The 135,762-nt window shown below is 39.1% G+C and overlaps 1 long non-coding RNA gene across 4 annotated transcripts; it reads right to left on the bottom strand.

Moving 5' to 3' along the window:
* Positions 1-29,157: 29,157 nt before the first annotated feature.
* LOC123384603 lies at positions 29,158-112,223 on the bottom strand. 4 transcript variants are annotated; one of them, XR_006595946.1, is made up of 5 exons: positions 107,729-112,223; positions 94,388-94,774; positions 66,064-66,178; positions 65,455-65,524; positions 29,158-29,835 (listed from the first exon to the last, which is right to left on the bottom strand). It is a non-coding gene; the product is annotated as an uncharacterized LOC123384603 (long non-coding RNA). The 4 variants fall into 4 exon arrangements; XR_006595947.1 differs by lacking the exon at positions 29,158-29,835 and adding an exon at positions 47,438-55,194; XR_006595948.1 differs by lacking the exon at positions 94,388-94,774.
* Between the last annotated feature and the right edge of the window lie 23,539 nt (positions 112,224-135,762).

Here is a 135,762-nt window from a genome sequence, read left to right on the forward strand (position 1 = left end):
AAAATAGTAATTGGCCTAAAGAAGGGAGGCACGGAGTGTGAAGGAAGATCTTACATGGAACAGTTGTGAAGGCTGGGTGTTCTTGGCCCGAGAAGACAGGCATGTGGAATGAAGAGAGGAGTCAGTCTGCATGTCCCTAGAAGACTGTTAAACAGAAGGGACCCAAGGTGGGGTGGGGTGGTGGTTAGATGAGGGGAAACAGAGTGACAGGGAGGCAGAATTTAGGTCAGTAGGAGGAAGAATTTTCTAATACAATGGTTCAAACCAGAATGAACTATATAAGCGGAGACTAATTCATTAGATTGGAAAACTCAACTGGTGATGTTTCAGACCCTTTCCAGCCCTGGAATGAAGGCCTTAATGATCCTCACAATACAGAATTCTCTCCTGTCTTTTTCCTGTCATAGTTCAAGATATCCTAGTTGAGCTAGAGTTTTCCACACACAAGTCTGTGTGTGGAAGCATATTCCCTGAGGATCCCAAGGTTTCTTTCATTCCAAGGCCAGTTTTTAAATTTTTTGTCTAATAAAAAGTAGCAAAACAAGGACAATTATTTGAAAATTCAAATTAATTTTAAGAAATTTTACTGTGTTTTTTGATTAAAAAAATTCTACCAGGAAAAGTGAGACATTTGTTCAAACGGGTTGGTAAATTCCTGCCTATTTTATCATCTGTCAAAATTATGGGTGCTTCTTCCTTTTAGGCTACTCTATACCTTGATTAATTAATAGTCAGGAGAGGAAGCTTTCAGACACCACAGAAAAGATTGGCCTATCAGCTTTGTGTGTCCTTTCTTTCTTTTGAAATGTAATATCCTAACAATTTACAGATGCTCCCTGCACTACTTTCAGCTTCAGCTTGGACTGATCCAAGTAGTCCTCTGTCATCAGGATGGCATTTGTTACTTGGTGCCTGGGGCCAAAACAGAGGGGTGCTTATGACCTATAGTCAAATTCTGGTGGAGAATGTAGAGGGTACCGTCCTGTCAAAGGCGCTCTGTTCTATTACAACCTGAGAGCTGCAATTTAATCAAAACTTCTCCCTGAGCAATTCAGTGAGGACCTCCACTCACTGTGCAACTCTATTATATTTCCCTTATCTATTAAGGGAGGCTCAACAAGAAATCTGAACATGTTAATCACTCTAAGTACAGTCCATATCTCACTTATGAATAACAATCATAACTCATCTATACTGATGGAAAGGAAAAACAATTACTAGGGCAATTCTACAGAGATTAGTACTGCCAGGAGAGCTGGGGCAGCTGTCAGGGTGGAGGGGACTCAGGAGCGGGGAAGCAAGATTAGCAGCTGTGTGCCCTGCTATCTCTGCCATGGCTGCTGTGGGTTTCTCTTCAGCCTTCTCCTATGTCAGGGCATCTCTGAAAGTCCACTCTGGTCCCAAGATTCTACTTTCTCCAACAGCTTTAGGTTCTACACGAGGCCAGAACAAGAAATATTTGGATGAATAACTACTAGGACCAAGATGCAATGAGTCCAGTGGGTCTCAAATTTGTTTAGCTATAGCTATAGCTATAGATATTTCATTTTATATAGGATTGTGCTAGATTAAAATGTGGTAGCTGTCCCCAAGGGTATAAGAAAAAAAACATATATATATAGGAAATAAACCACGTAAGTGGAAGCCATTTGGGGCCAACATAATGAAGGTCAATGTCAGTTTTCTGAGGCCACACGATTTAAGAATGAATGATTAAGTCAAATGCTGAAATTCAGGAGTAAGCTGAACAGAAAATGACTCTTACTCTCTGATTTTGCTTGGGAGAGCAACTTTGGAGAAACTTTAAAAACATATCAATCTCCATCCCCTCTCTGCTTCCATTAGAATAAGTTTTCAGGAGTTTCTAAGGCCCCACCAGATTTTGTATTGTCCCTCACATTCCCAGTCCACGTGCAAACATAACTTCCACATCTTACCCTTCTGCTGATGTTAATAATGCTCCCTTAACCCCATCAGGGCAGTTTTGTCTCAGCAACACGTGAAGCCAATGTTGGGAGGTAATGATCTGTTTCCTCATCCTATTATTTCCCTCTACTTGATGACTCTGCCAGCTGACAAAGTGGGGTCAAAAAGTTTGCTGCATACATGATGAGATGGTAGCTTTTGAGGATGAGGGTTGAGGCTTTCCCCAAGCTGCAGGGATCACTTCCTATCATTATTAGCAGAGCAAAGAAAGGGAGGGTAAAAAGTGTGAGGATCTTGTATAACCCATTGCTCCCTATCTTCTTGAGAACTTGAGGTGGCTCTGGTCATGAGTTATATTTGTTAGGGTTCACAGATGATAGACTGTGTCACCAAAGTTACCTTATGTTTTTGTATTCACCAATACTTTGGTTCTTATTTTGATACACACACTCACACCTACACACACTCACACCTACACAAACACACACACTCACACCTACGCGCGCGCGCGCACACACACACACACACACACACACACACACCAGGCTACAAAAAAAACTTGCTGATTTTAGCTACTGAATACTTCACCAACTTCAAATTACCCTCATATTTACTTCCAAATAGTTTTCTGGCAGGCAAAAATTCTGAGAGTAATACTGATTTCCAGTATAATGAATGTAGTTATTACAAGTTTTTCTATTCAAAGAAAAGTAAGCTGCCATATCAAACTAATAATATTCATAGTATATACTTAAAATTTTCAGAATATAGTTATTTTTCTATTATAGTAACAAAATTTAATTTACCTAGAGTTATTTTATCTCTTTTTTTCCTCTTATGATACTTTTCTTATTATAACATCTCAGGTATTTATAATAATGCCTTAGTTATCTGAAAACACCAGGCTGACAACTCTAAGTGTATGGAATATGGCCACGTTCCTACTTTGGGAAATGTAGGAATCTGGTAAATTTCTTTTAAGAATAAGTAATTATATACATGCCCTTCTATAACATTTATTATTCCACATCAGAGATAATTGTTCTATTATACTGTGAGCAACTCGATGGTGTAAAATATATCTTAGCTTCTTTCTCATCTATTGGTCTTTGGTTCGCCTGTAACTTTGCAATGAGTAATCAGTTTCTGAGGGATAACATACCTTTCAAAAATATACTTTGAGATAACCTTACTTAGAGGTATTGGCAAATACTGTTCAGAAGGTCCAAAATATTCTACAAAGTTCAACAAAGGGGTAACCTAAGTCTTCTCCTCTCTGAAGCTTAGTTTCTCTATGGCAGAATCAGAGAGTTGGAAAGATGAATCCTGAGATTCTGTGACACTCTATAGCCCATTCCTTTGTACAATGTAAAATAGTGTTCATTTTTGCCACTGCATGGAACGCCACATTGAAATGTAATGGCTCATGTGTCAGAGGTCCCTGATAAGGGGGTAGGTCCTTGGCATCACAAAATGACCATTAGGGTTGAGGGGTGCTGCTGTCTGTTCAGTATTCACCAGCAGGGTCACATGCAGAAGCCCCCATCCGTGCTCCCCTTGTCCAGCTCTGCACCCAGAGGACAAACCGGCCAGTTGCTTCTGAGGGAGGGCAGCACCTGCAGAGGGTCTCTGCCAGGGAAATGAGGAGAGATCACCTCAACAAAGAGTTTCTGAGGCTCAGGCAAAGGAAGCCATGTTCCAGAAACCTTCCATCTATTATCGCTCCCTGTCCCACTCAGTCATGCCTTCCTGCAGATCATGCTTCAGAATCGATAGATAAATTTCTTTTCAGAGAGGGGCACCTGAGTGGCCCAGTCGGTTGAGTGTCTGACTTCGGCACAGGTCATGATCTCGTGGTTCGGTTCATGAGTTCGAGTCCGACGTCAGGCTCTGTCTGCTGACAGCTCAGAGCCTGGAACCTGCTTCAGATTCTGTGTCTCCTTCTCTCTCTGCCCCTCCCCCACCCATCCTCTGTCTGTCTCTCTCTCTCTCAAAAATAAACATTAAAGAAATTTCTTTTCAAAGAGATCTTTCTTCTTGGGTCTTTTCCTTCTGGTTTACACTAACTTAATTTCTCACAAAGTAGATTTTTGCATTCACTTTTTTTCCTATGAATCCCCAGGGATTTTGACTTAGCTACTTATTCAGGGAAGTCATTGGGTTCTGACCAGCCCCTTCTGACTCTATTCAGAGCACAGGAAAACAAATATTCTAAAGAGTTGCCAGTCTCAATCTAAAGGAAGGATATACACAGCGTGCACAGAATGGTGGGCTACATTTTCCTCATCCCTGGCTCTGGTATTCAAAATGTAGGAAGGAGGTTCCTCATCTACTAGAACATGTGATGGGTTTCTAAGTATTACCTGTGCAGCTCCCCCATCCCCTGCAGCAGCCACCACTTGGAACACAGACTTGCTGGTCTGCATCCCACATGTGCCCTCTATCAAGGTGGTAGGGCTCATAACACTCAGCAATGTCTTATGAGGCTTTTTCTAAAGACCTTCTACATCCCAGAAATTAGCAGAGGCAAATCTGCTTCTCATTATCCTGATAGTCAATGATTTATACCTTCTAACTTGGGGGAGGGGAGAGTGCCTAAGAAGGTGAGCCATTTGGCAAGTTATTAACCCTTCTAGGAGAATGTGCTCCCAGCACTTCTCTGGAATCAGTTAACTCGTCATTCCTGGTCCTTCCACCCCAATGAACTGTCCCTTTTCAGGGGTAACAAATTTGTTTAATTTTCTTGAACAGCCACCGTAGAGGGGGCAGGGATCTGTAGAAGCTTTACAAACCTCTAGAAGCCGTAGCCATAGGGCTTCAAATGGAACCCTTGCTGACAATGCTGCTTCAGCACAGGGACCTGGTGGCATTATTTGAGGGAAGAAAGGCATGCTTATTTGAGGGTCCCAGGCTTTGGGTAAGTGTGACCCCAGAAAGGAGAGGATAATTCCTTTAAAAGAATCACAGTTTCCTGGGCCGTGGTCCACTCTGACACATGTGGCAGTAGCAGGAGCAAAATGTCAGCCTAGCCATCTCCCTGCAGACACAGTGGTTCTGCCCTTGACTCTTGGTTCCATAGAACATCTCTTTATTGGGATCAATAATGAAAGAACTGGTGAAGCCTTTGAAAAACATTACAACACCTGGTGCTGGTGGCATTAATACTCCTTCCAGTGGCAGTTGCATCATTGTCCAGTCAAAAAATGCATGCCCCTAAATTCTGATCTCAGAAAAATGAAAGCAACACACACAGGGTTTGTCCTTCAGACACTGGTAATCCCTTGTGAATTCCTTGACAAATAAATGACAGAGGCCTGAAAAACTGGACCTTATGCTCATCTGGATACATGGGAGCCCCAGGATTACTCTCTGGGATATCAGTGCACAGGCCCATTATCACATCCCAAAAAGTAAATTTGTAATATTCATCATATAACAAATTACCACCAATTAGTGCCTCAAAATAACACAAAATTATCTTATAGTGCTATGGGTCAGAAGTCTAACTCACAGGGCTAAAATCATGATGTTGGCAATGCTGTGTTCCCTTCTAGAGGCTCTAGTGGGCAATCCATTTTGTTGCCCTTTCCAGCTTCTAGAGGTTGCCTGCATTCCTCAGCTCATGGCCTCTTTCCTCCATCTTCAAAGCTAGCAATGGAGAGTTGAGTCTTTCTCATACTGCATCACTGTGACCTCCTCTTCTGCCCCCTCTTCCACTTTTAAGACCCTTATGGTTACACTGGACCCTCTCAGATAATACAGGATAATCTTGTTATTTTTAAGGACAGATAATTAGCAATATTAATTCCATCTGCAACTTTAATTATATTTTGTTATATAACCTAACATATTAACAGGTTGTGGGGATGAGGACACAGACATCTTTAGGGACACAGGGGTTGAAAGTGCCTGTACCAGTTAAGAATTTAAGCACAAAGAATCAGCCACTCGGTTAGATGTTGGGTTTCCAAGAGGAATAAATCTCAAGGGTTTCTAAGTCCAGGAGATAGGCAAAAAATAATAAAATAATATGGGGTACCTATAATCATCATAGGATAATATCAGAATGCCTATCTGTTGGTGGCCAGTGGCATGGTTGAAGATTTTTTGGAGGTAGAGGTGCATGAGTTTAGTTCCTAATGGATTCACAGCCATCCAGTATGTGAAGAAGAAGGCATTCTAGTCACTCACATCCCTAATGTACCAAAACATGGCAACTTTCCTTCCTCTATAGCTTGGCTGATGAAATCTCCTGAAAATCACAAGGCTGAGAGCAGCCAAATGGGGAATTCATTGAAGATTTTTACTTGAAAAATAAATATACTGAGGACCCATGACATGTCAGAACATGTGTGGCTATCAAAGCTGCAATGAAGGGCAAGACGTATGTCTTTTTGGTGTTACAGGACTACATAGGAAGAATGGCATTGTTCATGTGAAAAACTACATAGGAGATAGGCTTATAAATCTGTCCAGAGATATGATGCTTTTCAGATCCCAAGTCTTAACAGGAAGAGAACAACTTTTGAGTTTCCCCAAATTGCTGATGAACAACAGAAGCTACTTCCTTTGAAGATTATCAACATAAACCAAAGCAATGGAAAGTCTGGGGCTCAGTGACTAGGGTGTAGTTCTGGTCAAAGGGCCCCCATGCCAGTGATAGAGCTGCTGCAGTCCACAGAAGCCACTGTCATACCCTGCTCATGTCCCCAATTTTTATTTTCCAGCTCCCCCCATGACACTGCCCTTGAAGTAACCAGCTACTGGTCATGCCCCTAACCCCAGAAGTATCCCCTGTCACAGAATCATGGAATTTTACAGGCTTTTATGGGTTATTACAGAAGCCTGACTATTATTTCCATGTTATTTCTATGGGAAAATGTATGACTATTGACTTCTAAATGAATTATAATAAAATGCCAGAGTATAACAATTCAGAAGTTAGGAAAGGCCTAACCTTTATAGGGACTTAAAATTTTACCCGAAAAATGTAGATAATTAAGCTCCCTTAATCAGTTTTAACATCATTCATGTAGCTGCACCACTTTTATTAACTTATGATCAATAATCAAATATTGTTTGAAGGAAGAAGAATGGCAAATGGAAACAGCATACATTTTGAAGGCAATAGATCTCTGTTCAAATCCAGCTCTGCCACTTACCAGCTGGGAGATCTTGGATGACTTACTTAACCTCACTAAATACTAATATCACCACTATAAAATCAGCTTAAATCTGTCAAACTCTAGCTCTGTGAAGAATGCTTGTGTTATTTTGATATAGATTGCATTGAATGCATAGATGGCTTTGGGAAGTATTGACATTTTAACAATATTTGTTCTTCCAACCCATGAGCATGGACTATTTCCATTTCTTTGTGTCTTCTTCAATTTATTTCATAAACTTTCCATAGTTTTCAGCATACATATTTTTTTACCTCTTTGGTTAGGTTTATTCCTAGGTATCTTATGGTTTTTGGTGAAATTTTAAATGGGATTGATTCCTTGATTTCTCTTTCTGTTGCCTCATTATTGGCATATAGAAATGCAACCGATTCCTGTACTTTGATTTTATATCCTGCAATTTTGCTGAATTCAGGTATCAGTTCACAGAACTAGAAGAAACGTTTCTAAAATTTGTATGGAATCAGAAAAGGCCCTGAATAACCACAGTAATGCTGAAAAAGAAAACCATACTGGAGGCATCACAATTCCAGACTTTAAGATGTATTACAAAACTGTAATCATCAGACACTATGGTCCTGGCATAAAAACAGACACAGAGATCAGTGGACCAGAACAGAGAAGCCAGAGATGGACCCACAAATGTATGGCCAATTAATCTTTGACAAAGCAGGAAAAAATATCCAATGGAAAAAAGACAGACTCTTCAGGAAATGGTGCTGGGAAAACTGGACAGTGACATGCAGAGGAATAAAATTGGATCACTTTTTTACACCACACACAAAAATAAATTCAAAATGGATGAAATACCTAAATGTAAGACAGGAAAACATCACAATCTTACAGGAGATAAAAGGCAGCAAACTGATCTCAGCTGCAGCAACTTCTTACTAAGCATGTCTCCAGAGGCAATGGAAACAAAAGCAAAAATGAACTATTGAGACCTCATCAAGATAAAAAGCTTCTGCACAGTGAAGAAAACAATCAACAAAACTAAAAGGCAACCAATGGAATGGGAGAAGATATTTACAAATGACATATTGGACAAAGGGTTAGTATCAAAAATCTATAAAGAGCGTACCAAACTCAGCACCCAAAAAATAAATAATCCAGTGCAAAAATGGGCAGAAGACATGAATAGACACTTTTCCCAGGAAGACACCAGGTGACTAACAGACACATGAAAAAATGCTCAACATTACTCACTCATCTTCAGAGAAATACAAATCAAAACCATAATGAGATACCACCTCACACCTCTTAGAATGGCTAAAGTTAAAAACTCAGAAAAGAACAGATGTTGGCAAGGACGCAGAGAAAGGGAGACACTTTTGCCCTGCTCATGGAAATGCAAACTGGTGCAGCCACTCTGGAAAAAAGTATGGAGCTTCCTCAAGAAATTAAAAATGGAACTACCCTAAAGCCCAGCAATTGCACTACTAGGTATTTATCCAAGGGATACAGGTATACTGTTTCAAAGGGGCACATGCACCCCAATGTTTATAGCAATGCTATCAACAATAGCCAAATTATGGAAAGAGCCCGAATTTCTACTGACTAATGAATGGATAAAGAAGCAACTCACACACACAAACAATGGAATTTTACTAAGCCATCAAAAAGAATGAAAACTTGCCATTTGCAACAACATGGATGGAACTAGAGTGTATTATGCTAAGCAAAATAAGTCAGTCGGAGAAAGACAAATATCATATGATTTCTTTCACATGTGGAATTTAAGAAACAAAACAAATGAACATAGGGGAAGGGAAGGAAAAATAAGATAAAAACAGAGAGGGAGGCAAACCATAAGAGACTCTTAAATACAGATACAAACTGAGAGTTGATGGAGGGTAGGTGGATAGAGGGATGGGCTAAATTGGGTGATGGGCATTAAGGAGGGCACTTGATGGGGTGAGCACTGGGTGTTCTATGTAAATGATGAGTCACTGGGTTCTACTCCTGAAACCACAACTACACTGTATGTTAACTAACTTGAATTTAAATAAATAAACTGAAGAGAACAAAATCTGTCAAACTCACAGGATCAATAGGAAGATGAATGACTGAATATATATAAACCACAGGGCACTATGGCTGGAATAGAAGAGGCACTAAACAAGCCTTTACATCAGCAACCTCTGCATTTATGTGGCCACACCGTTGTCGGTTTGATGTGTTGATATGTCCCCTACTAGTGGGCATTGGCCTGTTCCCAAAATCCAGTTCTAAACACCTTTGAACAAACAGAATTGAAATATACCTGTGTGTGTGTGTGTGTGTGTGTGTGTGTGTGCGTGTGTGTGTGTATTGCACTATTGAATGCACAGAAACAGAAACTGGTTCTGAATGTTTCTACTGAGGTGGTATGAGGCAAGCAGATGATGGAAAAGAACTTCAGTAAACTCTTATCTCTGGACACTGCTATCCCTTGAGGGCATTGGACCCTGATCCTGAGGAAGTAAAACCGTCTCACAGCAAAGATACACAGTCATACCAATTCCTGCGGAACACTTTAGAAAGATTCATTCCTATGTATTATAATCATGAAAATACCACACTCATACTAATAGGCTAGTCTGTGCTGAATAGAAGTTCACATTTCTTCACCACAGAACTTTAAGACACTGAACAGAAAGAGAACAACGTCTAGGGCAGATATATGTGCTTTGGGATTAACATTCCACCTTTCCTGCTGGTGGCTTGAATGATCTCGAGAAAAGCCTTCCCGTAGCCCTTTCTAGATCTTGAATTGTGAGATTCTAGAACCTCCAGGTCCCTGCTGTTTTTATTGCTCTCGGCCCTTCAGAGCCTTCCCGAGTAAAATTTCTAAACTGGCACAGAAGGACTTTGGCATCAAATGACTCTTATGAAACAGCACACTGATGAGTTAAATGAAACGATTCAGAAAAATACCGATTAAATTTCCCTTTAAATACTCAGGGGTTTAGAAATTAACCAAAACTGCTTGGCACTAGGCAGTCTGTATTTTAACAAGCTCAAAATGTTTGAAAAGTGTTCAAGATGTTTTGACAAACAGAAAATGCCACTATGTTCTCTCCTCTCTCCTGACATCACTCTGCCAAAAAGAAGGCAAAATCAGTGTATTCAGGGTCTGCTGATCAGCTAGTGTCCCAGGAAGGGCTTTCTCTCATCAAATGGAACAATCCATAGTTCTTGTTTTAATACTCACTAGCTTCTTTGTTTTGTTGTAAAGTGATAGAACCAGTTTGCTTCATTTTAAAAATGAAACAAAATAAAACAGAGTAACTATGAATAGTATAAAGTGATGACCTTAACAAGTGAGGTCACATTTTTAAAGAAAAAAAATAATTCCAAATTATGTGAACAGAATCTGTAATGTTGCCCTGGCTTGAGCAGTGATTGCAATGAACATGAAATTCAGCCATTATCAGACTTACAACATCACCACAAGTGGCCTGGGACACTGACCCTCACTTGCCTGCTCAAGGAGGGTTGTGATGTTTGGCAGGAAATAGAAAGACTCCTGAGAGGCCATGTGGTTGAGTAAAAAGAGTACTAAAGGAGAAGTCATAGGTCTGGGCTTCAGCCCCAAACCACCACTGCCTGCATGGATCACCACAAACAAGCCAGGATTCACACAGAAAGCAGCCTCCCACATTGACCTCCCCTAAAAAATTATGTGTGGGTTGAGTCTTTGAGGTAACCTCCAGTTCTGGAGCATTCTAAGATATAGTCAGGCTCTATTATTTGTACCTCCATAAATGAGGAACATAGTTGTAAAACTTGTACTGATAGATAAATTTGAGTCACTCATTTTCCAGTTTAATGTAATTTTTCCAATAAATATTATCTCCTGCCCCAAGTGAGGATATGAGGATATGAGGAGATATGTAAACATATCCTTTCTCCCTAATGGAACTGAACTATATTAATATTACTTAGCCAACCATCCATCCATCCATCCGCCCAATTTTTAGCATCTTGCAATTTACAAAGTGTATTCATCCTCTGCTTCTCAGAACTCTGACGTGGATCAATTATGTACGTCCCCAAATAATGCTCAAGGAAAACTGATACTTCTCAAGGTGAATTCCTCAAGGTAAGAAAGCAATAAGCGACACAGCTGGAGTTGGGCTTAAGTCTGGTGGGCCCGCGTTATTTTCCTTGTAACATGGACTGGACTCAACCCATCATTATTTTATTCTCTAAGGCTGTGAATTCACTCTAAGAGTGAATGAATGAATGAATGAATGAGGGAGGGAGGGAGAGGGGGAGGGAGGGAGAGGGGGAGGGAGGAAGGCAGGAAGGCAGGAGGGAAGGAAGGAGGGAAGGAAGGAAGGAAGGAAGGAAGGAAGGAAGGAAGGAAGGCAGGAAGGCAGGAAGGCAGAAAGGAAGGAAGGAAGGAAGGAAGGAAGGAAGGAAGGAAGGAAGGAAAGGACATAACTTTTGAGCTACAGATCAGCAGCACGCCAGTAGGTTCTTTCCTGTGGTTTTGATGACCCAGAGCCATTTGGATCGCTACCAGTCTGAAACTGGTGAGACCCAGCCATTCTTTGGCAACTCAGTACAATGATACACGAGAAACAGTTTCCATTGTCTACTCCCAATTCCCCAGTCATGTCAGCAACCAAGCTGGGCTGGTTTGGGTTTTCTCATGGCAATCAGAGTCAATTTCAAGATTTAAAAGCCAAGTTCATGCTAGAGAACATGGAGCCACACCTTTTCCCTTGTCATTTTATATGATCTGTAAACTCTTTCTGTAACCATGAAATAAGGAAGCTGTAAGGCACCCAAGTGATATTATCATAGAGCTAGGGTTGATGTTTTATAGCACATAGGGATTGATATCAAAGCCACAGAGATGAACATGTTATCATAATAGTTACGAACACTCACATGTAGCCCAGACATCTATTATGCTTTACAGCCTGCAAAACCCTGGTAAATTTATTACATCACTTGGTCACCAAAACAGCTTGGTGATTTAGAAAAGGTGAGGATTCCACTCCTGCTTTGCACATGAGGAGAGTGAGAATTGCACAGTCTTGGTAAATGGCATCACCCAGTTGCCTGGAGGGGAAGGTGGACAGGATCCTCTCACCTCCATCTCCCTCACTTATCACAGCTCGTTCATCACCAACGTGGCCTTCTCTCCACCCTAGTATACATCAGATCCATCCTCCTCTCTGCATACCCCCCAACACAGTTCCAGTCAAAATACCCTCCGCCCTTGTCCGCACCTCCACAGCAACATTCTCCCTGGTGTCCGTGGTCTTCCCAGCTTTCTGACTTCAGATCCTTCAGCAGCAGGGCTCAGACTTCAGCGTGAATCCAGACTCAGACTTGACTTTGCCTGCCGTCCCCACAGCCTCTGTTTCCAGCTCACTCTCCTCACCATATATCTTTCCTTTGTGCTCTGCACTGCAACCACACTGGGCTTCTTTTAGTTCTCAAACTCCCCATGCCCTCTCTTGCCTTAGGGTCTTCCCACTTGTCCTTACCTGCTGGATGTCTTCCCAGTCCCCTCCCTTCCTTGCTCCCATTTGCCATAATGGCTTATCTTCCTATCTTATTTCCCTATGATTTCCCTCCCACACGATCAGAATCTACATAGCCCAAGCCTTACTCAGTGTCTGACAAGCACAGAAGAAGTGTTCTGTAGCATATCTTTTCAAGAATAAGTGAATGAATTTTCACCAAAGGCCTCAAGCCCAGGGTTTTACACCATCAGTTCAAGTTTTGCCCCAACAAACATCTATTTATATAGAATAACTGTGAATAGTACCTCTCTGTTTAAAATTGTCAGGTCACCTGATGGCGCATGCATGCAGTCAAACTTTCCATCTTTCTTCCCAGACAGAGAAGCTGCCCTGAATCCTGAGTCCTTTTCTGTCTCACTGAAATTGGCCTGTATTCTGGAAAATAACTGGGTAGCCCCCTTCCCTCTTTTCCTTCAGCCAAGAACCAGTATAAGAGAGCCAGCTTTGTGGCCATTCCTCAAAGTTTCTCTCTGCAAAGGGATCCTTGAATCTTAAGAGTATTCAATATTATCATGGGTCATGATGTTTCTTGACTCACTTTTGCTACAAAATGCAGGAGGGGAGTCTGGCACATCTAGAGAGATTATGGGTTGCAGCAGCACTGGGGCACTAAGCCATGAACATTCTGGAGAGCCAGATGGCTGAGCAGGGAGGACCCCAGCTCCTACACTACTGCACATGACAGGAGAGTAGATACTCTCCTGGAATAGTACCAGAGGCCCTGATGCAGAGTTGAGTCCATCTAAGTCACAAGCCAGAGCAGCCACACCTCTTGGTTTAATCTAGGGTTCCTCACCTGTAGCACTATTGCCATTTTGGACCAGATAATCCTTTCCTGTATGGGGGTGGGGGGAGCTGTCCTGTGCCCTGCCGGGGCTTTGATAGCATCCTTGGCCTCAACCCTGGAGACAGCAACAGTAACTCTGTCCCCCATGACCCTCCCCCCACCCCAGATGTGACAACAAAAGTGTCACCAAACACATTGCCAAAGTCTCTTGGGAGAAGGGGAGGGAGAGTCTCCCTGGTTGAGAACCACGGATTTAATGGCACTCAGCACCTTGTGCAAGTTACAAAACATGTTGCTGATCTAATTTTCCTCATCAACTAAAGAAAACAAAATTTAAAAAATTTAATACTTTTATGAGGACCAATGAGAATATTAGGTGTGTAGTATCTAACCTAGTCCTGGTGCAAAGTAGGTGCCTAGGAAACATGGCTTTGTGAACAAATTCTTACCCATGAAAGAAAGTGACTGAGACTGGGAGAGAGAGAAGCGCTGCCCAAGTCAGTTCCTCTGGCCTTGTCACTGGGAGCCAGGTGCCCCCCAAGTCATATCAGCAGCAGCAGAAAGTCCAGTGAGGAGAGGAGTATGAGAACATTTTGCTAAAGCCAAAAAAATTTGCAAATGCAATTTATTTGGCAACATAATGGGATCTCTTATGGGGTCTTCTTTCCACCTGGCCTCCAAAAGACTTGGATTTTATGTGTGTGTGGTGTACCTTGGGGTACTGCTGTGGATAGTGTTTTATTTTTATTTTTATTTTTTTTATGTTTATTTCTTTTGAGACAGAGAGAGACAGACCATGAATGGGGGAGGGTCAGAGAGAGAGGGAGACACAGAATCTGAAGCAGGCTCCAGGCTCTGAGCTGTCAGCACAGAGCCCGACGCGGGGCTCGAACCCACAGACCATGAGATCATGACCTGAGCCGAAGTCGGACGCTTAACCGACTGAGCCACCCAGGTGCCCCAATAGTGTTTTAGGAAAAGCTGTCCCAGGAGGAGGCCCACGGTGGCCTCACCAGAGAAGGGCAGCAGCATATTCAAGGGGATGCATATGCAACACAGAAAAGGTAGAAGAGAAGTCTCACTGGGAGACAGAGGTGGGCATGAGACTCCATCCTGCTCCTCGTGGTGTGACCTTTGGCACACAACCTCCCTGACCTTTAGTTGTTTCATTACAAGGAAAAGGTAAGAAGTAAATGGAATAGGGGCTCCTGGTGGTTCAGCTGGTTAAGCATCCGACTCTTGATTTTGACTCAGGTCATGATCTCACTGTTTGTGACATTGAGCCCTGCATTGGGGTCTGTGATGACAGCATGGAGCCTGCTTGGGATTTTCTCTCTCCCTCTCTCTCTTTGCCCTCCCCCGCTGGTGCTCTCTCTGTCTCTCTCAAAATAAATGAATGAATGAATGAATGAATAAATAAATAAACAAACAAACAAACAAACAAACTACCTACCTACCTAACTAACTCAAAAAAAGAAGTAAATGGAATAAGATGTACAAGTCACTTGGCATAGAGCTGGAACATAGCAATCACATAAAAAATGTAAGCACTGATAATATTAATTATCACTGCACCAGCTTTTACTATTAATCGTTTTTTACTACTACCATCATTATTGCCCAGGGTAGTTTAAAGAGCATTATCGTTATTAACTTCAGACCTGTCACCTCTTGGTCAGCAGGGCTACCAGTCTGTCTCCTGGATCAAGAAGACAGTGAGGCAGACAGGTCGTTTTAGCCCACTTCCCTCTGAAAAACATTTTGGGTAAAAATCTGTATCGTCTCTGGTCCCAGGACATCAAAGTGGCTTTATCTCTCTTGGCAGGTTAGGCTACTAGGAATACTGAACATTTTTCTGTCACACCCATTGCCAAGGGTGCAATTTGGGAAAACAAATAGGGATTTACAGATAGCAACTTTCCTCTTCTTCTATTGATAGCCAGAGATAATTCATGGCTAGGTTTGGACAAATGCAAAAAATGTGCATTTAGTTTGAATTTGGATTCATTCCTCATGAATATTAGTCATCTCAGCCTAAAATTCAAGCACTTCTCTGTTTCAACAGATGGGAGAATGCACTGTGGAATCATACTATGGCACAAGGGGAAAACAAGAAGTTTGGACTTAAATTTAAGGATAAGTCTTGGCACAGTGGCAGCAAAGAGTGCAGCACCATATATTTCCCTACAAAATAAGGAATGTGCTCTTAGGTGTGGCTTGCATTCTTGCAAAAACAATGGGATGGGAATATTTATAAACCATGTTTGCTTGACAACTTAACTCACTGTAGGAATATTTTTTGCATGTAACTCTTCATACAGAGTTTCGTTTTACTGAATGCCTAGATCAGAAACTGACTCGTCATAGGTCAGGTTCATTGTCAATGCTGAAAATAGGATGCTGAAGCTCCTGCTGCCTTTCATGTCCCCTTCTGCCTGTTGACATTCCACTACTTCCTGAGGCACTGCTGGTGGATCCTACAACATGACAGAAAATAGACCAGCCTGGGACCAGCTGGTGACACTGGGGGGAGGGTGGAGGGAGGACGAGACAGGATCAGGAGAGAACTAGGAAGAAAAAGAGCAGGGTGAAAGAAAATGAAAAAAAAAAGAAGAAAAGAATTGGAGCAGGAGAACTTCAAATTCATACTTTTCCCACTACATCACACCAATTAATGAAATTCAGTAGGAAATGCACTTGTTAATTCCAGTCATGAATTTTTGTTGAGCACCTACTGTGTACCAGACACTGTGATAGGCAATGGGGAAAAACTAAACTTTTATGATAATGAAACCAGAATTCATTTAATATCAAATCAAAGAGAACCCTAGTTCCCACTATTTTCTGAAGATTTCCATTAACTGGGGTGTCAACATGCCAATAACATAATAATTCTTGCCCTATAAGAATAAACAAAAGGTCATGCAAGATCTCGAAGCTCCTTCTATATCAGAGAAAGAATGGCATTCACTATGGTTCACTTTAATATATTTTCATTAACATTGGAATTCACTGAACAAACAACATTATGCACTATATCGAATATACCCTTTAATGTAGTGTTATTGATTATCTAGGAATTTCCATTGGCTTCTCAGTGACCAATCAACCTCTCAGAAGTAGTTTTGGTTAAGTAGAGGTCACACAGAAAGCTTTTCCAGAAATATAAAATTTAGAACTTCAGCTTTGTAAGAGATTCTAGAAATTATTTTGTCTTAACGTTGCTCCATTTGCAGATAAGAAAATGAAGGAAAAGAAGAACTGAAGAACCATTTCATTGCAAATCTTTCTGATAGTAGATTAGACACAACTAAATTTTGTTGAGTACCTCTTTTGTAACTGATTCAGTTGCAGACACTTTCATCCATATAATCTCCTTCAGTCCTTCCTAGAACACTATGAGGCAGATGTAATGTTTAATATTTAATATATGAGGAAAGAGAAGATCTGAGAAGGTCAATACCTCATCCTGGGTCACACAGTTAATCTCCTTATTTCAAGATAGAAATCTCACTACGTATATTGTAGCTGGTAAAGAAGAGATTGTTTTACCCAAATTCTCAAAGTTTCTTGTGTACTTAATAAAAAGGCATTTGCCTTTTTATGCTATAGAATTCAAGAAGATTTTTCCATGTATGAGACTTTTTGAGTGAGAAATTAAAATATAAAACTATTTATTTATCAGGTTCCCAGAATTTATAGCATATCATCAGTTACATTATCTATTTCCTAATTCTTCTTAGAAGGATTTTTAAATTATTAAAGGGACATTTTAGATAGTAACTGCAAAAAAAATTATCAGAGAAAACAAGAGTGAAAACAGGGTCAATTTTATAGCCTATTAAAGAGGAAACTCAAGGTTTTTATAGCTCAATATTAGCTCTAACTGGGTGAGTAATTAGGGCTGATCACAGGACCTTACTGTGTAGATGCTTGGGTGGAGTAAAACACTTGTATCTAGATGACTTGACCCTCACTGCCAACCAGCTGCATCAACATTACTGGAGGTAATTTTAAATGTAGGTTGTTGCTCCCAGCCTCAGAGATTTTTTAACTCAGTAAGTTTGGAGTAGCTCAGAAATTTTTATTATATTTACAGCTCCCTCTGGTGATTCTGTTGTTCTTCCATGTAGAACTATCAATTGTGTTAAGAATATTTTATTTGTATCAGGTACTCTATTTAACTCTGAGTTTTGTTCTCTCATAGTTGTGGAAACTTGGGAAAATCATATTTCTGAGCTTCATATTCCATGCTACAGTTTGAGAGGGAATTAAGCTTTGATGGCGTCTTGGTCACCACACAGGGCCATGATTTCCATGAGATCATGTGTGTGATGGGTGTTAAACTCAAAAGCTGTTTACAATGTCCATAACTTTTGGTGCCACTTTGACAACTCTATAGGTTAAGAGAAAGGTTTTGAATGTCTGCTCCATGCCAGGCACTGTCCTTGATATTTCTCCTTCTCAACCATCAATTGTCATGATTGTCTGGACCAGCTGAGTAAAGAATTTTCTTCCTGTTGAATCTCCCGGCTTTCCAGGTGTCTCTCCCCAATGCATTAGCTCTATTTACCTTCCCATGAATGCTGACTTTTGGATCCAGTTCTTGTGCTCTGCTTCCCTTCTTGGATATGGTATTTTGCATGGTTACACATACATTCCTCTCCCTTCACTATACATCCCTCTATCTTTCAAAAGATTCCCAAAATTCCATTCTAGACATAGGTCCTAGGATTCTTTTTCCTAGAATGGGCCATCAGACAATAATCATTATGCAAATTAAACATTATTATTTTGTTTTTTTTTACAGATCAGAAAAATAAGCCTCCATGATAAGTAACGTGCCCAAGCTCCACCACTAGTAAGCAGCAGAACTGGGATTTGCAGCCAGAAAGTATGTAGCCCTGGATCCATAGATCATTCTACTAAATCGTTCTATCTCCCAGAGTTCCCAGGAAAATGGAAGTTTAGAAAGAGAAAGGAGACTTTCATCATTTTGACATTGCCAAATATTTTGCTCTATTTCGGAAGTAGATTGGTTATACTATGCCTTTGAGTTCCTGTCCTCATTTTGAAGAGTGCTTTTAATTTCTTAGAGTAATGCCCTCACTCCCTTAGTCTACGTGGTCTCTCTTTCTAAAGGGAAGACCCATTGTTTTTCTGGTTACTATCCATATCATAGACCACAGAGTTCTCTCAGAATGAATTCTCTGTGCTTATACTCAGTGTTCTACCTAGTTCTTTTATCAAGTCAACTTCTGGTTACTCTCCTAAAAATAGAGGAATTTAAAGAAAGAGCCTAAAGGGAACAGAAATCACTCTCTTTCTCTTTATATCAATCTCTACATTTACTGTGTGATTCTTTCATTATGTCTGTCACTCACATTTGCCCACTAGTTTATCCACAAAGCCCAGCACAGAGCTTGGAATAAAATTCTTGTTCAATAAATAAATGAATGAATGGATTCTTTTAAGTTTCTATACCAATAATGAAATTTTAAGGGAAGTTGAATTTGAAGAGTACACTGGAGACCCATTTGTCATATGATACAAGATCAGGTAGAAAAAAATCCCATGGTTTTTAAGTATAGTCCATCGGTCATCCAGCAAATAAAACATAGTTTGGGGCACCCACCATGTACTAAGTTCTCTGCTTCATGTTAAGGGGAGGCAAAGTGGAGCAAATAAGGTACTTATAGGACATATGCATCATTATTTATGAGACTGGATTGTATTTAACAGTCACCAACCTCAGAATCAGTGTGTACTATACTCAGGGGACAGACAAGGTGTGGAGGGGGTACATTTGCAAGAGGGCGTAGAGATCAATGTTAACTAAAACGTCCAGAGGGGGCGCCTGGGTGGCTCAGTCGGTTAAGCATCCGACTTAGGCTCAGGTCATGATCTCGCGGTCCGTGAGTTCGAGGCCCGCGTCGGTCTCTGTGCTGACAGCTCAGAGCCTGGAGCCTGTTTCAGATTCTGTGTCTCCCTCTCTCTGACCCTCCACCGTTCATGCTCTGTCTCTCTCTGTCTCAAAAATAAATAAACGTTAAAAAAAATGGCCAGAGAAGACTTTGCTCCCAGAAAGAATGAGCAAGTATTTGGTGGTAGGAATTCACCCAGGACACACTAGGGTGTGATCTATCTTACCTACATGATCAGTTTTGGTGGAAAATAAATAAAATAAAATAAAAATAAAAATAAAATAAAATAAACTTCTAAGATACTATTTGGGACACACACTGAGGCTGGCTTGTTTGTTTATTTATTTGTTTACTTATGCAAGGATAAAGTCTTGACCTTTGGAACTCAAACTCAATCAGTCTCTTTCCTAAGAAGAAGGTTTCGTTGGTTCATTGTAGTGAGAACAAAGCAGATTTAGCCATATGTAGTTTCCCCTACATTTAAAAGGCCTCCATGTTTCTTTCGACTCCTTAAATTTTCAAAGGAAGGGGGAGAAGCATGTTTAGTTGCTTAATATTTCTGTATATCTTAAAGGACCCTTCATATTTATCATCAGAGACACACCAAAGCACATTACAAGTAATGTAAGCCAGCTGGTGTTTTACAGGCCAAAGCCAGTTGATGGTTTAATAGTAAAAACCATCTTTTTGTTAACATTTTTCTGGAGCACATCACCAAAGAATGCATGGCCCCTTTGTACATTTTTCAGAAATGAATGGTATTATTAGCTATTTTCTTAAGTTTCTGAATACTTCTAGGACATGAAGGATCGGTCTGGTTTCTTTTGAGAACTCTTTCAGAGCTGTGTAAGCCTACCTTCTGAACACCAGTGAAGTTCTTTTTCATGTGGACTTGTTGGATTCTCCAAATTTACCCACATAGATCATGTTTAATATACTTGCATAAGGTTAGCAAACCTTCTCATCTGGGACCTAAGCTAACCTATGTCTTCTGTGCTGGTCCATACACTGGCAATTGAAAAAAGTAACTCAGAAGAGCTATTAGAGATTAGGCAGTTTCACTGCTCCCTTCCATTCTCAAAACACCGATTGAGTCACGATTCACAGGTCTCACTCAACATGGAATTCAAGAATGACCTCTAAAACTCAAAGGAAAGGACAGAAGGGTAAATGCTGTATGCTTTCAGCCACTTATTAATTCCCTAAATATGCCATACTCCTTCCTAATCCATATCTTTACACATATCATCTCAAACATAATTCAAGGCCCATCTCAAAGTCTCCCTCCTCTAGGGAGCCTATTTTATCATACTTCACCTCTTCCCTTTACCTTACTCCAGGCTAGTTTATGGGGAACTGCACAGAGTCTTATTATTATACCATATTGTCAGCCTATGAGCTACCTATGGGCAAAGACTATGCCTGATAAACTGTTCCGTAATCAAGCCTTGTAGTCATCATGGTAATGGCAGCAGAGTTCTGAAATAGCATGGTGTTTATGCCTGCTACACTGTGGGAAGTTATTACAACACCAGAATAAGGAAAGCTGAGTGAGGAAATAGTTCTAGGCAGAATTTTTGTTAAATACACAGATATATCTTTAGAACAACATAATATACAAAAGAAAAAATATTCACATCGTGTATAGAGCAACTGAGTTTAGTGCATCCAAAGCTTTCCCAGTAGAGCTCCTTTGGGGGTAATCCTTGGATGTAAAATCTAAGATCTAAAATCTCGGATCTATGAACTGCGTGGGAAAATTTTACAAGTACTGAACTCTATTATCTAATTTTGTCTTCTCAACAATCCTAAGGAAGTGGTTACTATTCACATGTTATAGATCTACAAACTGAAATGCAAAGTAGTTAAAATGCTGACTTGGGACTTTATCAAAACTCATGAATTTAAATGCTATGCCTTTCTTTCTGCTATAAGAAGTAAGCTGAAGAAGCAAAGGGTGAGTGATATCATAAAAGGTACCAGAAGAACTGCAAACCATTACCTTGCCCACTATCCTGTCCCTGATACAAGAGAACTGCTTTGATCTTAAAGGGGTAAATGTTCTGGCTTAACCTCTAAGGATTTGGCTCCTAGAGCATTTCCTTTGAGTTTGGGCGTCTCCTTTAAGGGGAAGGTCATACACTCGTGGGGCTCCCAGGATTGCCCCTGTTCCTGGTCACCAGGCATGACTTTGTGCAGGGAAGATGGTGTATAGAACTCCAGTGACAAAGGAAGATGAGTCACTGTAATGGGATGATTCCCATTGGTGCAGCTGGGGAGAGACATGGCTTTTGCCAATGTCCGCTGACATCGCCATGTGCCAACCCCCCAAAATAGAAACCCCTGAGAAAAACCAGGAGCATCCCTCAGAAATACAAGAAGTCCATCTGGGGTTTGGTTACATGTACAGATTATACACTGAGCATCTAGGCTTCTGCTGGTTTTGCCCATGTGTTAAATTCTCACCACGCCTCCCCTCTTTCTGCCTCCTGAGTTACCCAACAGCCAGCGATGCTCTTCACGGATTATCTCTTAGAAGTTCTTGCTATCATAGAGCAATAAAGCACCACAAGTACGAAATTCATATTTTGGCAACTATTGCCATTTGCCATATTTTATCTTCCTACAGATTTCACTTCATTTAAATCAAGTCTTTTTGCTGAACTGGGACTGTGTACACCGACCAAAAGCAAAACCCCAGGCAGAGACGGTGGCTTTGCTATCCAAGTCTGCTATTCAAAGTGACACTTCCTCAGACGTTTGCAGCCCTGCTGTGCAAACATAGTTACGCATGAAATAAAGTAAAAACAAAAAAAATTAAACAGCAGTTAGTGGTTGGATGTTATTTCCAGTTTGGAACCACTGACGAGGCTGCTATAGAAAACTCTTCCCTCTGTTATTACAAAATAACGGTTTGTGGATGGTGAAAAGAAAACACAACTGAATTTTCTTTTAACTTCAAATACAGAAGCTAGTGCATCTATCATTACCACCACATTACAATACATTATGGGAGAAGGTCATCATAACTTTAGATGGGTTATTTCCATCCACGTCTCTCATCCTCTCAAAATTGTTATACCAGGACCAGGCTGATGCCAAATGCTCTGCTAAAGAAAACACGCCAAGTTGAAGTGAGCTAATTAAAGAGAGTGAAATAGAACCAAAAGGTCAATGCATGGGACCATTGCAATAGTGGAGCAGGTTCCGTCACAATGCGCCCCAAGACAGCAGCATCAAAAACAGCCCTGCTTCAGGGCACCTGGGTGGCTCAGTCAGTTAAGCGTCCAACTCTCAATCTGGGCTCAGGTCATGATCTCACGGTTGGTGAGTTTGAGTTCTGCATTGAGCTCCGCGCTGACAGCATGGAGCCTGCTTGGGATTCTCTTTCTCCCTCCCTCTCTCTCTGCCCCTCCACTGCTCACATGCGCTCTGTCTCTCCCTCTGCCTCAAAATAAATAAATAAATAAATAAATAAATAAATAAATAAATAAATAAATAAATGTAAAAAATTAAAAAAACCCCAGCCCTCCTTCTCTTTTTCTTTTGTCTTTAAGTCCACTTCTGTTTTGTCACATAGATTATCCTTTATCCAATGACCACAACTGTAGTCCTTGTCAATATCCATGGAATCCATCTAGGAACAACAACAACAAAATTCTTCCACTTCTTTCCTTCCTAGAATTTTGTCATTATCTCTTTGTAGTGATAGTACCAATGAAGATGATAAAAGGAACAAGGGCAATAAAGTAGTTCATATTTATTGACTATTTAGCAGGTGTCATGTAGTATTCTTATTTAAACCACGTCATAATCCAGTGGGTTACTGATTCGATCCCTGCTTTGTGTTTTAGCTATGTGTCTAATCAAGCTGTCTTCATTATGGGACCTTTTTAACGGGAAAGTCTGAGCTTATTTAATCACCATATCCCTCAAACAGAGCCCTTAGTCAGTCCTTAATCAATGAATGTAGAACAATTGTCCATAGCAAAGTCACATGCTCCAGAATAATTAGGGAACATAGTGATCATGTCTACTTTAAATAACCAATAGAAATTATACCAGAATAATAAATATGCCTAAGCAAAAGAAAAGATCAGGGTCTCAAAATGCTGCTCAAGTCCGTCTTCTGACTTGGGCTATCATCTGCAAAGGAAACACAAGTAAACTAACATTTTCAAGTGAATATATTTTCATAATGTGTATTCCACTTACAAATGCGGTTCTTAGATAAAAGATACATGAATGATAATTGCATTGAGTGAGGGACAAGGAGCTCTTTAGTATAACATTTACCTCCATTTAATATTTCTTAGTAATTGGAACACATGACCTTGAGCCAAGGCATTAAAATTTGCATTGCTTTTAAGTGGACTACCCACCATACATCAGGGCACTCAGCTGTTCCTAGCCACAGAGCTTGGCATCATCAGTCAGAAGATTTCTTAGACGTTTTCAGTTTTTAGATTGAAAAGTGAAAAATGACTTGCTCTTTTTTTTTTCCCTCTGGAGAATGAACTAACACCAACAAGGAGAGCACAAAACTGAAAAGGGCATGTTATCTTTGACAAGTCTCTGGAACATCTATAACTTGGAACCACACTATATGAAGAGGCCTGTTGTGAGAAATGAAATGGGAACGATGGTCAGAGAGGACCCCAAGAAAAGGATCTGTTTTTAAAGATGTGGGGTCAGAGCCAGATAAGCACCATGACTCTGTATTTGGATGATTAAAATGAAGTGTGTACACACAGCAGGAGCCTCTCTGCTTCCAGTCTGACTGCATGGAACAGCAGGCAAACTAGAGCAGAAGAACAAGTAAGTACGATTTCTGAAGAAGTAGAGAAAGAATAGAAATCACGTAGCCCTGAGATTTACAATAGAATGACATCATCTCCCTCCACACTCCCCACCCTAAACACCCATACACACACACGCTCACGCTCTCACACACCTGCATCGTTTAGCATCATGTAGTTTGACTGTAAGCAGGACAGCTTTTCTTTCTCCTGGCTCTTGATTTTACCTACAGGGCAGTGTTGATGAGTAAGTTTCTATAGACAGACTTTCAAGTTCCCTGCTTGCTTGCTACTCAAGTTTCTTCCAACCGCAGCTTCCCCCACTGATCACTTGTCCACGAAATCTGTTCAGAAATGTCTTGTCCAGGAAGAATTTCCTCCATTCAAAGACAATAATAATAATAAAAAGAAATGTACTGCTAGTTTTTATGGTATTAGTAGATTTTATGGTATTAGTATTATGGTATTGTTTTAAAATAATAAAACAACATCCAATCTATGGAACTTTTTTTAAATGAGAAATTCAACAAGACAAATGGAAGGCAGTTGAAGAACCACATGAGAAAAAGTATGCTGTAAAGCAGCAGAAAGTTTTACCAAACATTGCCCACATGATTAACAAATTTAAAGGAAATACATCCTGTATGAGGAAAGAGCCCAATGCAGAGTTAGTGGGGATGAATGGACAAAACATTAGAATCATCACACTGGCAGAGAACAGGGAAGAATTGTAAGGGGAAAAAAGAAAAACCATCAGAGGGAAGCTGAAAAAAAAAAGAAAAGAAAAACAAACACACAGATACGACAAAAAAAAATGATATAAGGAAGGCAGGTTTGAGAACCCTGAGCAAAACTTTTCAGAGATTAGAGGATTTATGCAAAGATGACAGATGTGGAATACATATGCAGAAGTGCCAATATATTCACAATTGGTGTCCCTGAGGAAAGGTACAGGACAAATAGAACAGAAAGAAAATATTCGAGTATATACTTGGGAAAGCTTTTGTGAAATTTATAAATATCTTAATCTCAGGATAGGCACATCATGTCTCAGGAGAAAAATAATTCAGATCAATCAACATCAGTATATACTCCACTATGTTAAAGGATTTAGAGCATATAAAAATAATCCCAGAGACATGCCCAATAAAACAAATCAAATAACCTATAAATTGGCAAAACCATATTTTTGGCATTCATGTTGGCCATCCAGCTTTTGAATGCCTACTACATCTAGGCACTTCTTTCCTGAATTATCAGTCTTGGTGAAGTGCAGTGACCAACCCTAATTTGAGTAGTGAAAATGCTACACACTCCCTTTCCTAGCCTCCCTCATAGTTAGAGCACAGGGTCATGATGTGGGATTCACCAATCTGTCACTCATGTCATATTTTGACACAGGAGCTAATAATGTGAGGAGAAAGAGGTGAGGGAAGCCTTTATCCTTGGCATTGACAGGAAATGGTGGCTAGAAGGTCAAGTTTCTGGCATTGATGCTTGAATGAAGTTTAGAAGTAGAAGTGGTGAAAACTGTAGTGCCTACTACTCATTAGCAGCAGCAAATTTCTATTTGTCTTAATCTGTTGTTATTTTTGGTCTTCAGGTGTAGAGAATTGAACTAATTATGCTCCTTAGTTTATTTGCTTTATTATGGTTCTTTCAAAGATGGTAACTTTTGTTTTAATAATGCACTCATTTCCTTTATCTTCCAAATTTCCCTTTCGCATTATAAGTAATATATTTACCCAGCCCTTGCCCCCATTCCCAGGAAGCCACTGATATAAATTCTGTAATTATAGTTCGTATTTTCTAAATTTTGGAACCATAGAACCACACTGTAATACTTTTATTTTTAATCTGACTTTTCACAAAGCATAATTATTTTTTTGATGTTTATTTTATTTTTGAGAGATAGAGAGAGAGAGCACCAACGAGGGAGGGGCAGGGGGGGCAGAGGATCTTAAGTGGGCTCAGTGCTGACAGCAGAGAGCCCAATGTGGGTCTTGAACTCAGGAACCCTGAGATCAGGATCTGAGCTGAAGTCAGACACTTAACCAACTGAACCACCCACGTGCCTCACAAAGCATAATTATGTTAAAATTCATCTACATTGCATGTAGTTAATAGTTCATTATATTGATGTGTAGTAATTCATTATATGACACATTGCAATTTGATTATCCATTAATCTATTGATGGCCATTTGTGTTGTTTACAGATGTGGGCTATGAAAATAGAAGTTGCTATGAATATCCATATACAATTCTTTCTATGGTCATAGTTTTTCAGTTCTCACAGGTCCACACATATAAATGGAATGACTGAATCATATAGCAGGTGTCTAGCTAACATTTTAGGAAATGCCAAACTGTTTACCCATGGTTGTGCCATTACACATTCTTATCAGTAGTGTAGGGAAGTTTCAGTTGCTGTATATTCTAGCCAACACTTGATACACTTTCTATTTCTGTATATCCTAGTCAAAACTTGATATATTCTTTTTACTTTTAACTATCCCAATAGGCAGGTAAAAGTATCTCACTGTGATTTAATTAGCATTTCTCTAATGATTAATGATGTTAATGATCCTTTCATTTGCAAGTGGTGTATTCATGTATCTCATTTGTTCAAATCCTCTGCTAATTTTCAAAATTAGTTCTCAATTCTCAAAATTGGGTTCTTGTTTTCTTCCTAAGAGAATTTTAATACATATATTCTGGATACAAATTTTTACCAGCTCTGTGACTGGCAAATATTTTCTCCTAAACTGGTTTATCTTTTCATTCTGTGATTTGCAAGAAGCAGAGATTTGTAATTTTGAAGTGTAACTTATCATATTTTTCATGTGTAGACTATGCTTTTATTCTTGTATTTAAGAACTCATTGTCTAACCCAAGGCTATACAGATTTTCTTTTCTGTGTTCTTCTAGAAGTTTTATAGTCTTAGATTTTACATATAAATCTAAAATCCATTTTGAGTTGATTGTTAATTGTAGAAAATATAAATTGAAGTTCATTTTGTTTTTTGTATATGGATATCCAATGAATCCAGTATCATTTTTTAAGAATAAGAGAGAAAGAGAGACTATCCTTTTTAAACTGAATTGCATTTGCACTTTTATGGGGAAAAAAGTTGCTAATAAATGATGTGATTCTATTTCTGGACTCTCTATTCTGGTCAATTGATATATTTGTTTATCTTTAGGCCAATACCACAGCACTTTGATTAAAGTAATTAAAAACAATTTTTTTAATGTTTGTTTATTTTTGAGAGAGAGAGAGAGAGAGAGAGAGAGAGAGAGAGAGAGAGAGAGAGAGGAAAGGGATGAGAGAGATGGAGACACAGAATCCAAAGCAGGCTCCAGGCTCTGAGCTGTTAGCACAGAGCCCCATGTGGGGCTTAAACTCAGGAACCAACCATGAGATCATGACGTGAGCTGAAGTTGGACGTTTAACTGACTGAGGCACTCACGCAGCCCTAAAGTAATTTTTAATAAGTCTTGAAATCAGATGGTATTATTCCTCCAACTTAGGTTCTTTTTCAAAGGTGTTCACTACTTTGAATTTACGTGAATTTCAGAATTACCTTGCCAGTTTTACAGAAATGTTCACTGAGATTTTGACTGTGTTTGTTTTGAAATTGTAGATTAATTTTGGGAAGACTGATATTTTAACAAACGTGTATCTTCTGACCCATCAACACAGTATATCACACCTTTTATTTAGGTCCTAATTTCAGTTAGCAGTGTTCTTATAGATTTTAGTGTACAGAGTATCTTAAAAAAACATTTAAGCTTATTTCTTTATTTTGAGAGAGAGAGAGAGCGTACAGAAGCAGGGAAAGGGCAGAGAGAGAGGGAGAGAGAGAATCTCCAGCAAGGTTCCACACTGACAGCACAGAGCCCAATGTGGGGCTCAGTCTCATGAACTGAGAGATCATATATAAACTGAGCTGAAATCAAGAGCCAGATGCTTAACTGACTGAGCCACCCAGGCACCCCTTTTTTTGTTTGTTTGTTTCTAAATACTTATTTATTTATTTCTTCTGAGAGAGAGAGAACTCGTGCATGCAAGTAGGGAAGGGGCAGAGAGAGTGAGAAAGAGAAAATCCCAAGCAGGCTCCGCACCATCAGTGCAGAGCCCATGAACCTTGAGATCATGACCTGAGCTGAAATCAAGAGTCTGACACTTAACCGACTGAGCCACCCAGGTGCCCCATGTTTTGTGAGATTTTTCTCTAAGTATTTCATGTTTCACATGCTTGTAAATGGAATTATTTTTAACTTCAATTTTTTATCCATTGCTAATATATAGAAGTACAATTGATATTTGTATATTGGTCTTGTGTCTTACAACTTTGTTGAATTCACTTATTGTGGTAGCTTTTTGTAAATTCCAACAGATTTTCTATGAAAATGATCGTGTTGTCTATGAATAAAAATGATTTTACTTCTTCCTTCCTAATCTGGATGCTTTCCTTTTTCTTTGTTCAGCTGGCTAGAACCTCCCTCCAGTTGAATAGCAAGAAAGAAAATAGACATTCTTGTCCTGTTCTTGATACTAGCAAAATAGCACTGAGCCTTTCCCCATTAAGAATGATGTTAGCAATAGCCAAATTATGGAAAGAGCCTAAATGTCCATCAACTGATGAATGGATAAAGAAATTGTGGTTTATATACACAATGGAGTACTACAGGGCAATGAGAAAGAATGAAATATGGCCCTTTGTAGCAACGTGGATGGAACTGGAGAGTGTGATGCTAAGTGAAATAAGCCATACAGAGAAAGAGAGATACCATATGGTTTCACTCTTATGTGGATCCTGAGAAACTTGACAGAAACCCATGGGGGAGGGGAAGGGAAAAAAAAAAAGAGGTTAGAGTGGGAGAGAGCCAAAGCATGAGAGACTCTTAAAAACTGAGAACAAACTGAGGGTTGATGGGGGGTGGGAGGGAGGGGAGGGTGGGTGATGGGTACTGGGGAGGGCACCTTTTGGGATGAGCACTGGGTGTTGTATGGAAACCATTTTGACAATAAATTTCATATATTGAAAAAAAAAAAAGAATGATGTTACCTGTGGGTTTTTCTCAGAGGCCTTTAGCAGGTTGAAGAAGTTCTATCACTTGTTTGCTGGGAAGTTTGTTGATTTGTTTGTTTCATCAGGAATGGATGTTAGATTATATCAAAAACTTTTCCTGCATTCTTAATGAATGTAGATCTTCATTTAGTAAACTACAAAATCCCTATTTCAAGATGTCAAGTCCATTGTCTCTTTTACAAAACTGCTGTATGTGTGAGCGTGTATGTGTATGTGTGTTATTATAATCTAGTCTGAATGGTTCTGTCTTTCATTTAGTGAGATTAACCAATTTTCAATTAGTGCACATTCTGTTCTCTTGGTCATTATTTTTTCCACATTATTTCATATTTCCAAATTTCTGTATTTTCTTTTCCCCCTTTTTGTCTTCTTTCCTGCATTCCTGGGATAATTAAAATTGTCTTCTCTGGCTTAAAAAATCATACATTCTATTTTTATTCTCATGTCTTAGATCATGACACCTACATGTGTTGTATTATGCCTTTTTGTTGTTTCAATTTACCAAATATCTATTTCTTCTCCAAGAAAAAGACAAGTCTCTTACCTTTTTTCAGCTTTCTTTGGCCTATAGCATAAACCATTTCGTAAAATATCTGGAATGAAATAATAAAGGTGGCATTTCAATTCAGTAAAGAAAGAATGATGTGTTTAAAAAATGACACTGACATAAAGTTAAAACCCTATTACACTCCATGTAACAAAACATTTTACATGGATTAGCAATCTAAATGTAAAGGACATAAAACATAATTTTTAAAAGTTTATTTATTTATTTATTTGAGAGAGACAGAGACAGCACGAGTGGGGGAGGAGCAGAGAGGAGAGGGAGAGAGAGAGAGAATCTCAAGCAAGCTCCACTCTGCCAGTGCAGAGCCTGACGTGAGGCTCGAACTCATGAAATCCTGAGATCACGACTTGAGTGGAAACCAAGTCAGATGCTTAATTGGCCAAGCCACCCACACACCCCATAAAACCCTAATTTTTAAACTAAATTTTAAATTAATTTTTAAACTAAATCATTTAGAAGAATATTGATACAACCTCAGGGTAGGGAATTCTTTTTTTCAGCCAAACAGGAAACCAGAAACCATAAATGAAATCATGATAGATTTCTTGCATTCCATGAAATTTTTTTTAAAAAAATGACACATTTTATTGGCTGTATATTTTTACCGTGATGGTTATATACTTTTAAAAATAAGACACTGATAATTATCTTCTTTTATTCTTGCTGAAAAAATATATGACTACTTTTGCCACATAAAAAATCTTGCTTATTCCATCTATCAGTTGAAAATAATCTATTTTTTTTTCTTGAAAAAAATATTTTTTCTAACTGGTCCATCCTGTACTAGGCCAGGTATCATGGTGGGATTTATATTCTTTGTACTTCTCAGCTAATTCCAATGTATCTTGTAACTTTTGTTTTCTTTTTCTCTCTTGGTTTTTTAAACCTTATTTTCTTGAGTATATTATCTAGAAACTTCCTAAGAATGGTGCATAGGAAAATTTCTGTAGGTTTTTTTTTCTCACATATTCTGACAACTTAGTTATGTATAGAATTCTAGATTCAAACTAATCTATTTTAAGAGCTGGGAAAGTGTTCTTCCACTGCCTTCAAGCATCCGTTTTTGGTGATAAGAATTCTGGTACAAACATGATTTTCATCCTCTAACGTTATGTGTTATGTGATTTTACCTTTTAAGGGTCTTCTCTTTATCTTTTGTGTTTTGAAATATTGGAAAAATAATGAAAGAATGTGTGTGTGTGTGTGTGTGTGTATGTGTGTGCATGTGCATGTGTGTGTGCGTGTGTGTGTGTGTGTGTGTGTGTGTGTGTGTGTGTTTTACCTTGAGGTCATTTGGATGTTCCTTTGAATGACAAATCTTATCTTTCCACATCTCCGGTAAATTATTTTCTATTGTTTATTTATTTAAATTCCTCTCCAATTGTTTGCCCTTTCTAGAATTTTATTAAGTGTCAATTTTGTTAGTACTCTATACAGCTTATCTATTCTGTAATATTTATCTTTTTTTTAAACTCCATTCTGGTAAAGGTTATCAATTTTTGCTCCTAGCCCTTCTATTGAACTTTAAATTGAAACAAACTATTTTTAATTTCCAAGAGATCCTTCATAGTATTTTTAATGCATAAGAAATAAATCTCAGTTTATTTGACATGATATTGTTCTAGTAATTCTCTCCACTAATGCATTGAAAAGTAAATAGTAGGGAAAAAAAGAAAAGAAAAGTAAATAGTATGAGGTTAATGGACATTTCATGTATAGCACATGCTAAGAATTGTAAATGTATATTGAATTTCTCTGATTACAATAGTAACACATGTTCACTGTACCAACATTAGAAATGCAACCACTACCAAGAAATAACCACCTAAAACAATTTGGCTTCCTTTCAGTCTATGTTTTTTGGCTTGTATCTTTTGCTTGTATTATTTTTAACAGTTATGTAAGTCTTGTTTCCTGTTTTATGACCTGTTTTTCTTACCTAATATTCCTTATAATACTTTATTCCTGACATCAAATAAATATTCTTGGAAACACAGTTTTTAAACTAACATTACACCAGACACTATAATGTGTTTCTTCCTCATAGTTTTTCATTTTTCCCTTTTGTTACCACAGACTATTCTTGTTTTATAGAGGTAACAATCTTTCTGATCTAATCTTTGTGACTTTTTTTTTTTAAGTTTAGTTATGTTCCATGAATTATATATTTGTTTTAGGTTTAGTTGATCTTGACATTTATTTATTTATTTATTTATTTATTTATTTATTTATTTATTTATCTATTTATCTATTTTATTTATTTATTTATTTATTCATTTGTTATTTCTTTTTATTTACTTATTTTTTTATTATTTTACATCATGAGTGCTATTTATTTTGTCATATTGCTGGTAAAATCTTTGTTTTCTATTATATTTGTGCACGAAGGACACTGTTGATTTTGTAGGTGGTTCCAGCAATGTTCTTACAGGTCTTCTTAATGAGCTCATTGGGAGCTCTATGTCTGGTGTAAAATTGCCAACTGGAAGGCTTTACTTCAAAGTCTGCAAGTAGAGGGAGATGGCCATTACACTAGAAATGATACAAGCTTCAAAAGCCTTAGCCTTTCTCAAGGGGTAAGTTGAGTACTGTCGAAGGAGAGCACTCTTGCTGTTTTTGTTTTTTTCCTGTTTTGTCTGCCAGGCAGCCAGTTGTGTGAGGGTGGTGGTGGAAATAAGGAGAGCCAACAAGGTTTTTATTCTCTAAACCACCTTTAATTAGTTCCTCTGTTTGGGGACCCTATTTTGAACTTGCTAATTTTGCATAGACTCTTTCCCAGGTTATTCCATAGGGATTGGATCTTTCTTTCCTCTTTCTATGAGTTAACATGCCAGTGTGGAGTGGCAGAAAGTATGTAAGGAAACAAATCAAGAAGCATTGTAATTTCAAACAGCGATTATAACTATGAGAAAAATAAAATAGAGTGATAGATATGAGAAGAGACAGTGTAAGGTACTTTATCTTTTGCATCAAAAAATAAGATTCATTTTCAGAGTAAATATTTGGAAAGAAAAAAACATGGTGGCTCTGATTTCTTTGCTTTCATCAATATTATATATCTTGCACTTACTAGTAAAGATGGAAACCAAATGCAAACAAGCATTATTCTTTGAGGTCTGCTGATTTGAACTGTTGTGTTTGAGACAGGACTTGAAATAAATAATATCTTTATCTAGAAGTAAAATGTCTTCAGCAAATTAAAGTGGCTTCATAATCACGATAAATTGGGGAAAGGGAAAGAACATTTAAACTTACCATAAAACCTGATTTTAAGTTCAATTAATGCAAATCATTCATGTCTGTATATAAAATAGGAACTCTGTACACGTCCACAATCATAGTTTCTGGCATCATGGGCTTTTGCAAATAATAAAACTAAAACTGCCTCACTTTTAAAATATCCTATAAAGCAGACTTCTTACCAAATTAGATTGACCTTTTCCCTTGTTAGTCCAAATCAGTGGGGTTTGACTAAAATGCCTGGAAATACATGGAAAGGACCAGATGTCAAAAAGTCAGGAAACCAACAAAACCCTAAATTTCACATAATTTCTGGCTCAATTGTGAAAACTCAAGGGGAGCAGAAATCTTTCTATAAGTATCTGAAGAAAGAGCCTGCTGAGAGGTTAGGAGTGTTTAGAAAAGGCAGGTGGGAGGATGAAAGACAGGAAGAAGTCAAGAGTTTCACGTCAGAATACCAGTTCAAATGGAATCAACACATTGCTTGAGCCGGGATTAAACAGTATGTGCACTGTGTTTCTTCCCGTCTCCACTATGTACTGCTACCTGATTCCTTTTCTTTTCAGCTCTCACTGAAGTCTCCAATCACGGATAAACAAAAGTATTTTCCAATTTATGTTCCAGGGAATCTGAGTTTCACAGGGAATTAATTTGTGCTAAGGTGTTACAGGACACAAGGAGCTCTGTGACCAAATAAGTTGGAGAAATTCTGTGTTAAACTGATACTTTCTGTTTATTGCAAAATCTCTTAGAATCTTTAGTATGCTAACATTGGATCTCTAAGGTACACATTTGGATCTCTAAGGTACGCATAGTATAGGTACTCTTTCCCAAAGGTATTTGGCCCTGAATATTTTTGTTTTACAGAACAGCTTTTAAGGACCAGTGATCCAGTGAAGAGACTTCATGTTATGCTGTATTAAACATTCAGCAATTGGGGCCTCTGGGTGGCTCAGTCGGTCGCATCTCCAACTCTTGCTTTCTGCTCAGGTCATGATCTCGCAATTTGTGAGTCTGAGCCCCGCACTGGACTCTGTGCTGACATTGTGGAGCTTGCTTGGCATCTCTCTCTCCCTCTCTCCCTCTCTCTCTCTCTCTCTCTCTCTCTCTCTCTCTCGCTGCCCGTCCCCTGCTTGCAAACGTGTCCCCCCCAATAAACATTTTTAATAAACAAACAAACAAACAAACAAACAAACATCCAGCTATCAAAGAAGCTAGATATCTGAGATTAAAATGTGGAAAAAGAGAGTAGAAGTCTTAGTCTATTCTATGTATTATAACATTTCAGTTTGTCCAGTACTTCTCAAAACAAATAGGACCTATGTTTTATTTTTTGCTTTGTTTAAGTTACTAATTTCACCTTGATTCAGACCTTTACAAAATGCAATAAGATATTCCTTAGAAAATGAGAAAACAAAAACATAAATTACAACTTATAAATTATAACTCATTACAATGTGAAATTGCTATTGAACTTTCCCTGTTTTCTCAATTCTGCCATTGCAAACCAGTAACAGAGCATTTAATTATTAGTACCAGTTGACATTCTTGAGTCGCCTGGAGTTAACACATGTGCATGTAAGCAGCATCTACACCATAAGCTGTTGTTCTGAGTTTGGATGAAATAGATTCTCTCAAGGCCATTCCTCCACCCATCCCATCCCCTATTGATGAGTATGTGGGAATCACAGCAATGTCTCTGTGATGTGATACATTTTTATCTGAAAATTGGAACCAACAGTGACCTCATGAGGCTATCACAAAATAGCCTTTTCTTTTCACTCTTCCCTTTCCCCACACTCACAAAGCATCATAAAGGCATGTAGAAAACTCAGAGTTTGATGTAGGCATTTTTTCTTCTATTTATTGTCCCAGGCACAGGATTCCCTCTCTGGCCACAGCAATAGATTATCTTGTCAGCATTGATTTCCAGGTCTCTAAATACCTTAGTGGGAATCAGTACTGGTTACATGATTTGGCCACCCTGAAAATAACTCTATGCTAAATGTGAGCAGCTGGAGTTCAAAATTGCAGTCAGATCTTTTCCCCCAAATATCTGTTATAGTGGGGGGGGGTGTGCATGGGAGTGTGTATACATGCTCAGGGGTGTATGAGTGTTTATGGATGTCTCTTTTGGGGGATACCTTGTAGACCTATAACTCATGTTCTTAGACCTTAGCTTTTTCTATTTCTTCTGTGAGCCTCTCTGCTGGAGCCTCCGGGCTCACAGAGATTTAAGTTTGGTTCTCTTCTACTCCAAATGCTTATACCCATCTTCCAGAGGACCTATTACAATACTGTGTCCTGTCTCTTGATTGGATGAAATCATCAATAGAGTGGTGATTTTTGACTCCCCACCCCTGGCCCGCTAGACCTCCTCCTTCTGACTCTGCCTCTTGTTTCTAGTTACTTTTAATTCAAATTATCTTCAGTTATGGATCTCAACTTTCATGCTACAGAAACAAGAGAAGGCAACAGATCTGCTAATGCCTGTTTAATTGATGGCTTTTGGTGGAGGAATTTTAGCCTTTATACATCACCAGATAATGTTTTAAGCCAAAGAACCAAATGGCCTCCAGAGCTATGAAGAGGCAATTTCCCACACTCTCTCACTTTTGATTAGCTTGTTATTGGCAAGAAACCGTGTTTATTAAGAAACTTTTATCAGCACATAAAATCTTGATCTTCTAATTCCTAAAAGTAACACAAAATTGTCCATTCGTCTTTTTGTTTGGATACCTCATTTTCTACCCAGTTACCATCAGACATTACAGGGAATTTAAATATTCTCAAGAACTGACTCTCAAGAAATCAGTCCAGCCCTGATCTCTTTATATTATGAGTGCCATGTTAGCATTTCAAAATAATATTGATATACACCATCTCCAAAAACTTAGCATTCCTAACTTGACTACTTATTTGCAGGGAGAAGGGAGAGGAACCAATAATCATATATCAAATTCTGGGCTCAGCCACATTTCTTCTCTTCTGAAAATCTTAAATGCATCAGAAACATTTTAAAGCAACACAATAATGAGAAGTGGTTTGCTATTCTTTTTTCATATTCCATACCTCTCCTATCCTCCAAAACTGAAGGTGGTATACACTGCTCATTGTACTAAAATACCAATGGCAGAGAGGAGGCATTTCATAAGGAGGAAGGTGGGAGATATATTTATAACTTGTCAAGATAAAAATACTGATAAGCTTTTTTGTTTTTTAGAAAATCTCACAGATTTTTAAAGTGAGAACACAACCATCTAGTCTACTGAAAACATAACACCCTCAAGGAAATAAACTATGTTTTTTCTTCTTCTCTACCAGTTGCCTTGCTCTCTGGAGAGCCTGTGGAGCTACACAGTATGGCCTTACAAAGGATGCACAAAGCATCAGGAATCAAAGTCTCCTCAACACCCATCAAGCAGGAGACCAATTAGAGTTGTTACCCACCCAGTAGTGAGCCATGTACAACCTTTAAGAAAAGAATGGCATTTTACTGTCAACAAAAGTATACCAATTCAACTTCTGTCAGTCATGATAAAGTTGATAATCAGTGTTCCTTGCTTAGCAAAATATGGTAAATAAACAGACCTGACAATATATCTAATATTCTCTACATATAATGGTTTCCTGTTACTTTAGCAGAGAATGCCATGGTAGCAATAGATAAAAGAATGCTATGATCTAGTCAAGCCATATATTTTAAATACAGGATAACCTGATCCTTGGGCCTTCTGTAACTACAATATTTCACTGCTCAAAGAACAGTTACAAGTCCTCTACCAGTTCAATGGAAAAGAGATCCTTAGCTTAGCTCAAATATTTCCTGACTGAGATACATTAATTCATCTTACAATCCCAGTAAAATCAGTGAAATCAGTGCTCTTCACTCAAGGACAAGGTCTGAGAAGCCAATTAGTACTGGAGTATTTGCATATAGATTAATAGTACCATATATATATAGAGAGAGAGAGAGAGAGAGAGTGGGGGTGGAACAAATAATGGGGTTACCAGGTTGGTTTGTATTTCTCAGTGAATTGGGGCCAGCTACCCAGCAGTCTGACCAACTAATGTGCATCTCATTTAATGTAATAATATACATTAAGACCTGTCAGGCTCTATTGTGGAGAATGAAGAACTACACATTGTACCACTTCATATGGAAGTCTGCATATGGAACCCTTTAAGGGTTCTTAAGAGACCCATTGGGGTTTCTAATTATTGTGAAACATCCCCTGGAATCCAGAGAGAGAAGGATCTTGGCAGAATTGCTTCTGCCATTTCAAATGTTCACTGTGAAAATAATTAGATGATGAGATTTAGACAGAAACCGCTAACGAATATTTTTTTTAAGTCTCCTTTGCTTTTTAATGTACAGAAAATGAAAATCTGAAATCGGCGAGCACGAAAGGAAAACAATATGGTGTAGTTCATTCTGGGGGTGGGATTGGGGGGTTTCTTTTTTCTGACTTTAATGCTTGGCTTCCTGTGGTTACAGTGGGGGTGATTTTTTTCATTTTTTGAACATTATACAATCCTGTTGAAAATTGGACCAAGGGTTGTTTTTTTAAACTTCTGTTCTAACTTTCTAAATGTGAGCAAGCCCCCATTGTTCCTCCAAGATTATGTCTCTTTCTTCAGAGGGAACCCTGACATTAGAGAAACTTGCTTTAATCAAGCTTTAAAGTTATCTCCCCCTCCACACACCCAACCAGAACCAAAGAAACCCCATCCTCTGAAACTGCGAGCCAAGCTAACATGTAACCAATTAGGAGCCATCACTTGTACCCAAGACACAGAACATATTTGTTCAATTAAAACAAACAAATATGATTAAGAGTTTAGAAAGCCATGCTTTGGGAAAGATGGACATTTCAAAAGAAATGCTGGCTTAAGAAGGACACAGCTGTGATAAAAGTAAGTTGCGTGAAATCAGAAAGGTGAACTTAACAAATGGGGACATAAACAATCTTGTACAAAGTAGCCAGGGTCTTTGGGTTGAATACATCAAGGTCATAGTCTGTTGCCTGGAACCCACTGACTTCATTCACATGCCTAAGACACCCCAAGTCTGAGACTTTTTGCTTTTTTTTTACCCACCCACAACACTCTGACTCACAGAACAGGAGTCAAGGAAGAACTGATTTAACGCCATTCTTTCCTATTTTAAACTCCACAAGTTTGAGGATTTTGGGGTTTCATCTACTGTATGCCAGGCTGAGGCAGCTCTCCACTTATCCTGATGTCTGTCAGTATTAGAATGGACAGTGGCTGATACTGTGTCCCACCCACCCACTCATTCTCTCCAGGTGTCTCCAGTTCAGGGTTGGTCATTACATACTGGATGGACTGTTCTCGTGATAACAGATTGAAAGGAGAACTCATGGTGAAATTGCTTGATTCAACATTGGTCAACATGTCCCCTTCCCCTTTCCTGTTTTTTGATATTGGGTTAAGGTCTAATGCAGTTCAGATTTCTAATCTCTCCTTTGGCTCTTCACGGATCTCTAACAAGTCTGGAACCAGTGAGACCTTTACTAAATATCCAATAAGCATCATTTCAGGTATGGTACATAGTTCAGAACAAAGGATATAATACAAATCCTGTCCACATAGAATTTTCAAAAAGAGGAGCATGGTTAAGACATATAAATATGTACTGAATGCCTACAATCTGCACACTGATTACATAGGTCTGGAGAAATTACAATATTCTATCAGTAATACAGTTATTTAGCCTTTGTACTACTGAGGTACCATTTTGGTTTTGATACTCCAAACATACGGAATCACTGAAAACTATAAATCCCAGCAAGTCTCCCACCAGTGTCTTTCCTGTTTCTGTTCCACATGCCAATGCAAGGGTGATATCCTCAGGATGCAATGCATCATGGTTTTTCTCACCCACATTTCCTGACCAGATGTCTTCAATGAGTTGCTGTTTCTGAATAGACCTAGTTGGCAGGAGTGTCAGGAGATCAACAAATATATATTGAGCATTTAAAATATGCCAGGCTCTGTTACAGGTGCGGGAAAAGAGCAGTAAACAAAACAGACAATATCCGTGCCTTTGTGGAGGCTATATTCTACTGGAAGAATTAGATGAGAGGTAAAATAAGTATATATTAAGTAAGAAGGTGTTAAGTGCTATGGTAAAAAAAAATAAAGCAGGAAAGTGGTATAGTGAGCACATGAAAAGTTCAATAGTTCAATTTTAAATGTTTCTTGAGCACCTACTATATGCTACATGCTCTTCTTGGCACTGATTATATAACATTGAATAAAATAATAAGGAGCCAAAATCCATACTGTCAAAGAGCTTGTATTCTACTAGAAGGAGACAAAAATAGATAAATAACAAAAATATATGGCATATTAGATGATAATGACTAGCAAGGAAAAAAGTAAGACAAAGCATGACCACAGGGAGTGTTAAGGTGGTGGACATCTTGAGTAAGTCTCACAAAGACAGTGACAGTTGTACAGAGATTGAAAGAGATGAGCTGTGTGATATTTGGTAAAGTCCACAAGGAATGTCCTCTGATGGCTTCAGACAAGCCTTGAAATGAACGTGACAGTGATGTCTGTGCCTTTTTCTGATTGATCACAAAACAGGGGTATCTACATCAGGAAAAAAGAATGGAAGGATTAAGTATCTTCCTGTCTTTTTCCAGGTAGGTCTTATTTTCACAAACCTGGTGAAGTTATTTATTTTTTCTTTCCTTAATACCATATGCCTTACAGTTAGTGGAAATTCTTTTCAGATACTGACATTTTGTCAATGCCTTTAATTTTTATCATTGTACATATCTTTGCAATATTTTGTCAGGACATCAAACCAAAAACAAAAACCAACCAACAAACAAGCAAAACAGCTACAGGTGTTGCTCACCAGACACCATGTATAAATGCTGGCATTAATCTGACAACCAAGTCTATGTTTTCCCTCTTTATCTTACAATGCCTTGTGGCAGAGACTGCTAACTACACCCCCAATATCCATCTTCCTCCATATTTCTTAGAGGTAAAAATTTTATATTATTGGATGTGGCAATGTGACCAACCACAGGATCCTTTACAGGTTTTCTTGCATCTAAAGAATAGTCAATGAGATTAAAGGAGGAGTTGCTGGGTAGTGTTTGCAGAAAAGCTCTTTAAGGTGTCTCAGTTGGGAGGTACATAATTTTGTTCACGCCCCATTCCTTCTTATTTCTTCATGCAACATGGATGTAACGGTAAGCCTTCCAGCTGCCATCTTGTAATCTTGAGGATGGATGCCATGTGTTAAGGACAGTGGAGCAGAAAGATAAAAGGGACCCAGAACATTGATGATAGCACACATCTATCACACTCTCTCAGGACTGTATCCCTCTTGATTTCTTTTACCCAAGGAAAAAGTAATCTCCCAATTGGTTTAAGACACAGTTATTTCAATCATTCTTATCAACAGTCAGATGTAGTTTTTAACTCCTACAAGTCTTCTCTATTGCAGACTCTGCTTGGACAGGAAGTGATAGACTTGCTTTGTTGGGCCACATTTATGTAATAATTATTAAAACCCTTTGCTTCAAAGGCAAAGAAACTTTTTTTATGTGCTTGGCACATGGAACATATTTTTAGAAAACCATGTTGAATAATGGAGTAGTAATACTTTACAGAATCAGATGTCTAAATGATAAGTTCTAGTATATAAGTAAGGTCCCACTTAAGAACTACTTGACTGAGAGTCAAGAGTCTTGACTGACAATTATAGTATCTACTTGCTTGGAAATGATCAAGATTCCTTGCCTAGAGGTGACATAGTCTTATGTTAACCTCAGCTTTTTTGCAGCTTTGATATTCTTTTTTTTTTAATTTTTTAATGTTTATTTAAAATTTTTTAAATTTTTTTTTGTTTATTTCTGAGAAGGGGAGGGGCAGAGAGAGAGGGAGACCCAGAATCGGAAGCAGGCTCCAGGCTCCAAGCTGTCAGCACAGAGCCTGACAGGGGCTCAAACTCACAAACTGTGAGATCATGACCTGAGCCGAAGTCGGTCACTCAACTGACTGAGCCACCCAGGCGCCCCAATGTTTATTTAATTTTTGAGAGAGATAGAGTGTGAGTGGAGGAGGGGCAGAGAGAGAGGGAGACACAGAATTTGAAGCAGGCTCCAGGCTCCAAGTTGTCAGCACGGAGCCCAACATGGGGCTCGAACTCACGGAACTATGAGATCATGACCAGAGCCGAAATCGGACGCTCAACCCGTGGCTCAACTGAGCCACCCAGGTGTCCCTACAGCTTCGATATTCTTTAATTTTCTACATACCCCATCCTGGTTCTAGCAAAAGGAATTTTCATTTAAGAATCACAAAACCTTGGGGTGCCTGGGTGGCTCAGTGGGTTAAGTGTCTGACCTCAGCTCAGGTCATGATCTCACAGTTTGTGGGTTTAAGCCCTGTGTTGGGCTCTGTGCTGGCAGCTCAGAGGCTGGAGCCTGCTTCAGATTCTGTGTCTCTCTCTCTGCCTCTCCCTCACTCACTCTCTGTCTGTCTCTCAAAAATAAATAAACATTAAAAAATTTTTTTAAAGAATCACAAAACCTTGATGACTATGGATCTATGTTTATACATGCAAACTAGCCCAGTAAGAGTTTCTTTGCTGTTTCATTCCAAATCAATAAGTAACTATTAGTAATGTATTTGTCCATGTGGTCTACAGCTCCATCTGAATGAACTCAGTAAATTTAACTCAGCTGACATGACCTCAATGAGATAAAGCAGAGGCTGACATGCTATCACATGCTGAGTGTAGAGAGTCTTCTCAAAGACTTTAAAACCAGAGATCCATTCAACCTCTGGATAACAGGCATTCTCAGCAAAGGACTATGGTTAGCTCAGTTTGTCCAAAAGTAACTGCTCTTATATTTGCCAGCTCTGTCATCTGCATGCCTCAAATTAATATTAGATGCATACCAGATCTCTGAGTATATGCAGGTGGAAAACAGCCCTCTTTTTTACCCTAAAGAGTCACCAATATGTTCCACTAAGGCCCAAATCCTGAGTACCCATGGGTTGAACATAAGATAACAGTTGTGACTCTAGGCTTTAAGGTGAGATGGGAAGAGGAAGGGAGAGGTAGGTGGGGGGAAGTTCCTGTCTGCGTTTTCAACCTATAAACTTCTACTTGTAAAGGTCCCCTCCCTGGATTTCTCTTCTAACTCAAATACAATTCAGTTCAACAAATATATATAGAGAGCTCATTATTGAAAAATACTTTTGTAGGTGCCATGGATGTTATATAAAGTGAAATCAGACATAAACTCTACCCATTTTTTAAGATGTCCTTTAAAATCTACATCTTATGTGAAGACTTTCTTATCCCCCTTTTCCTCACCCCAAACCCAATGTGGTCACTCACATCTCTAAACTATGACAATCTAACACAGTAATCCTAGAATCCCGTAATTCAACATGTTTTGCTCAAGGCACTTAATTTAATGTAACTCCACAGAATATTAAGCAACATTTTCATTCTAGGACATGTGGTAAAATCCTACAATATAAGTGAAAACAAGACATAGATTTTGCCTTCCAAGAGCTATTAATTTATTGGTAGATTAAAAAAAAAACAAAACACTTAAGCAATTGATTATAATTCTATGAGTATCTACTCCACTACTTCAGCAAATGACCTAGAAGGACATACAAGAGTGTGGCACATACAGACACTGGCTCAAAAACACCCATCCCACTTTTATTCTTTGACAACATATGCCCATATTTATTCATAGCAGCAATGTGCTGAGCCCCCAAAAGATGCTATGATTGACTTAGGTCAGTTGGGACATTCCTGTCTCTCTGTTTTCCAAGCCTTCTTTGGAGCCTTCCTACACAATCCAGGTTCAGCCAGTAGGTCTAACAGAAAACTCCTTATTTTTCAGAGATTTGGTTTCCCCCTTCATCCTTTTATAGCCTTGAGCACAAATGTGATGTCTGAAGGTGTACCAGCTATGATTTAGACATAGGAGATAGGGCAATTTAGCTGAAATAAAACATCCATCAGCATATGGAATACTCATGATTATCTCATGAGTAATTTATTTCACTATTCTTCAATGGACTCATATCAACCAAATTCCAGAGAAAGAATGCCTTCTGAAAAGCATGCAGGTTCTTTATTTATCTCTTTTAAAGATAGAGACCCTAACACTTTGTCTCTGTAGGACAGGAGAATCACAGAGCAGTTGGCCCTTACATTATTAAACACCAATAGTGCCTAATTCAGCCTTCTTGGTTTATTAGAAAAATAAACTCCTTTTGGTTTGAGCCACTGCTGCTTCTATATTGTTATTAGCAGAAGAACATCTTTCTAACTAATATATTATGCCTGAATTGTTCTGTCTGGGCCAAAATGGGAAGAGGAGACATGTTCACTTCTGTATTCAACAATTATTGATCATCTAAGCTGCTAGTTATATCAATACTTATGTGTAAATTCTTCAGCTGCCTTCTGAACTTGAAGGAGAAATAATTCTTCTTTATATCCTTCATAGTGTCTAGGATGGTTTCCTGTTTATGATATATTTATAAGTTATACATACTTCAGATTAGGGAAAGGGAAGACAAGTGGCTCATAGTTCCAAAAATTTCCTGTCCAGACTCCAAAAGAATGTATCACCTTGTCTTACTTCTATTCAGGGACAGGTAAGAAGTCTTGTCTGTACCTCCAGACTGTGAGCCAGTCCTACCTCCAACATTCCTGGCCCCTAGGGTTCTAGTACATAGAAAAGACCATGGCCAGTGGATAAGGAAAACCATTAGTACTCAGTATCTCACACCAAAGTAACTAAGAGTGAAAAATGGTGACTTCATTAGAAAATACTAGGAACACAAAACTTGTGTTACAGAATCATGCATTTCCTATTTCTCCCTAGTTACATATAATTTGTTTCAGGGGCTCCCATGGTTGTAGGACTAACTAGGTTCTGAGAAATTGGCACTTTGAATTGAGCTTCACTGAAGCCTGCGCCAGCCCTCTGATTATTGGGAGACAGGGGAGAATAGTTGCAATAACTTCAAGTCGAAATTCTCCATCTGTGGCAAGGCCATGTTGGTAACGTCCTCAGTAGGCATATGTCAGTATCTTGCTCTGACATGAACTTCAGGGAATTTGAGACTGATAGACCAAAACTGGCCCCCAAATCAAAATCTACATGTTGTGCCCACTAGATGGAGACATTCTTGATTATTCAACCCAACGGCATTTTTATATTTTTATTCTCCACTTTATACTGTCATGTGCATTTTATCGTTCAGCTCTGGGTAGGAATCTGGGGACCTGGGTTTTAGACCAGCTTGGGCTACTGATTACCCACACGGCCTTGGGTTTAAAGTCCTCTCAAGTTTTAAAATTCAATAACTCTATCATGCACATTATCTAGTATTTCTGATTTTTTAAAAGACAATTTAAACATGCTTAGTCTGCAGAAATCAAGAATGGAATAAGCATGACAGTTTTTTAATTTCATGTTAAGTCTTCAAATCAAGTCATTAGTGAAGAGACAGGTAGCTTTAAATTCATAAGTAAAGTAATGGCTAAATATGAAAAAAATGACTTAAAATGTTGTTAAAAGCAATTATAATTGTGGAAAATGTTTATCTACTCAACTCCATGATACATATAATACCAAGGACAACAGCATTATTATTATTATTATGGAGACAAATTATGAAAGCAGTTTATTATAATTATTGTTGTTAATATCAACCATAAGTATATTACATATTTATATTACACTTATTATGTCCCAGACACTAGGTGTTATGTTTTATATACTTTAGGTCTCTACTACAACTGTAAAGTTATGTATGAGTATCATTATTAGATGAAAAAATTGAGAAAACCTGCTTCAGGGCACTTCAAATCCAAGAATATCAATCCCAAAATCTACTACTATGCCACACTGGCTTTCAAATAAGAACACAGAGAAATAACAGCCAGTTAAAGTACTTATCAGAGATGCTTTCAGACTGCTTAACATTCAGGTCTTTAAGTCACCTTTAAGTACAGAAACCAGAATATTCTTCCCTAACAGAACACCTTTCACAGATTTTCTATCTGCTTCAAAAGTGGGAGTTGTAGTTACGTGCAGCAAAGAGAAGACAGAGGTAGGAGTAAAAAATTTAAACGTATAGGACAGGTAATGGATGAATATAAGAAGATGCCTTAAAAGATTTTTAAGAGCAATAATTATAGAAATGCCTATATGGTCAATTCCATGATGCATGTAATACCAACAACAACATTTTCAAGATGCTTGAGAATATCAGGGCCTACTCTTCCTAATGGAATAAAGGAGAGGATGTATAGTCTCAGAATTAAAAGCATGGAATCTGAAGCCCCTGAGTTCCAGAACATTCCTATCTGGCCATATGATCATTGCTTCCTTTGTTAATTAATGTTTTACTATCTCGACCTGTGTCTCTCAGCTCTATTCAACTTACCTTCAGAATGCATAGGCTGGATCTTCAAACAAAATCAGTTAAATTAATGTTTCATTATTTACTGGATGTGTTTCTTTATATTTACATATGAGACATTGAGTCAGGGAACACTTCTTGACACTGGTCTTGGCAATGATTTCTTGGATTTGACACCAAAAGCACAGGAAACAAAACCAAAAATAGGCAAGTGAGACTATGTCAAACTAGAAAGTTTCTGCACAGCAAAGGAAACAATCAACAGAATGAAAGGTCATCTTACAGAATGAGAAAAAATATTTATAAGCCATTTATCCAAGAAGGGGTTAATATCCAAAACATATAAGAATCTCCCACAAACCAACAGCAAAGAAGCCAAATAATCTGATATAAAAACAAGCAAAGGAACTGAATAAAAAATTTTCTGAAGATGATACACAAATGGCCAAAGGCATAAAAAAAGATATTTAACATAATTAACCACCAGGGAAATTTAAATCAAAAGCACAGTGAGATATCATCTCACATTTATTAGGATGACTATTATAAAAAACAAACAAACAAAAGATAAGTATTGGTGAGGATAGAGAGAAATCAGAATCCTTATATGCCATTGGGAATGTTGAATGGTGCTGCAGATATGGAAAACAGTATAGATGTCCCTCAAAGTTATAAAAAGAACTATCATATGATCCAGAAATCCTATTTCTGGGTATATAACTAAAGGAATTCATATCAAAGAGATGTCTTCACTGTCATGTTCATTGCAGCATGATTCACAATAACTAAGGTACAGAAACAACCCAAATGTCCATTGTCAGATAAATGGGTAAAGACAATGTGGTATACACACACACACACACACACACACACACACACACACACACACACACACCCCCCATGGAATATTATTTAGTCTTAATAAAGGAAATCCTGTCATTTGTGATAACATGGACCAAACTAGAGGACATGATGCTAAGTGAAATAATCCAGTCACAGAAGGAAAGATATTTCATGATTCCATTTATACAAAATATTTAAAATAGCCAGACTCATAGAAGCAGAGAATACAGTCATTATTGATGGGGGCTTGGGGGGAAGGGGAAATGGGGAATTGTTTTTTTCAATGGGTATAAAATTTCTGTTATGTAATATGAGTAAGTCCTAGAAATCTGCTGTAGGGCATAGTACCCATAGTTAACAATACATATCTTGAATTTAAAAATATGTTAAGAATATAGATCTCATGTTAAGTGTTCTTACCAAACAAACAAACAAAAAATAAAAACAAACACACAAACAAAAAACAAAACCACAAAGAACAGAAGAAAATCTTTGGAGGTGATGGATATATTTAGTGTCTTGGTTTTGGTGATGGTATCACAGATATATGCCTATGTCCAAACTCACCAAGATACATGCACTAAATGTGTGAAATTTTTTTTATCAATTATACCTCAGTAAAGCTATATAATGTAGACAATTATTAGAAGATGAAATAAAACATCCTACATAACGATGATTGGGGCACAGATGGAGTTTAAAGTTACTAAACAGTAAGCATGTTATTAAGGACTCTGAGCTTTAAATGTATACACATACTTAAATTTATTTTTTCCTGCTAAGAATATACAGGCTTAGATTTAAAAAACTAATTAGAAGAAATATGTTTTCTTTGAGTGATTTGAAATATCCATCAATGAAAGATTTTTCTTAAATTAACAAATATGGATAAAGGTGAGAACCTCGGATAACAAAGGATATATGATGGTCTCATTTGCTAGAGGAAATGTGTGTGTGTGTGTGTGTGTGTGTGTGTGTGTGTGCGCGTGTGCGTGTGTACTACAATTATATTTAAAATGTGCTTGTTAACTGTATTAAACATTATGTTAATTTTTATAAAATTTATAAAGACACAAAGTTGATAATGTTAAAAAGTATAAAATGTACGTACATGTGTGATATGTATGTACATATTGATATCTATGTATATACATTATACATTCCCCTATATCCTTTTCCTCAATTCACAGCCAACTCCTTCTAGAACTATTTCTTCAGGCATTTAACAACATACCTGTAATTGGTCTCTTGTCCCACCTGTCTTAGATACTATCTCTCATTTTCCTGTCATGGTAGATAAGAATTAAGTTCTACTCCTTTCGCCCATTCCCATTCCTTTGTTAAACTGGAACCATAGGGTTGTACTTGCTGACTTAATTATTGTCTCTTAATTCTTTAGTTCACTGTGAATCATTGTGGGGTTATATTTAGATGGTTTTGCTCTAATAATTAAGTGAATATATAGGGTTACTTTGAGTGGATTTGACTTTGTGTAGTTCCTAGTCACAGAGGGTCTAGATAACACTCTACTTTGTAAAAATAAACGAAACAAAACAAAACAATGAAGATGAAGATGTTGCTTAATAAATACATATTGAAGTAGAGTTTTTAATATTTTTCAGTGTTATATTCCAGATGACAACTAAAGTAATTCTTGATCTAATGACTTTGCAGATGATTACACTAACATATCTCCCTATCCTAACATCAAAAAATCTAGTCTATCATAGAATGATATTTTTAACTTTCATTATACTGACTCTCCAGGTAACAGAATTTCTAAAACATCCACATGTATTTGAGTGTATATTATTCAACAGATGCTTTTACATATATTTTTCATTTAATATTTACAATAGCCCTTTAAGGTTGTTGCTGTCTCTGTTTTAGAGAAGAAGAACCAAAGACAGAGATAGTAACTAATTTCCTAAAGGCAAAGCAAATCTGAGACCGAGGACCGGGATGGATTTCTGTTCCTTGGACTAGAGCTTTATCTACTCCATCACAGCCAACCTCTCTGAGTTCTGTTTAAGATCCCTAGGTCATTACAATAATGTGATTCCAATGTAAGACAATCCGTCTTACTCCCCAGGGAGGTAGTACTCCCTGGGCAGTCCACAATTTACTCTCATAGATGCACAGGGCCCTCCTGTCAAAAATACTCTCCTAAAGCCATCTCACTAGCCACCCACCCAATGTTATCATAGGGAAATCCCTTTCATTTGGTTAAAGTAACTCTGCTTCCCTTTGCCATATCCATAGGGATACAGGAAATGACAGAGACAGGGATGATATTATTGGTGTCAGAATAATCTAGAGGCTCTATATTCACTATCTCATAACACTTCTAATACTTCCAGAATAGTATGAATCCTAGTTTATGTCACTTGTTTTGTTCATAAGTGCTTCTTCTTCTTATCAGACCTTGCAAGTGTTAACCACGGTTGTAGACCTCTGTCCCTCCCTGCTGGTCACTGCTAACTTTGCCTAGTCTGGACTTCGTGGGAGTATTCAATCCATTCCCTACAGCCTGCTGGACTCCTGGCTCCCAACCTGGCTACAGGCCAGGCTATTAGGGGTCTAAATTGATACTAAAATTATTCTGAATCATGTATATCCTGAAGTTTCTCTCCATTTTAATGGTCCACAATCACCTATCTGCATTACAAACATCAAAAATGTTCTTCACACCCAAGTGCTTTCCTAAGTCTGAGAAAACTTACTTGACCACAGAGTTGGACCTGAACTGATAGGAGAACTTAGCATAAACACTACAATGTTTTGTCAAACAAATATTAATGATTTTGATTATGAGGTGCTGGCCCAGACTGTTACAGGGACATATGCTCTGTATTACCATTCTGAAATAAAACAAAAACAAAAACAAAAGCAAAAAAAAAAATTGAATGGAGCTAATGGAGATGCTAATTGGAATTCTGGACCCATGTATGCATTTTTCTTCATACCTTTGATGCAGAATCAACGAATGTGACTAGCATTTTCAGCATGAACATTTCTGATTGTCTCCCTCTGCTATATCCATAATGCAGTTGTTCTAGGAGTGTTCCTTTCTGTGAGATTTTAAAACTCCATCAAGGAACTTCACTGAGACAGCAGCTGCTCCCTTTAAAATACTCAGTTAAAAAAGAATATATGATTTCAAAGACCTATTTAACCTTTGCACTGATATTTCAAAGCAGCAGTATATTCAATTAAAAAGCAACATTTAAAAACAGATAATATTTTTTGCAGTATCTTAGCAACAGGTGATTGAACCCATGCCTAGAACTAAGAGTTGAGATTTTGCCAAAAGGGCCACATACTAGTGATATCTTCTTTTAACAAATGGAATAAATCTAATATTGTTTTGGACAAGTTGTGCTGGATTACATCACAATATGAAATCCTGACAACAGAGCCACACTAAAGGGAGGACACAGTTTTGAAACAGAAGAGCAAATACTATGAGTTCCTTTATACCTAAGCTTCAACTCAGGTGCCTAAAGCATGAATGATCAGGGGAGTTTCTTCCTGAGATTCCTGGTCATTCAGAATTCAGTTGTCCAACAGGGACCTCTGAGGCACAGAGCTCTGTTCCCATTCTTCATAGCCTTCCTCAAGCTGGAAGTTTAAGTAGAATTAAAATCAGTGACCCTTAGTCCGTTTAAGAATTTGTTACAACCCTTACCCTGGAAAATTGCACCTTTGAAATACTCATGCAAATTATTTATGTGATTTGAGAAGATTTATAGAACAGGTGAAGCTTAACTTTCAGTCCCATAATTATCCCATAATGTGTCCTGATCATAACTCCCTCTGTTGTATCTTGCTCACTCCTAAAACCTTAGTGGAACCAGGGAAAGGCAGGGTGACAGAGGTGACTAGTTCTATGATCCTGAGTTCGTGTCACCACATAACTTGCACATTCATATGAGCAAAAGGTGGAGTAAGAGTGTTGGCTGTAAAGTCACATTTGTGTTAATTGAGAATGAAATTCTTTTCTTTTTAAAGCACTCTGCCCTTGAGCATTTATGTGCCAATTGGCATAGATTCTGGTAGATACAGTATTAACCACTATGGAAACCCCCATTTAAAAAACTATAATTAAAACAACCTTTAACATACTCTGAGGAATGTCTTGTCAGGGCCACTTGTCCAGCTACATATCCCCAAAGTCCCAAGTATGTGATAACAACCTAATATGTTTGCTGCAATAATGAGATTATGTATGTGAAATATCTAACAGCATGGTAATATGTAGGTGCCAAGCATATTGTAGTAATTATTATCATTATTCCTGGATATAGCTATAATCTTATAGTGTGATGTAATTACTAGCAGCATCCCTGACTCAATTTAGGTGAAGCCAAAAGAGACCACACATTGAGATGGTGAACCGTTTAAAATATTTCTTAGGTCTGCTGGAATCTCTCCCTGATCAGAGGAAATCTAGCTCTCTTTTACAGTCAGTCATCCGGCAAATATTTACTATTTTCAGAGTCTAATTTATGCCAGGCACTGTGCTAGGTGCCAGAGATTCAAAAATAAGTACAATGTAGTCTCTGACTTTAAGAGATATATAATCCAGAAAAAGAAAGAGACACATAAAGAGATAATTGTGATGTCATGTGGAAATGAGATATATATGCACCCCCCCATGTTATGGGAACACAAAGGAGGTCAAACTAACCTGAGTTGGCCAAGGAGTTGTCTTAGCCCAGGGTCTGTCAAAAACAGAGACTGAGGGAAAAGCTTATTTGCTAACGCTTGGGAGAGCAGCCCAGAGCACCAGAACAGAAATAAGAAGGGAAGCTGCAGGAGGAACAAATGCAAAGATGAGGGGGTGCATTGCCCATTTGGGCACAGCCTCATGAGAAAACATGGGCGGTTTTTCTTTTTCTCACATCATCTCGAGAAAGAGACATGCACAGTATGAACTACCTGTCCTCAGAAGACTACATGGGGTTGAGGAAGGGTGAATACTTTCTCCAATGACTTTCTCCTGTCCCTGCCTCCCACTGGTAAAAATCTATTAACTCCTAGATTATGTCATCAGGCTTCCTTGGATCAGAGCCCTTAGGCATCTAGTCAGTCTCCCTTTGTCAGTCACATATTATATAAGACTCCTCAACCAGCAGCTGCAGCAACATGGCATCGTAACTATGGGACTAGCTCAAAACCATGCTCAGATCTTTTAGTCTGTAGGATACAAATGGCTAAGACCCAGAGCGAGGACTAGCAAAGTTGCATGGATCTGGGTAGCATAAGAAATATATTTTGTACAGAGAGAAGAGCGATGGCTTATCAGAAATTGTCAGAAGAAGCTAGACATTATGATTTGAGAGGGATCAGAGCATTTTCTGGTAAGAAACTTCACGCTTTAACAAAGGTGAAGGTTAACAGGGCTTGAACCACGAGTATGAATATGAGAGAGAGGGAAGATAGTAACTTGAGAGAGCAGATTTCCCCCTCTAGCAACTGTAGACATGATGGAAAAAATGGGAGCAACCAGAAGATCAGGAAACATTTCCTCCTGCAGAAATTTCCTCCTGCCTATATCCAAAGGAAATGCTTTCTTTCTAAGGATGCAGAGAATACTTCGTCTCTTTCATCCGCCTGCTCTCTTATGCATGCATTCATTCACCTAACATCTCCTCAGCTCTGCTTGCCAGGTGCCATAATAGGCATCTGGAGAACAGAGTGAATAGGTCACCCTCGAGGTGCTCACATCTGACAGTGACAGACACATAAACAATGCCCGGCAGTAAACTCTCCAGCAGATATGTGCAACAATGGGAGCGCAGAGGAAGGGACAGATTTCTCTTTTAAGGGAATAAGAAAATGCTCATCAATCCTAAAGGAGAAGTATGTAGGACAAGTCCTGGGGACAAAGGCTCAATGTGCTCTGCAAGGAATATAAAGCGAAATATCCCACTAGTGAGTGCACCGGGTGAAAAGCAGAATTGGGAGGGGCCACGCTCTGTGACGGGACCGGGTGAGGGGTCAGTGTGATTGGAGGGAGCTTGGGTCTCATCCCAAGTCAGAAGGCAAACCAGTGGCAGACCTTGGGTGATGATTCAGGGTGCGTCACTTCCACCAGGCCAATCTTCCTACAAACTGACATGCTTCTCCCCATGGCAATCGAACACCAGTTCCAAAAACATCCCATGCGTTTATGGCTAGGCACGGCGGAACTACCCAAAAGGAAAGGACAGAGGATTTGTCCTTAGAGCACCATCCTACATGAGCCCACGCCCAGTCATCCGCTGGAGAACGGCCTCCCCCGGCAACTCACCTTGGGGTCAGCTCACCAGAAATGTGCTTAGAGTCACAGCACAGCTGGCAGCAGATAACACCTCCCCTTGCCTTTGATCTGCGGGCATGGTGATTGTCAGACTGTGCATTGCAGCTGGTGATGAAAACACTAACAATACCCCAACCCCAACCCTTAACCCTGAACCACAGGTTGATAACGTTCTCTAGAGCAGGCATGGGTACGGTCTGGAGCCGGAGCCACAGCGTTTGAAGAAAAACCCAAATAGAGCCTCTCCAGTTTTTGGCCTGGCAGGATGTACCAGTGGTGCTGGGGATTTGCTCCTTTGCAGGCAGATGTCACATTCAAATGAAAGTTGTTTTATACACGGATCTGGAAAAAAAAAAACCCTAAGAATGTTTGCTATTAAACTCAGGCTGGCTGGCCCACCCCAAGCACTGAGACAATCTGCCTCTCAGATGCGAGGAAACTTGGAAGGATGTCTCCAGGCCTTGGCACAACACAGGCTTTCTGGGCCTTGGTGACATATAGGTGCTTTATAATGTAGCCCATTTGTTATGCTGTTTAAATATGTATATGCTGGGTACAGAAAGCTAATATCTGGAACAATAAGGTAATCCTATATGCTTTTCAATGAAAAACACGAGCAGGAGGCTACTTGCTGCCAGAATTCTGCCATTCTTACTTAATTCTGTCTTTCAGTTACATGATATCTCTGAAAGCATACTTTGCTAAAACTGCCTGGAGAAAATGAGCTACAAACAATATCCACTCTGCCTTTGAGAAGCAAGAGGTCAATGAGACATAGTTTTATTTGTGACTCAAAGAAACAACCAGAGAGAAGTTGTAGCTGAAGCCTACTTCTGGGCTGCCTAGTCCCCACTCCCATTGGCTGCTGTGCTTTGCCTAAAAGATGGTATGTGTGGGGATGCGTGGGGAGAGAGGTGGGCGAGAAGAGGACGACGATGCTTTCCCACATACTTTGAAAAGAACTTCATAGCGGAGAGGCATCAAGGCTTTTTGGCCTGTGAGTGGCAGAAGCCTCCTCCTGGCCTAGGCCATATGTTACAGTCAGGGTTGGAACAAAGAGCTAAATCAAAACTGAAACTGGTGGGGGTAGGGCTGCAGGGAGAGGAGGTAGCGAGTCCGTAGATAAGCAGGTGCCCATCTGAGCTCTGATGATGAGAGGCTCACAATGGCCCTGACAGGAGAACGGGCGGGACTCAGGCTCAGCCAGGCTCCCGCAGGCAGTGTGTGCTTGCTCACAGGTTCTCTGCTCCTGAGTGCTTTCTGTGCCTCCGAGATGAAACATACCCTGTGTGTACATTGGGGTGAGGTATTTATCCATCCTGACCTTGGACCATTTTGAAAACTGAATAATGGTCTTGAGTATACAGGGTTGCTGTAAGAAATCAAAATAACTGACATAAAATTGCCACCTACGGTGTCTGATATAAACTGGGATGTCTACAAACAGGCAGCTGTCTCAAGGTATATACTCTGAAGAAGTACTCCTCTAAAAACATGCAAGATGAAGCCCTACCAGGTACCTAAAAAACAGGACTCCGTTGACTTTTCTCCTTCCCTGAACATACCCAGTGGCCACAAAAGGATCTGGTTAGCTCGGCCTCACCTCCCGTACCAATGCCTCTGAGAAGCCTTCACCGATTCTCTAGGACAGAAAGCTTTGTGAGCCATTTCTCTGCTTTTAATATCACAGAATATGTTGCACTTTGTTGTGATCTCCTGTATCTTTGTTTCCTCCACCAGCCTGTTAGCTCACTGCAACTTATGTCTTATTTAACTCTGTGTCCCCCATGGCTAAAATAAAGTGACACGGAACAAGCACTTTAAACATATCTTATAAATAAATAAATGTACGAATAGATGAATAAATGAATAGGATTAAATGAATAGCTGTTTCCTCCATCTCCGAGCTGGAAGTTCAAACAGATTACTCAATCATGGATAGGCTTCCCCAGTCTTGTCGCTAACCATGAAAACACAGGCAGGGAAGCCCTCAGCAAACCACATCTTAAAGAGATGAGTTTGTGAGCTCTGTTTCTCCGGGTGACTCTCTACTCTGCGGAATCAGGCCGTTGTGTAAACCACTGGCAGACTCAGAGGGGCCCGCTGCTTTAAGAGTGGGTGAGTTGAAATTGTTTCACAGCCAGAGTTAACTCACTGGAGCAAGTATCTTCTCCCTTTCTCTGAATGTTTACAGCATCATTTAGCTGGGACTTTCACGGTCCATTTCTATCTCAGAACAAAGCCTGGTTCAGGGCCACTCTCGTGCTTGTTGGCCCAGTTACACTCCCAAGAAGATATTTTTTTCAGAAGAAACATCAAAGCTCATCTATATTTGGAGGCAGCATAAAGCACACACCCAAATGACAAGTGTGGCTGATGTCTCCACAGGGCCATCTGTATCACCTTCTTTCTGGTCTCAGAAAAGTCCAGGAACAGATTAGCCATCTTGTTCTTATGTTCATTTTATATTAAACACTCACCCCGTCTCTTGAGAGCAACTCTGATCTAAGGGATGTGGTAGACTGGGAAGACACACACCTACAATGGAGGTATAGACAGAAGAGGCGGCGGGTAAGAACATAGGAGTCATATCAAGAGTCATTTCAATCACAGAACATATTTTTGCCTTGTTAGACAAATAAACATCAGGAAAAGAAGAATCACAAGAAGTCTTTATACTTCTGTGCTATCTTTCATCTATCCACATTTACTGAGTCCTGACATGGTTTAAATGTCCATACATGGGTCTGGAGCTGCTTGCATCAGACCCTGGAGAATCAGGATTCCCTCGTGTTCTGCAGGAGATTGACAGAGGGCTCAAAAAGTAAGTAAATGTTCTTTTCATCCTATGTTAATTCACGAGATACTTAGAGAAGGTAACTTTAGATTTTCAACTAAGTGGGTTTGCAAATATTTTACCCCATTTTTAGACAAACTTAATGCCAATAATTTGCAACGATTAACAATTCTTTGAGTCCCTGAAGGGACAGAACCTTTTGCTCCAAGATTGCTCTCCAAACAATTGAGAGTGAACCAGGTACTTTCTCTTTAAGGAGGCAGGCTTCTAAAGAAGCACATGATGCTTAGTTCAGTATCTTTTCCTAACTCGCAAATTGGGTAAGTCCTTCCTCCTCCAAAGAAGTGAAAACGGGTAGAGAGGACTGGACTGTTCCATGGACTAAAAGTCCCTCCATATGGAAATAGACTCTATCATGTTGCTAATGCTCACACCTACCACCTTGGACTGAGAATGGGTTGCTCCTCTGCTAGTAAGGGTATAGCTAGTCCTACTTTCTTAGTTAGACCTTAGCAAAATCATGATGAAATAGCAGCCAATGAAGATTACACCTGCTGTTGTAGTATATCCATAAAAAAAAAAACAAATAATCCAGCATTTAGGTGAATGTTCTGCTCTCTTAATGGGATCTTGTTCCCCTTATTCTACTCTAGGAGAAAAAAGTAATCACCAAAAAGTTGATTAATACCTGCTATTTATTCAGAATCATAACAGCAAGTTCTGGTCAGGGTCAACAAACACATATATTTGCCCAGTTTCTCAAAACTTCTGCAACTAAAATTATATGCCACAAATTTGATGGTCAAAATAATTATACTCTAGGAATGGGCCTCACACAGATTAAGGATATTTCTCAGAGACCACTTACTAAGACTGGATAATTAACAGACATTTCAGATATATGTTGAATGCTTAAGATGGAATTTATTATTTCTCACAAAGATTAAATTAAAAATTATTACTCAAAAATTTCCATTTTCCAAGCATTATTGCTAGCCTAGCTTTACTGCATTGACATTTAAAACAAATAAAATAGGGTCATGATTTCTGTCAGTTAAATAAATATATTCTGTTGAAGCTTAAATTATCATCCATCTTAGCAAAGGGTCATATATTATATTAGCAGTCAGTGACTGATTAGTTATTTATTCTCTTAAAGAGTAACTGAAGGAGATTAATATTCTGATAAGCTTGTCACTGATTTCTGGGGAGTGCCTGGCTTTCTTTCATCACATGAACTATAATGTGTCAGACATAAATTCCATTATAATTACAATTAGTGCTAATGCCTCCCAAATTATATTTAATGGAAAGGTCATTATTTTAACTACAAATAATTTCTTTCTTAAAAGTTTCAAATGGATTTACACACACACACACACACACACACACACACACACACAAAATCACAGTTAAATTAATGTTGAAGAAAGAACAGTAAGTAAATCAGAAGGAGATAGGTAAAAATAAACAAATAAATAAAAGACGGTGTATTTTGCTTATTTTTCCAGCTGGGTTTCATTTTTCACCCATGTTCCACCATGTTGGTTTTTTGATGATAGTGGAAGAGGAGTGGGAAGCAGGGGAAGAGAGGAAGAAAGAGAAGGTGGGTGCTCATATTGGCCAAGTACTGGGTATGCTCCCAACACAGGGCAAGATGCTTACAAATCCCTTCTTTTACTTCTTATAATACCCTTGTGAAGTAGATATGTGTCCTAGTTTACAGAGTAACAAAGTGATCTTCCTAGAGGTTAAATCTCTCAAGCAATTTTACGCCACCAGGAATATGAGGAAGTGAAAATTAAGCCAAGGCCTGTCCAGCTCCAGACTTCCCATTGCCATAGGCAATGCTGTTGCTGCTCATTCTGTTGGGAATGACCACTGCTGGCAAGAACTCCACATTCCCAACTGGGTGGATGGGTAAAGACCGGACCTAGGTTATGCCAGGTTACGTGATGAAGAGACCACAAGGCTGCCACGTGGTAGTACTAAGTCCTTCTCTGATTCTTCTGTGAGCTGGGTTCCCCTGGGCATTTCTTACCAGATATTTATAAAAGCATCAATGAATAGACAGAATACAAGAGACAAACAACGATAATAACTGAGCCAGTGTCTTCGCAGCAGGACTGTATTGCTTCTTAACATGAAAACAGCAAGTTATGAAATGACCATGTTGTGAAATGGCCATGAGATGTAGAATTAAAAGACCAAAGTTTGAAGCCCTAAGGAGCTCAACATAAATTAAAAACAAACAAAAAGGCCTATTTGGTATAGGTTTCAAAATATGCACATGCACCCACACATACACACACACGTGACATAGAATTTACTTTGATAAACTATTTAGAAATAAGAACACATTGAGTGCCTCTAATTATACGACCTTGTACCAAGACACTTCTTGAGTCTGAGCCTCAGTTTCCTCATCTACAAATAGAAAGATTGGGTCCTTTCAGTGAGAACAAGTGAGAACTTGTTAGAACTATAAATTCTTGGGCTCCACCCTAGAACACTAAAGTAGGTCATCTAACATGAGTCCCTATGAATCTCTAAAAGTGTCTACATCCAATAATAAAGGCAACCTCTTCGCACTGTGCTTTGCAAATCATTTTAGTATAGAGTGCTTTATTTAGTGAGGACAACAAATGCTCATTTAGCATCAACTATGTGTCAAGTGAAGGCATTCTTTGATATATGGAGCCTCAGCTGTCTATTGGGGAGGAAAAGGCAAGCCCACAGAAAATCAGGCATGACAAGTGCAATGTGAGAGGTAATCTCTGGGAAGACACAAGAGGGACAAGTGACTGTAGGGAAGCACCTTAACTCTGGTAGCTGAAGCGGGAAGGAGAAGAAGGGAAGAACTCAGGTTACAATAGAAGGCGTCCAGGAGAGGGAAACTTTGAGATCTGCACATTAAGTCCAATGAGAAAATGATCAATTTACATATTTTACAGGAGAAGCTGAAGATCATAGCAAAATGTCCAAGTTCACACAGCCATTGTATGAAAGAGATGAAATGTAAAGACACATCTTTGGACTTAGAAAGTCCTATTTTATTTGATTTTGTTCTGATAGTAAAGCAACTATTAGGACACAATGGATCTGCAACCCCTCCCCCATCTCACGCTCCCAGAATAAAGAATAATCCCTATAGGTCTAGGGGGAGGGAAGTCCTTCAGTAGTCAGTGAGGCAGCAGTGGCAGAGAGCTGGGGCCAGGCAGTCACCAGTGAGCCTATTAAATGTATCAGATGTCATCGGTACCTCCTTTATCCTTCTCACTTTGGACCTCACAGGCTGATAAGAAGGGGAAAGCGTTATAACCCAGAAGTAAAACTGTTGCGTGATTATAACCCTGACAGCCTCCCTCTAATGAGCTTCCCTGCAGATAGGGACAGGGGAGAGTGCTTTGATCTCCATGAGCAGAAGGCTGAAAGGACCACTGTTTGGAGCAAAGCCGTCTGATGGGGTCCAGTCTTCCAGTAATCAAAGTCACAAGCTACCATCTGAGCCATTTGTGAACCACAGATAAGATTAGCTGCTCATTTGATAGATCAACCACCGCCATCAATGGAGGCTAATTGTATCTGAAATATGACCAGGGAAGTGTCAGCTCCTGGAGACAAGCGCTTCCTTTATCCTGAGTTTGAAGCAGAAACAACATTTTTTGCTTGAAAACTTGAGCAACATGTTAATGTGTGCAGCACTTTTTTTTTTCCTTTTAGCCCCCGCCATAAGACAAGAGGAAATGTGGGGGTTCGTGGAATGAGATATCAATCTGCACACATATTTTTACAAAGATCCTGCATTATGGTGTCAAAGAATATGTAATTTGGGGGTGCAAGGCTGTGGGTCCAGGGATACCTGTACCATGGAATTCTTACATAGTTTCCAAATAAAAAAAGGAAAGTGCCCAGACTTTGGAAAATCATGTCTAGGAATACTAGCTTTGAAATTCTAAAGTGTTTTATGCTGTAGGAAAAGAAGAGATGACCCGGTCATTCTGAATTTGAAGGCTTTATATGGGTAGCATTTTGCCTTGGAAGCTGATGTGACTGACAGCTTTCCTTTTCTTCAAATTTATTCCCATGTCTGTAGAACTTGAGGTCTAAATGAATCATGATCAGGCAACTTGGACAGCCCTTACACTCTAGCAAATGAAGAAAGCTCATTTTTCGACTCTAGACCCACTGAAGTTGGTTCTTTGCTGCAGATCACCCACTCTTCTGCATTCTCCAGGCGTATTGCGGTACAAGCATGAGGAAATTTGGTTTCTCATCCTCTGAATGTTTCTGTGTATGATGGTAAGCCATTTTAGCCTTCCTCTTTTGTTCCCCACTCCCATCTCTCACCACTGCAGTCGGGCCTCTCTATTTCCGGCCTAGTCCACTATAGCTCTTAAATTGCTATGTTGTTCCCGTGTCCAGGCGGCTAGTAAAGGCTGCCTGAAAATGGCAAGGTATGATGAGAAGCACCTCATTATGGCTCCCAAAATACATAGACCCAAAATAGCTCTGCACAGTTGGGGTAAGAAAAGAAGGAGGAGACCGAGAACAGAATGTCTCCCACCCTGTGTAAGAGCTAGAGGAAAGTTCTGTCACCTTCTCACAAAGATTCAAGCTATGATGACCTTGCAGGGCTCATTTTCATGGACCTTCGCCTGCTTGGGCTGACACCCTGTCCTGCGAGCATCTCACAATTCAGGTTTAGAAATTACCTTAACCTTGCAGAAGATGGTGATTATGGTAATAGCTCTCCAGTAGAACCACCAGGTCCCGCTCTCAGAGCCACAGAACATTACAGGAGGAACAGCCTTTATAATTAATAGCACCTTATAATGAAGCAGGTACTGTGCAAAGCATATTTCAGTCTATAACTCTTAATCCTCACCAACTTCTGCAGGAGTTAAAGTTATTTCTGCCTTAAAGATGAAGAAACGAAGACTCAGAAAAGTTAATCATATTGCCCCAGGAACACAGCTAGTAAGTGACTGGTACGTGAAACCAGATTAGGAGCACAGCTAGGAACAACTCTGCAACACAGATGCGTAGCCACTTTTCCCAAGTTTCATAATCACTTAGGAGACAGCTGGAACAGGTACTCAGTACTCTCAATTCCCAGACCATTTCCCTGCTTACTCTGTGGTTGCTCCAAAGCATGGGGCAAATCCACTCTGCACCTAGGACACACTGGGATGCTGTCCGAAGGGATGGCAAAAGAAAGCCCTCCTATACCCAAGAGGACTACACAAAACATTGAGAACCGAGTGTTGATTTCTGACCACTAATATAAAGCATGAGTTTACTTTTTAGAACACTCTATGACTCAGAGTTATAAATTCCCCATTCTAGGATTCTAGATAACTAACAATTGCACTACTTGACCCAGTTATTAACTTCACATACTACAATTCTGAGATTTGGGGATCTTAGTACCTCGCTAGGTCCTGTCTGAACCTTAGCAAACAGGCTGTGAAATCAAGAGACTAAACTGAGATGCTGTATAAAATAATCCATGACTGCCACATCCTGTGCCCTCAGATCTCAGGAATTAAGATGTGCAGAAAGTGCTCTGAGGTCAAGGGTAGATAGGTCCTTTCCTTCAGCATTGTGGGTGAAGAAAAGTATTTGCCACAGGATGGGGAACACTACCTACTGTTTGAGGAGCTTCTGCAGGCCTGCTGCCCTATAACTATGGCTCCACTATAAGCATCTCAGGCTGCTACAAGGAATCTGGCTTTTTGTTTTTCCCTTGACCTTACTCACATTTTCTAAGTTCTTACCCCTCCATGCAGTTTTGTCTCATATTTGGCAAAAGCTCTTTAGCCATTCTCACCATTTTGGCTCTCTGGAGCAAAATTTAATTTAACTTAACAGTGCTTATAGAGCAAGCTCTGTGCTGGGGCTCAGGAAAACACGCAGGGCCTCGTCCTCCGGGCATCATGGGACCACACCTAGAGGTCAGACTTCCCCAGGAATTAAGTTTCCCCAGGATTCCAAATAGGAAAGGAAGATAATTCCAACACTGCCTCCAAAGTCAAGAGGTCTGGGTTGGTGCTAATTCTATCTCAGTCAGCTGTCTCACTTTGGGCAAGTCCTGGTTTTCTTCTCTGGACCTCAGTTTGTACATTTCAAAAAGAGGGGACCCTTTGGCTCTTACTCTAAGTCCATGTGATTCTAAATCTTTCCATATCATCTCCAGGGCACATTCTGAAAGAGGCTTATTCTCAAAAGACACTAAAAGATGAGTATAGAGGGACACTCTACAAAACACCTGACCACTAGCCTTCAGACATGTCAAGGCCATGAAAGACAAGAAGGGACCACGAAGCTGTCCTGGATTGGAGGAGACAAAGGAAACATGACATCTAAATGCAATTCGTGGGATCCTGATTGGATTCTGGAACAGAAAAGGGACACTGGTGGAAAAACTGGGTAAAGTCTGTAAGTCCACAGTTGAGTCAAGAATATTATGTCAATGCCAATTTATTTGTTTTGATATCATTGTTTTAGGTAAGATGTTAGCATTAGAGGAAGCTGGGTGAGAAGTATATGGGGGCAGTCTACAGTATCTTTGCAAATCTTCTTTAAGTCAAAGATTATCTCCAAATAAAAAAATTAAAAATAATAAAAACTTGAATATCTATTTTCCCAAAAAGTGAGACTATAAATTTCTTAAGGGGTCTTCTTTTATCTTTCAGTATATTTCTTCAGGCCTAGCATAGAGGTGTCTTTCAGTAAGTTCCCAAACCGTTATTAGAATTAAGTGGGTCGAAAATTATTTACAGCCACAATTTAACTGGAACAGAGCGACATGTAACCTTGTCATTGTTATAAGAAGTTAATATTGCAATTGTGGTATTTCTACAACTAGAACACACAAAAAAGTCTGGGAAAATGCCATTGTTTCCTGGGACCAAGGCAAAGAAATCTCTCCACGTTCAAGGCAGATAGCCAGTCTGATTTCGGAAAATAAAAAGGAAAGAAAGAAAAAGTAACAACACAAAAGATCAAGTGGCTCCTTTTAAAAAACCATCATCGTTGCTATTTGGACTAAGCCAGAAGCTCCAGATAACAGTAACCACTGAAGAAGAAAAGGAACAAAAAAGCCTTGGAGCTTTCAATTTGTTTTTCATAATAAATGAATTGCCCCCACCAAAATGCAGCCTTGAGGAGTTAATTAAACAGCTGCCCCCACGGCTGATTCTGAGATGTTAGAAGGCCCGTGACAGGCTGCTAAACAAATGGGGCAATAAAGGTGTGGGCTGTTTGGCTTGATTGAAGAGCCTGAGTTTTTCACCCCTAGTCTCTAAACCATCTGGAAGTGAGTTTGTGGAATGTGGGATGGCAGCCTCTCTTCCCTTATCTACTGATAAGATTCTCAGCCTCAAACACGTGTACTGGAAAGTCAGGGAGCAAATATTTCAGACCTTAAACAACTTGCAGATCCTCCCTCTAAAGTTCATGTTGTGCTATAGCACGGAAGGAAGGACACTCATCTCACATTATCCCCCTCCAGATCTCGGGCTTTTGACGTCAAAATGAGCCAAGACTGCAAAGTTGACTTAGAGGAAAATTGCGTTTTGGTTCTGATTCATGAGTGTCACCCACCTTCTCTGAGTCCCACAGACGTTAGGCTACAAAAGTCAGGCTTCTGAGAGCTGGCCTCGGATGAGACTGCCATGCAAAGGAGGTTTAAGTGAGCAAAGAATTTGAGGATGAGGGCCAGTATCTATGTTTATGACTGCTGGTCTAGCTGGATCCTAAAAAACAAAATATCTGAGGATGGCCCACAGGCTACAGCTACACTGACAAGGGGTTCAGGTTCCCGACATCAGAAAGGCTTGGCTGTTGGGAATGAAACAAATCTGGAAATTATCCTTATTGCTTTTAAAGCCTAAAAATGAGAGAGTGTATGGCGTGTGTATAGCTATGGTGGTGGGTATGAGGTTGTATATGGGAGTCAGGGTACAATTAAACTGGGCTGAACACAGTAAGAAAAAAAATCATAATTAGATGAAGCTGTTAACATCATGGGTGAGACACACACACACACACATATATATATATATGCACCACAGACACAGAAGAACTAAAGGGATGCTGTAGCTTGAAAAAAAGCTTTCAGAATTCTGTCATTTAATCTTTCATTCAATCCTCTATTTTCAAGTCCCTAGATGTTCCAGGCACTAAGTGCACCCCAGGAATATAAAATCAGATGATACATTTAAACCTTGTCCTTGAGGAGTATGCCATTCACTGGAAAAGGCAGAATAATCCAACAGTTACAGGACATAGTGATAAGGGCCACCATAAAAGCAAGTTAAGATTGTCCTGAGAGGCCAGAGGTGGAGTGACAGTGAACAGAATATATCTACTGTGCCATCTCTTTTTCAAAACAGGAGATGATTCTCCCATTACTGGCTCATCCAACCTCAAACTGATCTTTAAACGCAAAGAAATAGTAAGACTTTCCATTGGTTTGTGGAGCTGGAAAAATGCAATGGCAAACTTGATCACGATTTTTCTCCTCTCTGGTCTTAAAAATCTCATGCCTAAGCTGCTTGAGTGACTAGTAAAATTCTCTTTAAAACAACAGAAAGTCACCAATTTCATTTATCACTCAAATGTTCTTTTAAAGTACCTACTCTGTGCCCAGTGCTGGCTCCTTCAATCTTAACTCTTTCAAAAGGGGACACTCTGGTCTTAACTTCTTATAAAACTCGGTGCATCTCCTCCAGCACGATAATTTGAGAGCATAAAGAAGGATGATATTTTTCAAAAGACTTAACTGGTTTCATAGTGGAAAAGTGATCCTATTTCCCTTTCTTGACGAGAAGCAAAGTGATCATTTTATCTACACAATCTCGCTAGAGTCACCCGGGTTGTCTAATGGCATTATAACTAATTGCGAAGTAAAACAAAGATAAGGATAGTTTATTGGACAAAACAATTTCAAACAATCCCAGCTCTAGTGAAACCAAACCAATGGAGTTCCTTTACACACTGCTGTGATATTAATATAATGTTCTTGTGAAATGAACACCAGGCAAATAAACAGGCAAGCACAGCCGACATGAAAGATGATCTGTGATAAGCTTATGGTGAAATCAACGGCACTCCTGAACCTATTACAGCTCTTTAAGGGCCCCATGTCTGTACTCTCTCACAAAACTCAACTAACTCTGTCCTCTGAGTTGGTAACTTTTTTATATTATATTCGTACAATACCCTGAAAATGCCCAAAACAGGCATTCTAAGTTCCCTCTACAGATCTTCACATATGAACTCTGTTGATTTTCCCAATTGTGCTCCCGGGTTTAGTTTCTCTAGCTAAGTGAGGAAAAGGCTTCTGCTTCCAGAGGTCAAGCATTATCTTGATTTAGCAGGTTGGGCCCCTGAATCACTGCTATGCTCAGTAGCAAAGAATGCAGGCTGGGAAGGATTAATTACCAAAGCCAGTAATCCTGACTCCAACCTCCAAAAATATGGGGAAGTCCAAAAAAAATCTTGAAAGTGATTTGCAACATTCTGTTCAAATCAGCCTCATGAGTAATGTCACTTTGACACCTCTTACCCATGTAAACATAATTATCGCAGACACATCAGCTATTCCTCTGAACCTTCTCCTTTTCACCCTAAGGCTCAATTTCCCCTCCTCTGAAAGAAGATCAACATAGTTTTACTAATAGCTTCTTCCTCAGTCTTTCTAGTGAAACAAATATACTCAAAGTGTGAGAATGCCAGTAGCCTGTTTTATGACAAATCATGTGTACTCCCACAGGCATGGGCAAAAAAAAAAAAAAAAAAAAAATTAATTATGTACTTTGGTCTCAAGCCCAGGGGACATAGATTCTCTTGGCAAATTCTGGAAAGTTGGACCAAACCTTGCAATTCCTGTCATTCCATATCAGTGAAATCTCAGTTTATTAGGAAGTAACCATAGAAGAAATTCCCAGTTGACCATTAAAATGCCTGAACAGGTACTACTTTCTTTCACTTACTTTGATCTGGGCTCAGTGAGCTCAAGTGTTGCCACAAGACCATATGTCTGCTGGTATCACAGGAGTAATTCTATGAATGAAAATATTTACAGCTGAGGTTATTCATCCATTAAGGTAAATAAAAGGCATCACTGATGTGATGTGTGTGTGTATATGTATATAATACACATATTACATACATACAATGTCCCGCTACCTGCCTAAGCAAGGGTCCTAGGCTGAGAATGCTGAAAGTATCTTAATACATCCCCTCCATCCATACAAGTTAAATGAATTAGAAAAATTAATAAGAAATGTAGAAAAACCGTATCTCACAATAAATGGTACAAACATGGTTTACTTAACATTTGGAACCTAATACCATAGCTAGTGTCTGGGCATAAATATAATTAAATCTAAATAACTTAAGAAGAAGAAAATGTGTGAAAACAGCTGATATGGGAAAGAACGTAATTGTCAAGGGATGCTAAAATGTCAGTTTATTATGCACATGAACCCAATACGTGTCACATAAGGAATTCTTTTCCTTCACAGTAAACCATCAGGGATTTCTAAAAATAATATTGTACCAAAGGAACGGCTTGATGAACTTCAGATTTAGAAACTTACATCCATGTCCACTGTGTCCAGCTCATGTTTTGGAAGGAGGCACATCCTGAGACTTGATGGAAAGAAAGGTGATTCTAATGGCTGTGTGCTCGCTCTGTTGGTCCTTTAAACATATCTGGAAATTAACATTGAAGAATTGTTATTACAAGTACATGTTTTTTTCTCCTTTGAGCCTGCATCATATATATAAGATTATATTTTCATCCATCATTCCTTTGGACAAGGTCAAGTGGGAAGGCAGGTTTGTTCTATAGCCTCAAGGGAACCAGGGCATCAGAGTGGAGGGGGTGGTGGCAGGTGTGTTAGGTCACGTCACTCCTAAGTGTTATGCTCAAAGCTCCATGTTCCCTAAACACAGGTGAGGGGCTGTGTTACATGATTACCTGGAGCTGGAACTCTCTTGTGAACTTACGTTCTCTAACACCTCATTTTGTCTCCAAGAGAGTCCCACTGCTCTTAGGATTGTGTTCAAATTCTTAATCAGTCATTCAAGGTGTTTAGCTCTAGCTAAACACTGCATCCTCTTCCCTCACAACTCACTCCTACTCCCCTCTATTCTCTCACTTTCCACAAAACATGCATTCATGTGTGTGCTTAGTTAGTACTCATGGCAGGCTTCTTATGTGCCAGCACTGATCCAGGCCTTGGGGCTACAAGAATGAACAAGACACTCACGGAATGTCCTTCCACTCATGGAGTTTATATGGGGAGAAGGGCACAGTGAAAGACAATAAACACAAAAGCCAATAAGTAAGTGAATAGTATTTAAGTAACAATAAGTGTTAGGGAGATAAAGAGGGAATTTCCATGAGGAGGCAGAGAGAACCTCTCTAACTAGAATGGTCAGAAAGACCTCATTGTGGATGTGACGTCTAGGCAAAACCTCTATACAAATAGAAGGAATCGCAAATGCAAAGGCCCTGAGCTAGGAATAAAGTTGGCTTGTTTAGGGTGCAGAAAGAAGCCCAGTTTGGCTGAAGTAGAGTAATTGAAAAGATTACAAAGGTTTTTGACAGTTTACGGCAGTAGGCAGAATCCTAAGATGGCTCCCAAGATTTCTCACAGAAAATGGCCTTTTCCACTATATTCCGTCATATTCCCTCTAGTCCATGATGTATGAGATAGCCAGAAGAAAGGTTATCTGGAGTTTTTTCTGCATATCCAAATATATTTAGTTTCATTTCAATTGTTTTATTTATGTTATCTTTTTTTAAATTTTTTATTTGCCTGTTTAAAAAATTTATACAGGTTTATGTTTCTTTTAATGAGATTTAGTTCTTCCCTCCCTTTTTGTACTTACTAAGTGGGCCATAATTCACAAGCTGGGTCTGAGAATGGGTTAATCCCTTTGCAGACTGGGTATGGCTGAGTTTCCGCCCTTGGTTCAAATGCTAAGTGAACCTGCATAACCAGCTTCAGGTGCAGTTTAATCTTTGGGCCACTGTTTATTTGTCAAAGGCCTTGCTGTGCACTCCTGTAGGTCAAAAGGCGCAGAAATGAGAGGTGGCAGAGAGGTCAGGCCCTGGGGAACTGTGGAAACAGCCAGGACTCCAGTAGGCTTGGCCGTTAGCTCCCTGTGTGGCCTGAGCCAGGCCCCACGGCTCTCTGAGCTTCAGTTTCTACTTTCCTACATGAGAGAGCCACAGGCCAGAGAATCCCGAAGGATCTCCCCCTCCCCCTCCCCCTCAGTACCTTACCTAGAAGATAGTGAGCTCTGAGGGACAGGAGGAGGCCAATCTAACTGTTAGAAACAATTCCTGTTGGCTTGATCGAACTCTCCATTTCCTGAAGGACAGTCCCTAATACTGGTTGAATGTTTATTGGGTGTGGACCTTTGTTAATTACCTCAAAACATGATCACATTTCATCTTTACACAACTCTCTGGAATATGTATTGTGATTCTGATAGATTTTAGATAATAAAATATAGACTGAGAGAGTTTAAGGAATTTCCTCAAATCACACAACTGGAAAGCGGCAAAGATAGATTCCCTCAGTTTTTACATGTACTGTGTTTTAGTGTTTTAGCTCTATTCCAGCTATTATGTGGTAAAATACGAATTGAAAGCAATGTCCAACTACACATGGATCTTAAAATAATATAAATGGCATATGTGGTACCAAACAACACACGGATGTTTTACATAATTTTTACTGCAAAGAATATATTTCTAGTCCTCATTTTTGATTAGAGAAACTAGGATTCGGAGAGTTTAAGCAATTTCCCCAAAGTCCCACATCCAAACAGTCATGAAGCAAAGTTGCTGGTCTGTCTGCAAAGCTCATTTTCTTCTATGGCATTTTGTCGTTCTTATGTGACAGAGATCAGTGGGGAATGGGACCACGTGTTAGACAGTGAAGTTAAGGCACATGGTAGGTAGAGCATCAAGGTCACAGAGCCTCCCACATAGCGAAGTGTGGGTTTGCTATGAAGGGTAACCCAAAGGTATTCGAGAAGAACCATCTACTGATGAGAGGCAACAGCAGGAGGCAGTGGAAGTGCACAGGGTGTAGGTAAGCAGAGTGGGCTGGACAGACTCAGAAAAATCATTTTGTACCAAGGTCAGGCTCAGGGTATGACTCTCTCGCACTGCCACACCCAAAGCAATGCCTCCCTCTTGTTCCATACTCCAGCGACAGAGACCAGGTCCTGAAAAAGGAAAACAAAGGTGAACTCTCTTGCTGCCCTTTCTTTTTAAAAAAATTTTTTTTTCAACGTTTATTTATTTTTGGGACAGAGAGAGACAGAGCATGAACGGGGGAGGGGCAGAGAGAGAGGGAGACACAGAATCGGAAACAGGCTCCAGGCTCTCAGCCATCAGCCCAGAGCCTGACGCGGGGCTCGAACTCCCGGACCGCGAGATCGTGACCTGGCTGAAGTCGGACGCTTAACCGACTGCGCCACCCAGGCGCCCCTCTTGCTGCCCTTTCTGATAGTTAATCTTTTATGCGTGTGACCCGGCACAGTCAGAAATGTATGTCCTGCCAGGAAATCAAAGATGGTCCAGACCCACTCCCAGAAAAGCCTTGGTCTTTGTCCAGTGCAAACTGGGCAATTCTACATAGAATAAAAGACACACATTCATAAGCTCTCTATCCTTGGGAGTGTGCTCTAGGTCTCTGCTACATGGCTACTATGCTGGCTGGAAGAATTTGCCACAGTTCTATACAAAGGGCAGTTATTATCCTCTAACTTAGAATTCAGTTCTTTTTGCAGGGTGGGGAAAGGACTACATTTAAAATACTGAAATCAAGGCAATTTACTTAAATAGGAAGGCAGACGTATTAGCAAGATTTATGCCAAACTAGTTTTATAAATGATATAAGTCACTCAGGGTGCCAGGGTGGCTCAGTCGGTTGAGCGTCTGACTTCAACTCAGGTCATGATCTTATGGTTCGTGAGATATAGCCTCACATCAGGCTCTGTGCTGACAGCTTAGAGCCTGGACCCTGCTTCGGATTCTGTGTCTCTGTCTCTCTCTGCCCCTCCCCCGCTAGTGCTTTGTCCCTCTCTCCTCTCTCTCTCTCTCTCTCTCTCTCTCTCAGAAGTAAATAAAAAGTAAAAAAAAAAATTAAAAAAATAATTGATATAGGTCACTAACGTGTTTCTATTATTTAATTAGAATGCTATCACATATTCTGGTCAACCACTATTCCCAGTGGGGCATTATATATATTTATGCAGAAGAATAATTAGTAAATAACTTTTAATGTGTAAAACAGCAACTACAGAAACTTTCCCTATCCTGTAGCATTTTGCTTAAGCCTGGTCTTAATGGTGAAGTTCTTGGTATTTAATTAGAAGAAAAGACATAGGTGTTTTTGACCATTAGTGTCCACTCAATTTGTACTAATTCATTATGTCTTGTAAAATACCCAAGGATAAAAGGAACAGTATGCCAGCCCCCATATGTTCCTCAAAGCTCTCACTCATGATATAGTTGCTTGGCATTTGGCACCATGAACACTGGGAACATAAACAGTAATTCCTAAAGGATTTACTCTGGCCACCAGGTTCCTGTCTTTCTGCAGAAGGCTGTTGGTGCAGGGATGCTAAAGTGTAATTGCTTCCTTTCTTTCTGTCCATTGTTGAAAGCCGGGCACTGAATTCTCCTATGATTATTATGGTGTCTTTTTCTCCCTCCAGATCTTCTTGTATTTGCTCAATATATGCCAAAGAAAATGAAATTACTACCTCAAAGAGATATCTGCAACATCATCGGAGCATTATTCACAATTGCAGCATTACTCACAATAGTCAAGACATTGACACAATGTTAAACATCCATGAATGGATGAATGGATAAAGAAAATGTGTGTGATATAATAATTATATATATATATAAAATATATATAATATAATATATATATATAATATACATACATAACATATATATATAATTCATCCATAATAAAGAATGAAGTCCTGCTGCCATTTGTGACAACTATGGATGGGCTTTGAGGGCGTTATGCTAAGTGAAAAAGCTCAAGATAGAGAAATGCAAATGCTGTATGATCTCACTTACATATGGAATCAAAAAAAGCCAAACTCATAAAAAAAAATAAAGTAGAATGGTGGTTTCCAGGGATGGGTGGAGGTGGTGGTGTCAGGGGAAGTCAAAGAGTACAAACTTCCAGTTACAAGATGACGAAGCTCTGGATATATAACATACAGCATGGTGACTATAATTAGCAATATTGCACTATAAACTTGAAAGTTGCCAAGAGAGTACATCTTAAATATTCTCATCCTATACACAGACGCACAGATGCACACACACACACACACACACACACACACACACACACACACAGGCAATATATGCATATATCAAATCATCACATTGTATACTTTAAACTTACAGTGTTGTATGTCAATTATGTCTCAATGAAGATAGGGGAGAAGTTAATGCAGTACTAAAATATTACTATGTCTGAAGTAAATACAACTCAAGTTATTTTACCAAAAAATGAGATTGACAGATATACCTTTGGTATGTTTTAACAGACTTAATCATTTGCCTTTCTATCGAGAATATATGGAGTTTTTGAAAGAAGTTGGTCCTAAAGTGTTTTGGTCATTACATAACCTGGTGGTGATTAAAGAAAAAACAAAAGATAAGGAATTTTAAAAGATAATTTGCATGAACTCTGGGAAGGTTTAAATATTGGCAAATGCTCGTTCCCTCAAGGTTAGCCCCCCCTTCTCAGTGTGTCTTCAGATGAGTAATGTCATTGCCATCATAGGGTAGCTTGTTAGAACTAGAGACTCTGTGGGGTGCCTGGGTGGTTCAGTCAGTTAAGTGTTCAACTTTGGCTCAGGTCATGGGGTTTGTGGGTTCGAGCCCCATGTCGGGCTCTGTGTTGATAGCTCAGAGCCTGGAGCCTGCTTCAGATTCTCTCTCTCTCTCTCTCTCTCTCTCTCTCTCTCTCTCTCTCTCTCCCCCCCCCTGCCCCTCCCCCACTTGCACTCTGTCTCTCAAAAATAAACATTAAAAAAATTTAAAAAAAAAAGAACTAGAGACTCAGTGCCCAGCTCCAGACCTACTAAGTAGAAATCTTTAAGTTCATGAGAGGCTCAGGTGGGCATGTCATACACATTGAAGTTTGAGAAACACTGCTCTGTTCTAAACCTTTGCTTTTCCAGCTCTCTAATGCATCAACACCCTATACCAGTAGTGGGGGCCTAACTGAGAAGGATTATTTCCACAGAGTGCTCAGACTTAGAGAAAACTCATTTTATTTTCACATTGGAGTGAGAGGGAAATAAACTGAAACAGAAAAACTCAATATATACAGAAATCTCAGCATTGGGTTATAATCTGCCAAAATTTTCAAGGTTGCAAGAAATTAGCTGTGTTATTACAACAGGTTCAGGAAAAGAAGGCACCTTTGGATACACCCCTGTGTACACCTGTAAAGCTAACCACATCAGCAAATGCACTTTCTAGTTGCTACAGTCCCATGTGGGTGTTTGGAATTCTCCCAGGCCAGGTGAATTTTGGCAATGTGCTATAGAGCTAAAGGCGGACATGCTCTATGATCCCAGCCAGCAATTGTACTTTTTATATATTAGTACTTTTTATATATTATGTCCATAAAATTCTGCTCCTTGAAGCATTGGTTCTAATAATAATGATAATGATGATGATAATAATAATAATAATAATAATAATAAATAATTAGATACAACATAAATGTCTATCGACATGACAAAGGGCCAATAAACTGTGGTATTTTTATATTGCAGAATACTCAACAGCATTTCAAAAGAATAAATCTTGCATATGGACAGGGATAACTCTCAAAAACATAAATATTTTGAATAAAACACATAAAATCTGAAATTATTCACATTGAGTTTAAAAACCTGCAAAAGAATATAAAGTGCATGAATACCCACAGACAGAAATATAAAACCATTCATGGGAATGATGACTATAAGATGATGAATATAAAACATGTATGTTATATATATATATATATTATTCTGTATTTTTATCATGTTTAAAATATTATGATTAAAAAAGGACAATTTAGAGAAGTGGGAGATTTCTAACTAATAAAAGAAAACATAGCAATAACAACAAAAACACTGTAAAATTAAAATAACTATCCCTAGAATTACTTTATTTAAGAAGGTATGGTTTTTTTGTTTTTTTTTTTTTTAATTTTTTTTTTCAACGTTTATTTATTTTTTGGGACAGAGAGAGACAGAGCATGAACGGGGGAGGGGCAGAGAGAGAGGGAGACACAGAATCGGAAACAGGCTCCAGGCTCCGAGCCATCAGCCCAGAGCCCGACGCGGGGCTCGAACCCACGGACCGCGAGATCGTGACCTGGCTGAAGTCGGACGCTTAACCGACTGCGCCACCCAGGCGCCCCAAGAAGGTATGGTTTTTAATGAAATGAACTTTTCAGAAATATTTTTAACCTAATAATAATGACTTTTTCACCTGGAAAATGATCAAATTACCTCCTTGTCCTTGCCCCATGGTCTCATTTGCTCTGCAACTTGTATGACAGAATCAATACTGATATATGGAAACTTCTGTGAGTCCAAAAAAGCACCAGTGGTCCAGAACTACTGAATTCAACACAAATTTAACCAAAGTCAGAATTTTCTTTTTGACCCAGGTTGTAAGAAGGATATATGTCTCAGAATGGGTTTTCATGAAGAACCAGATTTCATGCAGGCTGACAGCAGACCTCTGAACTGCAGTTCAGTCAACTGTGAGTTGTGTGATATTGAATGAAATACTTAACCTCATTGAGTCTAGGTGGAAATAGCAGGTCATAGTGTTGTTATTAGTACGAAATGGTATATAAAATACTTAGTACTGTATTTAGCTCATAGGAGGTGTTTTATATATGATGGCTCACAGTAATAATGATGGTGGTAATAAAACTATGGCTAGTCTATGCTTTATAAGTGTTTTTTTTAACATTCAGGACTGTAGTATTTCATGAGATATATGTACTTTATCTTGCAAGGTAAATGAACAAATCACCAAAATAAAACACTGCATTGATCTGGCTTTGGTTCAGATATAAAGATGTGCCCAAGAAGACTACTAGCTCTTTCTAACTCACTCTCCCTTCTATTCTATATTTTCTTCTTGCTCTACCCCAAGTGTAGGTTCACTTGGATTCTAATAAAATCTGCCCAACTGACCTGCTATTAGTATATGAACCAATAGATGAAAATGCAAATCCTAAGGTAAGAGTTCTAATTTTTATTTGATATTTTATTGAAATAATTTTTTTAAAAAACTTGAACTCTGATTGCTTTTTTAACATGATATTTTCATACATAAATTAAGAAGAAACAACCGAAGGTTTTGCCGGACACATTGTCTTGGGTGCAAAGTTTTAAATAAGAAATGTATGATGTCATGACCTTTGTTAACCAACACCTACACATCAGCTTTTTTCAGTGACCGCAGGATAAGCTTATACTTGGCCTGAGCCAGCCCCTTGGCAAACAATGGAGCTGTGGGTATGAACAGAGTTGGAAAACCAAGGGCAAGATCATGGTGTCAGTTGGCCTAGAACTTCTGTGTACAGGGCGTGGGGTGGGGTCCTCTCCACTTGTCCTTCATGGATTAATGGCCACATATTATGCTATCTGCCACCCACTTTCCTGCCTCACCACCAAATGGTAGCTTTGTTTCTTAAATGAATGAATGAGGCTTTTCCCATCTTTTCTTCAGAATAGAAAGAAGCCCTAGAGATGACAACATGATATAATATCTCAAGGCTTCCCTTTGAAAATATAAAGCAGAGCATTCCTTTTCCAGAAACCAAATGGAGTTTGGAAACTGCAAAGGACAACATTGTTAAAAGATCAAAAGCTAATCTCTACAACCAAGTCCTGATGCTTTCATGGCCCCACTCAACATGCAGCTAAAATCATTTGTGAAGCTTCTGTAACCCAAGGATGTCAGGCAGCTCAGATATACAAGAACAATATATGCCTGGGAGGACAGAGGAGCTCCGGCCAGGAGAAAGCACTTGTGACATTGACTCCTCTCTACTATATTTTGTAAAAAGAGATCTGAAAATGAAGGGCTCCTTCTGTTTGCAAAGCTGTCCCAAAATGTGGCTAATTGATGTTTTCTTAAGAAAATAACCATGGAGAAAGACCAAATCCCCCTCACTATGAAGTTGGGCATAGCTCACTGAAAGAGAAGGGAAGTGAAAGTGAATAGCAATCAGGGTCCAAAAGCCAAAGGCTTCTCACTTGCAGCAGCAAATTTAACAACGGGCATGGTGGTGCACAGGGGGAAGGAAGAAGACAGTGAGGATGGGGGTGAGAGGACGGATGTGAATGCTCGTTAGTTCTAGTCCCAAGACTGGTTATAGGAAGGTGACTTATTTTAGGACTGAGGAAGAAAGGTGGGAAAGGAGAATTATGCTTGAGGGCACAGGGGTATGAAGAGACATAGAGATATTTATTGAGACATTAATGAATTCCTATATTGGGAAACATTCTATCCATTTTTTGTTCTTCCAAAAAAAAGTAAGCAGTTGCCAAGGATAGGGTGTCAAGCAGATTTCCTATAAAAAGCTTTCCTAATAAATTATGTACTTGGTAAGAGGAATTGCATTTTACATGCTATGGCCTTACTTCACAGTTTTACAGATTTCTTTAATCCTGACTATATTTTCCCTGGTTTTATATGAGCTGCTGACACTGGGTACTAGTGGTGGCTGGTAAAATTGTACTTTTTCCAGGGTTTTAAATCTAGAAATGGTAGCTAGAGAAGGAGGAATGGAACTGCAAAATGGCTGTGGCTACAGCTGTTATGATTCCAAGGAAAAATGAACATGTCTTATAATATTCAAAGTTTCCTTTTCCTCATAATTTTTAGAATGATCTCATCAAGAAATGTGTTATCACTTTAAATTTTCAGAAGAAATGGGAGCAAATTATGATTATCTGAAAATTCAGGAGAGACTAGTAAAGCGAGTTTGAAGAAGTCCCTTCAACATACGTTAAGCACTCTTTGATTAAAGCCATCAGTACTGCCTCCACAGTGCCAGATCTTTCCTAAGATGTCTTGGAAAACTTCTGGATGTCATTCCTGAATTCTGAAAAGGTCAATGATAGAATATGAAATAAAATTTTTTCTACGTTAGAAATACTGAATATGATGTTTCAGTTAGAAGGCACATATGGAAAAGCACAGAAGTGAAATTCACTGCACCTTCATGGTGATTTAGGAACAGTTTTCCAGCAAGGGCTAAATGGTCACCAGGAAGCAAGAGCAAAAGTGAGCACCTCAGGCACAGGATCATGCCTGGGTAGTTTACTGGGCTGTAGACCAATATAAGCTGAGGGATCAATTGCCAATCTCGATGGCTTCCACGAGAGCTGAGTATTTAAATCAAAACTCCACATTCAGCATGTGTGAATGTGTCAGATTTTTTTGTGGAAAACTTTAAGCACTTGCTACCACAAGTACTCTTCCAGACTGTCTTCCCTGGGACAATGGAAGGTCAGTGGAATAGAGTCAAGAAACCTCAAATCCAAGTTCATCTCTGCACTCAATTGATGTGTGGTTTTGAACAAGTCATTTCCCTTTCCTCCTCTTTTTCCCTGTCTGAAAATTAGAGATGTGTCATGCATGCTACCTAAGTTCCTCCTAATTCTAATGTCACATGGCTGAAGATAATGTGTTTATTTTGAATTTCAGGTCAATAGAGTTCCATCTTCCCTAGGAATTAAAGTTAAAGAGTCTTTGGAAATTAAAACTATAAAGAACCTGAGAAGTAGTCAAACTCAAATCCCCTCATCCTACTCATAAAGAAACCGACCACTTGTGTTTGTTGGCTTTACTCCCAGATGCCAGTGAAAATATTTGGTTGTTTCAAGTAAGTGCAGCAACGAAACTCCTTTTGAATCTGAAAAATTCAGTTTCACGTTCTCTCACACAGGAATAATGTTATTTCACTGTCAGAAAAGAATACAAGTTCAAATTATACTAGAAACAAAATATCCATCTCAAACGAAGATGGGGTTTTCAGCATCATAAAATTAAATATCCCTACATCTGTCCCAATGGTGAAACTTGGAAAGAAGCTGCATAATGCATCAGCTATGCAGCTTATCTATGGCACAGTCTTGGGGTCTGGACCCAGTTGGTGCAGCCATGTCTGATAAGGAATACCTACAGTCAAAGCAAAAGTACCTGAACCTTCCCATATGTTTAAGGAGAACTCTGGAGCCCCAAACAAGGACATGTGGGGACAGAAGGAAGAATAAAAAGCAACTAGGAACAAAGCAGAAAGTATAAGACCATTACTAGAAGGAGCAAAGGGCCCAAGCTTTTCTTCCATTTAGGAGCCAGCCCAGTGGGCCATGTACAGAGCAGCTTTAAAATTCAAGGTCAAGGTAGGCAAGAGTGATTATGGTAGATGGCTGCCCCCACCAAATTATTCATTTGTTTTTATTATCATGCTTGTGGAAAGTAATTGCCATAACTTGGTACCGTGTTATGATATTGTCTTTGAATCTTCTAGTGGCAGATAAGTTTGCAGATGCCTGTGTCTTGTTTCACTAGCTGAAATATTAGCTCTTTGAGGATCTTATTAATTACTGTATTCCCACAGGTAGAGGCCTGTTATAAAGTAGGTGCTTTCTAAATGTTTGGTTCATTCTATAGCTATCAAACACTCTGTTTAGTTGAGAGTTATATCATCAGGCATTTTATTATATTATTAATGAAAGTTATTTCACAAAGTATGCATTTTGTATATTTTTCTAAGGGTTCATAAGTCTTTACAGGAGTATTGTAGTCACTTGCCAGTTCCAGAGATCTCTGGGTATGGAACATGGGGTAATCCAAACTTACCTGCATTTATGTATTTAATAGTTGGCTTAAAAATGTTGGGTATTCAGATGAATAGAAAAACTGCCCATCTTTGTTCATTACCATATTTTTGTGGAAGTCATGGTTCATTTATTTGAATGGTATTCTGAATTTTATTTACATGACTAATGTATATAGCCACCTCCATACACACAAGACTACTATTTCATTTATATCCTTAAACTTTGAATACCTATGCAGAGAAGAGATTCATTCTGTACTGCCCTATTCTTTTACTATTCAGAATGTGGAGAACCTCACAGCAATTGCTTATCCTACCCAAGACCCCCTGAATAGTTATCTGATCTGTTTAAAAGAGAAAGATGTATACTCTTTTCCTTCAGTAGGGTTGCCCCTCCATTTATCCATTCACTCACCCTTCAGACACCCTTTGCTCAATGTCTTTTACATGGAAGATATAAAGGAATGAATTAGGCACACAAAAAGAAGATATAAAAGAATGAATTAGGCACACAAAATAAAAAGAATCCTTTGATTTCAAGGCATTGATATTCTAGAGATTAGATAAACACATGATCATATGTCCCTTGCTATCCTCTACTTGATATCCCCACTTATACAATCCTGGGTGCTAGTAGGCACTCACAAATCATTCACTACCCAAGTGGGCCAATAAATGTAATTATGAGAGCTGGACACAGTGGGCACATATGTGGCCAATAAGCCACTATTGGACACATTTTGAGATTTGAAGGAGGCATCTTTTAGATAAAATAAAATCATACCCTGAATGGTATCCACATATTCATGTGTTTATAAAATACGGAGTTTGTTTTCTCAAGAATGGTTTGATGTTCATGTAGAATCAATCCACAGTGGATGTAAAAGGAAATCCCTAGCATTTAAAATTAATGTAGGAGAGGTTAACCTTGCAGATTCACTTCTAAGAGGAGTCCTGCCAGAGCAGAATCTTGGGTGGGTAGGTAGATCATGGTGTTTGCCCAGCTGACCATCGTCCCATTATTTAGCTGTGTGCTAAGCAGGTCCTATGCTCTCTTCATAGAACAGAAAGTGGCTGACATCTCCTGTGTTTCCTGTCCCTTAGCACATAAAATCACAGTGATACAGAAGAGGAGCTCAAGACATGAGTACTTGCCTTTCAAACATCCAAAATCTACACCTACCCTGTGTGACCTTCCCTGGGATGGCTTCTCCAGTCTGCCCTATGTGAGAAAGTGTGAAAAAAAAAAGCAGGCTTTGCTGAGGGTACCAACAATCCATGAAATGGCGGTGCAGTCTGCAAATTCTGTAACAGTACCCGTTTTGCAGGAAAGGTGGTGAGACATTGACAACCTGCTAATATAATACAGTGTAGGACTCAGGAAGCCTAGCCTTCCCCCAAAGTTTCTTCCAACAGAAGAACAGAAGGACCAGGTGACAGCAGAGGTAGAAATCAAGCTGCTGAGCCAGCACCAAGTCCATGCAAAAGGGATTGTCCAGCTTATTTAGGCTTTAAAACATTCCTGAGCTGAATGTAACCCAGTTAATCTTTCCATCAGGCTCAGTTCTGCACTTCAAGATAAAAGTGTCACTCATAAGTCATCAGGCACTGGGGTCTGGCAAGAAGCCAGATAACACTTCTGTGAAACACTGGTCCCAAGCTTTGCCATCTACTTCATCCCCTACACATTCTAACCCAAGGCTGGGAGGTTTAAATAATTCATAGCTGAACCAAATACAATTCATTCAGAGGATACACTGTGTCTCTTGATTTGGGAATGGAGTAGTCATGGAGAGACGGACCATGGAAATTAGCATTTTGTTGGAATAAACATACCCTGGGTCACCCTCATCCTGTACCATGGAAGCAAAGACCACATCACTCTCAAGAGACAAAACCAGAACCGTGAGACCACAGCACTCCCCAGAGATGACACACTACTTCCCTCAGCAACTTCCAGGTTCCTGAAGCTTCATATTTTAGTGGGTTTTCTTTTCCCACTCAGTGTCCCATGAGGTGTCCACCATTGGAGCAATCATTGCCAATCTCTTTACCCCAGGGAGTTGAGCTGGCAGAGACCATTTGAATGTTTATTTTTGAAGTGTGATGTGACACAAATGCCATCAATGATGTCTCTACCTCATCGTTCTCCTAAATCCTTAAAAATTTTAAATCTATGCCTCGGTGTGAATATTTTTGACTTGCTCCTGTGACTGTGTAGTGTATGTCAAGCATTGTTTATTTATATGTGTGTGTGTGTGTATATATAAATTATATGTTACACACATAAATTATATAAAATATGTTTATATATAATTTTATATACATAAATTATATAAACATATTTTATATAATTTATGTATAAATTATATTATATATAATATTTATATAAATATATAATTTATGTATAAATTATATTATATATAATATTTATATAAATATATAATTTATGTATATATAAATATATATCACTCCTTTGGAGATATATATATATATATGTGTGTGTGTGTGTGTGTATAGAGAGAGATATATATATCTCTATATATCTATATCTATATCTATCACTTCAAAGGACTTCTGAATATTTTTTACAGGTAACAAAATCGAATGTCAGGAAGGTAAACTTGTCTAGAATTATAAAAGTAGTTGGTAGCAGAGCTAAGTTATGAATCCAGGATTGTCTATCAGTAGAGCTGGCCTGTTTTTTTTTGTTTATTTCTTTTTTTTGCTAAAAGCTGCCTCCCTTTTTCTCCGTGAGGCAAGATGAAGGAAGGATGACATCTTGACTGCTGTGGCCTGCAGAAAGAGTGCAGAAAGAAACATGCTAAAAACATGGTAGAAATGCTCAGGACAAGGAAATCTCAAGATAAATTTAGCCTAAAGTACAACATGGCCCACCGAGTGGAGCAAGTCTGCTTCTGAACCATTATGGGGGAAATAGGTGTGTTTCCATAGAATTAGTGTGGGACCTAGACTCCAAGTGTGCTCTTAAAGGTGTATATTTTAGAAGCAGCCTCTAATTATTTATCTACTCTTGTCGTAAAATAAAACATCCCTAGGATCCATCTCTGCTTTTATCAAATCCTTTTTACTTGGACGAATCTCCTAACTCGTTTTCCTGAACAAATTTTATTCCTTGCAAACTTTGCAGCTAACACCAAGGAGATATGCTAAAATGTGAATCATACTGTGCAGTGGCTCTGTTTAGAATCCTTTGAAAGCTCTGGGGAATCTGAAGGAAAATTACCAAACTCCTTAGCATAACACACTCCACTAGGCAGCCATGCTGATTTTCTTGTGATGCCACGAACTTTCATGATGCTGTGCTCTGCCACAAGCACTCCCTCTACCTGCATACCTTCCCCTCACCATCTGGCTCAGTTTGCATGACGCTTCCTTAGGAATCCCCTGAATGGTAAAAAAAAAAAAAAAAAAAAAAAAAAAAAAAAAAAAAAAAAAAAGAAGAAGAAAGAAGAAAGAAAAAGAAAGAAAGAAAGAAAGAAAGAAAGAAAGAAAGAAAGAAAGAAAGAAAGAAAGAAAGGAAGGAAGAAAGAAGTTACAAATGGTATCCACCTGGAACACCACCTTCTATCTTGGGGATCCTACTTTCTGAGGACATTGTTTGAGAGGTTAGAGAAACATTTCCCATGGAAACTAGTTGATGGAACTGACGTGCTAAGCAGGAAAAAATGAAAATTAAAGACAAGAAAACTGACAAAGAAATATCATAGGAAGAAGCAGGTTATTGAGGAGGTTTGTTGAGTATGGCCCAGGAGTCAGAACTAGGATCTGGTGTGGAAGTAGTCTAAAGTCAGATTTAACATATTTTTCGAAAGGCTTTCTTGAGATTAAAGATTTATAACTAATTAAAGATTATAACCAAATATAATTAAAGATTATAAATAATACTCCTGTAGAAAACTCTGGGTTCCAGGTTTCAAGAGAAGGCTACATGATGCCATAGAAGACATTGCTACAGGAGTTAGGAGAATAAATGCTCAGCTTTTCTCACAGGCATTGACCATCAGGGATGACAAAGAGAAATGGGACAGCAATGGAGTGGAGAGGAAACCAGCTAACCTTTTGGAGCCTACAACCTCCCATTAACTCCTCCATATACAGAGTCACTAATGAATTTAACCACAGCATACAGCCTCCACATAAGCCCTGAGGATATTACCTTCTCCAATCTTATAACTGTTTAAAAATATATATTATTAACAAGAACTCCATGACCTCTACTCTCCAATATTTGTGGGTAAGGAATTTACAAGCAACATTATTGGGGACATGCATGGATATTTGGGTATACAGACACATCCAGTAGAGAAATGTTTTTATGTAAAGGCATATTTTAATGTTGGCATATAAATTTCTGCGTAATTTACCCTCTAGTAGTCAGCATGGTTATTGCTATATTCATTTAGGCTAGAGCACAGTGATGGTGCAAGACTTAAATATTACCTTGCAAAAAAGTAGTTTGTATACCTCAGTGTCATAATGCATCCCCGTGCCCAGTGTACTGGTAGGATGCACTACAAGTAGTTTGTTATTAATGGTAGGTAAAGTCTGAAATTTGTGAATGATGTAATTTTAGAACACTATAAATCAGATACAAGATTATTCCCCATATAATGTAATTCTCACTCGCTTGCTTACAATATTCTTTCTGAAAGAGAGAGAAATGGGTGGAGTTTTAATTAGTACTTAGGAAATTGCACATAGCCTCTGGTGCATCCCATGGAAATGTGTGATACATGTCTTCTGTTATATGTGTTGTGACTGATAAGTTGAGAACTCTCTTCTGAAACACTGAGTATAAGGTAACACACTGTTCACCTGTCATCCCAAAACTCTACATTTGCATGACCTTTAAACTCTGTGATGGACAGAGGAGCACATGCTGAAAAATGCTTTTAAGGTAAATATTTCCATTCTCAATTTCACACAGTGGTAGCTAAATAGAAACACATAATGTATATTAAAAACACAAAAATAATGCATTGACTTTTGGAAGAAACCATAAAACGCTTATCACTTTGTAGCATGTGCACACATCTGTAACCTGACTATCCCAGTTGTCCAAAAAGATAGAACTTCAGATTGAATGACAACTCATGGCCAAATTTCAGTAGGAAATAGGAAGATGATTATATGTTTGCTTTTAGTACTGTTAGGTTATGCAATGCCTTTGTTCATTCAGTTAGCCACTATATTAAGAGCGCTAGTATTCCTCTGCACAAAAACAAAAAATAAGCACTACTCTCTAAGAAAGCAAGAGACAGATGCAAGATGATGCTAGGGAGGCAAGTAGGGACTAGACCAGGTAAAATCTCAAAATCCTTATAATTTATCTTTCTCCTAAACTCATTCATTGAAACATTGAAATACATTAAGCAGGGTTTAACATGATAAAATTTTCACTTCAAAAATATACTGTGGATGTAGTTAAGAATAGATGTGGGTTATTAGTTTAGGAAACTTTCACATAAGTCCAGGCAACAGACACTAGAATAGAATGGTGGAAATAGAGAAAAGTGGTTGTAGTGAAAATACATTTAGGAGATAAGGCTGAAAGTCCCTAGTAAGGCATCAGCGATGTGGAGGGAGGAGGGAGGGCTTAAGGATTACTCTTAAGTGTCTGGTTTGCACAACTGTGGAGGAATTGCAAATGAAGGAGCTGGAGAACAGAATGAAAGGATCAGGTTTAGGGAAAAAGATAACGGATTGGATTTCAGATATATCAACCTTAGGATGTCTTTAAGACCTTCAAGAAGAGATGTAAAATAGTCATTAACATATATTGTGGAGCTCAAAGGAGAGGTCTGAGTTGGAGATGAGTATCAAGTTCCACAGTCCCATTTGTTTATCCTTACTCCAGGCTCACTCTGTTCTGATCACTAGGGCTTTACAGGAAGCCCTGACATCAGATACTCTAGGTACCTCAATGTTGGTCTCCTATTAAAAAATCATTTTCAGTATTCAAGATACTTTCCATATTTGTATGAATTTTAGAATCAAGTCCTCAATACCTTCAAAGACAGGAAAATCTTGCTGGGATTTTTGCTGAGATTGCATTGAATGTATAGCTCATCTTGAGGAAATTTTACATCTGCCAATTCGAATCTTCCAATTCAGTATAATGTTATATCTTGTCATTTACTCAGGTCTTCTTTCTTTTGGCAATGATTTGTAGCTTTCAGTGTAGAGGTCTTACACATATTTTGTTAAATTTATACCTAAGTATTTCATGTTTCTGATACTATTGTGAGTGGTATTTTTAATTTTTAATTTCCCAATTCGTTTTCTAGTATACATAAATAAAACTATTTTTATATGTTGCTTCTGTATCCTGAGATGTTGTTTATTTGTTTGAGTAGGGTGTTTGGTTTTTTTGTTTGTTTGTTTGTTTGTTTTGGGGAGATTCTTTAAAATCTTTTAAATACATGATCATATTTTCTGTGAAAGAAATACAGTTTTGCTTTTTCCTTTCCATTTGCCTCTTATTTATCTCCCTTGACTTAATTATACTAGCTAGGGTCTCCAGTAAAGTTCTGAGTAGACCGAGTTGATCACTGGAGACACCCTTACCTCCCTTACCTTATATCTGGTTGTAGGAAGGAAGTGTTCAGTGTTTCACAATTAAACATGATGTTAGCTATAGGTTTCTCATGGATTTCCTAAACAAGATCCCAGATATCACATATCAGGACATCTACACTGAAAGCTACAAATCATTTCCAGAAGAAAGAAGGCCTGAGTAAATGACAAGATATAACATTATACTGAATTGGAAGATTCGACTTGGCAGATGTAAAATTTCAAGATGAGCTATGCATTCAATGCAATCTCAACCAAAATGTCAGCAAGATTTTCTTTAGTTGGAGATATTGAGGACGTGATTCTAAAATTCATATAAATATGAAAAGGATCTAGAATACTGAAAATGATTTTTTAATAGGAGAACAACATTGAGGTACTTAGAGTATCTGATGTCAGGACTTCCAAATATCACCATGTTGGGAGTGTGGGCTTCACCATAGGAGTTTTGGGGTAAACCAGTTTACTCAATAGGAGTTTGCTTGTTTAGCCTTTACCATTTCGGGCAATCTGCTCCACAAATTCCAGCCACCTCAGTCTCTCCAAGCTATTTTATTTTCCCTTTCATCTCAGTGAGACCACCATGCTGTGTTTGAGTTTATCCTCCATGCACCAAGTTCTCGTATCAACCGGATAATCTTGAATGAATCATAGTATTGCATTTCCTGTGTGCATTGTCTGATACAGTCATTTCAAATATTTAGAACAGTTCTTATAGTGTTTATAGCAAGAATTCCCATCCAGTAACTTTAATTAGGCTGAAGTAGAAACCTAAGCTATGGATTTTTGAAAGTTGGGGATCACATAAACTGGTGGAACCAATGAATTTAATGGTATGGTGCAAAATCAGTTGATGTACAGGACAGAAAAAAGCATATGAGAACTCATGATTTTGGAGATGGTGCAGCTATTAGCGGTGACACAGTGTCACAATGTGATAGGGTAACTTCCTCTCCTTCTTTACTTGACAGACATATGGTAAGAAAGAAGAAAAAAATCAATCACCTAATTGGTAGTATCGTGCATACATATTTACATATTCACTCACTAAGCATTACGTACACTCAATTATTTATTCATTTTTTTTCAGCAAACATTCCTAGGTGTCACTCAGGATTAAGACAAAAATGTATAAAAATTCAGATAAAGTTTAGCCTGTGGCTAAGATGAGAGCCTAGGAAGGAAATTAGTCTTAGAAGAAGACATCAAAACTAAGCAGAATAGAATTTTGGGAGTGAAAGTAAGATGTCCTAGTTAATGCAGTTGATGATTTTTAACAGAAATATTCTAGATACAAATACTTTACTATATTTATAAACTTTTATATCCGTAGGCAGTCATCAAATTGCATCCTATTGAGGAAAATAAACCAGTCCATCCATCTATTTCTCTGTCAATGCCTCGTAAAATAGCTGGTTTATGTTTCAGACATAAGACAAAACAAAAGTCCATGGAGTATTTTCCTTCCCAACATGTTCCAGAAATTTACAAGTTATATTCTTTGGAATTGCCTCTCATATTATCAAAGGATTGCAGTTAACCAAGCATAAGCCAGAAAGGTGATATTACTTAGTGAGTCAGATGGAATGGATTCCAATCCTGGCTCTGTATCTGAATAGCTCAGTAACCTTGGGCAAGATGCTAACTAGGGGAAAGAAATAAGATACAGATTCAAGAGATATGGAGGGAAAACAGAAAGGAATAGGGTCTGTCTGGCTATAAAGAGAGAAGAGTCAAAAGTGATTTCTTGTTTCTGGTTGAAGGATGTGAGAATATTGGTATCATAAATAGACATAGAAGAAGGTCTTAAGGGAAGCGACTAATATCAATTTAAGATATGCAGAATTTGAACTCCTGGTAGAACTTAATGTTGAGCTTCTAGGTGGAGCTCTCTACTAGAAATTAAATGGCTTGATGTTAAATCCTGGAGCTCAAAAGAAAGTCATTTATACATTTTTTTCAACCAACAACAGTTAAATACTTAATTTTCCAGTTACTGCGTTGGTTGCTAGGGATTCAGAAATAAAAGACTAAGCGACTGCCCCCAAGGAGCTTACCTCAGTGGAACCAAAGTTTATAAGACAGTTAGATCATGCAATCCTAAGTGCCAAGTTTTGGGGGCTAAGGTAGAGGTAGGGGCACAGTGCTGTGCAGATTGCCCGTCTAGGAAGCAGGAGGTGAGTAACCAGAGAAGGCCTCCCCAGGAACTGAGCTAAGTCTTAAAGGAAGAGTAGGAATTTGTCAGTCAGAGAAATTGAGGAATGACTTTCAGGCAGTGGAGGCAGGGTATGTAGAAGTACAGAAGTTTTCACCAGTAGGACTGACTTTGAAAACCTCAAGAGGTGCGCACATAATTTCCAGTAATACCACATTCCTCATTTTATTCCTACATCATTGTCTATTCCTTTTTATTATCCTTTTTACCATCTTCTCTGCTCAGCCCCTAAATGATAGCACTCTTTCCTGGGCTGCTTCTCTCTTCTGTCTATATTCTCTCCCTAAGTGTTCACACCTATGGCTTCACATATCATTTTCATGCCAACAGTTCTTCTCTGAGCTCCTGACTCTTATAATCCTTTGACATCTCCACCTTACAACACTAATCCAGAAAAAAAAAATTGTCCACTGAATTTCCGTATATTTTTCCCAAACCTGCTCCGAGTACCCTCTTCTCTATTAACAACAATATCATCTACCAATTATCAAATCAAAACCTAGAAACCATCTATTATTCTTCCCTTTACCTCACCTCCTACATTAGATCATTCAGGGAATAGTCAATTTTATGTCTAAAATATCCTCAAAAATAATCTGATATTTTCTATCTTCATTACTAGCACTCCAGTGCTAGCTACCAACTTCTCTCACTTGGACTATTGCAACAGATTCCAGAATGATTACCTACTTTCTTGTTCTTGTACAGTCATTTTCCCATTTAACTGTGACCTTCGATAGGGGAGTTTCAGAGGCAGTGGAAAAACTCAACCGTAAGGATTTTAGAAGTGAGTAATGAAGACTTTTTATTTGCTCATTAATTCATTTACTCATTCATCTAATTTGAGAGAAACCTAGGCATTCTTTGAGAAAGATGTCAAAGTAATAGTGGAAAGGGAAAAAAATGAACATGCAAGAGAATCATGCATAGAACTGAAAATCTAACGCATTGAAGAGAAGCAGGATAGCACAGAAGTTGGGAAGATATGATGTGGAGGTAGATCATTTTGTTCATATTCTAGCAATATGACATTGGGCAAATTATTAAGCTTGCTGGGCCTCAATTTTCTTGTAAGTGACAGGGAGATGACATGTGGTCATTGTAGATAGTGAATGAGCTTCATGCATAAAGGGCTTAGAACAGAGCCTGGTGCAAAGGAAGTACCCACCAAATATTCAACACTCTTCAAAATTGATTCGGTATATGAAAATGTTTTGAGGTGAAAAAAAAAGTAGACTTCAATCTCCTTTGTAAAGTAAAAGTCATAGTCATTTGTAAGGAGTTAAATGGAGGTCTTGGAGATTGAATAATAATAATAATAATAATAATAATAATAATAATAATAATAATAATATTACCCTTTATTGATGTGTAAGGCATAATGCTAAGTACCTTACATATAGTTATTTTTGTCCTCCTAACAACCCTGTGAGTTCAATTCCAACATTACTCCCACTTATAGATTGTGAAATTAAGGTTTAAGGAGGTAAAATAATTTACCCAAGTTCACACAGATAATGAGTCAGGATTTGAATCAAGTCTATGATATTTTGTGTTTTAAACTGCTGCACTATGTTGCCTGTCAATTCCTTACTTTGCATATTTGAACAGAAATGCCCCCCAAAATATTAAAATCATTGCCCTTTCAATAAAATCAGAATAGAACACTATTTTATACTGCATATGTTGATACTCCCTCTTTATTGAAATATACTTCATACAACTAATCAAATAAAAACAGTCTGACTGTCCTCCAGAATTCCTTTTGAATCTGGTTTAGTCTTCCACAGAAAGGAACAAATTTCACAGAGCAAAAGACAAAAGCACCCACTATCAAACTGCACCATTGCTGGTGGCTCACAGAGAAAGCTGTCCAGGGACAATGATCCCAAGAAGATGACAATAACATTTTAATAGGGAGTTCTAAAATCAAAACTGTGTTTTCAAAAGTTTCTTTCATCTCTAAAGCATGTTCTAAATATTTGCTATTCAGGCTTCCGTAATAGACCTACCATGCCTTTGCACACAATACACAAAAATAACCTTAGACTGACCTGGAGGGCCTGGGCCTGGCGAGTGATAAATCTGTTAGCCCCAATTTGGAGAGCAAAGTATTTTCTAGAGGTCACAACACTACCATTCACACAGGACTACAAATGCTTTCAGAGGTGCTCCCTAGTAAAATCATGATGAGTGCTTTGATCTTGGGGTCTCTTTCTTTTTGTAACATGTCCGAATACCTAGGATTAGGAGGCAGGCAGAAGTCAGAGAGAAATTAAACAAACAGTGGAGAGTGACCAGCCAGGGTGGCTTCTAGTACTGAGGTCATGTGTTTGCCTCTTTACTTGCAGATCAAGGTGAAAAGTGCATCCTGAGCTCCAGCCAAATATGGTATATAAACAAACATGAAAGAAGGATTAACTCTCTTCCCTGAGACTAATGGGGGCCTCAAAAATCAATAGCTGATTTGTGACAACGAGACTAAGTCAATATTGGGACAAAAGATGCTAGCTATATCCAACTCACCCTTAATCTCAGGTAAACTTGTAGTAAATTCAACATTATTCATTTCCCGGGCTGCAATTCTCCCTGCCTCAGAAGAAATACTGATGTAGGAGACACACACAAAAGCCACCACTTGTTTCTTCTAATCAGATCCCTTTCTTCTCCGACTCATGACAGATGGCTGTTTGCAGACATTTTTTTTTGTCCTAATTCTAGTTCAGCCAGCAGGAACTCTGTGTGGAGAGAGAAAGCAGCCGACTAGCTGCCCACTGTTCTGCCTGCATCCTGCATTACTAATACAGGCAGAGAACCATCATGAGCAGCGTTCTCCCTAAGGGAAAAGACTCCCCTTCGTCCAGAAGCTCAGAACCCCAGAATACATGTGAGACAACATTTGTAGGTATTAGGAGCAATGCTCTCACAGAATTTCCTAAGGATTTTCATCTGCATCACAGATTCAAGACCCCCATAGGCATCAAGGTTTTTATGAGTTTGAGGTGGAAAGTGGCTAAGTCCCATGGCCTAATGTTTCCACTCCTGAGTTCACATGATGTATGAGTCCCAGACCAGCTTCTCTAATATACATATATTCAGATTATTTGGGTTTCTTGGCCAACCTATACACAGAGAATTTTCCAAAAACTACCTAAGGAAAAAGGGAGTTAAACCCTCAGCCATGCTCACTATCACCATCCACATTTTGCAGATGAAAAAACTGCCTGAGAGCACGGAATGAATTAAAGGTGGATCTAGCATGCACACCCAGACTCTGACTCCAGGGTCAGCAACCAACATTTGAGCTCTACTTTTACATGACCTTAGCATGCATTTTTATCAGTCTGAACCTTGGCTCTCCCATCAATAAAGAGCATGTTTTAATACACATCTGGCAGTGTCATAATGAGCAGTCAATAGGAAATGTACGTCAGATACTTAGTAATGGCTTGGAACATAGAGATCAATAAATGGCCAATTCTTCCATATCATTTTCTTCGATAAAGGAACAGGAAATATATGCAGCACTGATTCTCTGCGCCACTTCTTGTCACTGCTCATTGCCTCATATATTTTTCCATCTAGGTTCTTCTTCAAAATGAGATTTTTTTTTTATTTATATTTTCACTGACATGCTATAGTCCTAGAATTGGGCTATTCCTTAGGAACATATATCTATGTCGATGCTTCATCGTTAGGAAAGTTCATCTTTCCTCTCTTTTTCTAATGGCTTCAGGTTTTTCACTTATGTGAGAACCTAGCTCTCAGCATTTTGATGAAAAATAAAGAGCTAGCAGTCTTCCTAGGAGCACGGCCTCCTGGATCTGCACTGTACCCACAGTGCTGAGTGGAGGGAACACTGAGAATGCTTGATGAGAATAGAGTTCGGGGTTAGCGGTTCTGGCATCTAAACCATCCCCTTGTCTTTCATGCCAGCAAATCATGCCAGGAAGAGAAATAAACTTGCCCAAGATCTGCAATATATCAGTGGACAGCCTCCTGTATGTTGTGATGTCTAGGGTACCAGAAAAACCTCCCTTTATCTTCACAACCAGTAATAATAAAATATTCAACCAGGGAGTGCTTGTTTTTTTCAGGCAATTGACTACACATTAATTCAAAAGGTACTACACGTTCTTCAAGGTGCACAAATTTTGGCCTAGTGCTGAATGGCTCATTGTTAAAGCCAGTATGTGGCTAGAAACGAAGGCAGAGACTGAGTATTACTATCATAGACTGTACTTTTGAAAAACAAGAATATATCTGAAGTTTTATCAAAAGTAAATATTACTGCAACTTTATCTTCAACATTATATGCTCAAAGTTTAAAAGATTAGCAGAGTGTAGGAAAAATCATTTCTTAGTACCATCAGTTGACAATTACTCTGGCATTCACTATACTGTACAATTGCAACAGTAAAGAGATGCTCATTTTCAGCCAAGGTCAATGGAGGAGCAAGGGAGTTTTGGGTAGGCAGTGCTGAAGTTCATGTTGTTACCAAGTTGTTGAGGTTTCCCTGAGGCCCCTCAAAATGTACCTGACTGAAGTAAATGGTGAACTTTTCTTCATCTTCCCTGAAGATACAGTCACTGATGCCATCTCATAAACCAAAAGCTTTGAACTTGCTTGAAGAAGATACTTTCAAGATGAAGAATACTTGAGGAATATTTTCAGAAACAAGGCTGAGGTCAATAGTCTTACCCATCATCACACACACTTAAACAAAAACTTACTTGATACTTCAACAACCCTTTGAGCATGTATCATATCTCTGTTTTACCAGGGAGAAATTAAAGGTTCCAAAGATTAAATGACTCATCTAATTAGCAGTTAAATAGGATTTTAACCCAAGCTGTCTCACGGCTATGTACGGAGCTAAATAATGCCCCAAATAAGCAGACAACTCTCTGTTCAACGCCTGCCATGTATCTGGACTGATGTTTACATAAATTCATTAATTCTACACAATTTGACATAGCCATTCTTATACCTACTTTACAAATGGCCTGGGACCTAACCTAATGACTAATCAGTGGCGCAACCAGGATTTGAACCAACTACCTAATTATTAAGTCTACGCTACTACCTACTGCGTGATGACCCTGCTTCTCACCATTCTTTCCATCACCAGGGATTCTCTCAACAATATTCAGCTACTATTAGTGAGCTCTGACCATACGCCAATTGCTCATAAGGTCTAAGATCTAACATTCTGGAGAGAAGCCACTAAATTTTATTCCATAGGGAGAATCCGACTTGCATCGTCACTCAGGAGAAAAGATACACGGTGAGGCAGCATGCTTTGAAAAAAAGTATAGAAAGCGGTAGATTTGGAGGCAGCATAATGAAATGAAAGAAAAGCTGCTTTGTTCCTTGCCATCTTGCCCAGGGTTTCTCTAATGAGAGTGATATCAGATTAGAAGACAGAACAGCTTCACGATGGTAGCTGCCAGCAAGGCAACCTCTTTTCCACGTGCCCTGTCCCCACACTTTCCCCCTGGGAGAGGCCAAAAGGCATCAGTGCAACACAGGTTTGTTGCTGGGAATAGGCTGGAGCTAATCCCTTCCTGGGGATGTTTGTTTTTACTGAAATACTTTCCCCCACTTCAGTTAGCCCGTCCTCCATTATGTGAGTCAATCTGACAGTTTAAACCAACAGAAATATTACTTTTTTTCCCTGTAAAGTGTAGGTTAAATGCAACGTTTAACATAATGAGCCCAAGGGGGGAAAAGTTCACAGTAAAGACGAATACTCTTTTAAAAAAATCAGACCCAATTAATAATTAGATGGTATATGTTTGCAAACAATGAAAAGGGGAAGCAGTGTTTCTTCTTCTTCTTTTGTTAATTAAATCACAAAGTCTATTGTTTTGTTTTAAAGCCTGAATACCAATATATTTCATACATTATGGCTCTTTTCTGAAAGGAAAAAATATAAAACTATTTTATTAACCACGATCCCCCCATATTTACTGTAAGGTAAACAGCAGCCCTAGGTAACAGCTCTTTTTCTCCTAAATTACTACTTCCCCTTGCTCCCTGGAGACCTAACTAACTCCAGCTTGACAAAGATTGATCCTCAGTCGCGACTGGGGAAGGCGTGCTTCTCACAATACACTCCTCACTTTGCAGTTGACGGTGGTTGCGTTCCAAATCCTACCCAAACCGCTTGGGGTTCATACTCTCTCACTTTTCCCAGCAAAATCAAAACTTGTTTCTTAAGAGTGTTCTTGCTAACATTGCTTCTTAAGATGAGTTCCTGAATATTGCCTTTTTCTTAGCTAACAGCGAGCTGAGGATTTAAGTCTAAATGAATCAGAAACATATGGCATGCATTTCTCTTAATAATACACTGGGCTGTATAATTAAAGGAGAACAGTACTAGAGGCAAAGTGTGCTTTGAGAAGCTATTGAAAGGGGAACGTTGAGTGGGATTGAGGATGGTCCACAGATGCAAAAGAAAGGCCCACTTGGCCTTGAATTTTGCAATCTTGGGCTACTAGGGAAGACACCATGCCCTTAATGGAAATTCCTAAGAGAATGTTCCATTTGCACTCTTTCTCTTTATTAAATTTTCTGTTTCATTGCCTACTCCCTTCTCCTTATCTCCCCCACCTACCACTTTTGGTTCCTTTACTAAGATCTTCCTGCTTATTAAAGTTCATACACTACGTTTGTTTAGAAGCCTCTATATATGCTAAGACCTACAACAAAACGAAGGTAGATGGTGAATTATTGAGTGTGTAACCAAAACCTGGGCCCGGGATTATATTTAATTAAACCTCATTTTTAAGCAATCCTAATGTCAATCTCACTGAAAATCCATGGGGGCTTGATGTTGGCTTATAAGGATTTTCATCATCTCTCTTTATCAATACTGTGTGTTCAGTGTTGTTTATGTGAGAGCAGGAGAAGACAGGATCTGAGACAGCTGGGTCCCAAACTGTCAACTACAATGTGCCTTGGACAAGTCACTTTATTTTCCTGAATCTCAGATTTTAACATACACAAAGTGAGGATGAAAATACCGCTATATTACTGGTCTGTGGTAAGAATGCAATAATAGATTAACAATTGCTCTGTAAGTTGTTTTCAAATTAATGTTGAATACATTGCTTTTACCTCTTGTCTTTAAATATTTAAAAGACTCTCTTAGACATTTTCAATTTGTTAATGTCTTTATATTTTCCCCTAAATTCACTATACCATATGGGAACATTATTTTTCCTCAAACAGAGAGAAATGGGATAAACCAAGTGTCCCCTTGGCATACTATAGCCAAAATTGCCAAAAGTCATTTTTTTTAAGAATTACACTTTTTTCAAGCTTTGGTCCTTCTGAGAGTCTGTAAACTATCCAGCCAATTCTTAGAAATAGCCAGATAAAGTGACTCTGGGCTAAAATGATTACCTAAACCAGAGTTGGACACCTCAACCTTCCAGTTCTCTAGTCTGCCACCTTGTCTTTTGGAATCAGTCTCAAATCTGCTAGAAAGGACACAATCTTCCATTTATCAAGAGTCTCCCGTGCTTGGGTGTAGGTCACCTTGTATGTGCTATGTCACTTAATTTTATCTCCACGCAGCATATGTTGGGTGAGTAGGAGTTGCATCACCTTCCCCCACCCAACGAAACCAGGGATTCTGAGAGGACCATGCAGAACTGACTGGCCTTAAAACCAAAAATAAATCAAGTATTACATTGGGAAGCAAGAACCACATGGTGGGGCCCTATCTGCTGTCTGGGGACCTGCAGGCTTCCCTTCCACACAGCTGCGACAGCTGTTCACTGAAGCACTATTCTTCATGTGGCCACTTGAATGGCTTCTGGTCAGCACTTGGGGAAGGTCTGGTGCTGAACAAATTAAGCCCTCTGAGATGTAAGCCCATTTCAAGTATTTTAGGCCAAGGGCAGCAAACAGAATGGCAAAGACCAGGCACAGGGGTGTTCCTTGGAGAAGAGGTACAGCATAGTGCCCTGCAGTAAGCTGTGGGGCAGGCACTGGAAGCCTAGACTCCTATCTTAGCACCCCTATGTCCTAGCTAAGTGACCTTGTCCAGGTCACCACTTGGGGCCACATTTTCTTCATTTGTGAAATGGGAATGATAATTCCAGCTCTTCCCACCTCACATGGAAATGGTGGAGTCTAAATAACAATAAAAAAGAAACTACCTGTAAATTGCTGATGTCCAGTGTTGAGTCACATAGATGTTATCAACGAGCATTTGTGATGTGCCAAGGATGCAGCCATTGCTCTCCTTCCTGGGGTGGTGGGTGAGGGACATTTCCAGAGAAAACTCTCACAGGCTTTCCTCTTTCTGATCCTTTCTAGGACATCACAGTAAGAGCTCTGGGCCCTCAGTGCCTTTCCTGACTGATTCAGGGCCTTCATCCTTGGCCTCTGCTGAAAGCTTTGCCAGGGTGGAGCCAAATGAGAATCTGACAGTCCTTCAGAAACTTCTCTCCAAGTAGCAGCAGGGCATTGCCTTTTCTCCCAGCTGGACTAAATCCTCACAGGAATGGGACTCAGCAAAGGGACAGAGCCATCAGCTGGAAGCACTAGGAATCAGGAGAAATGGAAGTGAAATGCAGCCAGGTGTGGTCAAGGCAATGATTGAAGGCATCTCATGGGAAGAAACATGGCTCACTGCAGAGAGGGACTGCAGGAAAGCTCTCTTCTGCAGGTTGTGTCAGCCAACGCTGTTTGATGCAATTTAAAATTACAAAACATTCACTATAGCCAAGTTCAGACCTTCCACGATATTATTCCAGAGGGGATACTATGAGCAAGCAGAGGAGAGGGGCAGGATGAGAGAAAGAGAAGGGGAAAAAAAGGAGAAAGAACCAATTTGGGAGCAGAGGAAAACAAGACAGTAGAGAAGAGAGAGGACAATTGATCCCTGAGAGGATGAGGTCATCCTTTTCATATAGAACAAAAGTTAAGCTGTGTCCAATATTCACAGAAAATGAAGTATGGTAGCACAGACCATTTATTCCCCCCATTTTTTTTAACATTTATTTATTTTTGAGACAGAGAGAGAGAGAGAGAGAGAGAGAGAGAGAGAGAGAGAGAGAGAGAGCATGAACAGGGGAGGGTCAGAGAAAGAGGGAGACACGGAATCTGAAACAGGCTCCAGGCTCTGAGCTGTCAGCACAGAGCCCGACATGGGGCTCGAACCCACGGACCGCGAGATCATGACCTGAGCCGAAGTCGGACGCTTAACCGACTGAGCCACCCAGGCGCCCCTATTCCCCCCAATTTACCTCCAGCTTCAGCAATATTTGAAGAACTCTTGAGTTCAATCAAGTCTCTATGATCTCAGTCTACACTCCTCTGAAGAATAATATAGGAAAAAAATAAGCATATGTATGTGTATGTGCGCTTGTGTTATGTGTTGTGCACGTGTGCTATTTGTACACACGCATGCATTGCTTGTGTGCAGGCATTTGTATGCATGTGCACACTGTTTGCATGTGTGTGCATCTGTGTGCATGCACACGTGTGTTGGTCATGTGATTGTGTGTGCCTGTGTGTGCACGTCTGCACGCTGGGGCCGAGGCAGAGCTTCTCCCTTCCCAGGGTCTGGGCACATTTTGCTGCAGGACCCTTTTCAGTAAGAAGGCTGAGACAGCAAGCCCAGCTCAGGTTTCATGAGGCTTCATCCTGTCTGAAGGCTGGTCATAGAGCAAAGTCGGGTGTATTTCAGGGGCTGATTAAAGCTCTCACAAATGCCAACTTACATCATTTCAATGACTATTAATTTAAAGAAAACATTTGCCTGGAAATAAAGAAAAACATTGCAAACTATTCCTGTTTTATCACCGAGGGTCCTTACTCTCAGTAGATCCTTCTCTCTGTCATGAAGCAGGCAAGTCTGACCTGGGCAAAGTTATCAAGGTAGAGCAATTACAGAAACACGGGCCAGATTCTTCCAATTAGGTGAGTGTGCACAGACCTTTGCCATAGTGATGGCAAAAAAAAAAAAAAAAAAAAAACCTACTGTTGCGTCCCCCATTCCCACTGTTCAAGTGATAAATGACCCCCAGCCTGCTCTCCCCAGAGCTGAGTGAGGCCTGTCTCTGGACAAAGGCCAGGGAAAACACAACAAGATTTATAAGAGCCAAAGGCAGGGTGAAGAAGACCCGCAGGGCAAAGGGGGAAAGACCACATGAGAAAATGTGGCACGTTTTAGTAGCTGCATGTTATTTTATGATGATGGGGTGGGAGCAGAAGGGAAGATGGGGGGCTGGCAAAGGATAAGTGGCCACAGTCAAATAGCCTAGAGTATCTGGAAGGCCGGGGGCTTCTCCTCAGTTGGCTCAGCTCTCTGCAAAGAGGGAGCACTGGCTCTGAAATCCTCATCTGGCTCCTCCATTCACCCCAGCTCCTTCTAAACAGACACTGTTAAAAGAATGTATTTAAAACTAAGGAGACAAATGGAGACAGAGAGAGAACAGTCATGTGCTGCTGAGATTAGAAGGCATGATGGTACAATTAAAGATATTTACCAGAGAAATTCGAACCCCATTACACGCTGGAGTACAGTATGCAAGGAAGAGCTGTTTTATATCATTAAAGACAAAAACCAGGTCTATAGGTAAGCTTTAAGAACAATAAACATCCTGAATTCAAGAATAAGGCTGTCAAATGAAGGGATATTGATTTTGGAACAAGGAATATTATGTCAAACAACATTAGTTTAATTGATCTGAATTTAGTTTAAGTACTAAAAGCATTTATATACAAACAGCAAATGAAAATTAACTGCAGCTGAGCCCCACTGCTGGTTCTCAGGGGCTTCTCAGGGTGGAGGTGGAGAGGAGAGCCTGGCACCCAACGGGCCTGGTTGGAGTCATGAACACACAGCAGAGCTGGGGTTTCATCCCCTGCACAACAATGGGTAAGGCAATGTGCTTTGTCTCAGAGCATAGGAACATTTAACACTGGCCTTTGACTTTTCAAAATACACAAATGCTGTTTCTTGCTCTGAAGGAATTCATGAGAAACATGGGATAGGCCAGGAGCAAGGAGTCGAGTGGGTACCCAAGTCAGTGAAAAGCTTCTGGTCCGGAAGTGAATGAGGCGAGCCCCTGATCTGCCTCTGACCACTTGGCCCCAGATGAACCAATGCCTGACTGCAGCTGCCAGGCCCTGGGAGCCCAGGCAGAGGCTCCAGGAAAGCACCTGGGCATGGAGCCCGGGGCAGCACAGGTTGTCAAGAAACAGCATCAGCCTCAGTCCTTCAATAGTGACAAAATGGAGAGAGATTTCAAAAGTGTCCAAACCCATCTCCTCCTTGTGCCCTTGCCTCCTCCTGAAAGAGACCATAAATCGACCACTCTTTCTTTCGACCTTTAAAGCTCGCTCTTTAAATCGACCACAGCTATCCCGGGGTACCCACCCCAGAGCAGGAGAATACACAGGAAATGCACAGTGGAAAAGCCAGGGTAGAGATGCACATTCCTCTTTAGTTACCGAAGTCTTGTATGGAAGAATAATAGTGATTCCACTGAAAGATTATTCAAGAGAATTCCAGCAGGAACCTATGGACTGCCCACCCCGTCTGCTTGCCGAGGGCTCATCGTCCAACCGCCACGGACCCCCGTGAAGGGGTGAAGGTGTGAGCTGCTCAGTTATGTGTCAGACTCATTATTTAAGGTCCAGTCAGCCCAGGAGCCAACCATGTTTCCACTTTGTTTTCAGAAGGCCTGACAAAGGCCCCAGAATGTTGTTTTGTTTATATCTTGCCACCTGTGCACTCTCTCCCTGAGAGCTGAATCTCCACTCTGAGATCAAAGGGCAGTTAAGTGGAGCTGAAAGAAAGCTCTCTCCACCCCCAGCCCTGAGCTTTCACTCTAAGGACAGTGCTACATGTTGTCAGATTTATAGCTTCATGTGTGAATATGGTGTCAAGAAACAACAAAAATAGCCCCACGTCATGATTTTCTATCCATTTAGACACTTTGCCACATACATGAGGGTTAGTCTCAGTCTAGCCATGAAGGGACACTTATATGAGCTCTCAAGATACCAGTTACCCTTTCTTGACTTCTCCTCTTGAAACATTTTTCTCTCCCATATGCTTGAAACATTTTTGGATCAAAATATTTTCCCCTCTGATATTCCCAGTCAGCCTAGTCAGTGGGGGATAGAGTGACTAAGGACCAGGAGAGCAGTGTTCTGGAAAGACAGATATAACTTGCTGAGGACAATGTAATAAGAAAGAAGTCTTAGGTAAGGCCTGTGATGGAACATTCTGGGAACATTCTCTGTGTGCAGTAGGGTCTCATAGAGTTCAAAGAGCCAATATTCCTGGACTAGTATTCATATTATATCTGCTCATCAAGTATGTATTGAATACTTTGGTGGGCCAGATCTTAAGCAAAGCATGCATGAACATTGCACACTATTTCTGTCTTAGTCAAGAACAGATGATCCAAGCACAGTCTGACTTATATCTGCTGAAACAGAGGTACAAACTACCCACTAAAATAATCCTAAAGGTAGAAGCAATTGTTCTTTCAAGAAAAAAGGGTGCTATCATTTGAATGTTCATGCTTCTCAAAATTTAGGTGTTAAAATCCCTTAAGGTGATGGTAGTAGGAAGTGGAATCTGGTGATTAAATCATGTAGGCAGAGCTCTCTTAAATGGGATTAGTATCCTTATAAAAGAGACTCTAGAGAGATCTGGACCTCTTTCACCACGTGAGGACACAACAAGAAGTTGGCTGTCTTCAACCTGGAAGAGGACCTTTATGTGACCATACAAGTGCCCTGATCTTGGGTTTCTACACTCCAGAATGCAGCCTGAATTAACTAAGACAGCAGGCATGGCAAGAAAAGTGTTTGGGAAGTCTTAACTCAGGAGTCTGCCAGCTGGTACAGGTGAATGGGAAAAAAAGGAGATTCCAAGAAGAGGGAACCACAACCACACAAGTACAGGGGGTACGGGTGATATCTGTACAATGCTGCCTAGTCCAGTGTGGCTGGATCCCAGAGGATTGTGGTGAGGCTCTGGAAAGGATCCTAAACAAGAGCATTCGTGGTTTCCTAACCACCTTATTTCTGTCCTTTCCCTTTGAGAAGCTGTAATGGACTCAGAGGCAGATGGTCTCTGGATTGAGCCAGTCTCCTCCATTTCTTAGACATGTGACCATGGACAAGTCACTTAACCTCTCCAGACCACAGCTTCTTCCTCTGAAATATGCAGAAAATAAGTTCCATCCAGAGAAAAGTGGAGGGAGGCTTAAATAGAGGCAACTATGTAAGCGTCATAAGTGAAAAAGCCCTTACGCACAGTATAGGACTAGGTCTACCAGGACCCTCAGTCACGTGATCCAGAGGGCCCCACACTTTGCAATGTAAAGGGATCAGGCTGTCTCTGCCCTGAATTTAGAAAAACTCCCAGTAGTTCTACTCATGTGATTTTGAGCACATTGCCACATTTCCCCAGGCCTTATTTTTTTCCTCATCTACGAAACAGGAGGGGAAGGGCCAGGATTGATTTCTAAGGTCTCTTCCGGTTTAGATTTCCAAGGACAGAGTTTAAAACTCACTGCACAAAAGCTTCAGATTCTTGAAGACCTTGTTTAAATCCACCTCCTGGAGTGTAACTGTTATATGTCTGAACATTACAAATTATGAAATATGAAATAAATATATGCATATATACATAAACACATGTGAGTATATATAGACATGCATGTATATATGTAACTCAATTGTTCCAACCAGGGACATTGGTCCAATGCCTGGAGTTTCTCTTTTTCTTTCAGGATTCAACATTTGGCTCAATTCCAATGTATTCCCAAGTTTCTGAATCCTGTTCCCACAAAGATCTGTCTTCTCTCTCTGGTTAAAAGAAATGTATGCTGGGCATTCTGCCAAGCACTTGGGGGCCCTGTAGCATTCTGCTGTGACCCCTGGGGTGTGCCCCTTCCCTGTCACTGATTGTAGGAGTGAGGACAGGCCTACCATGGCCCTGCTGGAGCTACACATTGAATTCTGAGGCATAGAAGGTTTATCCAGGCCCAAAAGTGGACTACCCAGATCTGTGTCTCAAGTATCCCAGCCAACTATGTTCTGATGCACTAGCAGTGCCTTATGGAGTGACCCTCAAGAAGAAAAGGAGAGGCCCACCTGTTCTCTCAGGGTCACCATCACTAATGCTATCTCTCATACTAAAACAGCTCCTCATTATTTACAAAACACAGTTACATCCTTGACCTGATGTAAGTCAAATCAGGTTGATAGCATGCAAACAAGTACTCAGTTTATAATGCATAGGCACATGAAGTCCTAGGGGTCATCTTTTGAAGAAGTGTCCTCTTACTGACCTCTATTTATCCTCAAAGGGCCTGGATATACTGTTCCTGAGGTTGGGTATTCTTAAACTTAAAGGATGGAAGGGACAAAGGTTGGCTTTTGGCAATATGGAGAAAAACTGAAAGAGGTGGAGACTCTATTCTCCCCTTTTATGCCCTGCCCTCATCAAAGTATCTTTTCTACTTCTCCCACAGCCTTCCTCTTCCTCCTGGAAACAACTTCTTTTATAATAAAATTTACTAGTAGTCTCTAAAGGCCCTTAAAACTCTGACATTTTATGGTTCTATTTGAATTTCATCCAATTTCTTTTCATGAGATGAAGGTTTGCTATTAAGGAGTTTCAGAAATTCTGGGGTCATTTGGGAGGAGAGGTAGGGGTTTCCCTACCTAAGCAGATTTTATGGTGGATGTCTTCATGGAAACAGGCGGCATCATGGAGCCTGACCACAGAGCCTGATGAGAGGGATGCTCATATATAATAAAAGATTGTCCAGGCCAAGAGAAAACCCCAAGAAACTGAGCTTTTTCTACTGATGAACTTCAGCGCAGCAAAACAGATATGGACAGGAACTATGAAGTTAAATACCCCATGCCTCTTGGATTAAGGAGTTCATTCTCTACTGGTAGAAATATATACATGAATAGATAATTTCAATACAATATCCTAAGTGATAAAACAGATGTAAGCAAGAGTATTGTGAGAGCACAGAGAAGGGACATTCAGCCAATCTAGAAATTCAGAAAATATTTCTTGGTACGAATGAAGTCTATTCATGTTACATTTTAAGAGTGCTTTTTGTTTTTTATGTCATGCCCTTGTCCTCTCTTTCACAATAACCTCACTCCATTCCTGTGAAGGAGTCAAAGAAAGGAGCATTACCTCAATTGATAGATGGAGACACCAAGGGACAGGTGAAAAAAACAGTTACACAGCTAGTTAATGGCAAGGAAAAAATATTTTTATGCACTTGAGACTGAATGGAATAATGGTAATCTCTAGAGCATTTAGACTTAGAGCAAGGAAAAATGAAGACGGAGATATGATAGACTGATATGTTATAGCAGTATTTGATTTGCTTCAACCAAAGCTATCCTTTATAGAAATATATACTCTATAATTCAAAAGCATTATCCCTGAGGGGTGGGAGAAATGGATGAAGGAGTTTAAAAGGTAAAAACAAAACAAAAACAAAATAAAACAAAAAAAACCCATAATGCCATTTACAATTATTCCAAAAAAATGAAATACTTATAAATTAATCTTATATAGGATCTCCGTGCTGCAATACTAAATTCTCAAGAAAGAAACCAAAGAAATCTTACATAAATGAAGAGACATACATACGATGGGAAGTCTCGACATAGTAAAGATGTCAATTCTTCCCAAATTGGTTCATAGGTTTAAACCAATCCTTATCAAAATCCTGTAAGGCTTTTTGTAGATACAGACAACCTTATTCTAAAATTTATGTGAAAAAAGAATTCTGTGTAAATTGTGTCTTTATGCCTATTAGGTTTAATGTTAGCTAACTTTGGAACAGGCATTATTTTCCATTTTCTTCTGAAAGGCATATGAAAAAATTCAATAGTGTAAATAAAGACATAATTCTTCACCTGTTAATTCTCTCTGTTCCTCCCCTGATCATGTTCTGTCTCTCTTTCAAAATAAATAAACTTAAAAATAAAGAACAAAACTCAAACATCAGTGGGCTCTGTTCCCTTGGGCCCTGCGTTACACACACCTTGGATCTCCTTCTAAGATGACTACTTGCTCCTTTCTCTGGTTGTTTCTTTTCCCTATCAGATAGTGAAGTTCATGAGAACAGGATGTTATTCTACTTATTTGCCCAGAATCCAAATGGTAGTTGCTTAGTAAATGAACAAATGAATGGACAAATAGAGAAATAAACAACAGTGAGGAATTAATCTTAAAAAAAAAATCAAAAACCAAAAACAAACAAACAAAAAAAAGAAAACAGTGTCAGTGGATTGTCTCCAGCCTCAGCTCCAGGGTATAAGGAGCTGGAAAAAGAAAAGCAGCATTCCCACACTAATAATGAAAAAGAGTCAGACTAAGTTCAGGTTTACAGCATTTTTCAAATCCACCAGATGATGGAGGTTACAGAGACCTGGCTCAGAATCTAAGGAGGGAGAGTGACTGAGAGGAAAGGGAAGATATAAACATGTACTCACCTGGGATAGGCAGAACCAGACATCAACAAAAACAATTAATCTACAATAGCTAACAAATTGGTAAAGGCTAAGGGGGAGCTAGTGGGACAGAGACCACCTCTGGGAGGGTGGGGTCACAGAAATTAGAGGAGGACACAATATCTATCATACTTGTTCTCCATGAACCCACAGGATGTCCACACCTGGATCACGAGGACCTATCATGGTACAGATCTAAATGAGAGAAATGGTAGCTGTGTAGGAGGGACAAGAACCTCTGTTGGATCTTTCCCTTATACCTGCACCATGGAACACTGAGGGAGAAGGGCGACACCACTGGCCTTAGGGCACAGGTGAACATACACTGAAGCTGGGGAAAGGGAAGAGTGGGAGAAAATCCTAGTCCTGGGAAGAGAACAGAGTTAGATGCTGAGCCCACAATTTAGCCAGGGGAGGAGTGGAGAACAAAAGGCCACCTTGCTAGGACACAAGGACATGCAAGCCCAAGCTTTAACTGGAAAAACAGAGACCACACTCCACTACTACCACTAGCAAGCTACAAAGTTTAGAAGAGCAAGTAACAAGAGAACACTGCTAGAGAGGGACAGATGAGGAACAAGAGTTTGCAAAGAGACCCTCTCTGAGGTAGAGTAGATATGGAGGACCTAAGACTTGAATCATAGATGTTGCTCTGGTTAACCATACGCCACCCTAGCACAAAGCATCTCTAGAGGAATGTGAAGAATGTGGTACACCGAGTGTAACCAAAGCAAAAATAGTAGCACTCAAAAACAGTCAAATATATATTCTTTTCTAGAGAAGATAAAACATTCACCAAGGTAAGCACAGCGAGTTCAACTGCCAAATCTACTAAACATTTAAGGAAGAAAAAACAGCCATTCTATACAAATTCTTCCACGATATAAAAGCAGAAAGAATATTTCCCAAATCATTTTATGAGGCCAGGATTATCCTACTCTGAAAGTGAAATGAAGACATTGTAAGAGAAGAAAGCTACAGAAAAATATCCCCCATTAATATAATGGCATATCCTCAAAAGAAAACAACTATAGAATCTCTGCCATAAATCTAAATTTTTCCCAAATAAAAAAGTTCTAAAAGTGGCATCAGTGTGTTTAGAATTTCCCCATTAAACAGAACTTTCTTAAATATTGCAGTGGAATTCCTAAACTATTATCTGGATTTGACCCTTTAGCCAGGGTTACACAGGTAAAGGAGTAAAGGAAGAAGAAATCTGGCAGGTAAACTTTTAACAAGTGATCAAAACCAATATCATCAGATGTTACACATTTTAATTGTTGCCAACTGATAGGATACAAATAGGAGATTGAAGTGTCACTTCTGTAACATTTGTGCCAAAAATGCATGGTCTGAATCTACTCAAACCCAAATTCAAAGTCATTCTTCAAAATAACTGACTTGTAGTCTTTGAAACTATTAAAGTCATGATGGTCAAGGAAAGGTTGAAGAACATATTGAAGAGAACTAAAATCAATGTGCAGTTCTGGACAGAACCCTTTTCTGACAGGAATGAATTTGGCCAGTTGATGAAACTTGAGTATATTTATAGGAACATGTTGAGGGAATAATAGCGCATCATGTTAGCAATGTGCTCTTTGATGGCTAAAAATGTTCTTTTTTACTGTCCTTGAAACTTATGGATCAGTTTAATTGTGATTTAGAGATATACACACCAGTTTATTCCTAGCAACACTATAAATAATTGCACAATATTGAAATCAGCCTATGAACTCATACATGGGAGACTGGTTGGATAATCCATGGCACAGCACAGAATGGAGTCTCATGCAACTGCAAGAAAAATTGGGGAAGATGTCTGTGAAATGATATGCCATGGTTTTCACAATGTATTGTTGATAAGAAAGGGGAAATCGCAAGGCACCTCGGTGGCTCAGTGCGTTAAGCATCCAACTCTTGATTTTGGCTCAGGTCATGATTCCATAGTTCATGAGTTCAAGCCTCATGTTGGGCTCTGCACTGACAGTGCTGAGCCTGCTTGGGATTCTCTCTTTCTCCCTCTCTCTGCCCCTCCCCTGCTTGGTGTTCTCTCTCTCTCTCTCTCTCTCTCTCTCTCTCTCTCTCTCTCTCTCTCAAAATAAAGAAACACTTTAAAAAGTTTTTTTTAAAGGAAAGGAGCAATTGCAAATGATATTTATAACATGCCATTTTTCAAGTAGGGAAGAAAAGGACATAATGGAATATACACATATTTGCTAATTTGTGCAAAAAGAAATACAGGAAAGTTCAACCAGAAACTAGTGAGATTAATTACCTGTAGAGGGTGGATAGAAATGAGGTAGAAAGAATTGCAGAATGGGAAAGGAGTAGGAGGGATGAGGAGGAAGTGATACTTGCCTGAGCTTATCATCTGTATGGTTTGGACTGTTAAAACCACTGCAATGTTTGACCTACCCCCAAAATAAGTAAATAATTACTATCATCCAAGGTGTGTGTGTGTGTGTGTGTGTGTGTGTGTGTGTGTGTGTGTGAGAGAGAGAGAGAGAGAGAGAGAGAGATGGGGGGGATTCAAAGTAGATCCAAAACAATACAAACAGACCTACCTATATTATAAAGAAATAAAAGAATCACAGAGAAGAGTATGAGGAAGGAAATAACATGCACTGGAAAGCATTACTTTGATTGTATGATACAAGGCTAAATAAGGGGCAAAACTTGTTTGCAAATGTACTATTTTTCTACAGGGCTGTAGGTTAACGATTCTAAAGCTACTTTTTCTGTACACAATTATTAAAATATAGGGGTGCCTGGGTGGCTCAGTTGGTTAAACATCCAACTCTTTTTTTCAGTCAAGTCATGATCTCAGGGTTTGTGAGTTTGAGTCCTGTGTCAGGCTCTACACTGACAGTGTGGAGCCTGCTTGGGATTCTCTGTCTCCCTCTCTCTCTGCCCCTCCCCTGCTCGCTCTCTCTCTCTCTCTCTCTCTCTCTCTCTCTCTTTCAAAATAAATAAACATTTAAAAATATTAAAAAAATAAATGAATATATTAAGGAAATTGAGAGCCAGGTTTCTCACTGTTAAAGATGCTACACATAAAGAAATATAAAATAAGCCTCATGGTATTGGATTAGAATCAAAGGTATGAGCATGAACTCATAGCTGCTATATAGAAATAAATATACTTGTGTAGGTATGTGTGTGCTCATATACATACATGTATTTCCTGGCTCTTAATGCTGGGAGGCTCTAGAAGCAATGGTACCCCAGGGCCAGTGGACATCCAGTACCCAGATCTTGATTTCTAAATTCTATTAATAAGTGCAAGGAACAGAGAGTCAGAGAAATGAATACTTTTAGGACTGGATCAGGGAATGTACATGAAGAGCCTGGAAGATCCGGTGGTGCCAGAAATTAAGTAAATGCTCAAAAATAAATAAGGTCATGTCAAAAGGTCATAGTAGTCAACTTAAAGGAGCTCACAATGGCCAATCTGGATAATTTGAACAATGAAGTAAATAATGATAGTAATAGAGTATAACCTGTAGGATAAAATAAATACTCATGACTCCATGCTTAGATGACTAAATAGGCAGATAAACAGGGGAAACAGACATTTTTTAGAGTTCCACTGAATACATGTAGGAAGAATGATGGAAATATAAAATCAACATTTGGCAAACAGGAAGTAATAATTAATTAAAGAAAATGGAATTATTACATGATACAGAAGATTATTTATCACTCTGGGACCACAACTTGTACTTACCTTAAATTTAATTTTAGAACATTGTAGTTTAGTACAATATGTCAAATATTAGTATCTACTTGGGAGTTGCTACTTTTATTCATTCATTTATAAGCAAAACCAAATTTCAAAAAAAGAAGCTCAGAATTTAGAGATTCTTTTGAAAATTGCTGAAATATGCATTTCCATAAAGAAATCAAAACTGGAAAATAAATATTTTTGAAAGTAATAAACTAGAAATCATTTTAGTAAATGCTGAAACTGACATATTGTGTTTCATGCAATGCTCCTGAGATAGTCCTTTTGTTAAGAAAAAACTGTAGGAAATATAAAGGAAACACAAAATAATAAAAACATTATTGATATAGTACTTCAACAAAATAACTATGGATGCCTGGAGTGCAGATTTTACTACACATAGACTGCGGTGATCTACAGAACATGTACAGTCTAGAAATCCTAACACTCATATTAGAATATTAGAATCACAACTATCTTTGAATACTTTCTATGTGCTTTGTATTGTGTTAAGTATTCTCTGTAGGTTGTTCTCATTTAATAATTACAACAACTCAAGTTCACTCATCTCCAATTTAGTAGTGAAGAAACCACATCTTCGCAAATTTCATTATCTTGTCCAAAGCTACATGTGTCGCATGTGGCCAAACCAATATTTATAACCCGATCTGTCTAGCACCAAAGCTTTGGGTCAAAAACAGAACAAAGAAAAACCAATACATCCACATGCTAAAGATCCACTAGCAGTGCTAAAACATCAGTCACACAGGTTTATTCCTGTAAAAATGGTAATCTTTATTTAAGAACTCATAATTTTAGCAGTAGGAAATTACACATAAAATTTGAGCCAAATCTGGACTTTATTAGGGGAGTGTGTCATCAGAGAAGCTAACAATCCCCTCTGCAAGCAAGCTGTCTTTATGTTTAGTACAGAGATGCTGGACAAGAGAGCATGTCACAGTCTCGCTGTTTATGCTTCTTCAAATGAATTCCCTGCATTTTTCTGCAGTGTGACAAAGTCATGAAAATAGAGTGTTATGATTCGGTTAGGAAATGGATGATATCTCTACTGTCTGTTTTCCTTCCTGTCCATCTTTTTGGATTCAAATTAAACAACAACCTCATGACTGTAGCCCAAATGTGTGAAAACAATGGTCAAGGTGAGTGAAACTTCCTGGTGCTGAAAATATCACAAAAGGAAAGCAAATAGAGAAAGCAATGGATGCAGATAGGACATAAAAGGTCATCCAACCTGGTACAGCTGTGTCATCTTCAGGTGGAGTCTGCAGCAGCCCAAAGATTTTAATGGTAAGTGTGTGCAAAGAGGATATCCTGATGAATGAATGTGAAGCCTGGAAATTTCCACAAAGGAGTTGAGAAGACTTTATATCCAGCCAGTTGAGGCTTCTATTTGACCTCGTTCACTCTGACTTCCAACAGCGTGGCCTATTTGGTTTTCAGAGCTATTTGTTGATTGTGGAGCTGAAATATAACTTGCTCTAGAGTTGGAAGGAAACACATAGGAAACCAAGGTCAGTGTACTGTCTCTCTCCCTAGATTTATTTGTCTGGATCCCAGTCAATGGCAGCTAAGAACTGGGCCACAGAGAGAAGTTTTGACAGGGCAGAGAACACCATGAGAAATTCATCATGCAGATGGTGGGTATAATTTTAAAGAGTTTTCAGCAGAAGTTACAAACTACTTTATAGCTTTAGAAAATGATATATCCCGTTCTATTTGTTTTTCAGTCATTAAAACCTTTGGCATATTTCAGTGGGGGGCAGGGAGGTTAGAGTATGCAGTGTTCTACCTAAAAGATACCAGGACTACAATCATTATATCTACCCTAAATGCCTTAAGAAAGATAACCAGGAGAATATTTCAGTTTATTTTAATTTTAACCACAAAGAAACTGTGAAACTGAAACCTGAACACAAAGCATTGATATCAAAAAAGGCAGTACAAGTTTTCATTATTGTACCTGGCATGGCTGCAAGCCTTAGCAAGTCCTAGACTTCGCTCACACCATATTAATAATTACACTCCCCTATGGAGAGAACCACATCAAATTCTTTGCATGATAATGGTGGCAGTGAAATCATTGAGAAAGGCATTTGATAAAGAATGGCTGTAGATCCTAGTGGCTCAGTAGACTTTAAAAGACATCAAAACATTTGATTTTTCTCGCAAGACATTACTTTTCAAGGTAACAGGTATGTGGCTGACACCATGAGTTTATTTTTAATTAACATTTTCTCTCATTTCCTTTTCCACCTTCCCTGTTCCACTCTTCACCTGAGCCAAGGGGTAAATATACGCTAATGACACCCGTTAGCTTTGTCTTTACAAACATCAAATTGATGAGCAGACACCCCAAATCCTTCATTAGGTGGATCATAAACTGAAAGAGTTCTTTGATTATAATATGATGAAAGATTTATTAACAAACATGTATTCAGCTAAATCATAGTATTGGCAGGTTTATGAGATTGTCTCTCCCCAGCTGACAGGTGGGGACTGAGGGCTGGTGTGGGAATGAAAACACTCAATCTGTTAGTGTACTACATAATGATCTAATTACCTCCCAACAGAGGGCCGCACAAGAGTCCAGAAGTTCAGAAAGTTTCTTTGGGTTTGCTAGGTCCTAACACACAAAAAAGAAACATGACCATAGTTCAGTGCACAAAACTAAAATATGTTAAATGGAATGAACAAGGGTTTCACAGAAGGCATGTAGTCAAGTGACTTATCTAAAAATAGTAAGAAAGGAAAGAAAGAAGGAGGGGCTCTACAAAGTGCCAAGTCAATTGCAAACGGCCTTAATTCTCCACGTTCCTCTAGCAGAGATTTCTTGCAGACTTTTTCAATATGTAGTGATAGTTAGGAATTTAAAATACATAATAAATATGCCAAACAGTACACTTAAGTAATATCATGGTAAAAGAAATAATATAAGGGATATATTATTAGCTCATTGAAAATTAAATATTTGTGCATACCTTGAAAAAAAGGATGGACAAAAATCATGTTTATAATATACCACTGGACTAGAGCAAGTTTTTTCCCACTGGATGCTCAGAATTTTAGAGTTTTAACGTAAGGTCATATATACGTATAGAGGTATAAGCCTACAACATGGTGTCTGAGAAACTCTCTGAAAATGGCTATCAAATTACCAACATTTTCTAACTCACTCCCCCCCCCACACACACACACAAATACTGAATTGTTTTGTATAGTGAAGTCAAACTATTTTGAATAATCAGAATAATTTTTGATGGGTTTGGGTTTTTTACAAGTATTTTTCTTAAGGTGATTTTTTTTTAATTTAAAAGCTTATTTTCTGTTTCTGTTTGTATACTTTCAACCATACATGTCTTTTCCCATTTAATACTATTAGCTATTGCATTGTCAAACAAACAAATTTTCTACACTAATAATTACAGGTGAAATTAACAATACATGTCTTAGCTTAAAATGAGGCTTTGGCCATAATGTTTGCCATTTAAAGAAAATTTATATGCTTCTGGGGTGATGTTAAAACTGAAGAGTGATATGTAGCATAAAGGGGATTATGTTCTTAACCTCTGTATTTCATGAAGATTGAATGGAGAAAGGAAATTTCTTAGACTCTTAGTACTGAAAGGGACTTTTAACTATCTTCTATTCCAACCCTCTCACTCTAGATAGAGTTAGATAAGTTCAGATAACTTCTTCAGGCATAGTATCCATAAACATAGCATCCATTTTCCAACCCATGTACGCAGATGTGAAACCACAATAGCCTCTTAAAGATGTATCAGTCTTCTGATACTAATAAGATCTCCGTCATCATAAGCTTCTACAGGAAACTGAGCCGCTAAAGCAGTACTTGACATCAAATAATAGAAAAATATTCTTTAGAGTGTGCGTGTAACAAAAATTTCATTTTCAAGTATAAATACAATCATAATGGCTTTCATGTTTTGAGTACCAGTCACTGTACTAAGCAGTGTGCTGGGTACTTTTCACACAACAGTATCGTACGCTAAGAAGATACATGTTGTTTTAAGAACAAAATTCACTTAGCCATTTTATTGCTTTTATCAATTCAGATTCCCAGAAGGAAATATTTACAGGCATATAGATACTTCCCTAGCAGGATTTTAGTAAGAAAGCAGAGGTACTCTGCTGCTTATCATCAAAACAGCAATACTAATAATTATATTAGTGTTAGGGCTTGCTCTGAGGATAAAACAAGACAAGAAATGCAGCTTCTAAGCCAGTAAAGATATATAGGTTGGTGACCAATTGCTACTCTTATTATGGTCCCTGATCATAAGATTTTCCACGTCGGATTTGGGGCCTCTCATCATACTCTAACCTTTTATAACGCTTCCTCTGGTCCACCTACCAGAGAACTGGAAACCCAGGTATTTAAATGAAGCAAGTACCATGCTTTTAGCTGCCTTATACCTTCACTGATTAATGAAGAAGTATGTTACCTCCCTAAGAAGATGTGGTTCTCCCTGAGGACAGAGAAGACATCCCTCTCCCCCTGTCTCTTCAAATCTCCAAATCTCCAGAACATGGTGGGAGATGGGAAGTATATTCAATGAACACTTAGCAGCTCATACAGCTGTGGAAATTATGAAACTGTCACTCTACAAGGCGGGTTTCCTAAACAAAGAATTCCAGATTATTTTTGAGTCATTAAAATATGTTTTATTGGAAACTTTGTGGGAAATGGCCCTTTCTGAGCTATCCTAGGCTCTATCTCTGAGATTTCATTCATCTACAGAAGTTTCGATATCTACACTTTATTTTTTCAAAATTAGATTATGGAATCCCTGTAGTGATAGAATGCTTGGACACTCTACTTCATGGAGGACACTGCGGTCCTTATACCTAAGGAAAAGCAACTGAGATTTCATATAGATGACTGCTACAGGGTCTGCGGCATAATACAACTCAGTGAGTGATTGCTGATAAGCTTTCATGAACATCAGGATGAAATCTATGCAATGATGGAACAGTCAGTAGCCAGATTAATAAGGAGCTTATTATAAGGTAGGCAATGGTATCGGGAGTACAAGATCATCCACAAATATTTATTATTTATTAGGTAAGGTATTTGCTATTTCTGGGGATTAAAAGGTGAAAGTAAAACAACTTATAACCTAGTAGGGAATAGATAAAATAACATTTAAAAATGCAACACAGTAAAATCAAAGTGCTACACTGAGAAAACTGGGTTCTGTGGGAATGTGAACGAGGGTGCTATACTGTGGCACCCTGAGGAGGGAGGAGGTGGGCTCCCTAAGCCTTACTCAGAATAAGGCAAAGGAATGCAGAATGAATGGTCTAAGCAAGGGGAAGGCCTTAAGATGAGCAGTGAGAGGTACTTTAATAGATTGAGAAGAGGAAAAAAAGACTATGTTTCACTATGGCTAAGCAGTGTACCAGAGAGAGATAGCAAGAGATGACATTAATGAAGGGTCTTTTGAAATATGTTAAGGAGTCGTACCTCATTGTCTGAAGACAATGGGAAATCAACTGAAAAACTGTTAGTAAGAGAATGACATGATCAGCTTTTGTTTCCTAAATATCATTTTGCTTGCAATGAGAAGAATGACTGGAGGGGTCCAAACAGGAGGCATAAAAAACAGTTAAGAGACTACTGGTAACAATCCGTGGGGACCCTCTTACACTGTTGGTGGGAATGCAAACTGGTGCGGCCACTCTGGAAAACATGGAGGCTACTCAAAAAGTTACAAATAGAACTGTTATGATTCAGTAATTGCACTACTAGGTATTTACCCAAAGGATACAAAAATATAGATTCGAAGGGACACACGCACCTTGATGTTTATAGCAGCATTATCAACAATCACCAAATTATGGAAAGAGCTCAGATGGCCATCAAATGATGAATGGATAAAGAAGTTGGGGTGTGTGTGTACCCACACACAATGGGGTATTGCTCAGCCATCAAAAAGAATGGTATCTTACCATTTGCAACAACATGGATGGAGCTGTAGTGTATTATGCTAAACAAAACAAGTCAAAGAAAGACAAATACTATATGATTTCACTCATATGTGGAACTTAAGAAACAAAATAGATGAACATAGAGGAGCGGGGTGGGGGGAAAGCAGAGGAAACCATAAGAGACTCTTAACTATAGAGAACAAACTGAGGGTTGCTGGAGGGAAGGTGGGTGGGGGATGGACTAGATGGGTGATGGGCATTAGGGAGGGCACTTGTGATGAGCACTGAGTATTGTATATAAATGATGAATCACTAAATTCTACTCCTGAAACCAATATTGCACTGTATGTTAACTAATTGGAGTTTAAATAGAAATTTGAAATAAAAATAAACAAATAAATAAGTAAATAAGGCAATTAAAAAATAAGTAAATTAAAAATAAACTAAAATAAAAAAAATCAAGTGGAGCAATTATAATAGGCTAACCTGGGACCATAAGAATAAGAGCAAATACATGAGGACATCATAGCCTCTATCTATATATCTGTATCATCATCATCATCATCATCATCATTTAGCTCTAGATAAACAGTTTTATTTGACTTTTTTAATTTAGAAATTTATTTATTTTTTATGTCTGACCATATATGGGGAAAGAATAATCAAGGACGACAGCAGATTATGAATTTAAGAAGCTGATTATGATAGTACCGTTGTCTTAGTTGAACAGCTAGGAAAAGGTGAATTTAAGAGTAAAAATAACGACATCAAGTGAAACATATTAACTTTAACATGCTTGTGGGATGACAAACATCAAGTGAAACATATTAACTTTAACATGCTTGTGGGATGACAAAGTGTTTCCATTCATCAGACAATTGAAAATATGGATCTGAAGCATACGGTGGAGAGATAGCTTGAACATGGACATTTAGGAATGATCAATGTCTAGGAAGTGATTAAGTAGTTGACCGTGTAAATGATAAGCTGAGGAAAAGAACAGTTTAGTGAAGGAACAAAGGAGTCGGTTCACACAGGGAGAATGAGGAAACCCAGAGGAAACTGAGGAGAGTATCATGTCATGAAAGCCAAGGAAAAATATTTTAAGAAGGGGGTTAGTTAGGGGCGCCTGGGTGGCTAAGTCAGCTAATCATCCGAATTTGGCTCAGGCCATGATCTCACGGTTCATGAGTTTGAACCAGCATTGGGCTCTGTGCTGACAGCTCAGAGACTGGAGCCTGCTTTGGATTCTGTGTCTCCCTCTCTCTCTGCCCCTCCCCTGCTCATGTTCTGTCTTTCTCCATCTCTCAAAAATGAACATTAAAAAAATTTTTTTTTTAAGAAGGGGGTTAGTTAACTGTATCAAATGTTGCTGAGAAGTCATGACTAACACGAGTGTTCATTGGATATTTTTTTTAATGTTTATTTTTGAGAGAGAGAGAAAGACTGTGAGTGGGGGAGGGGCAGAGAGAGAGGGAAACAAAGAATCCAAAGCAGGCTCCAGGTTCTGAGCTATTAGCACAGGGCCTGACATGGAGCTCGAACTCACAAACTATGAGATCATGACCTGAGTCAAACTCAGACGCTTTACCAACTGAGCCACCCAGGCTCCCCTAAAAGTGTTCATTAGATTTGATAGCAAGGAGATAGGTGGTAACTTAAAGGGGACAATTTCATGAGATGGTGAGAAAGGGACTAAAGGGAATGAGCTTGGCATTTTACAAAGATGGGGAGTATTCATTACAAAGATGGGGAGTATGCTGCATTTGAAGAATGAATGGAGCTTCTCCTGAGAGAGACATAGTAGAGACTTCTGGAAGAAGTAATAACTAAGATAGGGGTTGTGCCTATTAGCAGGGGGACTTGTGACGTGTCTAATGTGGTCTGAAGATAGCATTCCTGGAAGGATGTTGGATAGACTAATTCAAGGAAGAACATTCTAGTCTTTGAATATGCCAGAGTGAGACATTTGGACATTGTTCTGTGGGACACGAGGAAGCCACTGACAGCCTACAAATAGGCTATAAGTTTAGAACTAAATTTTAAAAAATATTATAGGCATAGAATAAACAATGAATAGGAGAATAATTACCATTACTCAATGAATGATAAAAACTAATAGCAATATCCTTTCTCAGTACTGAAGCTGAACATCAATACAGTTGCTATGATCATCCATCCATCGGGTAATAAACCATAACTTGATGGTGCTGTGGCCTCACAATGGTTGTGACTTTATGAAGTGCCTGTATGTATGGTAAGGATATGTTAAGAGAATTTTGTTTCAATTGTTTCTTTGATGCATTACTTTAAAGCAAGACTACTTTATTCCTAATAAATAGTCAGACGTTCTATATCCAAATGAATGTAGAAAGCAATCCCTTCCAGATTCTATACTTAGTCTACTTTGGAACGTGCCGTGAGAACTGGCTTGCAAATCTGATTTCTTTTCTTTTCTTTTCTTTTCTTTTCTTTTCTTTTCTTTTCTTTTCTTTTCTTTTCAGTTGCATTTCTTTTTGCTGAGAATGATTATTTGCCAACAATTACCACCATACCCACTAGCCTGGATTCCTGATGACTCAGACTGCCTCTAAAAGTCACCTTCAGGTGTCAGGTTGGAAACACTGCCTTTTTTTAAAACTTATAAAATAACTTTCAAACAATTTGAAAGTATATTTGAAAAGATGATGCAAAAATATCTGGCACAACAGTAGCCTGGTTTGAGATGTGCCGGCTGTACTTTGTTTCACAGTTACAACTCTCACTTGCCTAGAAAGGAAAAAAGCCTGCTAGGCAGAGTTCCTCTGGCATGACTTTTAAGTCCCTAAACTAGCTAGAGCCCTATTAACCAATTAACACAGTTGGGTGCCATTTAACAGCCCACACTCTTACTCAGGACCTACATCCTCTATTTGACCTTAGAACAAGAACCATCTTCCATCAAATGCTTGATGCCAACAATTCAGGCATGGGGACACTGATAAGGGAACAGAAGAATTTTCATTTCTGAAAGCAGGACGCCTGAGTCAATTTGTCCCAATTGTATCTGCACAAGGCCTATTATATGGACTGTGATTTCCAGGGATGAAAGCTGTGAACTCCCAGGTCACTTGTAAACTGATCACTCCCCAGTCTTTCCTCCTCCTGCTTTTAAGTGGTTTGAGGCTGGTAAATTGAAACCTGAAGAAACACAGAGCTCTGATCCCGGAGACCTCCAAAGCAAACCTGGACTTTGGCTGATTTGCTGTAGGAAGTAACTGCTTACTTACCTCATAATTAACACCACAAGCTGATCCTTGGGAGATAAAAGTACAGAAGGTCAGGCGCAAGATCATCTAGAGAAGGATTTCACTTAAAGTACTACTTTTAGTAGCTCTTGTGGCTACTTCACTCGAGAAACAACCGGGTGTAATTTCTAAAAATATTACTGTTCATAGAAATGGAGGAAAGGGTGAATTACCTATCAGTGAATATGATCTCAGAAAATCCCCCCTTGATTAATGAAGCCAAAGCACACATCAACCCAGCACTGTATTGAGACACAAAACATGCAGTTTGTACAGTGGCAAGTTGTAACGACATTTCACTGTTCTATATACAAAATGACCTTCCTCCCCTGGTTGGAAGTGTTTACTGGCTTAGCATCCTCCATCAAATAAAGTCCCCTTTGAGCCTGCAGGTTTCTGTGGTCTGGCGGCCTGGCAGACTTTTGTAGCAGCCCTGCTCCCCTCCTTGCCACCACCCTCTCACCCTTACAGTCAGGGGAACACAGCTGAGGTTCCTGCCTCTGTACTTCTGCACAAAATGCCCCTTCACTTGAAATGCCCTTACTGCTTTGTCTATGAGTCATATTACTCCTCCTCCTCAAGATCCAGCTAAAGAATTACTTGTCCACAGAGCCTTCTCCACCTATATCTGCAACATACTCCTTTTCTGATATATTGCAGCTTATAGATATTGCATTGCTATCGTGGGAAATATCAATCTCTCCTATAATTTGTTCTTTGATAGATATCAAAATTATAGGAATTGAATGAAGCGATGTGCCAACAGAATACACTGGTTTCTAGGGGCACCTGGGGGCCTCAGTTGGTTAAGTGTCTAACTCTTGATTTCAGTTCAGGTCATGATCACACGATTCATGGAATCGAAGGACCACATTGTGCTCCGTGCTAACGACAGGGAGCCTGCTTGGGATTCTCTCTCTCCCCCTCTCTCTCTGCCCCTCTCCTGCTCATGCTTGTTCTCATTCTCTCACAATAAACTTTTAAAAAAAAGAGAGAGAATACATTAGGTTCTAGTATCTTTGCTTCCTAAATAATTTGTAATCAAGGTCTATCTTCACCCATGTTAATCAGTCTCTGGGAGTCAATGAAATCCGGGAGACAAGTTTTTTAACGAAGCAAAGAGCATTAAAGTTCAACCCAGTTCAAATGTAATAACTATTCATTCTTAGTATTCAGGTAAAAATCTCTTATCTGGGAATCAAGAGGCTTAGATTTCAGCTGTGCACTGGCATGACCCAAGGGGAAGTTCCTCCCTTCTTCATTAACATTGTCTCATTTGCAGGGGCACCTGGGTGACTCAGTCGGTTGAGCATCTGACTTTGGCTCAGGTCATGATCTCACGGCTCATGAGTTCAAGCCCCATGTCTCTATGCTGACAGCTCAGAGCCTGGAGCCCACTTCGGATTCTGTGTCTCCCTCTCTCTATACCCCTCCCCTGCTCTCTCTCTCTCTCTCTCTCTCTCTCAAAAATAAATAAACACTAAAACAATTTTAAAAATAAAAAAAAATGTCTCATTTGCACAATAGAGAAGTCAGAATGTTGGAATGTTTCTAAGGGTATTTTATAGCTCCAAGATTTTATGACTCTATGAAATATTCAGGTAGACTGTGTAACTGCAATATATATTTATAAAGTCTACAGTCTAGCAGTATAGAAAATTGACCTCAATTAGCTTAATTGTTATAAGTCTGCTGTTAATATAGTCAAAGTTTGTGGCCCACATGGGCAAGTTAGCATGATCAAGGCAAAGCCTCTGCTTCCTCAGTAAAGAACTATATATTTTAGCTCAGTCAATCTTGAAATGTATTCTACTGGTCCTAGGAGAGCCCAAGAGTGAGAGTTCCCCAATCATATTCATCAAGACGATTCAGGAGTCACTGGTAGCATGTATGTTGTGCTGACCCCAGGTCAACATCATTACTCTCATATACAAATGTTTATCCCTCTTCACTCAGTGCTTCTAGTTTTGGACATTTATTATAAGAAAACAATCTGTAAAATTTGATATAACTTTAAATTCAACAATATTCTTTGTAATATTATACATACTATTAAAAAAAAAAGAAAATAAGCTAAGTATCCAAAAATAAGGACATTGATAGATTGGTTTATCTGGTATAGAAGCATGATGGACTATTGCAAAGCCACTAAAATTGTTAATAAGGATATTTTTGTGGACATACATTAAATATTAGGTTAAAAAGGGGTGCATGGGTGGCTCAGTCAGTTAAGTGTCCGTCTATGGCTCAGGTCATGATCTCATGGTTCTTGGGTTCGAGCCCCGCATCGGGCTGTGTTGACAGCTCAGAACCTGGGGCCTGCTTTGGATTCTGTGTCTCCCTCTCTCTCTCTCTGCCCCTCCCCTGCTCGTGCTCTCTCTCTCTCTGTCTTTCAAAAATAAATAAACATTAAAAAATTTTAATGTTAGGGGCGCCTGGGTGGCGCAGTCGGTTAAGCGTCCGACTTCAGCCAGGTCACGATCTCGCGGTCCCTGAGTTCGAGCCCCACGTCAGGCTCTGGGCTGATGGCTCAGAGCCTGGAGCCTGTTTCCGATTCTGTGTCTCCCTCTCTCTCTGCCCCTCCCCCGTTCATGCTCTGTCTCTCTCTGTCCCAAAAATAAATAAACGTTGAAAAAAAAATTAAAAAAAAATTTTAATGTTAGGTATAAAAAAATGAATTTTGTTTTCTCTTATAGAAGATTCACATTAACATGCAGAGGAAAAACAAATGGAAACCTACAGTAAAATCATATGTGTTGTATGACTTTAATGAGACACGTATGATTTTTTAAAATCTTCTGCCTAATTTTCAATATTTTCCATAATTTCTATAATGAATGTATATTAATTAAAAAACCAGACAAAATTTAAATGTGTTTTAAAGGGCAGCATTTAAAAATACATTTATAATTCAACAAATCAAAACTTATAAACCATATTAAATGTACTGGTCAAATTTAAAAACTATTGCACTTATTCAATAAACTGAAAAAAAAAAACTCACCAGGAAATCTAAAGGTAATTTCATCAAATTAATAAACAATCGTGATAAAGTTCAAATGAGCTACAGGAAACATTTTAAAACACCTCTCAGAATGTGTTTCTTAATGCACAATGTAAATGCATTTGTAACCAACAACCCATGTTTCATGTTTTAAAAATCCATGATATATATATTTATATTATAAATAGAAAGCACTTTCAAAGAATTGGACTTACAGGGATTCAGGTAACTAATAGTGCATGCAAGGCACTGTCTAGTGATGTGGCTGAACAAGTTCTTACCTCTCTGAAAACTCAAAATCAGCAAAATCACGGCACTACCCAAGGTATCCCGTAAGTTCCCATCTAGCTCCAAAATACTGGTTCTCTAAGGCTGTCATGCAGCAAATGGAAATGAAAGGGTAAATGGGTTCTTAGGGATATGCCCAGGAAAGAAACTTAGCTTTCAAGCAGGTAAAAATTTCCAAAAGGAAAGGGATAAAAGAGAAAGAAAGAAAGAAAGAAAGAAAGAAAGAAAGAAAGAAAGAAAGAAAGAAAGAAAGAAAGAAGGGAAGGATAGAGGGAGGGAGGGAGAGAGGGAGGGAGGAAGGAAGGAAGGAAGGAAGGAAGGAAGGAGAAAGGGGTTGAGTGGGAGTAGGAGGGAGAAGGGAAGGGGGAGGGGGAGAGAGAGAGAGAGAGAGAGAGAGAGAGAGAGAGAGAGAGCCAGCCATCAAAGAGAGAATATTTTATGGGAGAAAAGTATTAGTGAAATATCTCTTAGGGATGTTCCAGGATGAGAAAGTAGAAGATATTTGAGATTTAAGTCCATGGCACAACCTGGAGTGCCAAAGTCTCATATTCACTCCTACTCTGAAGCAGCTCAATAAATGACATCTCATCTTTTATCAGCTATATCAGAGCTTGAGGCACACCATTACCTATGGAATGGAAGTAAACTAGGGACCCTAATGACCACTATGCACAGGATGAATAAATAGGTCATTCAATACAGATAAGAGATAATATTTGAACCATTTGAGCCATATCTCCAAGTGCAAATCCCCCCTTGGATGATCCAAAGGACCCTCAATGTCACTATTACCAAACTGGAGCTCATCTTAATGCTCAAGACTTGCTTCTCCCAGAAATTTCACTTCAAGGACTGGCATGTTTTTATGCTTAAGCTGTAAAGCCAGAGGTCCAGGTATCACTCCAGATGCTCTTTCTAACTTATACCTAAAGTCTCATGAATGCTCAGTGTAGTCATTGATTCCTAAATTTCTTTAGTGTCAATTTCTTACCAGCCCCCCTAAAATCTAGTTTACACCAGCAGGTTTCTAACTGGTGTCTCCTCCAGTATCACCTCTAGACAGTCCACCTGCCCCACCTGTGCTGGGTATCTTTCTAAAATGGAACTCAATAATACCATCTCATAACTTTAAATACTGAATGATTTCTCTTTATTGTATTTCTTCCGAAATTAACCTAAACTCATTAGAAAGGCCTAAGAAGCTGACCAGAATCTGGCCTCACCTGACTCATCTGGACTCTGCATTATGGTAAGTCACCCAAGGTCTTCCACATGTGGGGTCTCTGCAAGTGCTCTACTCTTCACTCTTCAACAGCTACCTTAGAAGTCACTTTATCTAAAAAAACTTTCCTAACTCCCCTAGACGATGTTTCCTTCCTCTGTGCCTGCATAGATCTTAACGCTTTCTTTAACTGATATTTGCCTAGCTCTGATCACGCTGGGCTGTGATCATGTGTGTTCATAATCTATTCTCTCACTGAAATGTCAATCCTTATCAGCAAGGATCTGAGTTGTAGAAATTCTTGTACCTCCTGTATTTCATCATCTTGTAAATAATCAGTAATCGGTAAATACTCACTGACTGCTTTCAATGAATAAAAGAATATCCTTTAAGGATATATGGATACAAATTTAGAAATCAGTGAGTAATGTGTGCTGTTATTTCAACAGTTTTATTTTAATCTAAAAAAATGTACTGCAAATACCACTCCATTTTCTGGGTCAAGGTTAGTCATTTGTACTATACAAGGAAAGTTCAGTATCTCAAATCATTTGATGGTATCTGACAAAATGTACATGTGGTGCCTTGAAGAAATAAACTAGCCTTTGAGTCTCTGGGCATGCAAAGTCATTCATAAGAAACCACGATAATATTAAAATAATCAGAAACAATGCATAAACTTTGAAATTCTGACCTAGATTAATTTAATCAAGAATTGAACAGAAGGGAAATAAACATAATGAAATACCACTAGATGTTTTCTTTGGCCCTATTCCCTCTCCCTCTCTCTCTCTCTCTCTCTCTCTCTCTCTCTCTCTTAAATGATTTTAACCACCACCTGTATGTAAGAAATACTGGGTATCAATATATTCTTCTATCACAAGTTCCAACATATTCTTTCCACCCTCCTAGAAATCTCTACCTGGATCGGGAAACTCAAATCCAACATTACTGACTGTACTCATTATTTTAATAATCTCATCAACTAATTCCTTTTGTTTTACCACTAAATTCTATGAATGGTACCACTTCCCACCCAGCCACTCAGGGTTTTAGAATACTCATCTCCCTCCCTTCATGCCTAACAAACAATTAGTTAATAGAATCCCCTGTGTATATTGAATGTGTGTAACATGTCTCCTCAGCTCTCCACACATTATCATTCCTCTAGTTCAGCCTCCAGTTACCTTTTACCTGGATTACTTTGAGAACATCTTATCAGTTACACTGCTTCTTTTTCATCTCTGCATCTCTGCTTCCCAAACTCCATAAATTCTTTTTTATACTGGTGTCAGAGTCTAAAATCTAGTGTAATACTGTGCATTAGAAATTCCAGAGTGGATAGAAATGCTTTTTACTGTCCAATATGGTAGGCATTAGGCCATATCAGGCTGTGGAGCACTTGGAATACATCTAGTGCATCTAGAGAACTGAGTTTCAATTTATTTTAATTAAGTTAATTGAGCTACACATGTTTAGTAGCTACCATATTGGATAATGCATTTCTTTTTTTTAATGTTTTATTTTTTATTTTTGAGAGAGAGAGTGTGCATGTGTGTGGGGGAGGGGGAGAGAGAGAAAGAGGGAGACACAGGATCTGAAGCAGGCTCTGTGCTGACAGTAGAGCTCCAAATCACAAGTTGCGAGTTCGTGACCGAAGCCAAAGATGGACGCTTAACCAAATGAGCCACCCAGGTGTCCATGGACAATGCATTTCTAGATCTAAACATTCAGTCCCTGATTTGAAAACATTCAGTGACTCAATTTTATCCTAATGGTGAGAATTAAATAAACTAAAAACTCATCAACTTGCCACTTGAGTTTCTTCAGGCTCTGGTCCAACCTGAATGCCCGTTCGTGTATCCTGCTGCACTTTATCATGATAAACACCTTATGATATAAACCTATCGGAATGCCCATAATTTTCCAAAAGTCTGTTGCAGTCTCCCTTCTGGGACTTCATTAAATCTCTTCTGTTTGGAAGCCCCATCATGTTCATTTTATAAAAGCTTGTCTATTTTCAAGACCGTGGAGGCTCTCAAGTGCCTTGAGAAACTGCACAGGGTCCTTCAGTTGAGGGACTTCAAAGATTCACAATACACTGTTCCAGTGACACTGTCTGCCTTATATATGTGCTGTGTTTTTATTTTTCTTCTTTCTTATTAGAATCTTCTCCATTTGATTCTAAGGTCCTAGGGTTATGCTGTATCTGATTTCCATTTTTTAAGTTCATGACATCACACTTGATGTCTTATTTTAATAACCATATATTGAATGGGATATTATGACTCTGTAGACCAGAGACTGTCTTTCCTGGTAAACTTTAGTCATCGGATCCTTAGAATAATATCCCCAACATGAGGTGTTTTAGACAACCAAAACTGGGTATATTCGTACACTGTAACTACAAATACAGCATTAATGAGCAAACACTTGAGATACATTTCATATTAAGAGCCATAAACTAAACAAAGTTCATAAGACTTCTGCATTTACAACTTAACTAGAAGCTCATCTCTCAGGACTATGCCTGTTCCTCTGAAGAGGAGAGTTTCCTGTAAGCAGGAATTGAATATGAACAGAGAATTAACTCCACAAAATTCACAAAATACTCACTGAGTGGTCAGTCCTAGGTCAGGCATCAAAAGGGAGTAAAAAAGCATAAGAAATAATTTCTACCTCAGGTGCTAAAAGTTAAGTTGGGTACAAATGGCATGTATGTAACAAAGTAAGAGCAATACAGAACAATCTAGTAGAAAAGGTCCTGTTGCTCCTGTGAATGGGTTAATTTTTTAGCTCTGATGGTCTGTGAATATCTGGAATGGGCCATGAAGGACAAGCCTGGCCACTTTGGACAAAAAGACAGAGAGGCATAAACAAAAAACTCAAATGTACAAGTAAGTTACAGAAGATAGGTGAACCAACCTGTATGAAATTAAGGTGCTATGAAATGTGGAATATTGTAGAAAAATAAGGAAAAAATGAAGAAGCTGGATTCTAGAGAACATTATCTCCCAGAATAATGTGGACTCAAAGCATTGGGTAATCCTTGGGAGCATCTGAGTAGGAGAGTGATGGAATAAAAGTTAAAAGTACACAGAAGTGATTTCTCTCACGTAGCTTTAATCTTTTTTTAATTTTTTAATGTTTATTTATTTTTGCGAGAGAGAGAGAGACAGAGCAGGGGCAGAGAGAAGAGGGGAGGGGCAGAGAGAGAGAGGGAGACACAGAATCCGAAGCAGGCTCCAGGCTCTGAGCTACCAGCACAGAGCCCAACGTGGGGCTCAAACTCACAAACCACGAGATCATGACTTGAGCCAAAGTCAGATGCTCAATCAACTGAGCCACCCAGATGCCCCTCACATAGCTTTAATCTTAAAAATGAATTCTTTCAGGACCTCCAGAAGGAAAGAATAAGGAGCTTAGCACACCACCCCCCATGCAAACAATTTAAATGGTGAAAATTATTTTTTTTAAATCATTTAATGTCTCTAGAAATTTTCCTAAAGGCATACAGGAAATGGAAAAACATTGATTCAAGAAAATTTACTTAATGGTAGCTACACTTGTGGGGAACACAGTGTAATGTACAGACTTGTTGAATCACCATGTGTGCAGTTGAAACTAATGTAACATTGTATGTCAACTGACCTCCAATTAAAAAAAAAAAAAAGAAGGGGAGGGCCTGAATGGCTCAGTTGGTTAAGTGTCTGACTTGGGCTCAGGTCATGATATAAGTTTCCTGGGTTCCGGCACCTCATCGGGCTCTCTGCTATCAGCTTCAGATCCTGTATCCCTCTCTCTCTGCCACTCCCCCACTGACATGTGCCCTCTTTCTCTCTCAAAAATAAATAAATGTTAAAAAAGAGAAGAGAAAATCTACTTAATTTTAGTAAAAATACTGAAAGTCTGTGGCATTTAGCCACAGTCAATACCATGAATCCCTTCTGCCCCACCACTGGGTATTACAGAAGCTCCCTCGCTCCTCATCTGACAAGAAAGTACTCATACGAGGAACAGTGTCTGTGCAATTCCAATGAGAGAGTATCCCTTGTCTGAGTGCACATGGGGAGAGGGAGGCAGGCACAGTGAAGATGGGCCTTTACCACTCCTTTTGGGCTTTATCTGTTCCACCCAGGCTACCCTAAATCTGTCAAGTTTGAAGGAGTGAGACTAGAAATGTAAACATCACTCTCACATCAAGGAAGTTCCAGGCAAAAAGTGAGCATTTCAGTCTACTTGGCTACTTGCGGGTGCTAAGTATCTTCTCATTATAGTCTCCTGTGTCTCCAGGCTGCCTCAAATGTGAAGCTATTGATGAACAGTGGCCATTACCATTCTGTACCTCCAACAGTCAGTGACTGTTCTCTTAACACCACAGGAGACTCACACTTTCAAAGAAACTGGATACCTGTAAAATTCAAAAAGGCCCCTAGGAAAATGACTTTCTATGCAATAAGAAGTCATAGCATGCACATTATTCTTCTTTTCTTATGCCAATATTTGGTTATCTAGATAAGATCCAATAGTTGGAATAAATAAAGATACACACACACACACACATACACACACGTGTATGTGTGTGTGTATATATATATACACACATATATATATTTGTGTATATATATGTATACATATATGTAGGCATGCATTTTCATATATAAATATATGTATTATATATGATTGTGAAATATATGTATATTTATAAAGATTAATATTAAGACTAAACCATAGAGCTTGGTGAAATTGAAGTGTGAAACAGATGTCTGCCCCACGTGAGATTTTGTTTTACTGTGTGTATTCCAACTATTTTATTTATTTATTTAATATGTATTTTTTAGACATCTACTATGTGCTTGGCATATCCTCAAACCTTGATGAACACAATAAGCAAACAAGATCAATACACTCATGGAGCTTACATTCCATTAGAAGAACAATCACAACCAAAAATCAACTGGAGTAAGTGCGATGCTGAGAAATAAAATATGATGATACGATGAGACAAAGAGATCCTGGGTGTCTACTTAGTATCACCTAGTCAGGAAATGTTCACTGAGGAAATGGCATTTAGACTGAGACTCAGATCTGTTGACAAGAAAACACCTATGATGAGCAAGATGCGCAGGGGGAAGAGGCAGCATTCCAGGCCCAGAGAACAGCCATTGCCAAGATCTGGAGACAGGAAGTGACTTGGTATGTCCCAGAATCAAGAAGGCCAATGTGGCAACAGCAGGGGGAATAACGAGGAGAGTGACAGAAGACAAGGTCAGCCAAGTTAAGTAGCTTGGATTTTGGTTGCATTTTAATGCATTGTTGCTGACATTTTAGTCTGAGAATCAAGATTTGGGTGGGTTTTGATCAATGCCTTGCCATTAACTTACCATATGACTCCGGAAAACTTATATCCTTTCTCTTGGCCTCAGAGCGACCTCAACTGTGAAACAAAGAGATTGAACTAGAAAGTAGATGATCTATGAATTCCCTTTGAGTGCTAACATTCTATGATTCTAATCTTTGCCCTCAAAAATGAAGTTGAACACTCCCTTTTCTTAAAAGTACTGAGGCCCTTCTGTGAACTAGGGAAGTAGAGCTCAGGGCAGGCTGGTCATTTGCCCTGAATTGTAAAACTGCCAAGACTTAAGATAGGATGGGGAGCCAAAGATTGCATTTCCCCTGTGTTGTTGACATTTCTGGTAAGACATATTTGCTGTGAGTTTTTATATTTTGCTCCTGTCTTCATTACTTTTCCAGTTTCTTCGGAGTGCCTGACTAAGGCTCCCTCAATTCTCTACTCGCACCTTAAAGACTTAGAAAGGGAGAGAGAGAGAGAGAGAGGAATGAATGAATATGGAAATCATTAATCCCTTCCCAATATCCATGGGCATACCCGTTTTCCAAACTTTCCTTTGGGGATAAGATCAAGTGTGCAAAGAGTGACTCACTTCTCTCTGAGGAAAGGTGCTTGAAGGTGTAACACTAATGTAAGCTTAATCACTTTGGAGAGATTCCCAATATAATCAATCAGAAGAGTGATTCCCAGAACATGAAATTCACTGTGACCAAGGATTAGTTGGCTCTCACCATAAATAATTGAGAAAGGCTACTAAACAAACACTTCAACAGTTTCATACGGTTGCTAAATAAACAAGCAGTACGTGCACAAGATAAACCTTTTAAAGGAACAGCTAAGAGATTTAGACTTTTAAAGAATATTTACCTTGGAACTCAGATAAAACCCAAGACTAAGTTTAAAGAGACAGAGCATAGAACACAGGCCCTCTTCTGGGAATCAAAAAAAAAAAAAAAAAAAAAAAAAAAAGAAGAATAAACCCTGTTTCTGATTTGTGGTATTTTAAGTTTCAGGGCTGCATCGATACCGTGACCTCTTTTTCAGAGTCATGCATGCTTTAGCAGGAAAAAACAAAACACTTTTAAACAGCATAGATATTTATGAGTTTGCTATGTTGTGTGATTTTTATCATGCTTTAGAGGCTAAAATACATCAGTTGGAAAACAACTCTATTTTATTATGAAAAATAATATCGGACATACAGAAATTTTATTTGCAGGACAAAATATATTCTATAAAGTGATTTTCAGTTAAACTAAACAAACACTACAGAAAAATGTTGTTTATTTTTTAAGTTGCTAACAATACGAGATATTGGAAAGCTATCTCATTATGCACACACAAGAGTACATTTGAGGACTGAGTTTTAACACCGCCTCTTTAGTAATTAGCAGTGTAAGCTTGGATAAGTTACTCAGCTTCTTTGAGTATCACCTGTATCTGCCAAATAAGGCAGTTGGATTAAATGTTCTCAAATTGTAATTCAATGTTGAAATGCTGGAAGTGTATTTTTAACACCACACATTGCCTTTGCATGCAGCACATGGTAAGTATTTAATCAGTTCATCAACAATTTAGTGAAAACCTGAAACAGTTAGACACAGTGTTTTGCTAATTAGAAAAGGGCATTACTTATCTTGGTAATGCAATATCTTGGTAATGTGGAGTCCTGAAGTTGTTATCACAAACCTCTGTTTCTCTCCCCTACTAGTCACAAAGGAGCTTGGGGAAGATCATATGAACTCTCTGGAGCACCATTTCCTCCTTTGTGTATTTCCTTCTCATAACTGTTGCAAATAATTAAGAACACAGGCGCTGGACTCAGACTGTTGCATTTTAAAATACAGCTCCACCAAGTATGACCTGTGTGATGTGGGGGACACTTGTTTACCTTCAGAGTGCCTTAATGTTCCCATCTGTAAAATGGAGGTGTTGGCAGTACGTAACTGAAAGAACTGTTGTAAAGATGACCTAAGAGACCATACCTATAGCAATTAGAATAGTGCTCAGCATTCAGCAAATGTTAGTGTTCATTTATATCGGTAGCGGTAGAAATATTAGAAATAGTAGTAGTAATAGTTTCAGCAGTAGCAGCACATGAAAATCCAAGTACTAAGTAGAGAGAAATAAAAATGCTTTAAGGGAAAAAAAAATAAAGTAGGCCTATGGATTGGAGCTATGGAAGAAGGCTTGAGGGTACAGCCGTAGTGACCATTGGGCCTCACAGATAAAAAAGGTCAACAGAAAGGTGTTACAACCTAAAGAAGCAAAAAGATGGGAGGGAAAAACCTCAGTGAGATTTCCAGGTGAAGAAGCAAACTAAAAACAGGCATGTACTCTTGCTCCTTCCTGAAACCTCAAAAAAAAAAAAAAAGAAAGAAAGAAAGAAAGAAAGAAAGAAAGAAAGAAAGGAAGGAAGAAAGAACATTAAGGAAATATTTTTAAAGCATAAAACCATAAGAAGAAAAATAATAGAAAACACCAACCCATCTTGGGAATCCGGTAAGCAGTTGGACTAGTGCTGAATGGTTTAGGAAACTTGACTAATGTTAGTTCCAAGCTGGCAGTAGGAAAAGCTAACATGCGACCAAAGCTAGGGCAGAAAACCTCCACAAAATTCAAGGATGTCCAGAATCAGGCACCTCCAAGAGTGGAAGTGAGGATAGGGCTAAATTAAAGTAAAGAATTCCTTAAAAGTTTGCTTAAGAAACATTTTGGGGCATCCGGGTGGCTCAGTCCGTTGAGCTTCCAACTTGGGCTCAGGTTATGATGTCACAGTTTGTAAGTTCGAGCCCCTCATTGGGCTCACTGCCATTAGCACAGAGCCTGATTCCAATCCTCTGTCTTCCTCTCTCTGCCCTTCCTCTGTTTGTGCTCTCTCTCTCTCTCTCGAAAATAAATTTAAAAAGAGAGAAAGAAAGAAAGAAAGAAAGAAAGAAAGAAAGAAAGAAAGAAAGAAAGAAAGAAAGAAAGAAAGAAAGAAAGAAAACACTTAAATCTCCAGACTCTTTCCCCAGAAGGCCTCTGCACAAGGAAACAAGCAGTTGAGGACGGTTACCTTACTGACAAGTTAGAGTGACTATATACACATTTATATGCTGACTGCTGAGAGCCATCCCACTACCCCATTCCCAATCTTCTATCACTGATGGGCTTCTAGAACACTGGAAATCAAGTCTGCAAGGACTAGACTGAAAAACTGTCTCTGGGAATCTGACCAGCCCAAAAGGAAGACACGTAAGTATTGGCACTGAGATTTCCTCCACAAAGCAGACCATCATGATTGCCCTTCTACTTTGAAGACTAGTTGACAAAGTCCACCAAAGCATTCCGGATTTATCATCTTTTAAGATAATCACTCTAAAAAACAATCAGATCATTCATAACATATGTTAACATGAAAGAGACCTGAATGTAAGTGAAAAAAAAAAAAAGAAACAACTTGTAGATAATAAAAAATGCAAGATAAAAACTTAAACAAAAATGTTATTAATGTATTACATTCATAAAATAGGAAGACTGCACTTTACAATAACAGATATTCTGACAATTTTAAAAGGGTCTTGGAAACAAATATAATAACCAAAATGAGAAGTCAATAGAAGGATTGAAAGACTAAATTAGGGAAATTTCCAAAAAAGCAGGACAAAATTTCTAGGAGATAGAAAATGAGAGAACACAAATAAAATGTAAAAACAGCCCAGAACTTTCGACGTCCAAACATTAGGAGTTCCAGAGAGATGATAAAAAGGAAGAAAGGAAGTTGTCAGTGAGAAAATACATCAAAAAAAATGTTCAAAACTGAAGATATGAATGCCAAATGCCTGCAACAGTGAATAAAAGCAGACCCATCCTAATATATATCATCTTGAAACTTCAAAGAAGACCATACACATTTCCAGAGAAAGAAACAGTCACATACAAAAGATGAGGAATCAAACTTACCTATGGATTTTGTAACAGCAGAGCTAGAAAGTAGAATATAATGAATGGGAGCCTTCAAATTCCGAGGGAAAATTATTTACAATCTAAAATTCTATACCCAACCAAACTTTCAATCAAGATTGATTCTAGAATAATGACATTTTAAAACATGGCATGGTCTTTAAAAATTTCACTTCCCAACATCCCTTTTTTGTGAAGCTACTGGATGATGAGCTTTGCAAAACAAGTAAGTGATCAAAAGAGAAGGCATCTCTACAGTAAAAGGCAATCCACCACTGCAAATAGGGAGAAAATCCCCAAGAAAATTAAGGATAAACTAAGGTGAAGGCTGTACACCAAGCATAAAAGGGAATTAAATCCATTAAGAGCAGATGATTAGGATTTTGATGAGATTTTTTTCTAGAATACAAAATTTAAAGAATACTTGAAGATTTTGACCATCAGTAAAGAATCTGGGCTGAACGTATAAGTACATAGGAAACTAAAGAAAGGGGGAAAAAATCAAGATGGGTATTCACTAAAAAGAAAAGGAAAACTGTAGAAAAAGAGAAGAAATGATTATTCACTACCTGGTTCAGGATTTACCTAGTCATAATACAGGAAACACTGAATATTCGTATGACCAATGTGAAAACTACATTGGAAAGGCGGGAGAAATAGGAAACAGAGTATGTGGATCCATGGATCATGCCTAAACTGAGGCATCTGTAAATAGTACCGTATTTAGCAATGCTTCCCAACCCTGTTCAGTCCATGGCACACACGTGCATGCACATGCACATGCACACACACGGGAATGAATGGAAAAGATAGCTTAAGATTGGAAGCAACAAGACAGGGGCTCAGGTCACCCCAGGTTTCATGCGACCTCTCTGAGGACAGAAAGGATCAATATCGCGTCACACCTATAATCTATTGACTGCTTACTGTTTGAAAAGCTCTGATTTAGAGACCAAAAACACAAGCCAAATGAACTGAAAGTGATTTCCTCCAGAGAAGGGATTTGGGTGGGTGTGGGGAGACATGCAGGGGGCAGAGATCTACCTTTTTTTTTTATAAAAAATCTTACAGAACTAATTGAATCTTTAAACCATGTTCGAATGTTACTTTATGTTTTTAATGTTTTTTTTTTATTTTTGAGAGAGAGAGAGAGAATGAGAGAGAGAGAAAAAACATGTGCAAGAGGGTGAGGGCAGAGACAGAAGGGGACAGAGGATCCCAACGGGGTTCTGTGCTGACTGCAGACAGCCCAATGTGGGGCTTGAACTCACAAACAATGAGATCATGACCTGAGCCTAAGTCAGACACCTGACTGAGCCACCCATCTTCCCCTATTACTTTAACTTTAAAAATAAAATCAATAAAAACCTTAAACTATATTATGGGAATGATGCCTGAACTAAATGAGGCTAATGTGTATTGAGCAAATTTTAAATACCAGACATTCACTAATTTCCTCACTTGATCCTCATGACAACCAAGCAACAGGCAATAATGATTGCTATTACACACATTTTAAAGATGAAGAAACATACGTTAAGAGAAATTGGGTACATTGCCTGCCTTTCTACAGCTAATCAGTAACACAGTTGAAATCCACCCAGAACTCGGCCACCTACCAGAACCCAATCTCCTAACCCACTGCCGTGTTGTCTCTCAGGTGCGGTCAGTGCTGGTGGCGTCACACTCTGGAGGGTCTTGTATACCAGTCTGTATGAAGTCCTCTTACTTAGGCACTTTGGGAAATGGGATCTCCCAAAATTTTTTCACCTATCAGGAATGCGGGCCATATCAACCTGCTCAAGTCTAAAAAGCAAAGTGGTAACAAAGCCAGACCTGCCATCTGCCTGACCCTCCTGCAGACACTTTGCCGTGATCTCACTGCTGCTCTGTGCCTTATGGAAATGGTGCTGCACAGCCCTTGGTCTCCACTCAGGCATGTTTCCTGTTATCAGAGGTCACTGCTGCTTTTCTGTGGGGCTGCCATACTCTGCTGATTCAATATGAAGGTTGAAACGCGGGAGCTAACCTCACTGGATGTTTAATATTGTTTCCAATATCATCATTTAATTATCTTAACAAGGTTGCTATTGGCTAGTCTGCTTGCTAATATGGACTCTACTTTCCCATAAACATCATTCAGGTATATGTAAGCATCATATTTCAATCTAAAACAAGGGAAAAAAGGAAAAAAAATATTTAAAAAGGTTGATGGACACCTAAATTTCATTGGAAAAGTGACCCCTTTGTAACAATGAAAACTATTAGGTTTCCTGGCAGTTAAGAAAAAGTTATTCTGAATATTTACATCCAGAAAGCTTCTATACACACACCAATGCACACTCACACATATGCCTGTGTGCACATACACACAGATGGAGAAAGAGACAGACACAGGAGGGAAAAAAAGAAATTTTAAAAGAACAATAACAAAGAGCTGTGTTGATCTTTAACCAAATAGCATTTTATTATACGGACCTATTAGATAATTTACATTCAGTCGATCAACGGAATTCAATTGACTGCATATGATTATTTTTCCCACTATCTTTCCATCTCTCTCCTGCTGGAAAACCAGACATGCAGACTTTTACACCATAGACCTTCTTCCAAGATCTTTCAGATCCCCCATATTTATCCCACATGCCCCTATTCCCCCACCATGTGCACATGCTCACTCACGGCCCTGAAAATAATGCAGTCATCACTGTCCAGGACCCCGAGTCTGTGTCAGAAGCAGACTTCATTCCAGAGCAGGGGCTTAGGCTGGCCCAGTTTCACACTCTGTGGCTGGATCTGAACCAGCCATCCCAAACAACTCCCCAGCAGCCTTCTCCCTCCTAGCTCTTCCTCACCCACCACCACCCACTGTGTCCAGGGTGCTTCCTCAGGTTTTAAACCTAGGTGGGAGTCTCTCATCTGGAAAGTGAGTCTGGCAAGGAATATTATAAAATAGCTTCCTTCCTTGACGGTAAAGAGACAGCCATTTGGTTTTCTTTTCTTAAGTAAAAGCATTTTATTATTTAAATATATGGGTCCCCTTATTTTAACTTGATCCATAGGCCACACTTCTCCGTTCCCAGGCTACACAATTGCTGTCCAGGGCACTGACTGTCTTATAGATGTATTGACTAATACATTTATCCCTTCAGTCAGAAAGTATTTCATGTATACCTACCAAATTCATCAGTGTTTGGAACACAGGCAAGAAATCAAGCATCACCCCTGCTGGGATCACTGCTAAATAGTAGAAGATGTGGCTTTCCCAAATGCTCACTGGAAGAGAGGAGTATTTAACCCGGACTTGCTGAGGGGGGAAAGGGCGTGTGTGTGAGTGTGTGGAGGGAGTTCTACTTGTCAAGGAAAAGGAGGCTTCCAGGCAGAGAGAATTGTTTGCTCTAAGGACCAGAGCCACAGAAAATATTGATCAAATAAAAGATTATTCTCCTGAAGTACAGAAGGAAAAGGGGTGGGTTGGAGTTAGCCAGTAAGGCGTGAAGCTGAAGACAGGGTCAGGGTCAACCATAAGAGTCCTGTAAGCTCACTTTGGCAGCGATAACCCATTGGCGTTTTTAAAAGATCAGTAACGTGCTCAGATTTGCATTTTTAGAATTTCATTCATTCTTAGAATCAGCTTCCATGCTTGGGAGATCTATTGTATACTTTAAAAGCAAGCCCACCCTATAATAGCAACTTTATCAATATCTAACTTGAGTTGATAGTTGTCTAATAGTTGCGTAACCTGTGGAGATTACTAAATACTTCCAAACATATTTTCACATTTAATCATCATAATTAACTATAAGGCCACTGTGATTATCTCTTCATTTTTGCCGAAGAAGAAACTAAGACGGAAAAATAAAGTGGAGTCCTGGGACTGGCTCTGGATTCAAGCGACCTTCATCCCACCCCTCTCATCAAAACACTATTTCCTGACCGAAGGAAGATCGTTTGCTCACATGGGCAGCCTGTAACAAACAACATAAACAGATAATGTATACATAATGCCAGTTGTAGTTGCTTAAAGTTTATGACCTATAAGATGAGCTGGTAAAAAATGAAAAGACATGAATCTGAAAACCAGAAGACTTTAGAGCATTAGCAAAGATCAACTGTGACAATCAATGAGGAAATTGTGTGAGAAATACTAGGTTCTCTCTTAGCTTAGTATCTCTGTATTTATACAGAATGATCTCTAATGAAGTTGTTTTAAAAAAACACATAAACAAAGACAGAGGCGTTCGCATATCAAGGTGCTATTTGTATACACATTCTTGCATCAATATAGACGATCTCTGAAAAGACATATGAGAAACAGGTATTGGTGACTGCCTCTGGGGAGGACTGGAGACTGGAAGGACATTAGTTTTCACTGTATATCCACTAGCCTTGCTTTACGTTTTGCACTGTGCCTGCATCACACTTTGAAAATGGAATTTAATTATGAAAAAAATAGGGTATTTTGAAGAAAATGATCATTGTATCTAATTCAGAGGATGTGTTTTAAACTATTAATGCAGGGGTGCCTGGGTAACTCAGTCAGTTAAGCATCCACCTCTTGATTTTGGCCCAGGTCATCATCTCATGGTTCATAGGATTGAGACCCAAGTCAGGCTCTGTGCTGAAAACTTGGAACCTGCTTTGGATTCTCTCTCCCTCTTTCTCTGCCCCTTCCCTGCTGTTATGTGCATTCTCTCTCTACCGCTCTCAATAAGCAAACAAATATTAAAAAATAAATGCATAAATGCACATAGAATATCACTGGCACTTTTTCTGCAATATCTGACACATTCTGGAACTTTTTAATGTAAAGCAATGTTGTTTGGAATTGCCTAACTCCCTAGGAAGTAACGTTTGCTCTAAGAATGGCCACTTTATGTATAATCATCCCAGGGCTACGTCAAGGCACTGTAGCCCATAGAGCTCCACGTACTTCCGCCTTTGTTTACCCCCTAAGAAGGGCCACTGTGCCTAGTCACTATGAAAATGCATGATGTCGACAACTCACCATTTGATCCTGAAACTCCACTGACTGAGTTCAAGTTCTCCAAAAAAGACATTTGGAGGGGGAATAACAGAAAGGTGGGAGGAGACATTCTGCTTAATGCCCTAGGCCACTGTTTCAAAACATATTTTCTATGATATTAATAGCTATTTCACAAGGAAAAGGAAATGTCAGTCAAATGCACTTGGAAAGTGTCATTTTCTCTTCTTCCTTTTCTAATGGGGACTGGGGAACAGTTCACATTAGCACATTGTCCTTGGGATGTTTTGCACTTATTCTTTTTCAAGGCAGGCCTTTTAGCATTGTCAGGACACCACTATTGTGTGGGGGAACACCGTTGGGGTGATGCTGCTTGGTAGATCTTTAACAGCAACAGCCCCCAATCCATCACGCTCCTTCCTACTACCCATTCCTTTGCACATTTCTTTCCCACTTTCACTCTGAGTTTCGCCACGCAATTTACTTTGGCCGGTGGGATATCAGCAAACAGAGCAAGCAGGGGTTTGATAAGGGCCTGCCCACGGGGCACTTGCCCTTTTGGATCTCTGCCCTGAGATCCTCATGCTGGGAGGAAGTCTAGGGTAAAACCCAAGCGGAGAGAAAGAGAGCTCCAGCCGTGGTGGCTGAGAAGGTGAGCCCAGCCTCTAGCCAACTCGCAGGATGAATGTAGGTGCGTAAGCCAGCCCACGTGAGTGCAGCAAAACTGCTCAACCAGACACAGAATTGTGAGAAATAACAAATTGTTGTTGTTTTAAGCCATTGAGGTTTGAGGTGATTTGCTACACAGCAACAGGTAAGTGATACAGACAGCTGTATGTCAAGATAAAGCAGGGGACCAAGAATCAGGACCCTTGACCTCTATTCAGAGCTCTGTTCTCTGCCTCAGTTTCCTAATGTGTAGAAAGAGGAAGTTAGAATAAATAACATCTAATGGGCCTTCTAGCTTTAATACTGAGCTAAATGCAAAAGGAATGCGTTCCACGTACATGTACTATTATTTTGGCATCCATTTGACCCCACACGTTAGGGCTTGAGCCTAACATATATCTTACAGGTGAAAAAAGAGAGCTCCACTTAAGAACTGGCAAATCTGGCTCCCAGTCCCCTAGGCTGACTTAGCCCAGATGTTAGAATGGAAGTATCTGAGACTGGAGTGTGATTCTTTGCAAAATAAAAGGTGAGGCAACGGCCCACGGGTCACAGACTCTCGGC

This window comes from Felis catus, chromosome A3 (genome assembly GCF_018350175.1).
Source record: "Felis catus isolate Fca126 chromosome A3, F.catus_Fca126_mat1.0, whole genome shotgun sequence".
Taxonomy (NCBI): Eukaryota; Metazoa; Chordata; class Mammalia; order Carnivora; family Felidae; genus Felis; species Felis catus.